General features: G+C 36.9%; 5 protein-coding genes and 1 long non-coding RNA gene across 13 annotated transcripts; 2 read left to right on the forward strand and 4 right to left on the reverse strand.

The window, feature by feature from the left end:
- The first annotated feature begins 3,991 nt into the window (after positions 1-3,991).
- Positions 3,992-41,430, forward strand: pcm1 (pericentriolar material 1). 7 transcript variants are annotated; one of them, XM_067405366.1, is made up of 40 exons: positions 3,992-4,129; positions 5,442-5,559; positions 9,101-9,346; positions 9,602-9,901; positions 13,573-13,743; positions 16,867-16,992; positions 19,876-20,053; positions 20,131-20,240; positions 21,179-21,425; positions 21,614-21,767; positions 21,883-22,077; positions 23,504-23,664; positions 23,829-24,061; positions 25,369-25,487; positions 25,641-25,770; positions 25,880-26,044; positions 26,845-27,008; positions 27,117-27,314; positions 27,394-27,640; positions 27,729-27,874; positions 28,554-28,729; positions 28,840-28,999; positions 29,182-29,534; positions 29,702-29,869; positions 30,154-30,210; positions 31,503-31,675; positions 31,856-31,987; positions 32,081-32,213; positions 32,405-32,548; positions 33,853-33,956; positions 34,051-34,185; positions 35,127-35,324; positions 35,403-35,462; positions 35,927-36,050; positions 39,254-39,405; positions 39,497-39,566; positions 39,667-39,860; positions 39,994-40,086; positions 40,228-40,351; positions 40,642-41,430. In XM_067405366.1, the coding sequence occupies exons 2-40, from the start codon at positions 5,458-5,460 to the stop codon at positions 40,665-40,667; spliced, it is 6,168 nt and encodes a 2,055-aa protein (XP_067261467.1). In that variant the 5' UTR covers positions 3,992-4,129; positions 5,442-5,457; the 3' UTR covers positions 40,668-41,430. The 7 variants fall into 7 exon arrangements, with proteins under 7 accessions (XP_067261467.1, XP_067261468.1, XP_067261471.1 ...); XM_067405367.1 differs by having other exon boundaries at positions 28,873-28,999; XM_067405370.1 differs by lacking the exon at positions 32,405-32,548.
- An 84-nt stretch (positions 41,431-41,514) lies between these two features.
- Positions 41,515-48,124, reverse strand: asah1b (N-acylsphingosine amidohydrolase (acid ceramidase) 1b). Its single transcript, XM_067405374.1, has 15 exons — positions 48,044-48,124; positions 47,680-47,862; positions 47,397-47,443; positions 46,784-46,874; positions 45,520-45,606; positions 45,270-45,348; positions 45,109-45,183; positions 44,431-44,476; positions 43,883-44,027; positions 43,615-43,669; positions 43,340-43,421; positions 42,469-42,600; positions 42,245-42,368; positions 42,090-42,146; positions 41,515-41,994 (listed from the first exon to the last, which is right to left on the reverse strand). The coding sequence occupies exons 1-15, from the start codon at positions 48,107-48,109 to the stop codon at positions 41,905-41,907; spliced, it is 1,359 nt and encodes a 452-aa protein (XP_067261475.1). The 5' UTR covers positions 48,110-48,124; the 3' UTR covers positions 41,515-41,904.
- Positions 48,125-51,681: 3,557 nt separating this feature from the next.
- Positions 51,682-59,431, reverse strand: frg1 (FSHD region gene 1). The gene is made up of 9 exons (XM_067403732.1): positions 59,257-59,431; positions 59,039-59,103; positions 58,783-58,905; positions 54,554-54,611; positions 53,155-53,269; positions 52,922-53,026; positions 52,646-52,737; positions 52,100-52,210; positions 51,682-51,894 (listed from the first exon to the last, which is right to left on the reverse strand). The coding sequence occupies exons 1-9, from the start codon at positions 59,316-59,318 to the stop codon at positions 51,858-51,860; spliced, it is 768 nt and encodes a 255-aa protein (XP_067259833.1). The 5' UTR covers positions 59,319-59,431; the 3' UTR covers positions 51,682-51,857.
- Positions 59,432-73,879: 14,448 nt separating this feature from the next.
- LOC137032951 (uncharacterized) lies at positions 73,880-76,210 on the forward strand. Of its 2 annotated transcripts, XM_067404999.1 has the most exons (3): positions 73,880-74,455; positions 74,659-74,941; positions 75,038-76,210. In XM_067404999.1, exons 2-3 carry the CDS (start codon positions 74,696-74,698, stop codon positions 75,704-75,706), a joined length of 915 nt encoding a protein of 304 aa, XP_067261100.1. In that variant the 5' UTR covers positions 73,880-74,455; positions 74,659-74,695; the 3' UTR covers positions 75,707-76,210. The 2 variants fall into 2 exon arrangements, with proteins under 2 accessions (XP_067261100.1, XP_067261099.1); XM_067404998.1 differs by having other exon boundaries at positions 73,880-74,941.
- Positions 76,211-108,329: 32,119 nt separating this feature from the next.
- Positions 108,330-113,405, reverse strand: LOC137032153 (uncharacterized). The gene is made up of 2 exons (XM_067403752.1): positions 111,892-113,405; positions 108,330-108,584 (listed from the first exon to the last, which is right to left on the reverse strand). Exons 1-2 carry the CDS (start codon positions 113,014-113,016, stop codon positions 108,582-108,584), a joined length of 1,128 nt encoding a protein of 375 aa, XP_067259853.1. The 5' UTR covers positions 113,017-113,405; the 3' UTR covers positions 108,330-108,581.
- Positions 113,406-117,744: 4,339 nt separating this feature from the next.
- LOC137031477 (uncharacterized) lies at positions 117,745-119,784 on the reverse strand. Its single transcript, XR_010896560.1, has 4 exons — positions 119,728-119,784; positions 119,490-119,579; positions 118,150-118,238; positions 117,745-118,022 (listed from the first exon to the last, which is right to left on the reverse strand). It is a non-coding gene; the product is annotated as an uncharacterized lncRNA (long non-coding RNA).
- Positions 119,785-144,179: the final 24,395 nt, after the last annotated feature.

The raw sequence follows: 144,179 nt of genomic DNA on the forward strand, positions 1-144,179 counted from the left end.
AAAGATAGGATTACAATACAAACACACACACACATATATTATATATATATATATAATATGAGTTTAAGACATGCTTGATTATTTTATTGAGCTATTTTTACAAACCCGATTCCAAAAAAGTTGGGACACTGTACAAATTGTGAATTAAAACAGAATGCAATGATGTGGAAGTTTCAAATTTCAATATTTTATTCAGAATACAACATACAGTAGATGACATATCAAATGTTTAAACTGAGAAAATTTATCTTTTTAAGGGAAAAATAAGTTGATTTTAAATGTCATGGCATCAACACATCTCATAAAAGTTGAAATAAGGCCATGTTTACCACTGTGTGGCATCCCCTCTTCTTTTTATAACAGTCTGCAAACGTCTGGGGACTGAGGAGACAAGTTGCTCAAGTTTAGGAATAGGAATGTTGTCCCATTCTTGTCTAATACAGGCTTCTAGTTGGTTAACTGTTTTAGGTCTTATTTGTTGCAACTTCCTCTTTATGATGCACCAAATGTTTTCTATGGGTGAAAGATCTGGACTGCAGGCTGGCCATTTCAGTACCCGGATCCTTCTTCTACGCAGCCATGATGTTGTAATTGATGCAGTATGTGGTCTGGCATTGTCATGTTGGAAAATGCAAGGTCTTCCCTGAAAGAGACGACATCTAGATGGGAGCATATGTTGTTCTAGAACTTGGATATACCTTTCAGCATTGATGGTGCCTTTCCAGATGTGTAAGCTGCCCATGCCACATGCACTCATGCAACCCCATACCATCAGAGATGCAGGCTTCTGAACTGAGCGCTGATAACAACTTGGGTTGGCCTTGTCCTCTTTACTCCGGATGACACGGCGTCCCAGTTTTCCAAAAAGAACTTCAAATTTTGATTCGTCTGACCACAGAAGAGTTTTCCACTTTGCCACAGTCCATTTTAAATGAGCCTTGGCCCAGAGAAAACACCTGCGCTTCTGGATCATGTTTAGATATGGCTTCTTTTTTGACCTATAGAGTTTTAACCGGCAACGGCGAATGGCATGTTGGATTGTGTTCACCGACAATGTTGTCTGGAAGTATTCCTAAGCCTATGTTGTGTTTCCATTACAGTAGCATTCCTGTATGTGATGCAGTGCCGTCTAAGGGCCCGAAGATCACGGGCATCCAGTATGGTTTTCCGGCCTTGACCCTTACGCACAGAGATTGTTCCAGATTCTCTGAAACTTTGGATGATATTATGCAGTGTAGATGATGATAACTTCAAACTCTTTGCAATTTTATCTGAGAAACTCCTTTCTGATATTGCTCCACTGTTTTTCATCACAGCATTGGGGGAATTGGTGATCATCTTGTCTTCTGAGAGACACTGCCACTCTGAGAGACTCTTTTTATACCCAATCATGTTGCCAATTGACCTAATAAGTTGCAAATTGGTCCTCCAGCTGTTCCTTATATGTACATTTAACTTTTCCGGCCTCTTATTGCTACCTGTCCCAACTTTTTTGGAATGTGTAGCTCTCATGAAATCCAAAATGAGCCAGTATTTGGCATGACATTTCAAAATGTCTCACTTTCAACATTTAATATGTTATCTATATTCTATTGTGAATAAAATATAAGTTTATGAGATTTGTAAATTATTGCATTCCTTTTTTATTCACAATTTGTACAGTGTCCCAACTTTTTTGGAATCGGGTTTGCACATTTGTGTTATATGTCCATATTTTTTACAATATAAAAAAACAAGATAAAGGGAAGCAAACTGAAATTATAAACAATTAGTCAGATGGTAAGTCTCACACTATAGAGCTTAGCTGAGAGGCCAGGAATGATAGATTATAAAGGGCATGTGTGTGCATGTTAGAGAGAGCACATACGTGTGCATATGTGTACGTTTACACGTGTCAATATCCGTATGACATTCCTCACAGACTACATTAGCTAACAGTATTTGCTTATTGAAATGCACTGAGAAAATGCTGACATTATTCCTCTACTGCATGATTTTGACAGCCTACTGTATGGATCAATATAATATAATGCCTTATATTCAGTGATTGTGCAAACACAACCCAAAGCTCAGCTGTTCCGGTAGAAATATGACTAACAGTAAAAATCCATAAAGGTACCCGTTCAAAAAGGATATAATTTCTCTGATGAACTTTCATAAAGGTCTATTCAATCTGGGTAGCCAAAGCTTTAATGTACTGTAAGTGAAATTAAGCACAAAAGTATATTAAAATATTAAACACTACAAATGTTTTAGAATAATTCTGGTAACACTTTATTTTACACTGTCCTTGTTACACGTTAAATGTACTTACTTATGCACATAATTATGCATTGCATAATGCATAATTACAAGCAACTAAGCCTAAATCAACCCTTCCTAACCAGTAAGTAGGCTACATGTTAAATAATATTACTTATTTGTGTAATTACACTGTAACAAGAAAATAAAGTGTACTTATCTATTATTTTTTATTATTATAATGCATTTGTGAGTTTCTAAATCCATGTTCATCATTAAGATAGTGATGCAAAAACTTGAGAAAATGAGATCCAGGCAGTTGATGACGTTGAAGAAAAATTATTTATTCATTTCAATTAAATTTAGCCTCAAACTTTAATCAATAATGAAAATATTTAATAAAACCAAAAGGTAAAATAACAATCAGAAAGAAGTAATTAATAATTAATAATACAATTTTCCAGATTTAATATTATTATTATGAATATTATTCATATTCCAGATGAATAATATACTGAAAGAAGGAACAAAATTAAGACATTTGCAGAATGAAATGTGAGATGAAGCAGAAGAGCAAGGGAGAGCAAGGAAAGGAAAAAGATAAACTATCAATGACTCAGTCCATTTTATACCATAAGAATAGGGAAAATTACGCAAACCTTGTTTTGTTCTAATCAGAAAAGGTCATAATGGATTTACCCATTATGTCATGGACTGGTCAGATGTCAAAAATAGATATAGGAGTTGTTTTGACCCCTTAGGGAATTTTGCAAATCTTACATTATAACATGTCAGCACAAATAATAACAAACATATTAAGTTCAAATGAACAACTAATTCCGAAATCTAACCACAAACGTGTCAACATGACTTGTCACATTGTAACACTTGAAGAACAATTAAATATATAAAGCAAGCATACATACTATTAAAGACACCCGAAGAATAACCATAAGGGTACAATAACAAGTAAATACTTGAAAATATGATGAGAATTGATATATAAAGTAGGAGTACATAAATATATGAAATCAGAAGTAAAACTGATAAATCATAAGCCCTAAATGATTAACATAAATATGAATAAAATGCATGAATATTGACCATTTTGGATCCACCAGCTAGTAATAGGCCTACTAAGTAGTTTTGTTCTCATTATTCTCCAAGTGACATTGTTCTACAGCCTATGTAGGCTGCTGTTTTGTCTCTTTCATGGATTCAGTTCGAAAGATCTTATGTCTTCATTATTTTGTTCGCTTTACAGGTTTAAAATTTGCCCTTGAAACTGTAGGCTATTATTCCCAGTGTACCAAATTGAATACATGTGCGTGTTTCATTACATACTTTTCTTTGACATTTTCCCAGTGTACCAAATTGAATACATGTGCGTGTTTCATTACATACTTTTCTTTGACATTTTCCTCCAATGTATTTAACGTATTTTAAAATATTTTGACTAGGTTTCACTCATCATCACCATCATTCCAACAGTTACATTTCTCTGCATCTGTACTTTTAAGACATCGCGCAACTTCTCCAACTGTTTCAAATGCTTCCGAGAAGTAAAATAGTACCACGCTTTTGTGGCCTCGGTTTGTTAGCTAGCTTGAACTTTTGATAATCTCATATTGAAATACAAATATACAATTTTTAATGTCAAAATATACAGCGAACAGACGGGAATTCACAATAAATTATGTTTTATTGAAAATGAGAGCTGTATTCTTCCGCCTGTTTGTTTGGATATGGGGTAAAGATGGCCGCTACTGGACAGGCGGTTACTGCTTGTGGAAGGCACACTACGCATTGACACTTTATCTAGGATTTTAATCAACTTCAAATGGGAATTAATTTCATGCTCCAGCAATAGGTCGCCACAACGTTCAAGGTAAGTTTCCTGATTATTCCGTAATTAGCCTGCTAGCTGGGCTCGTGTAGTTGTTTCTCTTTCAACTTCTGTTAGCTTGCTAGCTCCCTCACTAAAGCAATTCAAAGTTATTTAAGCAAATACCGGCTTTTATCGTATCTTGTGGTGAATTACCACTCAAATGTGAAAGTTTTGCTGTCATTTTATTAAAATTCACAGCATTTTAAATGGGTCAAGTTGATCTGGAGCGTTTGAAGGTGGACGAAGTGGTTTGTATTATGTGAGAGAGTGATGCACCAGTCAGATGCCTTTGTGTCAGGTGGACAAGTTTAACACCACCAAGCCCTTATGTAAAAATAGAATAACACTGTTGAACTATTGTGGTATTTAGCTACTAATTTCTTCTTTTTTATTATAACTGTTAACCAGACGTGAGTCATTTGACTGTGTTGTTGTGACTGTTGGGGTTTGTTTCTCTTAGCCGCGAGTTTTCGCGGGGAACTGGAGTTCATGGCTCGTGCCAGAGGTTACCATGGTGACAGAACATAAAACCTTCACTCGCCTCTTAAAGTCACTGTTAGTCATCACGCTGGAGGATTTTATATATGTGAAATCTACTTTTTTAACCATGTAACCGTCAGGTTATAATATCTTAAACAAGTCGTCACGTATTCAGCACATTTTCACCTGCACAGGTGAAAGCTCATATAGGAGAGAAGCGCGTGTTGACAGTTAGCCGGGAAACTGAGCGGTTCGGGTTGACCAGGTTTAACCGTTTTAACGGACACATCTCATAGACGAAGACGAAACGACAGCAGATTATAATACAATACCAGACCTCACTTCACATTTCTCGAGGAATAAAGCTTAAGTTACATACTTCAGCTTTCAAAGTAAGGTAAATTTAGATTACATACAGTTTTTATTCGGGGAACATTTACTATGTTTATACCATGATCGTACCTAAGAGAACCATGTAAATACCATTGTGGATGGAAAAGATGATCAATATCATGCTATGTATCAAAATACCATTGTTTTACCTTTACAACCACAGAACTTTTTAAGGGTATTGTAAGAATGTGTATATACTGTGGTGAAGGTCTGTCATTATGTAAAGTTTATTCAGGTTAATGTTGTTATGCTCAGTGGGGCATGTTAAATGTTGCTTGGCAGCTGGACAAACAAACCTCAGCCCCTCAAATGAAAGTGTCACATCAAGAACCTGTGTGGCTGCACAGTGTGTAAGAGATTTCTGAAATGGTGGATTAGGTTTATGTATGAATTTAGGTTAAGTCTGTGTAAGTGGTCAATAATTGGTTGTTTTCCACAGGTTCTGATCGTTCATCATGGCGACGGGCGGCACTCCATTTGAAGATGGCACAGATGAGCAGGAGCTGCATAACTGGACCATCTCCAATGGAAGCTTAGATGACAGACTCAACAATATGGTATGAATCAATCATGCTGATACTCCAACGTAACAGAAACAATAGAGTGTATATGATATCCACAAGTTTCCTACGTCCCATGAGGCCTTGCATCAAACGTGGGAGCGTCTTCCGGTTCGAAGTAAACAAGCTGGACGTGACACTTATTCATTCAACAGTTGACAGTAATTCAAGATTTAACGATCCAAACTTGCGAACGTTTGTTTTTTACTTAAAGATTTAAGATTCCGGCATCAATATTTGAACAATGTTTTACAATAAAAAAATGTTACAGTAATAGTAATTTATTAATTTATGTCAGGAGTGCACATCAATCATGCTAAATCTAACTAATATTTATACTAACATAAAAAGAAAACGCATACCTATTCAGTTGCGCCTGCTTTCATTTATTTACGATCACAAGAATGCACAAAACAATCCCACTAAGGCTTTTAATTCCGAAGGCTTACACATTTAGAAATATATTGATAACATACCCTATGTTTACATCACTTTTCTGAGCATTTATATTGATTTTCCTCTAAGTTATGCGATGATTGCAATCCGAGGACGTTTGCGCGATCTCCGTCTATCCTGATCATAGACTGTAAAAAAAGATGGACGACGCGACGTCGCTTCCTTCCATTGTAATGAACTGAAGCCAAAATGGCCGACCGAATGGGCGCTGACATGTTACGCAATACGTAAGTTTGGAGCCTGGGCATGCGCAGAAGGAACCGTCAGTGGAGCCGGAGGCGGAGTCGCGATATCAAACTTCCGCCCAGACGACTGCGTCATCATTCATGTATTTTAAATAGACTATAAAAATTATATACAATTTAAAATTCTACCTATAAAATAATAGGCTATTCTATTTCTAGAGCAATAATACTTTTAAAACAGCAAATTCAGTAGATAAAATCAATATAATATGCCACTAGAAACAACTCTAAATCGTCAGAAACGGTCCTGCCATTTTAAATCAAGTTCAACTAATGTTACAGGAGATCGATTGCTGTAATTAGAGTAAGCTATCATTAGTTTTGTCCTGCTAATTATTATTTTATACCCATAAAAATAATAAGTAACTGCCAGATAACGATCACCTGCTTTTTCCCGACATTGTTAACATTAGGTGTGTTATCTTAACTAATAACATTTATTAATTAGCTTATAACACCCATATTTAATGTTACAGAAAAAGGTTCAGTGATCCGTCAGATCCTGTAGGTCGGTTAGTACAGTTTACTGCTGAACAACTCATTTTGTTGGTGTTAAATAACAAAGAAATCGAAAATTAACAGTTAGTTAATACATCTTCAATCTCCCCTCGAAGCTCCGACAGTCCTCAGACAAGCTGAGCTGTCAATCAAGTTCGAATCATGACGACACGCCCCGTTTTTATAGCATCAAATTGCTAGCTAAAATCTAAATCATCACAAAAACGAACAATTGAATATATATCAGTGTGATAACAACTACCTTAAATGACCAAAACCATTTTTCATAAAGTTTTATTTGAAGCAGAATTTATTTTTAAGTTTTCACTGAAGTCTCATTCGACTACATTGAGAGGGCGGGGTTTATGACCTGTACTGCATCCAGCCTCCAGGGGGCGATCAAAGAGCCCGTGGCTTCACTTTTCAGAACGTATGAGACACACCCGATCCTGATCCTTTCAGCCATAGTAACAGAGGGAGCTCATGAGAATACAACAGGAGTTATGAGTTATACGAGTTAAATGGAGTGTGTGAATCTGTGAAAGATGCGCATTTGTCAGGAATCAACAGGCACAGGGAAGAGACAGATAAAACATTAAACCAAATAAATACACGATTAATCATATAAGAATTGTCTACGTTCCTCAAGCAGTCTCTGATATTTTCCATAAACGTGTGTATTTATCGCAATGGTTAACATAAGTAGCCTTTAGCATCGCATATATGACAGTGGAAACGCAACTGGCTCTGGCACGCACAACGTTAGGAGTCAATATAACATCATAAGGCTTTGGTGCTTGCATCAGTGACAGGTGAAGTACCAGCGGGTTGTTCATGTATTGCAGGGTCAGGATGCTCTAGTCATGCAGCAGCACTTTTGTGGAAGGTCAGTAAAGGGCAATTAAGGGCACGAAAACTGTTTATTGTATTGTGATATTATTAACTAATAAATGTACTAAACTGAGATGTTGTCCCTGAGCGCCGTAACAACATCTCTCATAAAGATTTGCAACTTTGCAAAGTAAACAATGATCCAAAAAACACTTAGCCTCTTCGTTAATTAGCACACTAAATACCATTGGTATGCTACTTCCGCCGCCTCACCGGAAGTTGTACCCACGTTCTCTTTTACAGTAGCGCCCCGCGGAAACAGGTGGATATAATTCTGTAGGATGACCTGGAGGTTAGCATCACCCTGGTTCCCCGCTACAAAAAGCCAAAAGGATTTTTCCTTTTCTTTACAAATGAACTTTATTAGATTTAAAATCTAAAAGTTGGAAAGTTTGAGTTAGAATAGTTTGTAGGAGTCTGAGGATGGACACACACTAGGCTGTAGATTAGTTTTCCTGTTCAGTGGGATGATATTTAATGTCCCAGACAACCTCTGTAGTCCCATTTAGCCACTTGTTTGCAATCGTAAAAGCTTAAAAAATCATGAGTGGTGTATTAATGATTTTTTTTGTGTGTGTCATGGAATAAAGTGTGAAAATATCTTGATCCAAAATCAATTTTTGAGCAAGAACATAATCGCCAGTGTTCAAAACTTTGCCTTGCCTTAGCCCAATTCACAACGGTAAGCTTGTAATGTTATATAATAAAATCGGCGCTGGTGGGTTTCCGCGGGAAATTCGAGCATGCAGCTATGCGTATTTGTGTCATTACATCACGTCTGTAAATGAAAGGAGGAGTCCCAGCTCGCAGGCTACATGGCATATGAGGATGCTGCAGGTAGCGGCAATGCTGATGTTGTTAACATTAACAATCTGAGAAAGTCTCAAATAATAATTTGCACTGTTCGACGTGATCCGAGCTAAGCAATTGTTAGATTTAATCACCATTGGCAGTGTGATTTATTGTAGGCCTAATGTTTTTTTTCTCAGTTGGTCAGAACAAAAGTAGCAGATATTTTACTTGCTTGTTTAGATGACATTTTCCGGTGAAAATTCTTATTTTGGTCATTCTTCCAAGACGCAGAATTTGTGATTCCGAAGTACAGAATCCACACCGATGTGGTGACTGACAGTAAACATTAGATTCATCTGCGCTGAGGAGCCGTGCCGATGCACAACCCACATAAAGATGATAATTCCAAAAATAACTGCAATTGCAGGTTTCAAACAGAGATGGCGACAAAGAGGCAAAACTTACAGACTGCAGCTTTAAGCACAGACCTATGTTCAGCCATTTAACCAAAATCCAATTTAAAAAAAAACATTGACTTTAGGATTAATTCCTGAAACACTCTATAATTGAGAGCTGCTGTGCAGCTTATGCTCAGTTTATTCATTAAACTATGCTCCCATTTGTGGTTTGTAAATGTTGATTCACCATTCTCTCAGGATTGGGGAGTTCAGCAGAAGAAGGCCAACCGCTCCTCTGAGAAGAACAGGAAGAAGTTCTCTGCAATGTCAGAGAGCCGGCTAACCAATGACATTTCTCCAGAGTCCACTCCTGGAGCAGGGCGACGGAGGGCACGTACACCCCATTCCTTCCCCCATGTGAAGTACAGCACTCAGATGTCCGTGCCCGACCAGGCTGAGCTCGATAGACTCCGGCAGGTCATAAACTTCACGGATCTGGATGAGGTGAGCGGGGCTTTATAACCAGTATTAGATTTATGACACTCTTCACTGACTCATTCGATTTGGCTGTAGTTCTTCTTAGCTTACTACTATTTTAAGACATGAATTATGTATATTTGAACTAGTTCTGAAGCAAATCCTCAGAAGTGAGCCTTTAACACAAATAGATCACTATCAAATACAGGCTAGCTCTAAAAGGAAATGTAAATGTCATAGACATCTTTTGGTAAACCAAAATATCACTTTTAATCCCAACAGAGAAGTATTGGCAGTGATTCTCAAGGCCGCGTCACTGCAGCCAACAATCAGAGACAGCTGTCTACTGAGGCCAAGAAACCTTTCAACTTCCTGCCAATTCACCTCAACACTAACAAAAGCAAAGACCCCAGTGCGTCCACCTCTTCCACACCTGGGGGCAAGGAACCCAAGAAACAGAGTCCTGGGAAAGAGCTTTTTGCCCCAGTTCCACCAGTGGTTAAAGATCCATTTGGTCTAGACAGCGCCCAGCAGTTCGGATTGGAGGATGGAAGAGCAGAGCTTACCATTGACAGCAGTCAGGTAATTAAGATGCATTTAGTATCTTTATAATGTCACTAGGGCCATGTTCAGACTGCCAGCAAAAATCCGATTTTAAACACATAAAATCAGATTTTTTCAAATCTGATTAAAAACCCATATGGAGGTGGTTTCAGGGTTCCTGCGCAGTTTGCCAAAGTATGGAATTTGATTTGAGTAATTTCCAGGTCTGGAAAAGTATGGAAAAAAGATACGAGTATGAAAAAATATTTGTTTTTCCAGATTATTGGCTCTGTTCAGTTTTATAATTTATCATACCTGCAAACTAGTCACTTTACGGTGAGTTTTGTCATTTTGAATCAAAATACGTCATTTATGTGAATTGTGTAGATCCGAAGAGAACTTTTTTTTTTTTTTTTGTTCGGGAAGAGTGTGTGTGTGTGTCACAAGAATCGAAAATGGGCTGCTTTCCCATAGACTGGATTGAGTTGCGATCTTTCTTGGCGCTCTGTGGCATGACAGATCGCTGGTCGCTCGTGAACCGATTATCTCTTCTGCTTTACTAGTTACAACACAAAATAAACATGATTGAACATCCCAAAGGTATGTTGAAAGATACAGTACAACTTACCGAAATCCATATCATGTCACATGTAATCAATCAGTCATTGTTTCAACTGCAGTAAGGCATCAATAAAACGGCTTGTAAAAATGTCACATTTAGCCTACCTCAGAAAAGCCATTCAATGTCCAAAAACTCATTAGTCAGCTACAAAAATGAACTTACAGAGAGGAGCATTTTGCTAAATATATGCACTATAGGCTATTGCATATTCATTATTTGCACTTAACATGTGCTTCAATTTTGAATGTTTAAATCTGTTTTATGACAGCCACTATTTAAATGTTTAGGCCTACTTAAAAAAAAAAAAAAAAAAAAAAAAGAGTAGAAAAATAATTGTCATTAAAAATTTATTATAACGTTATTATAAAAACTTCCTTATGTGTAATTTAGCCTATATGTAAGTAGCTTACAAAACAATTTTAACCTTTAATATTATAAAGATGTAGCAGCTGTGGTTCCCTGTATAGTTTACAGTTGAGAGAGATTCTTTTCTTTTAGGAAATTTGCCATGTACTGTACCTCATAGGCCCCAAATTAATCAATATTCAAAATTGCCCCCAGACCCCCCTACAAAACTTTAGTTTGTACACATTACCTTTTTCACCTCTTTTGACTTTGCAGATATATTTACAAAGTACAAAGTTTCTAAATTTTTTGGAAAACTGCGATACTCTGCTTGTGTAGTCTACTCGTACTCTATAAAATGCTCCGATACCAACAACCAATACCGACAACAGAACAAACAGAGAGCAGAATGGAAAAATCAGAGAAGGATGACTATGAAGTAAATGTATCAAATTAATAGAATGTTAAACAAATTAAATATTTATGCCTATATAGCAAGTTGTATGGTTAGAAAGGGAAACAAACTAAGTCACTACGCCACCCTGTTAAACAGGGAATATATTAGTACTTGTAGATTAATCCCCAAAAAAAGTTGCACAGGTACATGGTTTTAAGAAGAGAAGGGCCTAGACGTGAATACTAAATACAAAACTTTATTTTAACAATCAAACACTGATTTAAAAATCACTGAAAGACTGTAGGATCCAGACTAGGGCAAACAAGAAGCAGAGAAAACATAGAAAAGGAGACCGAGGCTCACCAATGGCAGAAATCGTTTGGAAGGAGGTCTGGAAATTTGAGTCTGGAAAAGTATGGAATTTGTAAATGGAAAATGTGTAGGAACCTTGTGGTTTGAAATGTGATTCGAATCTAATTTTTTACACATGTGTCAGTCTGGATGCTATGGCTGCTTATCAGATTTCTTTTGCATCATTCTTAACGCGACACACAACAATAACAGCAAAACTGGTGTCAGAAATGCTGGAACTATTCATACGGCGTTCAAATGGTATGTCCAAAGATTTCGACATTTTCCTGTGCAATGGAGTAGTTCTAAACCGCACTTCGACAGGGCACTTATTTGGAGGGCGAGATGATGAACCTCCATTTTTCCTGGCGACGCCTACGTTGTTACCAAAGCAACCCATGCAGATAGGCTGGTTATGTCTGGACACACACATCTTATTTGATCACTTTCAATTAATAGTGTGGACTGTCTGCCTGAAAAGATCTGATTTGAGAAAAAAACAGATTTGCCTGCAGTATGAATAGGGCTGGACTATTAATCGAAAAGTAATTGAAACCGAAATTCAGAACCTCTAACCGACGTAATTTTCCTATGTCGGTTATTTAGTTTTTTTAATCCTGTTAATACTTCCCCCTTAAAAACATACTACCGTGTGTGTAGCCACGTGACTCCGCCCCGTCCAGTCAGCGGCATAAAAGCAAAATGCAGAGGTGAACGCCGGTTCAACACATGGCGTGCAAGAGGTGAGCCTTGCGTTTTCACTAAACTTTGTCAGTTGTATTTGTTTTATGGTTTGGACATTCAAGCGATTTTAGACGATCGAATGTGTATTATTATATCAAGCTACCGTGCCCACGCAGCTGCATTGTGGCACGAACACTCATACAAACAGTAGCTGCACAAAACGTGAAGATCGTGCGCACAGAGAGGAACGAAGAAACTAGTTGTCAGCGCTGTCCTGTGATTTATAACTAAAGTAGCTTAGAAACTCAACTTATTATAGCATATATTTTTCTACTTTTGAAGGAACTATTTACAACCCACAGCTTCACAATTACTAGAGAGATGGTATGACTAATTCACACACGCAATCGCTCTCATTATGTACTGGTACTGTGCTAATTTATCTTTATCTGATTTACAATGAGCAGAAATCTGGAAGAAATGTTACGAACATAGATAAAATAACTGCTGATAGTAAGCTATGATGTCAGATTGTTCTTTCAATAGGAAAAAATATCCCACCTTTTAATAGTCAATCATATTTACAATACAAACCTTGAAACTGAACTTTGAGGGCAAAACCCCCCCCCAAAAACAAAATAATCGTTTAACAAATTAATCGTTATCGAGGTAAAATGTTCAATTAATCGAGGTTTTGATTTTAGGCCATAATCGTCCAGCCCCAAGTCTGAACATAATCGAAGTTTGTGAATTTGTCAGTGGTTCCATAATTACTCTCTATTTAGAATGATTTTACTTTGGCAGTTTCGATTCTCCGTTAACATTCTATATTATATTTGAACTCTTTTTGATTTTAACCTCTACATGTCTTTTCTCCCTCATTAAAGCATCTAGCTTCAAGTATCATTAACGGCAACTATTATAACACTGCCTATTCCGAATAGCAAGGAGATTTAAAAAAAAAAAAAAAAAAACAGGTTTTAGAATGATCTCCTTTTTAAAATAATAATAGTAGATGGCACAACTTCCCTGTATTCATTAGAACATTCCCCCTGTTGTTGCTGAGCAAAAACTGGAGCACAGATGTGTCAGTGAGCGCTCAGAATTTAGGCCAGTTTAAAAATATGCTACTGTCCGTGTGAGAGCTCTTCCTTGGTCTCTTTCTCTGCTCTTCTCGGTCTCTCTGTGCACTTCCTTCTGTCTTTTCTGTCTATTTCTCAGTATACTTATTTTCTATTTGTTCATTTTATTTCTTTATCAGCATTTCTGCTTGCTCCTCTTTTCACTCACGCAGCTTTTCTCTCCATTCAGGTGGTCAGTAAACTGGTGCAAATTCGTGAATACATTGGGAAGGCCACATCCATGAGAGACGACCTGGTGGAAAAGAACGATGTGCCTGCAAATGTGGAACGTCTTTCTCTCCTCATCACTCACTTGAAAGAACAGGAGAAGTCTTACCTGCGTTTTCTTCAGAAGATGCTGGTCAGTATTTCTCTCTCCAGTTTATAGGAATTTGTTATTGTTTTATGCACTTTAATGACATAACTCATTAAAATTTTAGAACATTTGCATGACCATTTAAGTATGATAGTTGCCAATTAAGGGGCCGTTCACATATTGTATCTTTTGTTCGCGCAAATTCGTTATTTCAGATGTAGGCGCGCAGCAAGCAAGCAGCAAGTCATGTGACAAGAACCAACCGATCAGCTTCGGCCTTTCCGTAACAATACTGAAAGCTCAGCCGAAAAGCTGATCATAGCTGTACAGGGCGGGTTTTTATTTCTCATCTCCACAAACATATCTAGTAGTAAAGCTAATGCAATGGCTAGAAATCAATTAATCCTTTGTTGAAACTTCCTCATCATCGTAGAGAGCACAGTTCATGGTTGCATAGCAACAACAGATGCCACGGGAGCACAAGCGCTTGTAGAAAGGAGGAGAACGCGGCCCAGCCGCGCTTTCCACGCGTTTTTAGGCGCAATATGTGAATGGCCCCTACGATATATAATTGTTTTTAAAATACACTATTTGTGAATTAAAAGTATGTGATCTGCTAAACTGCAACATTGTTCAAGGATTAGCGGCCACTGCTTAAATATTCAAAATAGGGCTGTCAAAGTTAATGCTTGTGATTTCTTTAGAGCGCTGTTTGCGTAATCTATCAGAGAAAGAAATTTAATTTGTGGTATTCCAAAAAAAAAAAAAAAGTCATTGAAGCTCAACAAGAATGAAATTTCAATCAAGAGTGAAACACCTTCATTTGGATACACATAGATAAGGCCATCAGAGCACTGCAACAATAAATTAGCAAAAACAAAATTAAGTCCATAAAGTACGGGGAAAAATGGCAGATTTGCATAGTTGAGTTGAGTGCTTTGAGTTCAGTGTTTGGATTTCCTTAGCATTTTAATGCATTTTGACAAATACAAATCTGCTGTTTTAAAACTGCATTTATATATTCATTTAGCAGACACTTTTATCTGAAGTGACTTGACAGTATGACAAATGACTAATAAAAGCAAAAGCATGCTTAGTTTGATATTGATTTCTGTCTTTTGAGATGTTATGAGTGGAGAAAGGACATTAGATTATTTGGAGGAAGAGTACAGGGCAATTCAAATAAGTAAAGAGCACTGTTGCTGAAATTTGCCTTGTGCTTTTTTATATGCATTATTGATGTCACAATACCAAAATGATTTCAATACCATACCTGTCTAAAATATCTTGATACTACTACAGAACCTATACCAAGACAACCCGAAACAACAGAAAAATGTATTTAACTGTTTACATTCACTTAAGACATAACTGTATTTGTGAATACTCACCAAGATGAGCATTTTGACAATTGTGTATTTGAGTGAATTTGAATTGCATGCTGTATGAGAAGCGTCTTTCTTTGCGCACGCTTCTGGTGTGTGATAGCACGATTACTGAAATGAGTTCTATTTCAAGGCTTGCACACTTTTTAATATCAAGCATGTTTAACGCTTTTTTTTTTTTTTTCCTCATTCATGCATGTTTCTTTACCGCTCTAACGTGTCAATAACTTTAAAGGGTTAGTTAACCCCAAAATGTTGTCATTACTCACACAATTGTCGTTCCAAACCCGTAAGACTTAAGTTCGTCTTCGAAACACAAATTAAGATCTTTTTGATGAAATCTGAGAGCATTCTGTCCCTCCGTAGGCTGCCTTCACAACTGGAACTTTGATGCTTCGAAAAGTTCATAAAGAGTTCATAAAACTAATCCATATGAATTGAGCGGTATAGTCCAAATTTACTGAAGAGACTTGATCGCTTTATATGATGAACAGATTTAATTTAGGCTTTCAATTTAGGCATATACACATTGATCAGCTAACATAAAACAGAACCTGAATGACACACAAGAACAAACCTCTTCCGGGTCTGATTTATGGCCGTCGACCGCTGCATCTCTAACGGATATATACATTTTGCCACAGCCAGTGTGCCTGTAGGGAGTGGAAGCAGAGCACTGCACACACACTGCCCTGCTGTCGCACATTGACGCAACTCAGGGAATACAGCTTTTGTTATAACGTTGTCATTCTTAAAGTACCGGTACTAGTAAAATGAGGAATCAAACATTTTTAAAAGCTGATACCTTTCTAGTACTGGTATATCGTGCAACACTAATATACATACATATGTACGCTAAAGGAATGGTTCACCCAAAAATGTAAATTTTGTCATTACTCACCCTCATGTCCAAATTTTCTGAAGAGACAAGGTTGCTTTATATGATGAACAGATTGAATTTAGGCTTTTACTCCCACATCAGTTGTGGTAAACGTAGGTGCGAGAACCAATGAGGTTCATTCTTGTGTGTTACACAGCACGTATGAGCTTCCGTAAAAGGTTTATTCTCGCGCATCAAGCAGGTTTGGTTGAGCTTCTGTTTATGTTTGCCGATCAATGTTTATATGTGAATAAAAGTCTACATTAAATCTGTTCATTATTTAAAGTGATCAAGCCTTTTTGGAAAATTTGGACTAAAATGGACTAAAATTTGGTTGGGTTTGGAACGACATGAGGGTGAGTAATTAATCACAGAATTTTCATTTTTGAGTGAATTAACCCTTTAAGTGACTTCCAGACAAAATTGTTGAAACCAATAATTGCACATTATTATAATTTTCTCTCATTAAAATTAATGCATTGACACATTAACCAATGAAAATAATTAAATTAATTGTTTAATTTCAGACCTGTTGTCAGACTGCACAAAATTGGTCAGCAGTCTGTCAATAACCTGAATCATACTACAGATATGCAGTGTTAGGCTTTGTTCTTAGTGGCACAGGCTTGATTAATGTAGAGCCCAAATCTAGGGCAACATGTCGTCAGCTTGTTTTTGCTCTTCAGTGTGACCTTTCTTGCAGTTGTGCATATGTTAATGTTTTTGAGTGTAAAGCACAATGAAAAAAGCCTTATTTCCAGATCCTTTGTATTAAGCAGTTGCCTTTGTCCGATTCAGTTTACATTTCTGTATAAATACTCAAATGTAGCAGTATAAGCAAGTGTCTGCAACTTCTAAAGTGGGTCTGTTCTGAGCCCTGCCCCTCCTCCCTACGCTCTACAGGCGAGGGAAAATGAGGATGAGGATGATGATGAAGTTGCCACGGTGGATTCTGCAGTGGGTTCAGGCTCGGTGGCCGAGAGCATGTCTCTGAACTTGGAGCCGCGCTCTGAAGCCTCCAGTGCCACTGTGAGTACTCACAAAGACCCTTCTCTCCTCTTGATGCCTGAACTGAACATTGATCAGGATGTACCGGGCATGCAAGGTGGAATTTAGAGCTCATGCTTTGTAAACATAGCTGGCTACTTGGATTGCTGCTTCCTCTGAACAGATGGGAGCTTTGTTTGTTTATTATTCATTTATCTTGTTTTACCTGTTCTTCTAGTTTGTCAGTGAATGTCAAGCAAGTTGGTGTAATGTCTTATAGAATTAACCCTTTTTCCTGGGATTTCTTTTGTTGTTGTTGTTTGAATTAATGGATGATTGTAACATTTATGTAACAGCTTGACCAGATGACCAAGATAAGTGATGATACTTTGATTGTCATTTTAAAATGAGTTTTGTTGAGATACAGTATAGCAGATTGCAGGAAGAAATTTAATGCCGACTCACTTCCATCATGAAACTGCTAAACGATGATGAAGCATATGCAGCTCAACAGGTTCTGTTTGTAAGATGATGCCCTTCTCCTTTCTTTTTATTCTTCAGTTAGTTGATCCCATTCTCAAATGCCTGTTGGCTGGTCAACTGCTGCAGGTAGTGGACAGTCTAATAATGTGTTCAGGGACATAAGTGTACTTATAGACTTAATCTGAGGATAAAGCAAGGAAAAGGGAGCTTAATTACTTGTCCATGAACAACTATTTTGGGTTTCAGTGCTTGGAGAACAGCTGATTCTGTAGATTTATAACTGCTTCATTTGTCTTTAAATTGTGTGATGTGGTTGTGCACACATTTTTTCCTGGCACAAGTCAATAAAATGATGATCCTAAAGCCACCTTTCCACTACACACGACAAACTACAGCTGATGGACCGGAAGTCATTCATTTGCTATAGAGGGTCACACAGGGGCTGCTTGGGGTGCCGACAATCTACGGATGCAGAATTGGATGCACGAAATAGATGCTTAACAATTAAACATCTGTTTCCACCACTGATTGCGACCCTCCAAAACCATTTTGATCTGAAACCGAAAATAGCTGTTATGGCTGAAAATTTTCGGTATCCAAAATCTTGGTGCCTCCTTTGTAAATAGCACTCTGGCTTTATAAAGCTGCACTGAATGCCAATTCCACTGAATCTTTCTTTCTTTATCAGACCATTGACTTTGCACCACCTTAACAAGCCTGACATAGAAGTTCCTCGGCATAGAAATCACCTCTTCAGTGGATGGAATCACAAAGCTGCTATTGTAAACGTGCCAGTCCACTGCTGTGTTCCGGCAGAAGACGTACAAGAAGCTGAGCTTGCCGTTAAAAGAGTTCAGCAGCCACTGATTTTATATTGTTTAAACAAAGCATCACTGAAATATTTACATTTTTGATTGTTTATTCAAATTAAAAGTGATGTTCTTATCTGTTATTCTGTTACTGTAAAATTTTTCAAAAGCTCCTTTGTCACATACAGTCTTTACTGCTAAATTACTGTTAAGAGATCATGTGTGAACAGGACCTTTTCAAAAAATACCAGTAAATTGGTTCTGGCAATTTACTGGTATGAGAAGTTGTAACATTACCACTAAATTAAGATACTGTGTTAATAAAGAATGAAGATTACTGGTATGAGCACATGCAAAGTCAGAACTCATTAAGTTATTAAAGGTTTAAAGGGGGTGCTTGACCAAAAAACAGTCCCTCCAGAAAAACGCGATTATGCGATCGCCTGATTTCATGCATAATCAGCCAAAGTCCGCATATTTATGCGGGGGTCGCATTTATTCAAATACGCCGCACTTTCGCCGCATAAATTGCCGATTTCAGCAAGCAAAATATATGCGGGGCTAGCATGATTTCATAATCCCTGCATTTTCGTTGCAAAAAAGTCACATATATCTTAGCAGAAAGTTGAAAAATGTTGCGTTTACTTCACACTAGTAAAGCGCCATTATTTTCCCCCTATTGCCATGGGAACCTTGTGAAGTGACGTAATTATGTGACGTGAACATCATCTGCAAACCATGAAACCATGATGAAGCACACAAATCATTCTCATTTGCCAATAAAAATAAGCGCAAAAGACTGCGCAAAGCAGTTTCCCGGTGTGTTACATGACAGTGGGGGCAAAATATTTTGCACTCCGTGCAACTCAGTGTTGACGCTGGAAAACCACTTTCACTTTGCCACCGCCAAGGATGATTAAAGCAGCAGCAGAAGCAGGCAGGAAGAAGCACACATTTTTAAAAATATTTTATTTATTCATTTTTATAGAAGTTGTTGGATATTAATAATAATGTTTATTTTATATAGCGCTTTTCTACAAACTCATATTCCTTTTGTAAAGCTACAGAACTTGTTTGACTCAATGTTAAGTTTGAGCCATGTGTTAATTAAGGTCTGAAATAAAACCGAATGAGAACTTAAATATTCTGTGATTTAGTATGCTTGCTTATCATAGGAAGTAATAGGAAATTACTCTTTACATTAAAGTAGTAGCCTAGTGAGAACAGGGTGTTGGGGGAATCACCTTTTATTTTTTAGTTTTTGCAAGTTCCCGCAATTTCATCGCATAAAATTGCGAAAATATCCCGCATATTCCATCGCATTTTTTAACAAAACGTGCTGCATAATCAAGCATTTTAGCCCGCAACAATCACTAAAAAATCCCGCGTTTTTCTGGAGGGACTGAAAAAAGCTAATGCAGGATGGGGTAAGCGACAGTTGCATCAGCTGTCCTGAAACTCTTTCACATTGGCCCTTGGCCAGCGATGATCCTTATTGTTGAGCCCGGACCTTAGCTGATTGTAATGTCTCTATGACAATCTGCAACCTCAACATGTTGTTGCTATTGCAAAGTTCCATAGGTTGATACTAGTCATTTGTCCCAATGATATATTTGTCTCTCCTTCTTCTCAGGGCCGTGGGGTGTGTGTAGAGCAGAAAGAAGAGTTAGAGAACATGCGAAAGCAGCATGACCTATTAAAAAAGATGCTGGAACAGCAGGAGCAGCTCAGAGCACTGCAAGGCCGTCAGGCTGCACTACTGGCCATGCAGCAAAGTGCTGAACAAGCCATAGCAGTGATGGACGACAATGGTGAGGGTAATGTTTACTTCATGTTTCTGGAAGTAAGAATCATTTCTGTATTTATTGACATTGTATATGTATTACAGTTGTTACAGAGACAACTGGAAGTGTGTCTGGCAGGAGCATAACCTCAGAGCTCAATGATGAACTTAATGATCTTATCCAGCGCTTCCATAACCAACTGCATGATTCTCAGGTACACGCACACCTAACCAGCCAAATTATTATATATAAATGTATTTGTAGTTTGTTCATTGGAATATAGCAGACAAAACACTAGGATTTATATTAAAGCATATTCTATACTGTATATATTAGTGCTGTCAATCGATTTAAAAAAAATTAACTAATTAGTAGCACATTTTTCTGTAATTAATCGCACTCAACATTAAAGCTTTTAATATATTTTTTATATTGTAATGCTTCACATTGAATATCCAAAATAATGTAGAAATGACATTATATTATAAATATTTGTTTAAAGGGTTAGTTCACCCAAAAATGAAAATTCTTTCATTTATTACTTACCCTCATGCCGTTCCACACCCGTAAGACCTTTGTTAATCTTCGGAACACAAATTAAGATATTTTAGTTGAAATCCGATGGCTCCGTGAGGCCTCCATAGGGAGCACTGACACTTCCTCTCTCAAGATCCATAAAGGAACTAAAAACATATTTAAATCAGTTCATGTGAGCACAGTGGTTCAATATTAATATTATAAAGCAACCACAATATTTTTGGTGTGCCAAAAAAACAAAATAGTCGTTATTTTGTTTTTTTGGCACACCAAAAATATTCTCGTTCTATTTATCTATTCTATTTATTTAGTGATGGCCGATTTCAAAACACTGCTTCAGGAAGCATCGGAGCAAAAATCCATGTTTTTCAATCCAGGTTTTTTTCTACATTTTTACATTTTGCCATCTAGAAAGCAATTGTTGAATGACTCGCATGTAGGATGTTTTTTTTTCTTTGTACAGACAAAAGTTCTGTTGTCCTAACTAAATAATACAACTGCATCAGATGACGTAGTATTTGAAAACGTATTACTTTGTCTGTGACATTTTAAAAAAGTTGTCACTGTTCCTGCATTAAACAAAATCTAACTACTAAATTTATATTTCTCTTTCAGTCTCAGACAGTCCCTGACAACAGACGACAGGCAGAATGTCTCTCTCTTTCAAGAGAGGTGTGCCGATCACGCACTACCCATAATTCACGGGGTCAATTGCCCTCCTCTGCCCCACTAACTACTGCATCAACCTCCACAAGTGCTAAACTTACCAAACTACAAGAGCTACAGGACAAAAAGCAGACCATGGACAAGATCCTCCAGGAACTTCACTCCCTTAGAGACCAGACCCTCAACAACAGTTCCTGTAAGACCTGTTTTCTCTCCCCCCCCCCCCCCCCCCACACACACACACACACACACACCCATACCTTCCCCTTTAGATGATCTCAATTGAACATTTTTACAAAATAGTTGGTGTTGCATTAGATGCTTCTGTTGCAGTTGTGTGAAAAGTACTGTTATTGGTTAAATAAGGTGTTTGTGTTTCTTCAGGTCAGAGTGTCAGTCAACGTGGTGCGCGCATGGGCATGTCAGAGCGTCCCTCAGTATTGGGCAGAGAGGGAAATGGCCCACGTCCAGTGAGGCAGGACTCTTCCTCCTCTTATACACAGATAGATGAAAACAGCCACCCTGCTGACAAACTCAGGTCTCTCTATTCATCTCATTTAATATCACTTTGATGCATGTACCCTAACGATGTCATTTATTTTTATGTTTTAGTGGTTCACTGTTTTTGTTGTCTGGTTTGTCACTCAATGCAGGAAACTGAAGGAGGTACATAAGCGTTTGAATGAACTAAGAGAGCTTGTTCAGTATTATGAACAGACATCAGATATGGTGGTGGACACAGTAAACGAGAATGTGAAGGAGGATGATGAGGGAACAGAGGACGGTTCACTCTTTGAAGCAATGTTTGATTCAGAACAGGAGAACCATGAACCAGTCACCAACATCAGGTACAGATTATAGTCTCTTCATTTCTTAAGTAGTTTATTTTTGTGTTGTAGTGGAACTCCTATAATGTGGAGTTTCTTGTTTTCATTGATGTTCAGGGTTCAATACAAAAATTGTGTTCAGTAATCAAAGTTTGATGGGCAAGACCAGACAAAATACACACTGTTGCGAAAGTATTTGGCACAAAATGTTACATTATATTTGTTAACATGAGACTAATGCATAAGAATTCCTGCTGTTGGCAAATGATGGTAAACACTTTAGAATGATCCACTCAAACATACCAGAAAGTGTGTCTTGTAGGGCTGGGTTGACATTAAATGATATTAAAAACTTTGTATATAATAGGGCTGACCTATATATCGCATGCGATTGTCACGCGCATCTTGTCAGTAAAGCCAGTCCCTGATTGCCGCTAAATCGGCATCACCTGCTTTCAAATGGAGCGGCATTTAATAGACAGAGCCATAGATCGCTGACAAGCCACGCAATATCGCATTCATTTATCGAAGGCAATTCATCTGCGATATGAATGCGATATTGCGTGGCTTGTCAGTGATCTACGGCTCTGTCTATTAAATGTCGCTTCATTTGAAAGCAGGTGATGGCGATTTAGCGGTAATCAGGGAACCGGCTTTACTGACAAAATGCGCGTGACAATCGCATGCGATATATCGGTCAGCCCTAGTATATAACTTTTTATTTTAGTATTGATTATCATATCTGAAATAAAATAGCAATTGAATCTGTTATCTTGTACTGTTGTTAATTTTAAACCTTTAATAAAATATCAACTAGGCTTGCTGCGGTAGTCTGTTACATGGTTTTTGGCCTTACACTAATTGCATTGCCACCGTGGCACTGCCCCCACTGTTGTTTTGCTTTTTTATAGGAATAAAAAACATTTAGTTCAGTTGAACAAAGAACGCTACAGTTAGAAACTGAAGGCATCTTGAGGTGCAGCACAGTGCAGTAGGAATCAGATTTCGCTTATGACGGACGAAACAATCAAAATCATTTAACAATCATAAATCATTTTTTATAAAAGTCAAAAAAGATAAATTACTGACATTTATAATGCACATTAACCTTTATTATTAATAGTATGCGGTCCATGCAGCTTTACAGGGGGTATGGTTTATCTAAATGAGATGTAAATGAGCCCTATTGTCACTCCCAGCAGGTGAGAACAGGTGAGAACTGCAACTTTAGAGGCGTTTTTCTCCCTATAAAGCTTTCTTGAGTGCCTACCTTCAAATGGCCACAACTTCTCCAAACATTATCAGATTTTTGTCACACATCGTTGGAAAGTTTGGAGACTACACTTTCAGAATATGTGAATAACTCAAAATGCCCCAGAACCGACTTGTGTCCCTACTTTCTGTGACTGGTCACAAATAACTTTCTTTTTTTTTTTTTTTTTTGTAGAAATCCAGCCCAACCACAGACTCCAAGTAACTGGATGGACATGAACAGTTTGACGAAGGCACACAGTGCCTCCAATAATAGAGATGGCCGTCTGAACACAGAATGTGAAATCAATAACCGCTCAGCAGCCAACCTCCGTCTCAACATCTCTTCGGTCATAGGTCAGATCTCACACTCTTTCACATGCAGAAATATCACTGTTGTGCAATTTCTGTCAACTCTAAAGACTTTTAAGATGAAATTAAAAGCATGCTGTGCTAACTAAGCTGTTCTGAAACAATCAACATATTAACCATTTATTTTATTTGCATTGTGATCACTTCAGAATGCCAGTACAACCGGGACAGGCCTTATGTTGGAGTTAAAGATGAGGATGATGAGGCACTGGAGGATGCTGATGGTGATGGAGCAAGAGGAGGAGGCAGAGACAGTGACGGTTCAGGGTCCAGTCGTAGAAGCAGTCTAGGTGGTGATGCAGATTATGCTCAGAAAGTTCATCGTCTTCAAACAGCCAAACAGAAACTCAGACAACTCCAAGAACTGGTGGCTATGGTGCAGGTGAGGGTCTGGTGCCGTGAGGGTGATTTTAAGATTCTGGTCGTTTATGATTCAAATATATTTTGAGAGTTTGAGTGAAGCTTGTATAAGGAAGCTCTTTTTTCAGGAACTCAATCTCTGCTTGCCTTTTCTTTATTGTGCAGGGTTTTTCCTGCATAGAAAATTATGAGGCGGCCACCTCCGTCAGATTTCGTGCCACCTCTGGCTGTCGAGTGTTGACAAAACTCAGATAGGCAGTCACATGCTCAGATACCCCCTTACCACGGTTCCATTGTGGCTTCCCGGCCTGTGTTTATTCTCGAACCATTCCGTCGATCCCCACAGCAGAAAGTGGGGTTCCGTGCCGAAAATATCGCTTCCACTCCGGCGCTACAACTTGCTGGCCTCAAACGAAGCCGCTCAGGACATTCAGCGAGAGCGCACGAAAATGATGCACGGCTCGCGTTATATCTGCATCAGATAATCAACGGGTCGGGCCAGCGAAGTAATACAAAATAACATTCCAAGTAATTGCGGGTGGGTCATGGGTTGATTTTAATAAAGACACGGAGCTCTCATATGGTAAAATGCAAGGAATGTGCGTCACTCTTTTACTTTCCTTTTCAACGACAATGCATTTCTATTCAGGGAAAACCAATCAAGGGAAGCACATGCCTAGAGCACCTCCTAGTGGTAATTATACACAAACACAAAGGAAAAACCCCCATGAGATATTGCTTAAAACTTAACAGCTTTAACTAAAAATATACACAAGCTTAACAGAAATTATTCTGATAAGAGTGTTTTTTTTCAACAATTGATTTTTCAAAAATTATTTATTTTTAAGAGCAGATTTGGGTGATGTTAGAGCTGATCCGCACATCTCTAGCACACAAGCCCTATAGAGTCCCCTTTAAAGTTCAGGACTTTTTCAAGACTCTTTCTTTGTTCAGTTTACACACTGAACATGGGTTGGAGCTCTTAATTTTGAACTCTCAAAGTGCACCAGATTAATGAATTTATCCTTAAAATGTACAAAATTGTCTAACGGGGGAGCATGCCCCCAGACCCCCCTATAGGGGCAGAGGTACAACCACCACAGAGAAAACACAATCCTGTGGGAAACACTATATATATATAATGTTCTCATAATATAAATCGTATTCTCATAATATTAAAATACCTAAAATACATGTAAAAGTGTTTTTTACTGCCGTGATCAGGATTTTACCACCTCCGCCTCATTTTGAGCCAGGAAAAGCCCTGTTGTGCTTTCTTTTGTCAACCTGTTGAAGACTTTTTCTCTAAGTCTGTTAATGTTACTGTAGAGTGATGATACAGATGGTACTACAGCTAATGAAGATGACGGTTTGAAGCAACAACCCAATAACACCCGAGCAACAACTCCCAAAGCCCAGAGAGATATAGCCCTCTCTGATAAGGCCAGGTTAGTGCTTGTGCCCCTTATATGGAAACGGGGTATGTACTTGTATTTTCAGTTCACATTGTGTTGTGTGAGAACATGCTGCAGCATGATATTAAACAAAGTTTAATGCAAAGTGACGTGTGTGAATCAGCTTTTATAATGTTTGTTTTACAGAGAAAAATTATATGAAGAGAAACTCAAGCAGCAGCAGCAGGAACTAAAGCAGCTCCATGAAGAGAGACAGAGACTGATGGAGATTCAGGGCAAGATACAAGACTTGCAGTGGGCCTGCCCTGACCTTCAGGTACTTCACATATATACACTTATGATTTACAGTATGTTATTATTATGAGCTGCAAAACTGCAGAGACTTGACTTTTATGACAACATTTTCTTAAATCACGATGTGTCAGTCATCTGTGAGCAGTAGTGCCAGTGGTCAGATGAGGAGGAAGATTCCTGCAGCAGCGTCTACTCCCGCTCCTGTACCGTTACACTCTTCTTCCTCAGCTAAAGCCAACACTAGTGGCCTCAAACCCACCACTGAACCTCCTCCAGTCACTGTCACTGACAATGAGGTTAGTGTGGAATCCAGATAACAATTTTGCTTCCTTTATAAATCAGGTAGGGTTTTAAAGGGATAGATCACTCAACAATTAAAATTGTCATCATTTACTCACCCTGTTGTTCCAAACCCATGAGACTTTCATTCGTCTTTGAAACACAAATTAAAATATTTTTAATGAAACTTGAGAGATTTCTATCCCTTCCTTTGAAAGTCCATTCCACCAAAACTTAAACTTCAAAAAGTTCATAAAGAAACTGTAAAAGTAATCCATTTGAATTTAGCAGCTTAATCCAAGTCTTCTGAAAAGACATAATCGCTATATGATGAACAGAGTTAGGTTAGGCTTTTTCTCTCATGTAAACATCGATCAACATACATTAAATGTGATCAGTGGCAGCTCAACTATATGTGACATGTTAGAGCATACCTCATTGGTTATCGCCTGCCAAGCAAGCGCATTTGAGCTTCTGCTTACTGACAACATTTTGTATATTTAGTACAAAATCTTGCAGGTTTCTTTAAAAATATCTTCATTTGTATACTGAAGATAAACAAAAGTCTTATGAATTTTCCCTTTTCCCCTAAAGGGACTTTAAGATTTATTTGATGAAGTGTCTTTTTTTAAGTTAGAGTTAGAGACTATAGTAGGTTAATTTTCTTGACAAAAGATAACTGATGTGTCTGTGGCAATGGATTGCGTTTAGGGTGGGACTGTCTGTTTGCAGACCAATGTTTATTTAAAGTAATTTTATTATAGCATTTCTGTGTTGCAACATCTAATAATTTTGTATTTGTGTATTTTTATAATAGCTGTGGTCGGAGATGCGAAGGCATCAGATCTTGCGTGAGGAGTTGAGGCAGAGGCGAAAACATTTGGAGAGTCTGATGGCAGAACAGCAGAGGAGAAGCACACTTACAGACTCTCCATTCAGGAGCGACACACATGAGACCCAGTCCTACAGTCGTGATGAAAAGTAAGGCATGGCCCTGATAGCTTATAGCTCATTTAAGAAGATGTTCTATATATGAGCTGCAAAGATTGAATTTGTTGTCAGGGCTGCTAATCCTCATTTTTCTGTCAGAACTGTGGCCACCTGGGGAGGTTCGACACAGTGTCCCCTTGGTGATGATGATGATGATGATTACTCATCTGAGGTGGGGGCTGAGGAAGATGATGATGATGATGAACATGATGAGGGAGAGGACTCCAGTTCCACCGATGAGCTGCATGCTTGCTCCACCCAAAAACAGCGTAACTACAACAGGAATAACAGAGATGGGTAAACACTCAGGCACATACTAGAGTTTGTCTAGACATCAAACCCAATCCATTATTAACTGTCTTTTCATTTTGCACAGTCTAAAAGTTCACAGGGAAGTTAATGGTAGTCCCCCCCGTGGACAAAGGGGTCACCCTCGTCAGCAGCCGCAGAATGACAGAGGTAGTTCCAGCAGAGCTAAGCGGCAGGAGAACCTGCGATGGGCGGCTGATCTGTCTCTCTCTGAGGGCGCTGCACCAGCACACTGGCAAGAACAGATCACACACCTCCAGAAACAACTCAACTTCAGCACTACCATGTGCCAAACTTTGCTACAGGACCAACAGGTCTGAGAGTGTATAACTTTTTTTTTTTTCTCCGTTCTTTCACTTTTTTCCTACTCGCTAACAGCTTTTTTTCTTATCTCATCTCTAGACTCTTTCATACATGCTGCAAGCTCTGCTCACAGGTCCCTATGGTGTTGTGCCCAATAATGTGACCTCTCCTCAGGTCCCTCTCATCATGCACCAACTAAACCAGTGTTACACACAGCTGGCTTGGCAACAGAACAATGTCAATCGGTCTGTCTTTAGATTTCTTTAGAAAAATATCAATGGGAAAAAGTATTTGTCAGATTTTAAGCATGAAGAATGAGGCATTTACTGTAGATGCACTACCGTTCAGGAGTTTGGATTCAGAATTTTTAATGCTTTTGAATTAATTATCTTATGTTCACTAAGTCTGCATTTATTTGTTATAAACAAAAATAAAAACAGTAGTGTTGTGAAATATATGATTACAATTTAAAATAAATGTTATAATGACTTTCTTATTATCAGTGTTGAAAACGGATGTGCTGTTTCAGTTTTTGTGGAAGCTGGATTTCTTGGATTCTTTGATTAATAGACAGCTCAAAAGAACAGTATTTTTTTTTTGCAACATTGTGTCATTACTGTCACTTTTTAATAATTTAATGCATCCTTGCTGAATAAGTCAACTATTGGTTAGCTGTAAAGTCAACTAAATGATCTTGCTTAAAATACAAAAAAGAATAGAAACCTAAAAAGTGTCATTACTGTCACATTTTAACAATTGAAAGCATCCTTGCTGAATAAGTATTGATCTTACTAAAAATCTTACTGCTCTCAAACATTTGAATGGTAGTGAAGGTCTAAAAGTTTTTAATTTGAAACAAGCTTTTGTTTCACTTGTCACAACTTTTAAAATGTGTTTTTTTTTTTTTTTTTTTTTTCCTGGCAGGTTGAAACAGGTTCTTAATGATCTCTTGCGGCAGCAGCAGAGTCAGTCATTTTCAGGACAACAGCAGCATCAAAATGTTGCACGTGATTCTACATCTCCTTCTCTTTTCCTAAATTACCCACCTGTCAATACGCTCAATATGCCTGGACTCCCAAACTTCTCCCCTTTCCCAAATGGTAAGTCTATTATCTATCTGTTATTCCTTAAATTATGTAAATTCTTTAAAATTATATTTAAATTAACTTCTAACCTAAAACTTTCATTCTCTCTTCTTTCCTGTATTTAGGCTTTAATTTCAGTCCCATGTTTCCCTCTTCAGTAGGAGATTTCCAGCAGAACCAGGCTGGTTCAGATCAACAGCATGATCCAAACATATCCGTCAAAACGGAATACATGAGTTTCCCCCCTCCACTACAGAGATCTCCACTTAATAACACAGAGAAAAGGTACAAATGTGTCTGTATTTTGGATTAAAATAATATAATCTTGATGATTATATCAATTATAGTCAGGTGAAAATTTAAGAATGACCTGTTTTAAATATTGGTTAGCTGTAAAGTCAACTAAATGATCTTGCTTAAAATACAAAAAGGAATAGAAACCTAACTAATATTGTTTCTTTATTTAGGTTTCAGTCTCAGCCTGATACTGTGGCCGATGCTAATAACTCGAGCTGGTTAAACTCCTCTCTGAATCGCTCTGGTCAGAGACCAATCCTCACCTCAGACCATACAAGTCAGATAGAGCAGAACTCCCCTTCCTCCTCTCCTGTTCCTCACCCTTCCACTTCCCGGGATCGCTCCTACATACCTGACTCCCAGGAGTCTATGAGCAGCCTGCCAGACAGGGCAGACCCGACCACCGTCACCAAGACCTTCAGAGCAGGACGCAAGGCTGCGGCACAGGCTAGCCTGGCCTCTAGAGACAAGACCCCCAACACAAAGAGCCGCCGCAAGAGAGGCAGGGGACAGAAGAACACAGGTGTGTCTATATTTAAAGTTGACATACTCAACCTTTTTAAAGCACATTGAAAAGCAAAGTTTGTCCTATAGACATAATCAATTGGGTTTATGGAATTATTATTATTTTTTTTTTTCATATATTTAGGCAAAGGAAGTGGGGTTAAATTGTTTTCTTCTCATTTTCAGCATCTGTGGACAGTGACAGTGTTTCAAGTGACTCTCACTTTGATCAGGACAGAGAGCGCTCCTCTCGGGTCAAATACAAAGATCTCAACCAGGGTCTGCTTGACAAACTCACACAGGAGAAACTGGACAGCAAGACTAAGAGCAGCAAGCCAAATGACCTCTCATCTGGTATGACTTTTCATAGATCCAGCTACAGATATCACTGAATAAAGCGTCATAACGCTAAACAAATCAATATGTTGAACAATGAGAACAGTCTTGTTATATACAGTGTGCACTATATGCTGCAATCAGAGAAGCATCTGCCAGATTTTTTTCCATTCTTTTTTTTAATTTGATCATCATTTGAATATCTTGTGTCCCTTGTGTCCTTATATTGTTTTATAGTGTAAATTATTTCATTTTCATTTCTATTTTTGTTCACATTTCATTTTTGGTTTTGTTCTTCACAGCATATGCTTGGAGAACACCTTTTCTCTCTAACAGAATTGCATGCACTGAAGTCCCAGGTAACTCCAAGTTAATCAGCTGTTTGACCTGCTAACTACTCTAACATTTTAATTTTTAATATTATTTTTTTTTCCTTCTCTCCTTTCTCCTCTCCTATTTTCTAAACCACATTCACATGCATTAGACGTTCTAAACATGAGCCAGGTGTTTTTTATTTTTATTTTCAGGAAATAAAATCACAAATGTAGATTTGGAAACAACTCCTCTGAGCTTTTATAGTTAATTTCTGTTGTCCACTGTTGTCATTTCAGAACATTGGGAAATTGGGGAGGAAAGGGGAAGAATCTAATCTATTATTTATAACACCATTTAAACCCAGTGACTTTGGTTACGGATGTTTTATACCTTTGCTTTTGAGTTGAAGACAGAAAGTGTGGATCTGAGCATGGTTTTGAGTAAACATCTCTTAAATTTTCTTAAATGTTCAGTGTTTTTGAATATTGTGTGAAGTTCAATACTCAATGTCTTGCTAATGCTGTACTTGAAGTAATGCTAAGCATGTTTCCCACACGTTTTTTTTTTTTTTTTTTTTTTTTTTTATAATTACGACCATTTCAAATCACAAGCGTGAGCAGTGCGTATTTTTTTAGGCATGCATGTTAACCAATGAGTGCATTCATACAGGGAGCGTCAAGCAGGAGCAGGAGTCTATTTTTGCTGTGCTGCTCATGCTCAATTAAAGTGACAGCACACTTTTGATAGACAAAATAGATATGAATTCACACAAAAAGTGCTCAAAATTAATGCACAGAATAAGCATTTCTAGTGTTTTAACAAAAAACATTGTCAAAAAATTAAGAATCAAAAATATTTATACAAGGTTTACCCATTTAATCTTGTTTTTAATTATTCAGTTTGGGTGAAAGTATGGTGTATTATAATACACTAAAGTAAACAGCAAGTTCTATATCGAAGTATGACTGAAACAACATGATCATAGCTGTTTTCTTGGTTGTGTTGTTTACCATTTACATGTGAATGTTGTACACCTTCCCATGTTAACAAACTTTCAGGACTATCAAAGACTTCTAAAAACAAATTTATAGTTGTCTTTGTAAAGAAATGTTAACCTTATATCTAGCTTTGGAGCCATGCTGTACAAACTTTTCCATTGTGAATACTCTGACAATGCAGTAACGCTGACACTCCGCTCACGCTTGCTGTGTGGAACAGGTGTTAGTTTGCACAGACAGCAGTTGTTTGATCTACTCCTAATATGCTTGAAGAGTTTTAGTAGATTTTCTGTGTTCATTGTCTTTTATTTTACTGACTGTGTATTTCTCTTCTCTAGATGTGAGCAGTGATTTTTCTCTTTTTGAGGCCCTGAGAGAGACAATCTATTCTGAGGTGGCAACACTGATCTCTCAGAATGAGTCTCGACCTCACTTCCTCATTGAACTTTTCCATGAGCTTCAGCTGCTCAATACTGACTACCTGCGGCAGAGGGCGCTCTACTCACTGCAGGTACAGCACACTTTTATCAAACCTGTGCACACTTATACAGAAACAGCAGGCCCGCCTGGAGACTTGATGGTTTTCCAGATTTTCTGTATCAATTTTCTTTTTTGATGCCTCTGTTTTAACAGTAATATCCATAGTGCTGCTTTGCCAATATCAAATCTCATTGTTGGCTTTGACCACCAGGACATTGTAACAAGGCACCTGACGGAGAAGAGTGTGGCAGATGAGCAGGCGTCTTCTTTGGGTCCGGCTGTGTGGGCCACAGGCTCACAGTCAGAGCTCACACCAAGTGAAAGCTTGGCTACCAGCGACAATGTAAGACATTTGCTGCACCATCTGTTGTTTTCTTTTTTTAATGATCAAACAAGCTGAATTTTTTCCCTCCTTTTTTCCCCTTGATATTTCCAGGATGCATCTGAGAAGATTGTAACCGTTAAATCCAACTCTGTACTGAAGAGGATAGCAGATAGAGACTCGATGGACAACGAGAGCCTGCTGTCCACCTCTTCCAACCTTGAACCCTTTGCTAGTGATGACCTAGGTAAGAAGACAGAGCTGTATACATACAAAAAAAACACAATCATGCTAAAAACACAATAGATTTTGCTTACCATGATCATCCTTGCTTTGCTGGCCTGGGGCTGGGGCTGGACTGAATCCTATCGTACTCCCCTTGAATACTTTTATGTTTCGCTCTCTCTCTGTCCCTTTATTTCCTTTCTGCTCATCCAGGCAACACAGTGATTCATTTAGATAAGGCATTGGCCAGGATGAGGGAATATGAGCGCATGAAGCTGAGGGCTGAGTGTAACACAGATAAACCTGAGCACAGCCCTGGAGCTGCTGCTGCTGCTGCCGCCTCAGCACTCACTCAAGGTATTCCTGTGATCACTTTGACTGCAGAATAGACCAGACATTCATTTGAAAGTGCTTCTAATGGCATATCACTACCAGTTGCAATGCAACAATTTTCCAGCGACAAGCAAATTGACACAATTGATACAATGAGATTTTCAACACAATGTCATAGAAATAGAAACCAACCAACTAGCAAATGGCTGGTTAGAAACTTTTATCGCTTTGCGCCTTATTGCGTCTGCATCTGCTCACTATGAGCACTTACTTCTGCTGTCAGCGCACATCAATGCCAGTAATTCCATGTAAGGAATAATTCAGGCTTAGTACAGCCTGTATCTTTGTATGTGGTGCATATTTCACACTAACACATTTCGTTCATGAGATTGAAAATAACTTGGAATGTCTTTAATTTGTCTGAGAGTTGCCATTAATGTTTATGGAGATTAGATGTTTGAAAAATTACCTCTGGCTCTGCTTGCTTTAAACATGCATATGGGTAAATTGACAAATAAAACTTTGTCAATTAAATAAAACTAATTTGTTTTTTGTTTTTAAATCTTTTCAAAACTGATATAGTGCATATTTTTGAGTCATGAACAATGTGTTTAAACAAGTTTAACTTAATTTTTTGAATGTTTTTATGTAAGGTGCTACAACCAAATAGATGTATGTGTGTGTGTGTGTGTGTATATATATATAAATATACTGTAGATGTATCGCCTCACATGGAAATTGTACCAACCTACCCATATTTGAAATTAGCAGTTTTTACCAGCATTTGAGAGGGATCTACACACCTTTTCACTCTGCCACAAGGATCAGTTGTGGTCCTTTGGATGATGCATTATCATGTTTACTGTTATTTCCTTGTCAATTCATAAGAAAAGAGCCATGTTTGCAGTTCTGCCACCCTGACATAAAAATTGCTGAACAAAAGTTTTTTTAATTATTTCAACAGCTTTAAAACTACTGATATTTATAAAATGTGTGTATTTGAAAGGTTTCAAACCTAAAATGATGCCATAGTATTTAGTTTTTTTATTATTATTAAGACATCATTTTAAATGGTTTTCTTAGTCTGTTCATTTGTTCAGACAGTTGCACCACCTGACATTTAAGGAGTTTAAAATAAAACGCAAAAAAAAAAAAATGTACTAAAAATTAATTCAAACTAAATAAGTCTTATAGAATAAAGTGATGTCATGAATTTATCAGATTATTTTAAAAGGAAATAATGCACTTGGACAACAACAAAAAAATTCACGTTTTGTCATTGACCCATATAATAATGCATTTCTGTGTGTGCTCCTTTCTGTTTTTAGGTGCAGGACATTCATCTGCAGATGCACATTGTCCTCAGATTGACACACAACAGCTTGACAGACAGATCAAAGCCATCATGACAGAAGTTATTCCTTTCCTAAAGGTGAGCTTGCTCTTTTCTCTTTAAATTTACAAATAAATCAACTGTCTAAGCTGCAGCATGTAGACAAGTTGTTTCGCATGTGTCTTTCTGTCAGGAGCACGTTGGGGAGGTGTGTTCACACCAGCTGCTCACATCTGTGAGACGTATGGTGCTCAAACTCATTCAGCAAAATGATGAAAGCAAAGAGTTTGTTCGGTTTTTCCACCGACAGCTGGGTGGCATCCTTCAGGTAAGAACAATTCGAATGTATTTATTTTTTCTAATTGTAATTTGCTTCTTTGTTTTTATTTTATTACTGACTGTTAACTTTCTTCAATAGTTGTGTGATGACTTTTTGTATTTCCATTAGTTAGCCTAGTATTTGCTTGTTGCTGTGGTATCTTTATTGTTATGGGAAGTTGTAAAATTTCAGAAAATCTAAAATTTTGCTATGGTAACATAATTTCCAGCAAAAAATAATGTATATTATTATCGGAAAATAAAATGACTCATATTGTGATAAGATGGTCATATATTTTGCACACCCCTACTCATGAATAAAATCACAACAACCTAGACTGCATTTTTGGTGTGTTTAAACATTTGACATGACTCTGATGACAAAAAATGTGGTCTGTATTGGAATCCCACTAGTTACAGGGTTCGTATGGTCATGAAAATGTCATGGAATATTAAAATAGCAATTTCTAGGCCTGGAAACGTTTTGTAAAAACAAATAAACCCAGAAAGTTTTGAAAAAGTCAAGGAAATGTGTTTTACGAGTATCTGTATAATAGAATGTTTATTCAGGTCCTGTATTTCGCCGCAGGATTGCGCCTATATGCTAAAAATACTTCAGGCACGTGTTCTCTGCGTGGTACACTTGCCACTTGTACTTATTATTAAAACAAATAGCAAGCAAACAAATATTATAAACAGTCATTTTAGTTAAGATATGCTTTGACAAATTTTAACATTTTTATTCTTATTTTACATGTATACATAGACTTTCATGGAACATTAGGTCATAAATAATGCCTCAAGTCATGGAAAAGTAATTGAAATTTATTGGTAAAAATGTGTACAAACCCTGTAGTTGGATCATAGCCTACATTTCATTACATTAAGGGCTATGAATGAATGTTTAATGAAGTTTATGCTAATGTTCTTGGTTTGTGTGTACATGCACAGGACTCCCTGAGTAAGTTTGTTGGACGGACGCTGCAGGACTGTGGTGAGGACCTGCTGGTAGAGATCTCTGAGATCCTCTTTAATGAACTTGCCTTCTTCAGACTGATGCAGGATTTAGACCAGAACACCTCCAAAAACAAATGCAGGACTAAGAGACGTTCTAACCACACATCTCCTAAACACTCACCTCGCGCTGAGGTAGGCTTGAGTGATTAATGCATGTCTGTAGCAATACTTCTGTGTTCAAGGAGAATAATCATTGCATTGTTAATTTAGGAGACGAAAACGCTAGAGAGAGAAAATACATTCTCACCATCATATTTCGATGAAGACAGAGTAAGTTATAATTGTTGATACACTTAATATTCACACAAATAGACTAATGGCGCTTTTCCACTGCATGGAGCGGTTCGGTATGGTTTGAGAATCGTCACTACCAGTGTCATTGGATTTGAAACGCAAGACATCAAACCTGCTAGATTGAAGTAGTCAGTAACAGCCACTGCAGTATCATTTGTTTGCGCAGCTTTTTTTTAAAAGCTTTAAATGATTGTTGCACGCAACTTGGAAAAAAAGAAATGGCTGTATCGTGGTCAGTAGAACAGAGCTGTGCTGTACCGAGCAGAGTCCTGCCACTCAGTGGAAAAGTGTCATAAGCTACACTGCTTTTGAATCTAAAGCCCCACAGCAGAACAGTCTTATGTGTTGTATATTCTTGGTGTTTGTTTTTTTGAAGGTCTGAATTACAGACATTGAATGTTTTGAATGTTGAAAATTGACTTGCAAATTTTTTTCATCAGGATCAGGATGAGACTGAGCAGCTAGGGACGCCTCATGAGAGGGAAGAGAACAAGGAGAAAGATGCACAGAGCAGTGAAGCATCTGAAGTGGAAGAAGAGGGAGAAGGACTGCCTCTTTCTATAAGTGAGTTTATCAGCCAGAAACTGAAAAAAAAAAAAAAAAAGCTTTCGATTGAAATAAATATACACTACTGCTCAAAAGTTTGCGGTCGATAAGAATTTATTAATGTTTATAAGTCTTTTATGCTCACCAAGTCTACATTTATTATATCAAAAACACAATAAAAACAATACTATTGCAAAAAAATATTACAATTGAAATTAACTTTAAATTGTTTCTATTTTAATACATTTTAAAATACAATTTTTTCCCCGTGATGGCAAAGCTAAATTTTCAGCAGCCATTACTTCAGCCTTCAGTGTCACATGATCCAGAAATTATTCTAATATGCTGATTTGTTGCTCAAGAAACATCTATTTATATCAATGAAACATCTATTTATATTAATGTTAAAAACAGCTGTGCTGCATCCATCAATTTTGTGCTCTAATAGTAATTTATTTATTGGTGATGGTAGGGCACATTAGTCACGTACACAACATATAGTAGGCTATTTCATGTGTGGTCAAACATGTAGAGCAGGGATGGACAAACTCTGCAGGACACTGGCCCTCCAGGACTGGAGTTATCTCCATCCCTGATAAAAACTCACTTGCCTATAACTTTCTACTAATCCTAAAGACCTTGATTAGCTGGTTCAGGTGTGTTTGATTAGGGTTGGAGCTAAACTCTGCTGGACACTGGCCCTCCAGGACCGGAGTTGTCCATCCCTGATGTAGAGTGTACATTTAAACCATTTAAAAACATGTAGCAAAAGAGGTTACCTTTTGTTGAATTAATTTATTTCTAGAATAATTAGTGGAGGCCTGTATCTATATATCTATATTTGTAAAACTAATGGCCACTCTTTGATTTGTTAAACACAATCCAGAATGCACTAAACACACTACTTCATTATAGAGAAAAATGAATAAAAATATATAATCATAAGCTGACCAAAAAAAATAAAATAATAAATAATCTAGGTGTCTATATAATTCAGCAGCAAAAAGTATGCTAGCCTAATTCTTGAAAAAAACACAGTAATTTTATAAAATTTAAATATGTTAATAAAGTTTAAAATTACTATATGCATTCTTATGAAATTAAAAAATATATATTTATATTTGATTTATATATTAACCCCTTAAGACCGGATGGAGCGTAGGCGCTCCCATTTGCGTGTCTCTCTTTAAAAGCCAATAAAAATTGAATCCATATAGGTAGCACAAAAATTCTTTTTGCATACAAAACCAGAGACTTTAAACTTTCATATCAAGCCTCCAACATGCTTCTGTTGCGTTGTTTTCACCCTCTAATGAGTCTGAGAAATATGTGTTTAAAACAAAAACAGCCCAGCCGCTAACTGAATACAAGTATGTATATTTCACGTGCTCATAACTTCATGAAAAATGCACAGATCATAAAAATCGCACATCAATATTTAAAGCAGATTCTCAAGATTAAAATGAATCCAAAATCAATATAATATATTGCGTTGATCACAAGATATTACTCACGGAATGATTTAACGTACTTGGCTAAAAACATGTCTCTCATCTCTCCGGGATGCAGTGTGTATCCAATGTTCCTGGACCCATCCATGTTCGTTTTCCAACGTTGAATAACACAAAATAGATATCATTTTAAAGCTTAGAATCTCATCTTTTTAATGCATCTAACCATTTTGAAAAACTCCTAACGAGTGCTGAGAAGCTCCTCTAAACCGGAGTTTACCGCCCGTTGGCGCCACCTGGCTGCGGAAAAAATGAACAACATTTTTTCAAACTATTCTTTAAGCTATCATCATGAAATTTGAACCAGATGCAGCTCACATATAGGAGAGCATCACCAAAAAAGAATTTTTTAGCGATCTTATTGCGTTCCTGAGTTATTCCATGTCAAATAAAAAAAAAGAAAAATTATTTTTAAAAAATTATATGTATTTTTTGTATTTTATCATCTGTTTCTCAGCAAGAAAATGTCCAAATGTAATGTAATTTATATTTTCTTAAAATTTAAAATGTTTTCTATCAAATGATACCTACCTTTTGACTCTCCTTGCTAGAGTTTTGGAGTTATGAGTCTTTACTTTTGTGTGTGTCGCTCAGAAAAAAAACCTCTAAAAAAGCCTTCAGGTCTTAAAGGGTTAATGTAAAGACATGTATTTATTATAATCTAAGATTAAAATATGTTTATTTTAAATGTATTGAGCAGGTGTTTAATGGGGCAACAAGATATATAGATACGAAAGAACAAAATAGGCTATTAATAATCCTTCAGTGTGCAAAACCATTATAATATGAAACGCTTCAAAACAGGAGCAAAAAAACGCTAATGCGCATCCCGGGTGCAGAATGATGCGCTTGAAGCAATATGGAGTTATAACTCGCAGTTGCGCTGCGCATTGATAACCCCTGTGTATATCTGCAACTAACAGTTTATTGATCGTATGTTTCTTTTTATTTTTAAATACCAGTTATTGTGCTTGTGACACCAATTCATAGTCCTTGTGTTGTGCGATCTAACTGTAGCCAGTATGACATCGTTCAGAAAAGGCAATAAACTCCAGCAAGATGAAGTCATTTTATGCAAATCCACAGCCCTTTATCTACATATCAAGTATTATAATGGGAATATATATCATATTGGAGAGTTTTACCGTGCTGACTGTCGTTACCGAATGCGATACGCTGTTTGAGTGCTGAACAGAGAATGATTGACAGCTGCAGCGGAGGGAAGACGAGTTTCCTTGATCCTACATTTAACAATGTACATATTCTTCTGTCCTCACATGAAGCTATGGAATGGCTTCAGATGAGTTTGAATATAGTGCACGAAAAAAATTAATTGGTGCAAGTCAATTTCTTTTGCCCTATTACTCAATTATCAATCGATTATTTAAATATCGCGACAGGCGTACTTTGAGACTGTGGCGGGACAAATTAGAATGTGGCAGGCCGCCACAGTCTAGTCAATGTATGGGAAACACAGATTCTATAAGTGATAACACCATAAACTTCCTTTTTAATTGGTGTCACTGAAACGCACCATCCAGGCTCCATTTTATGCTTCCTATTCTGACTATTCGACAATACCCTTTTGAAGTTTGTTTGCTGGAGGTTGTCCATCTTATCGCCTACAGGTTGAGACTGTTCTATAATGTATTTGACTTTGATAAGAATCTGTTTGACTTGTGTGTTGTGTGTGTATGGTCTTTTCTTTAGGCCTGTCTAAAGCTGAGACACAGGCTCTATGCAACTATGGCAGTGGAGAAGATGAAAATGAAGTGGAAGAGATGGAGGAGTTTGAGGCTGGACCTGTTGAGGTGCAAACATCACTACAAGCCAGCATGGACAACACTAGTGAACACAGACAGGTGTGTTGACACGCACACGAGAGAGCAAATAATCCGACTCATCTCAGCCAAATGACATGAATATTAATAATGACCTGTTGTGTTGTTCCAGTGCTCTGCCTTACAAAATGAAGCCCCCCAGGAAACCAAATCAGACCTAGAAAGCTCTGAAAGCATCCAATGTACGCCTTTCTTCTGTAATGTTATACCATTAACATTTATTGAGGTTTATTGGGGATTTACAATTAATATTTTTTCACTTTGTCTCCCATTTTCAAACAGCAAAAAGCATAAATTCTGAGTCCAAAGACACAGTTCAGCAGCCTCCAGAGGAGGGCAGAGAGGAGGCAAAAACTGGTTCAGGAGATGAAAGAGAAGAGGAGGAGGACCGTACTGCTCCTCCGGTACAGGAAACTCCTCAGAGCTCAGATACAGCCAGCCCTGATACAGACTCCCCAGTCATGATCAACACTGATGTATGTCTCACACAGCAAACATCAGATCAGCTTTTCTCATTAAACATCTTGTTCATTTTTCAGAATTACCAAATTATCATTCTATGAGCGAGAGAGAGAAGCTAAAAAAAAAGTTTTTTTTTTTAAAATATAGGAGGCTGGATCTGGAAACAATAGCCAGAGATCAGATGAGGAAGACTTTGTGAAGGTGGAGGATCTTCCTCTTCAAATGTCTGTCCTGTGTGAGGTAAGACACCCCCCCCCCCCCCCCAAATATCATCTATTTATTTTTTGAATGTCTGTCACCTGTTATGTAGTTTCTTAAGTGTATAAGACATCTCTAAAGTGTGCGGTTTTTAAACATTTACTTTGCTTGTAATTTGTACAGGAAGAACTTTGTAAGAGGATCTCAGAAGAGCAGCAAAATAATAACTTAAGAGCTGAAATTCTGCATGGAAATCCAGACGAATTTACTGGACTGGTGGGAAATGCTCAAGCACTCAAAGAGCCTGGTAACTATTAAATAACACTTAAAACATTAAAAGCTCTCTGTTTAGACAGAACCTGCAGTGACATTTTATTTTCAAAATTTAACATTAGAGTAAGTTGATAACTTTTATTTAAAACTCATTCATTATTTTCATGTGTATTTTACATTTAAGAATTTGTTTTAATTCTGTAATGCATTGAATATTGAAATTCAGAGCTTAATTACTATGATCTGCATATCAGCAGATCCCTGTGACGGGTGAAGAAATGTTCTGCTCATATTTGTGTATTTTATTTATTTTTTCCCCTCCAGAAACCATTGGAGCCCAGAGTGCATGAGAATGATCTTTTGGTTCGTCTTACACTACAAACATCATTCATTCAACATTACTGTATAACTAGCTTAATACCTTAAGATTCCTTGGAAACAACAGCTAAGCTAAGTCTTGGTGAATTAGCCTGTCAGCATGTGTGATCTATCAGTTCAAGAGATGTTAAAGAAGTCTCTCTACACTTTTAGGTAGTTTTATTCTGATTGTTTTATGGAGAATGTAGGAGAGAATGTTTTGAAAGGGTCTCCGTCTTTAAGCTGTTCTGTAGTCTGTAAGTACATTTTCTGTGTTTCTCTTTAAGCCAGAAGTCTCAGTAAAAGCTCCTTCAAAGGCTACAGTTTAAGGGATGCAATTCATTTTTGTGTTTCCATGTTTGGCACAGTTAGGCTTTTGTTTTCGCATTTCTTTCTGGGATTCCTTTCCCAGACATTCAGCATTTTTTGTGAATGCAATATATAGAGGACAATAGACGTTCCTCTAATTAAGTACAAAACTTCAAGCACATTTGGAATAAAAAAAGTCCCTATTTAAATGTATTTGACTGGACCCATCCGCACAATGGAATTTGTAATGGATAGAGCAAATCACATAGTAGCACTGATACATTGTCTTGTCCTCTCTTATTGCACTCTTTTAAATATTTTCTCTTTCATTTATACCTTTTTTTTTAAGGCATGTTGGCCATTGCTTGGGTTCTCACCCCATTTCACCTCATGTGATTCTCCAATGTTTAGATTGAGATTTAAAACAAATAAAACTGATTTTTTTCATTTCCTGTAGTGATAGCTCTCTCTGACCCATTTGCACAACACTTGCCTTGGTTACTCAATGCAGTGTTTTTCCCACAACAAATACTGAATTTCCATGATTTATTGACATTAGTTGTGTAAATGTATGTACAGCTTAATTTTGTACATTCACTTTTGGTTGGCACTGATGAGGTTAAAGTTACAAGGCACCAGTAGTGTTAATTATCCACAGTGCATATTTCCATATGCTAATACGTAGTTACAAAAAAAATACACAAAAACATTTGATTGAACCCCCCCCATTATTACACACATCTTTAGACAACTGTTAAGTAGGATGCTCAACAGGTTAAGTTTGATTAAACCAGATGATACCCACATGATTTCAAAAGCAGATGTTTCAAACCTTTTAAAATGTTTGACTGCTGATTTTAATGATGCTAAAATTTTAACATAAGATCGTCCCAGTAATGCAGCTTTCCCAGATGTCATCCATCACCAAGGCATGCAGGGGTTAGGACAGTCACGGATATAAGACTCTAATGATCCCTTAGACACCTCCATAAGAGTAGTGTATGTGGTCAACTGCACAGGACCAAAAAGAAGTGTTAATGAACAAGCCATAAAATGTGCTAAAAAATTAATACATAAAACACTAACAGTATGGATGATGAGCCTACTTTATTTAAGACTGGCTTGGTGGACAGGACATCATAGACTGTCTTTATGGAGATATCCTGAAAGAGAATAGGGTTAAATGGTGAAAACAAAAATCACTTATTTGGCAGCCTGGATAAACACCATGATTTAGTTTGTTTGCGACATCAAAACTCACATTCTGTGTGGTCTGATTCATGCATTTCATAGCAGGAGTTCTCCTGTCATCCAAAAACAGGGGCTCTTTCCAGTGGTCATAGTTAGTCTCCAGCACATACCACCTGCCATTCTTCACATCAAGCCTGAAATACATAGAAACTGTAATAATAAACTGAAATACTAAACAGAAAATGTGCACGTCTACTTTTAACTATGTGTGTAGAGTACAGATGCAGTGCTCACTCCAGTGGATTGATGTTATGTGTTCTGGATCTGGTGATAATGCAGGCTTGACCTGCCTGGTTTCCTCCGAGGATGAAGTAGGCTGGAGCCAGCAGCTTAGTGTCAGACAACAGAGCCTTGGCACTTTCATAGCTAAAAGAAGACAACATCCAAATCATTATCATCTTCATAAACCCAGGAGATGTTGATCTGTCTTTGCTTTAGTTTCTTACTTCAGTATCGCATTTGTTGAGTCACATAAAAATAAGGTATTCATAATTCAGTTCAGGTAAAAAAATATATACACTACCAGTCAAACGTTTGAATAATTACAATTTTTAATGTTTTAGAATGAAGTCTCTTATGGACATCAAGGCTACATTTATATTTGTGCTGAAATATCAATTATTACTGGTGCTCAATTATTAATAATAGTTGTCAATGTTGAAAAAAGTTTTTGCTGCTTAATATTTTTGATACATTTTTTCAGGATTCTTTGATCAATAAAAAGTTCAAAAGAACATCAATTTAATGCATCCTTGTTGAATAAAAGTATTAATTTCTTTCTTTTTTATTAAATATTATTTAACCTGAATTTTGAATGGTAGTGCATCACAGTTTCCACAAAAATATTACACAGCAAAAACTATTTTCAGCATTGATAATAGATGTTTTTAAAGCATCAAATCAGCATATTAAAAAGATTCCTGAAGGATCATGTGACACTGGAGTAATGGCTGCTGAAAATTCAGCTTTGCCATCACAAGAAGAAATTATATTTTATATATTATATGACTGTTTTACTGTATTTTAAGCATAAGAGACTTATTTAAAAAAATATACATAAGTATATATATATATATATATATATATATAATTATCTCTAGCCAACCTAGTTGCATTCTCCAGCACAGATCGAGTCAGAAAACTCATCCACATGCCGTCTCTCTTCCCCAAGATCCACTCCAGAATCCCTGTAATTCACATCACACACTTAGTCACAATAAAATTATATACAAAAAATCTGACCAAATGAAATAAGTAATCTTACATGAAAAAAATAAAGACCTGAAAAACCTCAAGAAATAACAAAGCGTCAACAGATTTCTGACAATGCCATTTTGCTCAGCAAATATCAGGCGGCTGAATAAAAGAGCAAAGGCTTACCGATGTACCCTCCATCCAGACTGAATCGTTCATTCATAGTGAGTGTGAAAGAGCGCTACAAAGAAAACAAAAGACAGAGAGACAAGTGACAAAAGCAATGTGATTATTGACCAACAATCCATGCTTTCACAGTTCTCCTTCCTGTTAAACTGCAGAAGTGAAACTAAAAACAGTCGGAGACAAACGGTCATTCTGGATCCTGTCACCATGATCCATTCTGTATTGAACTCTAATCGACTCAGATCGCTCATACTGATTCTGTCATTACCTGATGAATGCCAGTCAGCATTCCCACATATCCTGCAAAATTGGTGGATTTAAAGACAGTCTGATTGTTCCGTCTGAAGTCGATGTTGACAACAAGTGGCTTCAGCTTCTCTGTGATGATCCATGACCTGTTCTTCAAATCCCATCTGTAAACAGAGTCCAAAGAACAGTGTGGAATCTTAATGTTTTTAGACTTCAGTATACTCTACAAAATAACTGAGCAAAAAACTTTTTCCATTGAAACAGTAATATACCGTAAAAAGAATGCATTCTGGTTAAATTTTTTTGTCGTTTTCAACCTATAACCTATAGGCTACTTTCTTGCAAACAACAAATATAATACCCAGAATGCATTGTTTTTATGATATATTACTGTTTAAATGGAAAAAACAGTATGTGTTTAAAAAATAACTAAAAAAAAACAAAAAACAAAAAAAAAAACGAAACAAATTTAGAGTCTATATACATATAAAAAACTTGATTAAAAATTTCTCATAAATTGAGGAACTAGGTTAACAACAAACGCCAAAACAATGACACTAAACTCACCCCATGAAAAGTCCAAAGTCCAGGTTCCTTGCATGGATGAGATTGCCTAGAGTAAAAACAAACCAAGCTTTCCTATATGGCACCACTTCATATCAAATACTCTACTGTTCAAAAGTTTGGGTTCAGTAAGATTTTTTAATATTTTTAAAAGAAGTCTCACCAAAGCTGCATTTAATTGATCAAATATACAGTAAAACAGTCATTACAATTTAGAAGAACTCTTTTTTTATTTTAATGTATTTTGATCTGTAATTTATTCCTATAATGCAAACCTGAATTTTTAGCATCATTACTCCAGTTTTCAGTGTCACATGATTCTTCAGGAACCATTCTAATATGCTGATTTGGTGCTCAAGAAACATTTCTTATTATTATCAATGTTAAAAACAGTTGTGCTGCTTATTTGTTTTGAAGATTATTTGATGAATAGAAAGCATTTATTTAAAATAGAATTTTTTTACAATCAATTTTGATGAATATTATTTATCCTGGCTGAATACATTTGTATTAATTTCTATATTAAAAAAATAATAATAATCTTACTGACCCCCAAAATCCTTTGAATAGTATTGTATGTCATATAATGGATATCTATATTATAACAAAGATAAAAAAAAAAAAAAGAAATATTATGAAATCTATCGCAAACACTGAGTCTATCTTGGACGATATCCTCACCATTGACATCCTCGGCAACCAGAGAAGTGCATACAGTGAACACCTCATAAAATATGTTGAAGAGCAACACCTCACCTGCGTTACAGAGAACAGTTGATGGTGTGAGTTGATGGTTTACGTTTTAACAGTGTGAAACATAATGGTTTTGGTGCATTTCATACCCAAAGGAACTCCAGACACTGATGCTATTCCTCTGATCTCCTCATTGAACGGATAAGGCAGGGTGTCCACCATCAAGGGCTGAGGACATACACATCAGTCCTTTCAGTTATTACAGTTTAAATCATTAATGCATGTAGGTCAGTATGTCTGCCAGATATGAGACTTAAGAGTGTCATAAACTTTAATAAATTATGATTTAGCAACGTACAAAGTGATATGCTAGACTGCCAAGATCCTTTAATAACTCACCAAATCTTTGTCTACAAGTTCGATGAGCTTCCCACTGGGAACAAAGGCATCTGCTAGATCTCTGATAGCCTGAATCATGCTCGACATCTTAAAGAAAAGCACATGAGCTCTTGAAAACATCTGAGTAATGGACACTGAGAGTTGCTCAAGAACACATCAGCCCTTCTCAGATCATGTGACTGTGGTTATTCAATCTGATCACAATTATTTGAGATGACTGCAATAAATTTCACATTTTGCCACCCAAACAAGGTCAATTTAAGCTCTTATAGAAATGCCATTAAATGTGTGATATCGTTTGTGGGAAAAGTAGGGAAGTCATAATCTGGAAGGGAGTAAATAAATAAAGAATATAAAAAAAAGTACAGTTATAAAGTACACAAAGTCAAAGGTCTTCCTTCATTTGAAATGAAAGTTTGTGGGTTTAATCTGACTGCATATTATATTATATTATAAAAAAAAAAATATATATATATATTAATGGTATTTTATATTATAGTATGTTACCCTGTTCCACAAAACCAGTCATAATGCCAAATTTTTTGAAATTGATATTTATACATCATCTGAAAGCTGAATAAATAAGCTTTCCATTGATATATGTTTGTTAGGCAATATGACAATATTTAACCGAGATACAACTATTTGACAATCTGGGGTGCAAAAAAAAAAAAAAAAAAAAAAAAATTAAAGTTGTCCAAATTAAGTCCTTAGATATCCACTAACAAAAATACATTTTTGATGTATTTACGGTAGGAAATTTACAAAATATCTTCATGGAACATGATCTTTACTTAATCCTGATTTTTGGCATAAGAAAAATCTATAATTTTGACCCATTCAATGTATTGTTGGCTATTGCTACAAATATACCAGTGCGACTTATGACACATATTATATTCATTTTCACAGCATTAAAGTAAATCATATGGGACTATTTTAATATAATTTGTATTATATTATATATGATAAAAAAAAAACAAAAAAAAAAAAAAAAAAAAAAACATATTAGACTTACATTGTAAGTGACATGAACAAAACACAATTATTTGCATGCCAATTAATCATCAGCACAAAATTCATGTTCGTGCCTATTCACAGTTCACAAAAATCAGAAGAAATGACCAGACATCTGAAATCTAACAAGGCCACTACCAATCAATCAAATTTATCTGTCATGGCAATACATTTGGTCAGGCAATTCATTTTTTGCTGTAAGTAGATTCAACTATAGAGCACTTAAACATTGAAGGTATGAACTCACAGCATTCTTTTTGTCTGCAATAACATCTGTCCATCTTTTGCTTGGTGGTAGGTCCAGATCAACAGTATACCAAGACACATCACCTTTAAATCTACAAGACACAGAGATTCAAATACAGATTTTCTCATTCTCTCCCTTCAACACAACTTACAGTTTCAAAATTGTAATTATATTCTAATTAAAATTAAATTAAATACATTTGAAAAAATACAATATAAAATAATGTGACAAATATGACATATTTAGTAATTGCATAACAATGCATATCCGCCCTGTTGTTACAAAACACCAAAACACCTGACTTGGTTTCACTTCTTTCAAATTTAACTCTACTTTTTTCAAAGACATTATTGTGAATATATATATATATATATATATATATATATATATATATATATATATATGAAAATCACTATTTTTTTTTTATCATTCATTTTATATGTCTTTGTTTATTTCCTGTGTGACGGTTCATACGTACCGTTTATCTTGAATAATTTACTCGCAATTTAATTGACATGCAATTGTACTGATTTACGTTTTGGAATACAATTTTTGTAGTCTGACAGAAGTGTTTGGAGATTGTATAATCCATCATTTCAGTTGTCATACTCACGTTGGGCCGTTTGGAGGGTACATGCCACTTCTGCACTCTTCTGTGTACTGAAACATGAACAGCAGTCATTTAGCACATATTTACAGTATGTTGTGTCAGTTAACACTGACCTAATTAGTGCTGTTGTTAAGTTATAAAACAGCAACATGGCGTGTAAAAACAATATTACAGTCCTGCTATTATTGTAATTTACAATGAAACAAATCTGAAGTCGATATGAAGATAATATTGCCGTCAACAAACATGTTTTCATCAAGATTAACGACGTTAGGCGGCGACTTACCGGTGGTACATATTGCGCATACAAGCACATAAACATCAAAGAGAGAATAAAACAGCAGAAGTTTAATTTGGCGATCATGATGAGACGCGTGCAGTCTTCTGCCTTCAGAAGCGTCTGTGAACACGGAAGTGCTGATGGGATGATTCTCGTGACAGCTCGTAATCTGCGCAAACCCAGTAGACACTGGGGGAGTTACCATAACAATGAGTTACAAAATAAAAGATGACTTTACACTTTCTGTCTTTGGGTTTGTCTCTGCTTTATTTTACTAAGCTGTAGCACCAGTCTGTCCCGTATATTTTTTTTATTATTAATTAGGCTTCTAATGAGAAACAATAACTGCAGGAACAAGAATTCATTTTACCTCTCCCGAAACAAACATGACAGGTAAGATCGGCTGACAAACAAATAAGCGAATGTATTGCGACATCTAACGGTTGTAGAGGGAATTGCAACAACAAGCATCGCCGCGTGTGTGTGGGCCGAGGTAAATTACATTTACTATATCTTTATATATCCCATATTATTAAGTTGGCTTGAAAAAGCCAACTTACTGTAATCCTATTTAAACTTATTATTATTATTATTATTCTTCTTCTTACTTGAATTTCCAAGACTAACTCCTCCTAGAGCTTTAACTCCACAAACTCCAAACTCGGGTCAGACCTTCAGACTGTTCTGACTTGGTGTGCTATATCTTTTCTAACTGATCCGACTTACGGTTTTCCTAAAAATGACAATTAAAGCTCGGAAAAATCCCATTGACTTTCATTGACGGAATGTTCAAATGAGCCAAGACTTTCAAATTCCAACTGTCAAAATTCAAATTCAAACTACGGAAGCCCATTAGACTCAAAAACTCAATTAGACTCAAGTGCCATTCTATGTACTATTTCTAATCCATTGAAACTCATTAAACTCTATCTATCTATCTATCTATCTATCTATCTATCTATCTATCTATCTATCTATCTATCTATCTATCTATCTATCTATCTATCTATCTATCTATCTAACTCATTCAAACTCATCTATCTATCTATCTATCTATCAAACTAAATCTATCTATCTATCTATCTATCTATCTGTCTGTCTAACTCATTCAAACTCATCTATCTATCTATCTATCTATCTATCTATCTATCTATCTATCTATCTATCTATCTATCTAACTCATTCAAACTCATCTATCTATCTATCTATCAAACTAAATCTATCTATCTATCTATCTATCAAACTCTATCTATCTATCTATCTATCTATCTATCTATCTATATATCTATCTATCTATCTATCTATCTATCTATCTATCTATCTATCTATCTCATTAAAACTCATCAATCTATCTATCTATCTATCTATCTATCTATCTATCTATCTATCTATCTATCTATCTATCTAACTCATTCAAACTCATCTATCTATCGATCTATCTATCTATCTATCAAACTAAATCTATCTATCTATCTATCTATCTATCTATCTATCTATCTATCTATCTATCTATCTATCTATCTATCTATCTATCTATCTATCTATCTATCTATCTATCTTCAAATCAGAACATCGTACAGACATGGGGATTGGTTTATATTGTCAAACAGCCTTTGGAGTATCATCATTGGTAGCTGCCAAGCCACTCCCTAGCAACCAAACAGAGTACCCTAGCAACCGTTTTGCAAGATCTATATCTCTGCATCAGAACATCGTACAGACATGGGGGTTGGTTTATATTGTCAAGCAGCCTTTGGAGTATCATCATTGGTAGCCGCCAAGTCACTCCCTAGCAACCAAACAGAGTACCCTAGCAAACGGTTTGCAAGATCTATATCTCTGCATCAGAACATCGTACAGACATGGGGGTTGGTTTATATTGTCAAGCAGCCTTTGGAGTATCATCATTGGTAGCCGCCAAGCCACTCCCTAGCAACCAAACAGTACCCTAGCAACCGTTTTGCAAGATATATATCTCTGCATCAGAACATCATACAGACATGAGGGTTGGTTTATATTGTCAAGCAGCCTTTGGAGTATCATCATTGGTAGCTGCCAAGCCACTCCCTAGCAACCAAACAGAGTACCTAGCAACCATTATGCAAATTCTATATCTCTGCATCAGAACATCGTAGAGACATGGGGGTTGGTTTATATTGTCAAGCAGCCTTTGGAGTATCATCATTGGTAGCTGCCAAGCCACTCCCTAGCAACCAAACAGAGTACCCTAGCAACCGTTTTGCAAGATCTATATCTCTGCATCAGAACATCGTACAGACATGGGGGTTGGTTTATATTGTCAAGCAGCCTTTGGAGTATCATCATTGGTAGCCGACAAGCCACTCCCTAGCAACCAAACAAAGTACCCTAGCAACCATTTTGCAAGATCTATATCTCTGCATCAGAACATCGTACAGACATGGGGGTTGTTTTATATTGTCAAGCAGCCTTTGGAGTAGCATCACTGGTAGCTGCCAAGCCAGTGCCTAGCAACCAAACAGTACCCTAGCAACCGTTTTGCAATATCTATATCTCTGCATCAGAACATTGTAAAGACATGGGGGTTGGTTTATATTGTCAAGCAGCCTTTGGAGTATCATCATTGGTAGCTGCCGAGCCACTCCCTAGCAACCAAACAGTACCCTAGCAACCGTTTTGCAAGATCTATATCTCTGCATCAGAACATCGTACAGACATGGGGGTTGGTTTATATTGTCAAGTAGCCTTTGGAGTATCATCATTGGTAGCTGCCGAGCCACTCCCTAGCAACCAAACAGTACCCTAGCAACCGTTTTGCAAGATCTATATCTCTGCATCAGAACATCATAAAGACATGGGGGTTGGTTTATATTGTCAAGCAGCCTTTGGAGTATCATCATTGGTAGCTGCTGAGCCACTCCCTAGCAACCAAACAGAGTACCCTAGCAACCGTTTTGCAAGATCTATATCTCTGCATCAAAACATCGTAGAGACATGGGGTTTGGTTTATATTGTCAAGCAGTCTTCGGAGTATTATCATTGGTAGCTGCCAAGCCACTCCCTAGCAACCAAACTGTACCCTAGCAACCGTTTTGCAAGATTTATATCTCTGCATCAAAACATCGTAGAGACATGGGGTTTGGTTTATATTGTCAAGCAATCTTTGGAGTATTATCATTGGTAGCTGCCATGCCACTCCCTAGCAACCAAACAGTACCCTAGCAACCGTTTTGTAAGATCTATATCTCTGCATCAGAACATTGTAGAGACATGGCGGTTGGCTCTTTTGACTCATGCTAGCAATCTCTACTTCCAACATGCTACACATGCTAGCAGTGAATAGCTACATGCTAATATCTATTAGCTAAGTGCTAAAGTAGGCTAAGAACATGCTAATAACTCTATAAAACTCCATAGTAACCATCTGTGACAACTATCTATCTATCTATCTATCTATCTATCTATCTATCTATCTATCTATCTATCTATCTATCTATCTATCTATCTATCTAAACTACTAAACTTAAACTTTCAAACTTCAAAGTTTCAAACTTCAAACTGAAAACTTCAAACTGAAAACTTCAAACTGAAAACTTTTAAAACTATTTAAAACTTTCTGGACTGGCTTTTTCAAGCCAACTTAAAGTTTGTCTTCAAACTTTTTTATCTAGTTTCAAATATAACTGCAATGGCCTTGAAGTGGACGTACAAAAAACTAAATACCATTTTATGTGTAAATCTTAAAGACTCAAAAATAATTCCAAAATCAATATTCAGTGAACAGACGGCAGAGTTGCTGCACAGGATGAATTACATCTTCAAATGTGGCTCAACATTAATAATATTCTCACGTAGGCCACGTATCAAAACCCTACAAAATCACACCATGTCAACATTGATGAAGAATAACCATGTTTTCTTAGATTTTATTCATTCTATGTACTGTTAATAAAAAAAAAAAAAAAAATTATATATATATATATATATATATATATAAATTAAAATATGACTGTGATTAAACAACTGAGATTTTTTAATGACAATCCATTTAATTTAGGAAATGAATCACATTTACAATTCAATATTACACAAATTACTACAAGTCTAATAATATTAATTGTTTTTTTTTTTAAAAGAGGGGAAAAACATTTTCTTGTGAACAGTGTTTATTATAAAAATGGCAGAGATTCCATGACAACAAAATTTCACTTGCAGTATCTGTCAGCCTTCATCTTTGCTCTCCTAAAAAAAATAAAAATAAAAAAATAAAAATTAATAAATGTAGAAATGTTAGCATATTCACAATGTTTCATACACCATCTTCTATAATAAATCATCCAATAGGGAATATCAACATGCCACCTTCTCTTCCATCTAAGGATGAGCTAAATTAGCAGGCTGTGCTCATTTATTATTCAGTATGAGGTTGTTCCTCCTGAAGTCTTACCTGTCTAGCAGTGCCTCGTGGAATTTTCCATCTGTTCTGGCTTTTTTCAGAGAACCGCTGTCTTCCTCATTCACCCTCAGCTTCCGATCCTGAAAACTCTGGAACTTCTTCCTGTAGGCAAACATTCACATAAACATTTTACTTTACTGAATGCTTAAATAAACAGCACAACTTCTGAATCTTACTGTAGGTAATAAATAGGCCTGTCTTTTTGTGCCATGTCATAATGATTTAATTCTGTTTTCTTGTTCATGTCACTTACAGTGTACGTGACATTATTGTATATAACAATATAACAATATAATAATATAATTATTATTTTATTACTTTGATGCTGTAAAAATTAAATATAATTTGAAGGAAGACTTTGATTATCCATCTTTATTTACAACAGTATTTTTTAATATTCTTTGGTAAAATGTGTTTAAAAATATAAACTGCACAATTATTGTGGTTATCTCAAATAATTGTGATTAGATAGAATAACCACGATTAGACAATCAATCAATAATCATGTCAGGCCTTGTAATAAATGCAAGCACTCACACATAGTTGACCTCACAGTTCTTGACATTACCCCTGTCTTCATCTGCAATGTCGTCTTTTCTCTTCTCCTCTCTTTCTGTGCATGAACGGATCTGTGGAGGACAGATAAGCATGAAAAATAATGTTGATCTTTATTCAAGGAAAACGTCAAATGTAATTTCACAGCAGTACTCGTGTGTTCAGATAAAATACATTGTCTGTGAATTAATATAGATAACAACAACAACAACAAAAATCAATTCATCCTGCTATTGGCTGAGTTCAGGAGAGCTTCACCTTGATCATCTCCTCATCTCCAGCTGTCTTGTTTTTAGCCACTATGTCTCCATCCTCACTGTACGAGATAAAACAACTGTTTGCAGCAAGCAAGGCCAATTTACCCTACGGAAAACAAGAAAAAACAAAAATAAATTAAATTATAAAAGCTGAATTCAAAACGTTTTAGCCAAATGTACCAATATTATTTTCAGTGTGACTGGTGAATTGATTTGACTGCCAGATTCACTCACATCCTGAAACACTGGTTCCCACTGCTCTCTGGAGCCGATGGCATCTGATCGACCAATCACAACACCGTCTGAGCTTATACCTAAATACTTCCCATAGCCTGACTTCAGCGCTATCCTAGAAACCAGCAAAACAGATGAGAAAAGTTAGTCACATCACATGATGGATTCAAAAATCATTTAATTACCTACAGAATACAGTGCCCTCCACTAATATTGGCACCCTTGGTAAACATGAGCAAAGGCGGCTGTGAAAATAAATCTGCATTGTTTATCCCTTTGATCTTTCATTCAAAAAAATTCTGCCTGGAAGAGAGGACGTGTGTCTAAATTGTTCTCATGCACGGTGGGGAGGAGCCAAAGACTCTCCAAAGATCACAGCTAGAGAACTGCAGAAATTAGTTGAGTCTCAGAAAGCCTAAAAAAATTATCAAAGAACCCCTACATCACCACACGTTGTTCAGGAGGGTTTCAAGAAAAATCCTCCTCACTCATCCATAAACAAACTCCAGCCTATTCAGTTGTCAGACAAGACTGAAACTTCAAATGGGACCGGCTTTTATGGTCAGATGAAACAAAATAGTTTTTTTTTTGCAGCAAACCCACCAGATGGGTTTGGTGCACAAAGGGATAAAAGTGTCCAAATATACTGAATCTTTAATGTTGTGGGCCTATTTTTTTGCTGAAGGTCCTGGACATCTTGTTCAGATACATGGATTCTAGCAAATACCAAAATATAAAAAATTCAAAACTGGACCTGACTGCTTCTGCTGGAAATCCAATAATGGGCTGTGGTTGGATCTTCCATCAGGACAATGATCCAAAACAAACATCAAAATCAATACAAAAATGTGTCACTGAGCACAAAATGAAGCTTTTGCCATGACCATCCCAGTCCCCTGACCTGAACCCTATAAAAGATGAGTGGGGTGAACTGAAGAGAAGAAGCACCAACATGGAGCTGGGAATCTGAAGGATCTCTTGTCAGGTGTTCTCCAAACTCATCAGGCATTATAGGTTTAGATATAGGTGAGCTGTTATCTTGGCAAAAGGATGTTGCAATAACTGGGTGCCAATAATTGTGGCCAACATGAACTAGAGAAAACATTTATTTCATAATGAGACCCCCCCCCCCCACTTTCCATTGTTTTACTTCAATAAAAAGTTAGAATATTAGAATTTTTTTGAATGAAAGATCAAAAGGGTAAAGATTGCAGATTTATTTTCACAGCCACCTTTGCTCGCATTTACCAAGGGTGCAAATATTAGTGGAGGGCACTGTAATACATGGTGCACATGATTATGCATTTAGAAGGTGCTGTTAGTGGTTGCAGCCTTTTTTTTTTTAAACTTCATGCACCCATCCCTACTCAGGACACCTAGTTATGGATATGCTCTTTACCTGGAGTCTGAGAGTCTGATGGCAGTGAACTGTTCAGGAGGATCTGGACCTTCATCCTCTGTAAACATAAGGCATATATATTTGTAAACTTGTATATACACACTCCCATTAAAAAGTTCAGAGTTGGTTAAAAAAAAAAAAAAAAAAAAAAATTGAGTTTTTGAAAGAAGTTTCTTATGCTCACAGGCTGTATTTATTTGATCAAAAATACAGTAAAAAGTAATATAGTGAAATATTATAAGTATTATTATTATTATCATAACAAATAAACTTCTATACTGGTAAATGGAAACTACAATTTTTATGCATTTCTATTTTTCGATTCTATGACTTTACAAAAGAGGAAGATGTCAAATTTGCCGTCACTCCCTAAGCCGTTCTATTAGAAAGCAGCATAGTTAGTTTTTAATGCCAAGGTAGTATAATACAAAGTATAGTTATAAATGTACATATAAATGTGCTGATTTGCTGCACAAGAAACATTTCTTCTTCTTATCAATGTTTAAAGCAGTTGTGAAGCTTAATATTTTTGTGGAAAATGATTTGTTTCCCAGTATTCTTTATGAATATAAGTTAAAACTACAGAACTTCTTTGTAACATTATACATGTCTTTACTGTCAATTTCAATAAAATTAAATGCATTCTTGCTGAATAAATTTTTTTTTTTTTTTTTTTTTTCTCTTTCATTAAAAAAATCTTACTGACCCCAGATTTCCATGGCATCAAATTTATGGCAAAATAATTATAATAACATGAAACAAAACTGAAAAGATCTGCTATAAGAATATCAAATACAAAGAAAGGCCTTGTAGATCTATAAACTACCTGACAATAATTTATTACACTGATGAGTCTAGCAGTATTTTAATAGTACTTTTTTCTTCAACCATGACTGCCTGAACAAAAGAGATCTGAAAGCTGATATTCTATTCCACCTGCTGTGGACATGATGAACTCATGCATTATCAAAGATACTGAATACTGCAAGAGCATTCCAGTGATGTGCTCCAAAAATGTGTGTGTGTGTGTGTGTGCGCGCATCTAGCAGATTTCTTGCCAAAGTGGGTGTCAACAACAGTTACAGTCATTCATTTCCTAATTTCAGGTCTCAACCACTAAATTAAATTGATTTTAGGGAGTGTGCACAAATTCAGTGGTGCTTCCAGAGTGATGTAGAGACTGATCCTTACAGCCAACGGTCAGCGAAAAGCAGAAAATGAAGCTGGAAAGAAAACAATCGTAAACAACTCCTGCTGGTGACTCAACTATGAAATTGCTCTGTGCTTTGCATGAACGGCTGCGGTAATAGCAACTGACGATCCCTAACATTATTCAGGTTTTTAAATCCCTCCATACTGAGAGCAACAGAGAAACAGCAGCACCTAGTCATCTCTACTTTTGAGACTTATTTGTTCTGCGCTATTAGAGGGACCTTTTCAATTTAAAAGGCAATATAAAAACCACACGGCATGGCGTAAAAAATATAGTGCAGTATAATTGCACAGAAAGAATTTCCTGTTGCCTGAAAAGACTGCAAATATATCATATATATAAGGTGTATTTTAAAACATTAAAATTCATCTATTTTAAAACATAAGCCTTAAAGGTGCTCTAAGTGATCCTGGGTGGAGTAACTTCCGGTTGACGTTCAAAGTGTTGTCAAACAAAACAGAGGCTAGCTAGACCCTCCCTCCTCCTCCTCCTCCTCCCCGCCGTGCTTCCTGAAACAGTCATGAACGCGCATTTAAAATGGAAGTAGCTTGCGTATTGACCACTGCTGTGGTACTACTTCACGCTCATTGTAAATTGATAATACGTTTTAATAAGAAGTCTAGATAAATTATAAAATAATCCACCCCCAAATCATTCTTGTCGGTTATTGGCTGGAGCGTGTTTATTATGTTTTGTGGTCCAGGCTGCACCAGTTTGTTTTTGTTGCCGTTTTTGGAGCTTGTGGCGACTACAGAGACCGCATTTTTTTTTTTACAGTGTGTTCAGAGGACAGGCAGCTAGCGGATAGTGAGGAGATGTTTGCTGTATGTGACAAAAAATGTTTTGGCCTAAAAACACATGACATCGCTGATGAACTGAGCTGGATGATGACATCACTGTTTACTCCAGTGCTGGTATAGACAAATTAACTAAATTAATAACTATTGTTTCTTACATCGGAATCAATCAATACTGAATTTACTTAAGATGGTTACCAGTTATCACTGTAAAGCTGCTTTGACACAATCTGCATTGTAAAACGCTCTATATAAATAAAGGTGACTTGACGAACATTTTTTGATCATGAGAATTTTTTCAAATATTTAGGAACATTTAAAATCATATTATATGATGTCATATTTTTTATTATTTAAATATGTTCCTTGAGATTCACTTATATTAATCAAAGTTTTTTTTTTTTTGCACAAAATAAGTCATATTTGCAAAAGATTATTATTATCTTCCCTCATTTTAACCCTCTGTCTGAACTGCTCTATTTTAGTGCTGCGGCTACTTTAAAGGTGCTAAAGAGGATCTTTTCGTCGACTGAGAAACCAAAGACTGTTACTGAGTTTTTGAAATGAGCGCATGCGTAAGAACAACCCCCCCTCCTTTGAAGGAACGCCTCCCAAAACTTATAAACAAGAGTATTGGAACACGAGTGTTTACCACCGGCATTCGCTGTATCGTGTTAGTGGATTCATTATGTCGGACTCACCGCAGATAATCTGCAGTTGTTACTCCTGTCTCCGGACAAAAACATTGCATGCGGCGCCTGTAGAGTGTGGAGAGTTACTGGAGCGCACAGCCGCGCTCGTCTCTCACAAGGAACGTCACGGCAGTGATTGACAAGCCAGAGGGCCAATCGTTTACGTGATGATCGCGTAAATGATTGGCTGATGTTTTTAAGGCCCTACCTCGTGCACAATTTATGTATATTAACATTTATTCCTTTCAGTGCACCTAATAAATAGTCTTTTATCAGTTAGTAAAGATAGTTTCAAGTAATATTGCAAAAATGTATAAAACAAAACATCCTCTTTAGCACCTTTAAGTCTTGCCAGTAAACAGCAATGAATTGAATTGATTTGATGTACTGTTACTTTGTAGAGGAATGAATACAAATACACATGTAACAAAGCTGATGCCACAAAAGTTCTCTGGATACAGATTTTTTGACTGTGGACATTCTTTGTAACCTTTTTTAAACCCTCTACAGCACAGCGTTGCCCTCAGGCAACGGAAAGTTTTCTTAAGCCCTATGTTTAGTAAATATTTTTTAAATGATTACAAGCAATTAGAAAGGTCGAGAAAGTACCAAAGAATAGTCCAGTAAGGTGTGGGAGTCACTATCAAGCACTATTTATAGGTGGGATGTCCTGTTCTGACACTTGGTCACAGGAGCACATGGTGTGAAAAGAAGGCAAGATTATTTGCTTTAGTTATCTTATTTAAAATGACATGAACTGTACATAAAAAATATATGTGTGTGTATGAAGGTGTAGAGAAGCCTTTTGTCAGGTTTTAAGTTTTATTTTGCATGATCAGAAATTCAGTTTTTCTTTTCGTTGCCTCAGGGCAACGTTGTGCGATAAGGGGTACTTTTCGAGGATGTTTTGGACAAAATTCCTCACACTGGCAATAATGTGTCACAAGAAGGGACGATGCAGGGTTCCTGGGTGTCCAGGAACACCCAAAGTGATGTGCAAAAATTGTAACATACACCCATTTCACAGCAGAGAAGAAGCGCTTTTTGAAGTTTAGTACGGAGTGAAATCTTATTACATGAAGTACATTATATGGCATGACACTACATGATACAAACCTATGCATGTATCAAATTCAATGTCTTTCAAGTGTTTTTCCCTTTTTACTTAATGATTTCTTAACATTTTTTAAAAAGTGAGCACTCTGAGTCTTATAATTTTCTTTATGATTCTGTACCATAGTACAGATATTTTTCATGTCGATATTTTGAAAAATAAGTTAAAACGCTGGAATGAAAAAAAAAAAATTGTCAAGTGAGCACTAGTAAGAAATATGTATAGATGTGTTTAATTTATTTCGAATTTTAATTTCTTAAATTATTTGAACATACAGTTATTTGTTTTACGATTCTGTGTCCAAAATCTAAACAAGACACAAAAAAGGAACTAGGAGAGTTTTATATAGCAAAACTGAGCTGCCCTGCAATTGCAACTTTTCATGAGTAGAATGAAGCAAACAGAATCACCACCTTTATGTGGAGCTCCTACAGTGAAGAGTCCAGTGTCCAGTGCATGAACATAAGAGTTGCTGTGCATCTCTATGGCCACTGTGCCTGTGATCTCTCCGAAACTCTTCACTGACCACCATCCTCCTGATGAGACACATTCAGAAACACACACAGGCTTATGACATGCACCAAACAAAGATAAAGCTGTGAGGCAGATCATACAACATTTACAAAGACATAAATTGCACTAGTCAAATTCTATAGTGAAAGCACATACCAACAACATCCAGCTTGTCCTCTTCATCGTCTCTTTTTCTCTTCTTGTCCTTCTTTTTCTTCTTTCTGCACAATACGAAAGTCGCAGGTCATTTATATTAGGAGAAATAATTGTGATATTAACAAAACTCTAACACAGCAAAGCTATTTACATCAATTAGAGCAATAACTGTAGAATAGATACATTTCGATGAACGCAACACAGAACGAAAGCCTTACTTCTTATCGTTTAACCCTTTTAGGACCAGCTTGGTGGACTTTACGCGTGAGTACTCCGTCATGATCTCACAAGGTTAAGGCAATTGAATTAAAGCGAACCTGTGGGATATCATACGTTGTTATTTACACCAGGAAAGAGTTTAGCAACAGCTCTGCGTGTATACGGTGGCCGAGAGGACACGCACTGAAGACGCGACTGTAATAAAGTGCGACATCTATCGGTCGGAGAACGCACTGCATGAGCTGTTCCTCTAGTTTGTTTGATGCTTTGTATTTATGATAACTTCAAACCCACATGCTAAAACAGTTATGGCTGTTTGGGGTGAGGATAGTTTTAACAGTTTATTAAAAATGTTACAACCTGAACCAACCCCTATCCACTGAGTCCAGTTATCAATCACATCCTCCGTTGAGGCACACTGTAAAAAAAATCCCGTTGTTTCTACGGAAAAATACCGGCAGCTGTGGTTACCAGAACAATACTGTAAAAATGACATCTAACCGTAAACATACTTACGGAGTTACATGTGAATTTTACATTTTAAATCTGTTAAATTTACGGTAAAATAACGTATTTCATTAACTGATATAATGTTAATTTACCAACCTAATGAAGTACTAATATCTGTTTTGTACCTTTATAATACACTGACAGTCACCAAACACAGTGGTGATGAGAGTCACATGATGAATCAAAGTTCATCACAAGCAGCTTTTCCACAAGCTGAGGAGGACAATACTAATATATAGAAGGTGCACACAGTGTCATTCACACACACACTAAACACCATCATGGTAACATGCATGAAATTTTAAAAATGCAATAAACATTAATTTAACAACATTAGATGTAACATAAAACCCTAATGTACATAACTGATTAGAAAAAAATGAGAAAAACTAAGAAGAAACAGAGTTATTTCAGCGAAAATATATCAAATGTGAAGTGTCACGCAGGGAATTGTGGGAATGTCAATATACGGTTTTTCACTGTAAATTTTACAATGAATTGTTATTTTTCACGTCCAAAAACTGTGAATTTAACGGTATTTTACCGTAAAATGACATTAAATGTACCGTTAGATCTATTACAGTTATTCACCGTATATAGTACAGAAACTTTCTGTAAACCAATCAACAGTTTTTCACCGCAGCATTTTTACAGTCTTTTACTGTTAAAATCACGGTCATTTTTTACAGTGCAGGACGATTTTTTTTTTTTTTTTTTTTGCGTATCTAGGGATTTATTCAGTAAATTTATTTCCATCATAGTTTATGTGCATGTCTTCTTACCAGTAAAATATCTGCCTCAATTAGCCTTTCGCCGAGCCCCGCCCCCCTTAGTTACTGTTGCTTTGTCCGACAAGCCGTGGCGCTGTCACTCCACACGCAGTGAAAAATACATCGCGGAACAAAGAGGATACTGACCACACATCGACAGACAAGACAGAGCAGGTTACTTATGATATTAACATAGTCCCAGCTTTCAAACCGTGTAGTTATTAAAGAAATCCAAACAATAAAAACCGTTTTGTTGCTCTTTAATGTGTCGTGACCATGGTCGTGACAGATTGCTGTAACGTTAGATCCCCAGCTCAACCGTTCGTAAAAACCGATCATCTCTTCCTATTAGTCCATGAACATGTTGTTTCAAATGCGGAAAGACGTCAACACACACCATTTTTCAAGTTTAACTCCACCGAGGTTAATCTTTTAACTACTGGCTGCTTTGTCGGACAAAATGGCGGATGCGGCGTTCTGATTGGTTAGATCGCTTGTCAATCAAACTCCCGGCGAAAGGTTTTTGTGCACATTATTAGAATTTATGTACATCTTGATTTTTGCATCCAGCATTTTTTATGCAGTATCTGAAAATTCACATAAAAATAGGTGGATCTTGGAAACATAGCTAATTTTTGTTTATGCAAAAATTGGATGGTGTGGGTGTTATTTCAGCAAATTACCTCTCAGTGTTGCATCTATCCCCTGCTAGTGTTACAACTCATCCCAGTAGTGGGGTATGTAACAACAGAACTCTTTGTATTTGATATTAAAGGATTAGTAAACTTTTAAATACAATTTTCCTGATAATTTACTCACCCCCATGTCATCCAAGATTTTCATGTCTTTCTTTCGTCAGTCGAAAAGAAATGAAGGTTTTTGATGAAAACATTCCAGGATTATTCTCCTTATAGTGGACTTCAGTGGCCTCCAGACGGTTGAAGGTCAAAATTACAGTTTCAGTACAGCTTCAAAGGGCTTCAAACAATACCGGACAAGGAATAAGGGTCTTATCTAGCGAAACGATTGGTCATTTTCGAAAAAAATACAACTCTATATGCTTTATAAACACAAATTATCGCTTTGCACGTGCTTCCGCTTTCCATATTCCTCAAAACGCTTACACCGTATGTTCTACGCCTTCCCTATTCTTCTTATGGAACAAAAACGAAACTGGCGCCGCATTCCTTCCGTAAGTAGAATAGGGAAGGCGTAGAACATACACCATTTTCCTACAGTGTTTCACCAAGCGCTCTGATTTCTGAAGATAGTATTTTGACAAAGACAGAATTAATGACAATACAGTATTTTTTAACTGAAATATGCAGTTCATTAATACTCAAAGGTGGACTATTCGAATTCAATAGCTGACCAACTACTAATATGTAGTTTTTTGGTCCCCATGAGGAAAAGAAAATCATATTTTATTAATATTAATTTGTGAAAAATGCAGAAAGTTTTCTGTTACAGGTTTAGGGGTAGGATACAGTTTTTTTACAATATAAAAATCATTCACGTCTATGGAATGTCCCCGTAAAACATAAAAACCCAACATTGTGTGTGTGTGTGTGTGTGTGTGTGTATGTGTGTGTGTGTGTGTGTGTGTGTGTGTGTGTGTGTGTGTGTGTGTGTGTGTGTGTGTGTGTGTGTGTGTTTGTGCGTGTCACGCTTATGTTGCTACTACCATGGTTTTAAATCACAGGGTGTGTTGGAAAGGATAGGTTATTGCCAGATTGGTTATCAGACTGAACAGAGAGAAAGAGAGAGAGAGAGAGAGAGAGAGTGTGTGGGTAAGAGAGAGAGAGAGGCCAAGGCAGTGTGTCTCCAGGCTCTTTTCTCTTCAGACACAGCGTCTACCATGAGTGAGCCACCATTTAAACCAAAATAGCTCTGAACATGGCAAAGCCCTCTTATTTAAAACCTCAGCAGACCACTGTAACAATGAAACACTGGAGTACACACACACACACACACACACACACACACACACACACACACACACACACACACACACACTTGTATATATGGTTTATGTGGAATCTCCATAGATGTAATGGTTTTTATACTGTACAAACTGTATATTCTATCCCCCTAACCTACCATCACAGAAAACTGTCTGCATTTTTTGAATTTCAAAAAAAAAAAAAAAAAAACACAGTTTAGTATGTTTTTTTTTTTAAGCCATTTGGTTTATGAGGAGACAGGAAGTTAACCATGTTTACAATGTAATACCCTTGTTATTATACAAATTTGTGTCCTCATAAACCATATATACAAGAACACACACAATATGGAGTCACTGCTGTGTAATTCATTTCAATTCATCCTTTTAAAGGTCTATTAAATCAATTGGTTCAAATCCGCTACACTGAGGATCAGCCTTCTGCTAATGATAATAATCATTAAAGGGTGGCCTGTTGAGGAACTGGTCAGAGCATGCAATAAATCATAGTGTGGCACTGCCAGGAAGTAAAATAAACAAGACAACGGCATTCTTTAAATGAAAACAAGTGAATGAGCTGAACAGGGTGACTGAAGGAACAGCACAGCGAACTTGCATGTGACAGACAGCTTAATTGATTCCAGACAGACACTGACACAGCACAGAGCTCCTAAAAAGTAATAATAATAAATGACCTGCTAAAAAAGTAAATGAACTCCAACTTTGTAGGGTTAGATGGAGGCTTTTACTTTAAATGCTAAATATTATGTGTATCAGTCGTATCAGATTCTAAAAGACCTGCAGTAGATACACTTAATCATAAGTGATAAGATGAAAGGAGCAGGACGGGCGGCTGTGGTGATGGGATTGTTTAATGAGATGTTTGTATCCATGTTCGGTGTCTTTCTCTTGTCCTTGTTGAAAGGCTTTTTGTCTCCATGTTCGGCCTGCCCCATTACCTCCGCCTCTCAAGTGGAATAGAGAATTTATCATCCTTAGCAAGCATCAACGTGGTATGAGACACAAAGCAATTGAGGATGGCGAGAAGGAAGAGAGAGGGAAAGATGGCTTAATGTATAGTTTAATGAGCTTAGTCTTTCATTTCCTCCCATGGTGCCAGTCATCAGTCAGGTGGTTGGCTATAGATAGTGAGTGGTCTGACTTTCAAACTAATATGAGCCATGATACTGTACCGACTGCAATGGAATGGCTGACTGTGTGTGATTGGAAACAAGTGCAAGCTTATAAACAATATTCTGTAATTCAGACCACCTCCTCACAGACCTTTTCCTTCCCTGTAATATATATACAAGATATATAAGATATAAATAAGATATAATGTTGATGTATGGTTTGTTAGGACAATATTTAGCTGAGATACAGCTATTTGAAAATCTGAAATCTGAGGGTGCAAAAAAATCTAAATATTGAGAAAATTGCCTTTAAAGTTGTCCAAATGAAGTCCTTAGCAATGCATATCCACTCACAAAAATACATGTTTGATATATTTACAGTAGGAAATTTACAAAATATCTTCATGGAACATGATCTTTACTTAATATCCTAATGATGTTGACATAAAAATCGATAATTTTTGACCCATATAATGTATTGTTGGCTATTGTTACAAATATACCCCTCAGACTTATGACTGGTTTTGTGGTCCAGGGTCACACATATGACATATCATTTATCATTTATCATCACATATCATTTATACTAGATTCCCTACATGTAAAGTAAAACATTTCAAAAGTTTTTTTTTTTTTTTTTTAATTTTGTTGATTAGAGCGTACAACTAATGAAAGTCCAAAATCCAGTATCTCAAAATATTAGAATATTTACATTTGAGTTTCATTAAATGACCATCCCTACAGTATAAATTCCGGGTATCTCTTGTTCTTTGAAACCACACTAATGGGGAAGACTGCTGACTTGGCAATGGTCCAGGAGACAATCATTGACACCCTCACAAAGAGAGTAAGTCACAGGTGGTCATTACTGAATGTGGTGGCTGTTTACAGAGTGATGTATCAAAGCATATTAAATGCAAAGTTGACTAGAAGGAAGAAATGGGGTAGGCAAAGGTGCACAAGCAACAGGGATGACCACAAGCTTGAGAATACTGTCAAGTAAAGCCGATTCAAACACTTGGGAGAGCTTCACAATGAGTCAAATGAAGCCAGAGTCAGTACATCAAGAGTCACCACACTCAGACATCTTCAGAAAAGGACTACCAAGCCACTTCTGAAACAGAAACAACATCAGAAGCATCTTACCTGGGCTAAGGAGAAAAAGAACTGGACAGTGAACAATGGTCAAAAGTCATCTTTTCAGATAAAAGTAAATTTTGCATTTCCTGTTGAAATCATGGTCCCAGAGTCTGAAGGAAGACTGGAGAGGCACAAAATCCAAGCTGCTTGAAGTCTAGTGGGAACTTTCTGAAGTTAGTAATGATTTGGGGGGCCGTGACATCTGCTGGTGTTGGTCCATTGTGTTTTATCAAGTGCAAAGTCAATGCAGCCATCTTCCAGGAGATTTTGGAGCACTTTATGCTTCTATCTGCTGACAAGCTTTATGGAGATGCTGATTTCCTTTTCCAGCAGGACTTTAGCACCTGCCCACAGTGCAAAAACCACTTCCAAGTGGTTTGCTGACCATGATATTACTGTGCTTTATTGGCCAGCCAACATGCCTGACCCCTGAATCTATGAGATATTTTCAAGAGAAAGATGAGAAACAGTCGATCCAACAATATACAGATGATCTGAAGGCTCAAATAGTGCCTCAGCAGTGCCACAGGCTGATCACTTCCATGCCATACTTCACTGATGCTGTAATTTGTGCCAGAGCAAGTAATTTGCTGTAATATGTGCTGCTGACCAAGTATTGAGTGTACAAATGAACATACTTTAAAGAACTTGAACTTTTCTGTTTTGAAAATCCATTTTTTGATTGATCTTAGGAATATTCTAATATTTTGAGATACTGGATTTTGGACTTTCATGAGCTGTACGCTCTAATCATCAAAATTTTAAATAAAAACTTTTGAAATGATTTACTTTACATGTAGGGAATCTAGAATATGAAAGTTTCATTTTTAAAAATAATTTACAATAAAAAAATGTGCTTTTTCATGATATTCTAATTATATGACCAGCACCTGTATATATATATATATATATATATATATATATATATATATATTGTAACACAGTTCGTAAGTATGGGAAGAAGGAGGCGGGAACCGGTGAATGTTAAACAAAACTTTAATTCAAAATAAACAAATACAAAATTAAAGTAATACCGGCTGACCCTCGCGGACGTCTGCCGTCCACACAAATGTAATAAAACATAAAATAAAGTCCAGGCCTGGTCCTTTCTCGTCCTTCACTGTCATCGCTCCTCCTTTTATGCTTCCGGAGCTCCTCCGTTCACGGCTCTCGCTCGGCCTGCTCGTCACATATATACATACATATATATATATATATATATATATATATATATATATATAAACAAACAAACAAACATACATACATACACTGTATTTCAATATATCAGTCATGATGTTTAGGGCTCATGTGATTGGCTCAAAACTACCCGGCTGCATAACTGAGTGCCCATGAGCAAACATGGCAGATTTCATATTGAATACTTCCGGGCATTTGGGAATGTGTGACTGATGAACTTCAAGGCTGAATGAATTCAGATGAGCCTAATGCAATTAAACACACACATAAAAATGCCAATGTTAGTGAGAAAATGCATTTAATCGTTGGCATGAATATATACTCTGAAGCCAGCTGTTATTTTTAGCCAGAATGCAAGGCAGCTAATTCACAGATGTTGAGTTTGGAAGCAGCTTCCACTCACGACTAAAAACAAAAATTAAGATCAAAACGTGACTTGTTTATGAGCCAGCACAGGCTGTTTCTTGCTCTGGCCGGGGAAACAGTTAGGGACCGAGCTAAATTTAATTTGGTGTTACAATGAATTTGGCTGAACAATGTTATTTTACAGAATGGAAGCAAATGAAACATCCCTGCTGCTCTAATCTTTACATGCAACTTGGTGTAGTTACAACACATCATGTAGACATAATAAATAGCCAGTCAATTTAATTTAATTTACATATATGCATTTGGCAGACACTTTTTTTCCAAAGCAACCTATTTTTTTTAATCCTTGCATGTCTCACTTTTTTCTGTTTATGGTGAAGCAGTGTTACAGCAAAAGTCCGTGGCTGCTTGTACTGTAAAATTGTCTGCAGAGACACAGTAGTGTTGAAAAGATAACGTCATCCCCGTAAGGTGTTACAAAGAAAATTGCAGACAGGCTCCAAAGGGAACGGTGTGTTCTGATATTTGACAGTGACTGACAGAGGAAATAAGGGGGAGGGGGTGTACACACAGGACCGGAGAATGCAGCTGCTAATGGGACCGCTGCAGCACCTCCGCGTCGCAGATAATAAGTGATTTTTGGGCTGGCAAGCAGGAACTGCTCAGCAGCTCAGGGTCTTTGTGTCTATCGCAGGGCTGCTGTGTTAATGAAAAATGATTTAAGCTGAAGAAGAGTGATTGACGGTGAAGAGCAGGTGGTCTGGAGACTCTCAACACAGAGGTGTGAACTTGTAAATATCATAACACAGGCCTTCCATCCACCTTTGGCTGCTTTTCTGGATGTCAGTCTCCCTCTTGTCACCTTATACACCAGATACAATCTTTCGAAGGCCTTGCATCGATGTGTACATCGACTCATGAGAGCCTCAGCTCCATGTAACTGAATCTCTAGAGTGCCCTCAGGCCAAATCCAGGATATGATGTCACATTTTGCGAGGTCAACAAGTCCTCTCTCATTACACTGACCCAGTGATTGAGCTGTGGGTGGAAGCCATCAGGAGGTGAGCTATGGTTCTAGATCTTGCTGACAAGTAATGATTCAAATAAGAAGTCAGCTGCAGAAAAATGCACATTTGGGGTTTTACACCAAGCAGCTCAAATAAAACACAAGAATCTACAGTAAGAAATATTTCCCACGTGTTTCGAAAAATAGCGCATTCTGTTTGCTTTGTTGAAATAAGGCCAGTTTGAGATCAGGTAGCAAGAGAGCTTGAAAAATCTACTCTTTGACTCATGGGAAAGCCTTACCAGTTTGGGTTTTGGTAACAGAGTTGTTTGGACAATAGCTTCAGGCACAAGAAACTGGACTGAAAAGCTCTATATCGAAGTGTAGAAGACCTTTGAGAGACTCTCTAGCTGAATTTTCTCTTCTGTCATGGGTCTCTATCAAACAGACTACAAGCTAGAGTCACTTTAGGGCTCAGCCAATTTCTCACTGTGATTTGGAGGGGAAGAGATCACAGCATGAATAACTAGCCGTGAAATTTCCCTCTTAACACTTCGGGAGGAGGTAACAGACCAGGTTTCTCCGGCCCCATCCTCTCTATTCTAATTTCCTTCTCTCATGTTTCCTCTAACAAGAGGATTTTTCAGCCCTTCCTTCATGAGGTGCAGAGAACATAAACTATATAGCCTACCTTCTGATAAGTTCCTTTTTAGTTGTGACAGGAACATACACAAAATATCTTACTTCTAACACAGCTTTGGTCAGAAAAGAAAATCTAAACATTTACTGGGTGGGGTGGTGCACAAATCATAAAATCATGGTAATCAAATAATTTATTCCCATCCCAAAATGCAGGGTAGAGTTAATAAATGTTGAATTATACACTCAGACTCTTTTTAGAGGTTAAAGTACCACAAGTCTCCTTATAATTACAAGTTATCAGCAGTGGCCAAACCCATCATTTTAAAGATCCACAAAAATGCACTCGCTCTTAAACTGTTCTGTGTGTTTATCATTGACTGCTTCCCTCTGGCTCACACATACACAAGACATTTTGCATAAAAAAATCTGTTAAAGGATCTCTGTCATTAACAAAGTGACAGACTCAGTCGCAGATGAGGTCACAAGTTTGACTGACAGATTCCACTTTCCTTGCAAGTCTCATTAACATGTTAAGTTGTAAGATACATACACACCAAAACAAGCACACGACATTGCACAGACTCCACTGTGACTGTGACAATATGTGTGATTGACAGGTGTTAACTATAATCTTGTGATGCTTGTTTACAAATTAAAAGTACTTTATTATTCTTTTTTTTTTTTAAATTCCAATATTTTAAATGCAACATTGCCAAATTATTAATATACACTAATAAAATGAATTAAAAAATAATAACACGAAATAAACTACATTTATAAAGTCTTTGAAATGTATTGTAGTCCCTGGTGTGTGAAGTAATAGGGTTTCAGTAGGCAAAATAAAATAAAATAAAATAAAATAAAATAAAATAAAATAAAATAAAATAAAATAATAAAAAGTATGTTGTTTGTCTTTAAAAGGGTATTCAGAAGTCATTGGCGGATGGAGTTATTGATGACCTTTATTGGGTGATATGATTTTGATTGCTAAAAATTGCTAAAATCTCCACTGTAGTAAATGTGTAGTATGTGTAAATATGTGCAGTTTGGAGCTGAAATGATTGACAGGCTACAACTCGCGCATGATTATCAAAACGGTGATTGCTTTCTGAGGTTGTAGAGCTCAACTATGAGTTTTTCTGCAACCTCCCTCAAAAACACCTGCATTTGATCTTTTTAAACTATTTTAGAAAACAAGAAATGAGCTTTGAAAGTTTTTCAAAGTATCTCACTTTTTGTATTATGAAATTTATAGCAGTAAAGGAGAAAGTGTGCCTCTGTCTCAACCTCTCCAGTCTCACACTGAGACTGCTTCTTCTTTGGGAAGCTAAGTTTGTCTAGTTGTGTCTCTCTGTACTAGTTCTGGTGGTGACAGAGCAAAGCACACACTCACTCAGAGCACAGCTCTTATTGTGTCATCAAGCACATGGGAGTTTGCATTATGAATCACATCTGTCTTCTTGCCTACAGCACTCAATCTCTGTGAAGTGAATCTCAGTGAGCCTGTAGGGGGCAGTATGTACTTGCATATGGCATTGCCGGAGCGTTCACTTGTTCGGTAATGCACTGGGATTTGCAACACTGCAATATTGAGCAATATTACATCCATGTGCCATCTTGCACATCATTAATATATGTCCCACTCTTCGATCATTAATTTTCTATGATAACTACAGCATAGCAGATATTGTTTTTATGATTATCTTGGGTAGTCTCACAATAAATAGTAATAAGCAGTATGTTCAACCTCACTTTCAGCCATTTGTCACACTTAGCCATAACCAAATGCAGCAAGTCATCAGATATGAAACTGTGCTGAATGCGGCTACCTAAACTCGCTAAAAGAAAATATATATTTTTTCATGGTTCTGTTGTTGGAAGCATGACAAATTACATGTATACAATATGTAATTTGCCATGCTTCCAACAACAGAACCATGAAAAAAAAAAAAAAAAAGTCTTGTTTATATACAGGCAGCCTATCTCTTCATGGATTTCAGCAGTTAGTTGGGAAAAAAGAGTTGGAGAGACCTGTACTGGTCAAAGTGCAATAACAAGGTGTTTCAATGTACTGCTAGTGCCCTAGTTATTGAATACCCAGGTGATATGGAAACAGTGATTTGCATTATTGAAAAAATGCAGAGGTGAGAGGGTTTCGGAGGAGGTTGCTGAGTTCAGCAGCAGTACTTTGTTGTACTAATGCAGTTTCTTGTTTATTTCAGTACATTATGTTAACAAAACACTTTTGGAGTGCTTTTGATGCACTTGAATATTGACAATCATGCAGCGTGAAACTCTTGATAACTTCAATGAATACTTGAATGAAATCTGAATAAAAACAATGCTTTGACCAAGTGCTTAAAGGGACAGTTCACCAAAAAAATGAAAATGCTGTCATCATTTGCTCACCTCTGTGGAACACAAAAGGGTGAAGATGCATGAAAACACTTTGATTTGATGTCAGTGATGCTAAATGTGTTGTTTAAATATGCAGAAGTGAAAATGAGATTGGAGGGCTCCAGCAGAGCTGCCAGGAGGATTAATTAGTTAGGAAGAATTTGGAATTTCGGATGCAGACATTTGTCCCCTTTCCCTACCTAAATGGTAAACGGAAGCTCAACCCCTATAGTACTTGCTTGACGTGTGAGAACAAAGCTCATATGTTCTCGAGCCTGAGACAAGCACGTTTCAGCTTCTGTTTACCATCTGATGAAGTCTGGTGAGTAAAAGTCTAAATTAAATCTGTTCATCATATAAAACAATCATGTCTCTTCAGGAGACTTGGATTCAACCATGCAATTCATATATATTCTTTTACGATGCACTGTAAAAAAAATCCCAGTAAAATTTACGGTAAAAAACCGGCAGCTGTGGTTGCCAGAACTTTACCGTAAAAAATACAGTAGCAACGTAAAAAAAAAACTGTTAAATTTACGGTAAAATAACGTATTTCATTAACTGATATAATGTTAATTTACCAATCTAATGAAGTACTAATATCTGTTTTGTACCTTTATAATACACTGACAGTCACCAAACACAGTGGTGATAAGAGTCACATGATGAATCAAAGTTCATCACAAGCAGCTTTTCCACAAGCTGAGGAGGACAATACTAATATATAGAAGGTGCACACAGTGTCATTCACACACACACTAAACACCATCATGGTAACATGCATGAAATTTTAAAAATGCAATAAACATTAATTTAACAACATTAGATGTAACATAAAACCCTAATGTACATAACTGATTAGAAAAAAAAAATGAGAAAAACTTAGAAGAAACAGAGTTATTTCAACGAAAATATATCAAATGTGAAGTGTCACGCAGGGAATTGTGGGAATGTCAATGTACGGTTTTCCCTGTAAATTTTACAATGAATTGTTATTTTTTACTTCCAAAAACTGTGAATTTAACAGTATTTTACTGTAAAATTACATTAAATGTACCATTAGATCTATTACAGTTATTCACCGTATATATTACGGAAACTTTCTGTAAACCAATTAACGTTTTTTCACCGCAGCATTTTTACAGTCTTTTACTGTTAAAATCACGGTCATTTTTTACAGTGTGTCTTTAATTTTTAGAAGCATCAACATTTTGGGGAAATTGACTTTCAATCGAGGGAGCAGTTTCATTAAAATTTTCTTCAGTTGTGTTTCAAAGATGAATGAAAATTTTATGGGTTGGAACAAAATGAGGGTGAAATGAGAATAAATGATGACTAACCCTTTAAAGTTGCCCTAGAACGTTCTTTCACAAGATGTAATATAAGTCTAAGGTGTCCCCTGAATGTGTCTGTGAAGTTTCAGCTCAAAATACCCCATAGTACCCCCCTAATTTGGGGCATCATTAACTATACACTGATTCAGGCTGCAGCCCCTTTAAATCTCGCGCTCCCTGCCCCCAAGCTCGCGACTATAAAACAGTTAATAAACAAAGTTCACACAGCTAATATAACCCTCAAATGGATCTTTACAAAATGTTCGTCATGCATACTGCATGTACGCGTCGGATCATGTGAGAATAGTATTTATTTTGATGTTTACATTGATTCTGAATGAGTTTGAGGCTACGCTCTGTGGCTAACGGCTAATGCTACACTGTTGGAGAGATTTATAAAGAATGAAGTTGTGTTTATGAATTATACAGACTGCAAGTGTTTTAAAAATGAAAATAGTGACCGCTCTTGTCTCCGTGAATACAGTAAGAAACGATGGTAACTTTAAACACATTTAACAGTACATTAGCAACATGCTAACAAAACATTTAGAAACACAATTTACAAATATCACTAAAAATATCATGTTATCATGGATCATGTCAGTTATTATTGCTCCATCTGCCATTTTTCGCTGTTGTCCTTGCTTGCTTACCTAGTCTGTTGATTCAGCTGTGCACAGATCCAGATGTTAATACTGCCTGCCCTTGTTTAATGGCTTGAACATGAGCTGGCGTATGCAAATATTGGGGGCGTACATATTAATGATCCCGACTGTTACGTAACAGTCGGTGTTATGTTGAGATTCGCCTGTTCTTCGGAGGTCTTTTAAACAAAAGAGATTTACATAAGAAGGAGGAAACAATGGAGTTTGAGACTTACTGTATATCATTTCCATGTACTGAACTCTTGTTATTTAACTATGCCAAGGTAAATTCAATGAGCATTTTTATCAAGCTTGTATGTTTAGGTTCAGTAATTTCACTTAAATGGCAATTAATAGGTCCTTTTCATTGCCATTAAAGTGAAATAACTGAACCTAAACATACAAGCTTGATAAAAATGCTAATTTTATAAGAAAATTTCAGACGGCACTTAGAGGCTTACTTTATGTATTTAATCTCACTTTATTAACCATAACCTTTATTTCTTTGCTGCTGACCTTCAATGATCCAATTCAACCATACTAACAAGCAAAAATGACTTTAGATAAACATCAAATTTCTGATAATCCTGAAGCTTATTCTTTTTACTTTTGGTGTGAAAGGGCCTTAACATTTGCCAAAAAATAGAACTTTTTTGTTGTTGTTAAAAAACAAACAAGCAAGCTCACCCCAGGTTAAAAAAAGTAATGCAAAAGTAATGTGCTGCATTACTTTCCATAAAAAGTAACTAAGTAACTCAATTAGTTACTTTTTTTAGGGATTAACACAATATTGTAATGCATTATTTTTAAAAGTAACTTTCCCTAACACTGGTCATTTGGACCCTTTTTATGGTGCTTTTTAGAGCTTGGCAATCATCATCTGTTGTTGTATGGAAAAGAGCAGCGAGAACATTCTCTAAAGCTTATTTTTTTGGTACTAAACTTTTACTATATAAACATTTTAAAATAAACAGCTCGGTCCTTTAGTGAGAAACGAAACAAGATAGGAGATGTGACCTGGTCATATTCCTTATATGAGGGACAAAGGTTTCAAAAAGAGGGCAAAAACTGAAAAAGACAGAAAGATTGAGGTAGCAAGCCAATAAATGCAAGTGAAAGGGTCCAAGCACATAAAAGAGAGAGAGAAGATGTTCAATAATTGACAACCTGTGTATTTTTAACACTCTCCCCATTCATTAAAGATGCTGTTGGATGAGAGTCACAGCTACTCCAGTTGCTCAGGGACTGACAGGCTGTAAATCATTCAGCGCCACCACGTGTGCTACTGCTCTTCACTCGCACTAACCAGCGGGGACCACTGCCTCACAGTGAGACTCTGTGATTTCAGCACCAAGCTAACACTAATGTTAATATTTGGGTGGTTGCGCTTCACCTTCACCAACCAGCAGGGGCCACTCCTTCATAGAGCTCATGCTATTCTCTGGAGATGAGTCTGATTTGTTTCAATAGCAATATTACAGTTTTTTCCAATTGCTAACACACTAAAATGACATGCACAGCACAATTATTTAAACTGACACACAGAGAGCAAAACTTCTTCTCAAGTCTCCAAAAGTCTAAACACCTTTTCTGTTTTACACACATTTTGCATTTCAAAATAGCACTTTTTAAATTCACTAAATACAGTTCTCTGCATAAGACACAACAATCTGACATAAAGTCACATGTTTGCCATTTCAAAACACTGCCATTCAAAATGACACTACATGAGCTAATTGGCCAATTACATGTGCCACCTGGCCAAACACCTCAGTGGTTAATTGTTAACACTTCAATCAGGATGTAAGCACTATGGAAAGACCACAGGTGAGAACCTTTTTTTTTTACAACAACAATGGAAGACATTGCAGAGAGAGGAAGAGGAAGAGGAAGAGGAAGAGGGAGGTTGAGAATAAGAGGGGGAGGAAGAGTGAAAGGTAACGGTAGAGCAGGTAGAGGAGTTCATGGCCAAAGAAGACAAACACTTTCAAATGAAATCAGAGCAACCTTAGTAGATCATGTCATCAACCATGGGTTGACAATGCGTGAGGCTGGACAGACTTGAGCCGTTTTACTGTCGCCTCTGTCATCCGGACCTTTAGACTGGAGAACAGGTATGTAACCAAAATTTCATGTAGTACACATGTAGTATACCCCATGTCATAGTGTATCAGTTGGGTGACACCTGTTTACTTAGTGTATGACATCAGCCATTCATGAACTGTACAAGTTTCCTGTACAATGTACTCTACTGTGGGGGAAAATATTTAGGCTGCATTGTCCAAGCCCTATATATATTATTTTATTTTTTCTAAAGGACTGAGAGACGACACCATGGTGGAGGAAGGGGCCAAATGTTCACCGGGGTACAGGAAGCTGCCATTGTAAACTTGGTTTTGGAAAATAATGAAATCAGATTACGAGAAATTCAAAGCCACATCATCCAAGACAACACCTTATTCAACAACATTCAACGAGTTAGTCTGTCCACATTGGCTCGCATTCTCAAGCGAAACCAAATCAGAATGAAACAACTTTATAAGGTGCCGTTTGAGAGAAACTCTCAAAGAAACAAAGAGTTCAGACGAGCATATGTGGATGTAAGTACTATATTGACTGCAGTACACTACACACAACATTGTTTCCCAGTGTACTGGATAACACCATATTGAGTGATTTTTGTTCTTTGTTTTCAGGGAGTAGTGGAAATGGATGCTCATGCAATCCCACATGAGTTCATCTTTATAGATGAGGCTGGGTTCAACCTAGCAAAGACCAGAAGAAGGGGGAGAAACCTCATTGGCCACAGAGCCATTATAGATGTTCCTGGCCAACGTGGTGGGAACATCACAATGTGCGCTGCCATCTCCAATATGCATGGTGTCCTCCACCGTCATGCCAAACTTGGACCATACAACACAGCCCATATTCTCACATTTCTGGACAGACTTCACAACATTCTCATACCACCAGAGCGTATGAATGATGCAGACCATCAAAGAAACCGGTACGTTGTAGTATGGGACAACGTGAGCTTTCATCGTGCAGCCCCAGTCCAAAACTGGTTTGCTGACCACCCAACATTTCTCGTGCAATACCTCCCACCATACTCACCATTTCTGAACCCCATAGAAGAATTCTTTTCGGCATGGCGGTGGAAGGTATACGACCGGCAGCCCTTTGTGCGCATGCCTCTTGTGCAGGCCATGGAAGAGGCATGTGATGAGATTGATGTGGGTGCAATTCAGGGATGGATAAGGCACTCAAGGCGCTTCTTCCCTCGATGTCTGGCAAGGGAAGATATTGCCTGTGATGTTGACGAGGCGTTGTGGCCAGACCCGGCTGTGCGGCAAGATGCTGCCTAATTATTTTTCTTGCCTTTTTTTTTTTTTTTTTTTTTTTTTTTTTTTTTTACTGTAATATATTTTTTTTCAGAAATTTTCTTTTTCCGTTTACTTTTTTTGTAAGAATATTTTTGTTCAGTCCCATGTAAATATATCTGCTGTGCTTATGTTGTACTGACTTGTTTACTGTAGTGAAGGAAAAAAAATAAAAATGTTGCAACAGCATGTGTGTGTATCTGCAAATATTTCTGTGCATGTGAACAATCTGATACATATTTTAGTATTATGGCAAAGCATACTAAAGATGGGGGTGCTTTTCATTATGCCCAACAGTGTGTAGGTGGTTAGGCAAAAATCTGGTAATATGAATGAAGTGTGTGCCATTTCATGCAAAAGTTTGATTTTGATAATGTTATGTGTAGTTTCGGTTGCAGTGCTTCATTTTGCAGGATATATGAGGTATTTTGCAGTTTGGGTGTGTGGTTTTGTGAATTGTGTTAAGTGTTTTGATAAAACCAGACTAGTTTGAAAAATTGTGTGTTAGCAATTGGAAAAAACTGTAAGATGCATAGAATACGGTATGTAGATTAAAATATGTCAAAACAAACTGGAAAGACACACAGTTACAAAACAGCAAGTGTTTCCTGCAGTGCTTTTCAGCATGCAGCACAACCTGTGTAGTCCGATTCGAGAACAAAGACTCTTATGAGCTTGTTATTATAAATAATCATTTAAAAAAGACTCAGTATGAATCAGTATCTTGCACTCAAGGCTTCACTTCACTAAAACTCTCAGAATCAGTTAGAACGGCTACTGAATACGACCACAATTTTCGTGTCAATGAACCATTACTCAAAATATTCATTTAGGCTGCTCTCACTTAATGTGCCATCTGTACACCTCATAGTCATGCCTTTGAAATAATCAGTAAATGTACATAATTACACCAGTTGCAGGTATTTTGTTTAGTTTTTTTTTTTTTTTCTCTCACATTTTTAATGAAGTTTCACAGAATTTCATATTCACCTGGCCCTAAATGTGTCGAACTGCAGTTGGTCATTTACATGTCAGTCAGATGAGTTTTCCTGTCTCATATGCTGATTCTTTGGCAGAATAAACAGCAATATGGACTAGACTTCTTAATGCTGTTAGTCTACAATATGGCTATGGAAGCCTAATGAAAATAAATCAGAATCACTACCAGAATCACTATAACAATCAGTACTACTGTATGAACCATTAAATACGAGATGAGACAGTATATTGCCTTATCAATGCATGTTTGGTTTATGTGAGATAGTGGCCCAATAGAAAAATAAAAAGTTGTAAAATGTCCCCAGAATGTCTCATTGGGACCTTGTTTCCATCATAATAATAGACAGGACAGTGCCTGAACCATCTGGCTTACCCACTCGTGCCTACTCAATTCTGGCATTTCCCTGGCACTGAGGTGTTTGTGATTTAGCAGAGCACCTCAGCTGAGACTGGACTGGTCATTGTTAATCTGCTGTTAAAGCTGAGAACAGTACATCTCTAGAGGGAATGGCAGCAACTGCTGCTGTCAGAATTACAATTCATCCCAACTCGCTCTCCACAATGTCTATGCAAAGATGCTAGCCTGCTCATAATTAGCTTGGAAATTACAACAAGAGAGGCAACATTCTCACAGTGGTAAGAACAAACTGAGGTGGAAAAATGAATAATTTATATCTAAGTAAGGCTGCATGTCAGTAAGGTCATTTTGTGTAAGTCTAGAAAAAGAAAGTGAAAAAGTTTACTTTCCTGTTCCTATCATTATATTATCTAAAAATCATACTATGTATCCAATGTATAATGCTATTAACCACTCTTTTTCGTTTTTTTGTATATTCATATTTATGTTCTTACAGCTTTGTTGCCTCACAATGTGCCATTCGCTTTCGGAGTATATGAGTATATTAAGTTGATACATTCAGATGCACATGGACAAACCAGAATAATTGTGATGACAACAACAACATCAACAAAACATATTAAGTAAACAAAGATAGGCTCTGAATAATCACCACGTATCAAATAACTGAAGGCAACAACAAATACAATGACAACTGGCATAAATAAAGGCAGCAAATCGAATAAGAATAAATAGTAATAAGCAACATTATTCAGTATAGTTAATTTATGCCGTGGTGCTTTGCTGGGAACCCGAGTGTTGCATCTAAACAGTATTATCCACAGATTCCACACCTGCTCAAAAATAAGTTTGACAGAAATTGAGAAAATGAGAAATGAAAAAGCTTTTCTTTGTGGCTATTTAAGTCTTTGGTGGGTTTAAGTTTTAATGTTTTAAAGCTCTTTTGCAAGGCAGAAACAGTGCCTGTCAAAGGAAAGCCTTCTTCCTTAAGAATAATACAGGGAAAGAACTGTCAACGCAAATTAGTCACACGGAGTGAAAATGCAAAGTAACTAAACTTTCTGCAAAGGTTTACTCTTTAAGAGGTATATGTTATTATTACTGTCATATGCATACTATTATTATTATTTAACATTATAAATATGTAGAAGCAGTATTATTTATGTATATCTTTTCCCAACATTTCTGTACCTGACTGACCACTTTTTTTTTTTTTTTTTGACAACAGTGTTCTACACAGTGTGACATGCTGTACTTTAAGTGTGTGGGCATGTTTTTGTGAAATATCAGGACACAAATTTGTATAATGACATGGGTATGACTTAGGTATTACAAGGAGAGGGTGACTTATGAGGACATTCATGTCCCCACTTTTCAAAAGGCTTATAAATCATACAGAATTAGTTTTTTTGAGAAAGTAAAAATGTGCACAGTTTCCTGTGATGGGTAGGTTTAGGGGTAGGGGTAGTGTAGGGGGATAGAAAATACGGTTTGTACAGTATAAAAACCATTACGCCCAGGGGCGTAAATCGCGGGGGGGACGGGGGGGACATGACCCCCCCCTATCTGAGTGCTGTCCCCCCCAAAAAATATAATTAAAAACCACTCTAAGTATTGTAAATAAATGATATATCCTTAAAATAATTGTGTAAGAAGCAAAGCAATACAAACGCAAACAGGCGTTTTAAGTTTAGAAACATTTTGAGTCACCCCTCCCTTGCCTCACAGTGGTTTGGTCCACCGCGCACGTCACACTCGTGCGTGTAGAAATCCGGCGGCGCCGGCGGGAGAGAAGACAGACGGTAGTTGAGAGGAGCTCTAGTAAGCAGGCTGTTTAGGCTATTTTATTCAAACACATCGGATGAAGTGGTTATTTTTGCTTTAATGCTGACGACGCTGAGTAATTAGTCATAACAAAAAAAAGCAAGATGATAACATGATTTTTTTTTTCCGTGAGTCCGCTATTTGGTTTCAGGCTTTCGAGGAGTGCACATGTGTATGCAAAGCCTACAAAATCTTATCAATTGACAAACTAAAAATAAGTCGACAGAGCCCTCTGCTATGAACACTAAAATGCAGATCAAAATCATTCTAGATGCTGGCAGTGTGCAAAGCTAACTTACATCTGATAACAAAGTCTTTCTGTAGGCCTAAAGGAGAGCATATCAATACAAAATACAGGGTATTGTCCTTTGGACAAGTAAATTGGTCACTTGTCCGACCAAAAAAGTTGTCTGGAAAAAATTTGATGTTTTTTTGGTGTAAATATAATTTATTCTGAAGCTATATTCTCAACAGTGTTCCGTCAGCTTTTGCATATTTATATCTGCATATTTGTGATATTTACCCCAAGGGCATTTTTTCCCCTAATCTTATTACATGCTTCATCTTTTATTTCATTTTTTTTTTTACATTTGATCAATAAATTCAATAAGAAAAATAAAGCAGGACTGTTATGAATCAAATTAAATAATTTACACTGAAAAATTACAACTGCATTAAATAATGTTATGATATTCTTTAAATATTTTTGAATATACAAATAAGAAATGTTGGGAAAATTTAAACATGAAACTGAACTGGCAGTAGGTGGTGGCAAAAGACTGTCCTAGTCATTCATTCAAACGGCTGATTCATTCAAGAATGAGGCAGGTGTTTTGGAATAGGCTATTGCTGATTCTTGACTCAACCGATTCGTTCAAAACGCTGAATTATTCATTAATAAAATATTTATTATTAAATATTTATATTATCCATTATCAATCGCCACTTACACTAAATGTAATAGAATCATGCTTGCGTTTTGGTGACTCCCTAACTATTTTTGTTATTGTTGTTTTAATCAGGACAAGTAAAGCTCTCTTTCTCTTGCCCCTTCAAGAAATTAAGCGTTAATGTCGAGCCCCGGACGGCCCCGGCCCAATTTAACCCCTGCATATATCCTTTATAAGTAAAATTTTGGCTGTATTATTTGTGTCCCCTTCAAAAATTGCTCTTGAGAAATGTTATGTTTATTGTCCCCCCCTACTGTCCGATGAAATTTACGCCCCTGATTACGCCTATGGAATATCCCCACATTTCACAAAAACAAACGTGTGTCATTATATATATATATATATATATATATATATATATATATATATATATATATACAGCTATGGAAAAAAATAAGAGACCACTTAACATTGATTTCTTAACTTGGAGTGGTCTCTTAATTTTTTCCATAGCTGTATATATATATATATATATATATATATATATATATATATATAAAGGTACAAGAAGCTGGGCTGGGCTGTATCACAAATAAGTCACAGCTGAAGGGTGTTGTTAGGCACGACGTGAAGTCTTTATGAGTGTGTCAGTCAGTATCTGGTCAGTAGCGAAGACTTTTACATTGAAAAGACTGTGAACACAGAACAAAACACAGCTGACAAATGCTTTGACTAGCGCTGTCAGTCACGGGAAAACCCCTTAACTGTTAAAAGGACAAGATAATACATTTAATACATTTTAGACATTTAAACTGATTTTTTTATTATGAACATAGAACTGACCTGAAGGAAAATGCTAAAACTGAATGCAGGTAATAATCTCGCTCACTCGATCTTTTTCTCACAACACTCTTCTACATAATACAGTAAGCTTCAAAGAACAATATCAGCTGAGAACAAACAGTTTACGTTGCGAAGAGTGGTTTCTAAGGGTGTTGTGTAGTGATACACAGAACCGTTGGGTGAAGCGGTCATAGCCGTGTTTTATCATGAATAAAACACAGCTATGGACCAATCAGAATCAAGGACAGGAACTAACCGTTTTATATATTTATAATATATATATATATATATAGTACTGTGAAAACGTCTTATGCACGTCATTTTCACGCCCTAAAAAGGTTTTAAGCCAGTTATTTAATGTAAAATATTGACGTGCCTAAGACTTTTGCACAGTACTATATATATATACTTTTCTCTACTTTTTGGTGTTAATCCCTTTTTAGCTTTTGAATCAGTAATCTAATTCTAATTCTGAAGCAACACGATCACATGAGAATGCGTATCAATAGTACGAGTTTGTAATCTCGTAGAATATATACGGCAAAATGAGTTTTGGCGTGCTTATGGTACGCAGTTTTTCACGTGCATATGATACGCACTTTATGGTGTGTATATGATACGCTCTTGGTTAGGATGGGGGTGGGGGAGTGGGGGGTTCATACGTATAATACGCCATAAAGTGCGTATCATATGCACGCGAAAAACTGCGTACCATAAGCACGCCAAAACTCATTTTGGCGTATATATTCTACGAGATTACAAACTCGTACTATTGATACGCATTTTCGTGTGATCGGGCTCTTCTGAAGCTACAAAGTGAGAAAATGGTAAAATAAATATAAAACTACACTGTATTGTGTCTACAATAAACTTACATACAAAATATGCAGTAAATAGACACACAGTACATTTTACCCTTCGTGGACACTTTCAAGGACTTTTTAAATGGTTAAAGATTCATGCACATGCTTTATCAACAACCCAGTGTTCTGCTAACATCCCTATCAGCATTTATACAGCAAACACTGTACAAAAAGAGCATTATGTTTTTTTCTTGTAAATATCATGTCGACAAGAAACTTGAATGTCAGTCACTATGGATTGAGCTGAATACTTACTGAAGATAATATTTAAACACATAAGAGCACAGACGAAGATATCTCTTTGTTAAGCTTTCTTGAATGTTGAGTAAAGGTTAACTTCTTAACTCAATCTTTAAAACTCTACAATGCCATTTAATGTCCATAGCAGGCAAATGCTTGTTTGCCTTCACTCTTAGAGCCATAATCTCATGGAAACTGTGTATAAATATATATATATATATATATATATATATATATATATATATATATATAACTTCTTAACTCAAGCACAATTTTTAAAACTCAACATTTCCTGCCATTTAATGTCCATAGCAGGCAAAATGCTTGTTTGCCTTTCCGCTTAGTCATAATCTCATGGAAACTGTGTTGGATTATCCACAAAAGGAGCATTTTCTACATGGATTTGCATGCTTGGATTAGTATAGTCATACTGTAGGAAAGTATCTTGCACACACTCATATTTTAACACCATGTGGGGATTTTTTATAAACTATTTCCATCACCAGAACAATCTCTTTCCATCTCTCACCCAAACAGATGCAATGCGCCAAATGATTTGTGTATAGCATTTGTGTTCTCTAAATCCTCTCCAAACAACAGACCCACTCCTGTGTTTCATCTTCTGGCACGTTCTCAAAGGTTTAATTATGAAAGAGGAAATGGATGAGCATCAGAGAGAGGAATATATCCAGTGTTAACACTAGAACTACCAAGGCAGTCATTTTGACCGTTTTAAAGATTTGCAATGTAATAACTTTGTTGAAATAAAACCCATATAACTACAGTTCCATGACTTTTCTTAAATTAATGTAAATTTTATTTTAACATTGTTATTTTATTAAAATTTCAAAACACAAAAGAGTTCTGAGTATTTCTACCTTGAATGGCCATAGCGGTCAATTTGACCGCACATATTGCAGGCGTATCTCCTCAGCGCTTTTTCCCGCGGTTAAAGATGTGCGTAGCTGTTGCCTAGCAACCTTTCTCTGGCAGTTTTGTATGCTTTTGATAAGCTAAAACTTAGCTTTACCGTCAAAATGGCAACAAGAAAGAAAATGACTGTCACTGAGGTTTTATCCTTGCTTGAGAACATTGATGATGCAGAGTCTGATGGAGGAGCAGAGAGCGATGTCTCTTGGTCTCTTGACAGTTCGTCTGACACTGATTCTGAGGTTCTGAGTCCTAATATAACAGAACTATTTATTCATTCTAGATTTCATTAGAGGCTGCATAAAATTGTTTCCGATTCGTGTGGTCCAAACATTTCCGATAATGCTAAAGCATTGTAAACTCCAAAAGTCAAAATGTATTGAATAAAGACAGATGTAATCATTTCCAAAATTCACAATATGTTTTTATCTAACGAAATATTCTGCTTCATTTTATATTTGTTGACATTTTGACTTTCAAAAACAACATTTTAACTGCGGTGAAAAACTTTGATCTCCAGCTTGCCGGATGCAAATTGCAGAAAGCAAATTGCGGCATGCACTTTTGTGGGAGGTCTAGTAGCTCTTACACAATAATATCACGAACATATTATATTATGTATGCTTAAATTACCCCACATTTTTCATTAAACATGACCATAGAAGCTTTGAAGTAAATATAACATGAAAAAAATGACATTCACTGCTGTCTGGTATGAACAGTCAAAATGACCGCTATTGGCAGTTCTAGTAGTTATGGAATTCCGGTAGTGCTAGTGTTAAAGCTCTGTGTAGGGCTGATCTCATCAGCTCATTTGACCTCTCAAGATTTTAATGTTTTCATAGCAGTAGTGCTCCACATGTCTCACAAGATCCTCGCCGAAGACACAATGAGATTTTGTAAAGGGAGAATCTGTCTTTTCTTAAACCCCCAAAGAGCCACTTAAGCAGTTAGTCTGTACTGATCCCTCTCGCTAGGGATTCCACATGTGCAGTCTTACAAACACTGTTTGATTCCAGTCTTTCAAAAATTCAGCTTTGCATTAATTAAAGTCAAATCTCACCCCCACATGCAGCCATCTTTGCCATCTAATTATTAGCAAACTAGGACATCTGTGCATGAACAAACTAAAATTGCCAGTCGTTTAGTGTGTTAAGCCCGGTGCACATTACCATCTAAGACTAATTTCAGGGATCGTAAATTTTATTTATGTAGGTCATACGGTATATTTTAGAGTTTTCAAATATATTTTTTAAGGTAAAATGTTTTTTTTTTTTTCTCTAAATATCACAAATTGCTAATTTATAAATATCATATTCATCATAGAAGAGGTATACTGTATTCAAGTTACTGTATTCAGTATGTATGAATTGCATATTGTCCTTTTATCATCGAGTTATTAAAAAACGCAATTCGTATAAAATACAGTATGACTTCGAATGCACCTTTTCTATGATAGGTTTTCAGTTTTTCAGTTAAAAGCATTTTGATATGTTTTTTGGCTCTTGAAGTCAAAAAATTCTTGGTGGTGTAATAACTAATAATTAAAGAAGTCTTAATGAACTTTAGTCTGCAAAGAAGTGCCAACTGTGTCAAAAATTGTGGCTGCACTTATGACAGCCATTTAATGAAGAAAATGACATTTCCCCCCCTTTTTTGGTTTCCAAGCATATCATTGACAAAATTACCACAAGGCTTAACTGAGTTTGTGGTATAATTTCAATTTCACATATAAATGAGGATGTCAGAGTGGCCTTGGATTCGCTCAGCGTTGTCAGTTGTGACTAAATTAGTTAGTATATTGCATGGTCTGACAAAAATGACAGTTGATGGCTTGTATCTAAGATCTCAAATGGGTTGTATTGTGCTATCTGACAAGCAACAATCATAAAAGTGTGGTTTTGATCCCCAACTCAAAGTCTCTGTGGTTTAATTTGCTCAAGAACTGATGGACTTGCACCAGGCAATAGTTTTGAAGACTCATAGATTCACGAGAACACACACATAACACTGCACAAATTTGAGGCAATGTTTTTTTGGCAATCAAATCTCTCCTGACAAGTCAGGTCCTAAGTAACTTTCATTGTCTAAGCACAGAATTATGGACACTAACCTTACGAAAACCTCAAAAGCTTACAATGACTTCATTCAGTACTTAAGAGTTATCAAGCTTTTCACTTTAGAATACTGTTCCAAATAATTAGTAATTCTTTCTGAAGGTACGTACTAAAGCTATCTAGTTTGGCAGAGGCTAATACATTTGAATAAAATCACAATGTTTAAAGCAAATTTAATATTTCTGCCCCATATCTGTAATGGTGTGATGACTTCCAGGAGGTGATATAAATTGCAATACATGGTCCATTTATAAAACTGACAGATACATCCATTTTGAGTTTCAGTGAAACAAGATGGAGGGCATTGCATTTAGGTTTTTAGCACCTGATTCAAAGAGACCGTGACAACTAACACACATAATGTTTCAGTTCTTTTAGTGCTATGTCTCTATAGTACAATATCATTTCCCACTAGCAAACATCCTCCTCCAGAACACACACAAGCCGCATACTTCCTCCCGTGAATAAAACATGATCTCCTTAATCAATAAATCACAACCTCTCAGAACTAAAAAGCACGACTCCAACTTTCCATGTTGTTTCAGAATGCACATATAGCAGCAGAAGTAAGTCTTCTTCACTGTCAACATCCACAACTGATGGCGAGTCAAGCACTTTTGATGTAAATATAATAGTGGACTTTCTCACACAGAGCAAAGCAATAAAAAGGTAATGACACTGCTTACAGGCCTCTTTGATATGCTTTATGAAAGACCACTGTTGTTTCCTTCACAATCCCAAAAGGCAGCTTTAAAAACCAATCGATCCCACTTGCTTTTCAAAAACCTAGTAGGCTGCCTACGCACAACATTTTATGGCATCATAGGCATATTCCTGGAGTGTAGAGATGTTCTTTTGAAACACTGCTTTAGGAAGCTTTGAAACCTTTGCAAATCTTTATTTTGAAATGATGTTTTATTAAAACAGTTTGGCAGGAGCGTGTTCAGATAATCTACCCAATCAGCTCAAGGAGGCCTATAAATAGTTGACTCTGTCCCATGACAGTTTTCCAGCATTCCTCCTCCACCCCAGCTCCTCACTCTCAACCTTTCCTATCCCAGCCAGGGATGGAGGGATGTGGGGAGAGTACTCTGGGTTTGGGCCACATATTACTTCAAACTGTTTTAAACATGGTTTCAAAGCTTTTTTAGAAAATTCGAAAAAACTCATTTACTCCCCTTCAAGCAGTTCCAAACCTATATGAATTTCTTTGTTCTCCTGAACACAAAGGAAGATATTTGGAAGAATGTCAGTAAACAAACAGATCTTGCAAAAATAAAAAATAAATAAATACTATGGTAGTCAATAGGATAGAGATCTGTGAATTTTCATTTTTGGGTGAACTATCCCTTTAATGATTTTTAAATAACTGTAGATAATATTTAACAGATTATACTTTCATAAAAATGGTTGTAATTGGTTTATAAAAGATTTGTTTATTAAAGGGATAGTTCACCCCAAAATGAAAATTATCCCATGATTTACTCACCCTCAAGCCATCCTCATTGTATATGTACTATCTTCTTTCTTCTTTCAAATCGGAGATATATGTAAAAATATCCTTAGTCCTCCAAGGTTTATAATGGTTTTGAAGTCCAAAATAATGCATCTATCCATAAAAACAAAAGTAATACATATGACTCCACTGGTCTAAAGGCCTTCTGAAGTGAAGCAATGCATTTTTATAAGAAAAATATCCTTATTTAAAACGTTCTAAAATCAAATAACTAGCTTCCAGCAGACGACCGGACGCAGAATACGCATGTCGACTTGCTCCAAATGAGTTACCCGTGACGCATGTATGTATGTATGATGCAGGATGTAGGAGTATTGTAAGCTTAGACACCTCTTGCGGTTCAAAGATTATGTTCATTATTATGTATTATTATCTTTATGTTGTGCATCAGGTCAAAAGACACTCTTCCACTGCAAATCAACTTGCGCATTCTGCGTATGGTCGTCCACCAGAAAGTAGTTATTTGAATTTATAAAGTTTTAAATATGGATATTTTTCTTACAAAAATTCATCACTTCGCTTCAGAAGGCCTTTAATTATCCCACTGGATATGTAAGCGTAACTTTTTTATGGATGGACACATTATTTTTGACTTCAAAACCAGGCCCCCCTTTCACAACCATTATAAACTTTAAAGGATTAAGGATATTTTTAAATATATCTCTGATTGTGTTTGTCTGAAAGATAGTCATATACACCTAGGATGGCTTGAGAGTAAGTAAATCATGGGATAATTTTCATTTTTGGGTGAACTATCCCTTTAATGTTTGGACCATGTTCATGTTGCATTTACACCGTTTTGACCAGCAGGTGCGGCCAGTATGTGGTGCTTTTTGCAAAGCATTTGGTTCAGTTGATTCAGAGTTTTTTAAAAAGCTTAGTTTCTTCCAGCACTACTTGAGCGAAGATTGTTTCAAAATGGAACAAAATGAGATCTTAGTGTAGAATCACACTGTTATCTTAGCAACATGCTAACGGAAAACTTTACAGGAATCAACTGTGAGTCAACTGTCTGGTGTAGAGAGTGGCCCAAATCACTGACATATTAAGTTCATGCAGCCAGCTCCCTATAGGCAGTGAGGTAGCTCACTAGGTTTTAAACAAAGCTGTTATACTTTGGCAAATTGAATTGCTGTTGGATTTCGTATACTTGAAATTCAAAGCACAAGAGGGTGGAAAAGTTCCCATTTCTAACCTAGTAATTAAAAAAAAAAAAATCTACTCCCTAATTTACACGAACAAAGACTTTTTACACACACACACACACACACACACACACACACACACACACACACACACACACACACACACACACACACACACACACACACACACACACACACACACACACACACAGGTTTACATTTTACAGTTTTAATAAATCATTGTTCAGCATGTTTTAAAAACTATTTTAAATATGAGGACTCAGTGTAATACCTGTCATTATACAAATTTGTGTCCTCATAAATCACAAAAACGCATGCGCACACACACACATTCAATGGAGCACACATATACACAACCCAAGGATAATGAATACTCTTTTGTATGTGTGGTCAGGAGACTCTTGGCCTGGAGATGCTGTGGTTGACCTGAAAGCTTAATGTGAAAATGTGAGGCTTTTACTAACCAGGAGAACAAAGCTCATTAGAGACATTAAACATCACAGTGGAGGGAACATGGCTGTGATCTCTGCCCCAAACACACTCATCTCTGCTCTTTCACATGATCTCGGTCTCTTAATGCATAGCTTATTTTTAGCCTCTGATTTAATCATTTCATATGTACAGGGGACTTAATAAGCTTTTTCATTCTGTAGTTCTCAGATTCAAGTTTAACTGTTGCTTGATCATTATTTCACATGATATCGGTTTCACATAATTTATAAATCCTATTACAATTCTAGAATTATGCAGTATCACACAAGCAAGAGTGCTGCTGGCAGACAAACACTGATTCCAAGTGTGATATCACATTTATACAACATCCAATAAACAAGACGTTAGTACTGCATTTTGTGTTTTAGACACAATATTAATAGTTACTATTTTTGTTCAGTCAAAACAGGATCAGTCCTAAGTCTCTGAGCAACACATAATGGTGTTTACTTCCTGAATGAATCAGTGTTTTTGCACAATGTGAATCATAAGTGAATAATTCAGTGACTCATAAAGGCAGTTTTGGAACTTCACATTACAGTTTTTGCTAGGACACATTTATCAATACTTATAGGTCACTTTTTCAAACATCTTCAAACAGTTCTCATTTTAAATGCACTCAAACGACTAAAACACTTCATACATTCTTGCCATCACTTAGTTATCAACCAAAAAACACACTTTGTCACTCATAAAACAATGACCTAAAAATCACTAACAACAGGTAGCATTATACAATGTTTTCTTTTGTAAAATTTCTTTACAAAACAACAATGACAGTTCTCTACTGTATAGAATACACTGCAGTATGTTACATTATGTTTATATTACAGTACAAAATTATTAATTAATTTTCCCCTTTAGTATAGACGGTGATAAAATTGAAAAATTGAGAAGAGTCACTTGTTTCATTCCTAAATTAATATTTTTTTAATGAATCGACTGAATGAATGATTCAGTGACATTCAATAATATATATTATACATTCAGTAATGTATTTTATATACTGTGTTGATTATGTAAGGCTTTTCATGCAACACAATTTTTCACAAGTGATTAATAAATGTTCTGAGTACCTGTCTGTTACAAGTTTGTCACTAACACTTATTGTTACCAACATCTTCTGAGGAATGAGAGATACTTGTACACAATCCCTTGGTTAATAAGAAGTGTATGCGTACCCAGGGCCTGACCTTATCAATTCTGTTAGATCAATAGTCCCTCATCAACACACTGAGACAAAGTACTGATTATTCTGCTACGGCCTGTCCCACAAAACATTTGGCAAAGGTCAAGGTGAGGTACACATCTGTAAGCATGGAATGAGTCTGCAGAAAAAAATGTTTGTTTTTATTGATTTCAAATGGGACAAAGCAATCTAAACAGCGAATTATGGCTGAAATGCTTCTTTTTTATATCAGTATAGCAGACACACATCTACTACATGAGTGAAAATCAGCTCTGAAAGAAATTTGACCTTCACAAAATCTCAGTCCTTGAATCCATGCTTATTTTACTTTATAAACAAAATCATTACTCAACATATAAGATATGTGTCACATTTTCCTGTATGAGTTCAGGGAAACCCATTGAAGAGGGTTGCGGGAAGAGGTAGATGTACAAGAGTTATCTATCTTTCTAACTCTAATTGGGTTTCACATACTCTGAGATGTTGCTGGATGGCACTTCAGTGCAGGAGAAGTGGGTTTCAATTAATCTCAGGCAAAAACTTGATTGCAGAATAACAAATTCATCAGCATTAATAATGTAGACTTCACCTTGGACAGTTATTAGTCACCCAAAGACTCTGACGTTAGTTTTTCATAACTGGAATACATAAATATTTGTAAGAATCTGTTCCAAAGTCTGTTCACCTTGAGACAAGAGGCAAATTTCTGGGTGGTCATATGATAATAAGAGCACTTCCTTTAAAGAAAACAAAGGAAAAGATCAAATTTCCCTGGTGTTATCAGGCAGAGGTCAGTGAGAATGGGCAATATGATCTGTAAATCCAGCTGTAGCTGGTAATCCTAAACAAATCCCAGGTATTTCGAAGACCAAAAGTAGACCCTACTGCGGAATCGTTGACACAGATGTAGAGCAACTGTGGCTAGAAGATCAGGGCAGCACACGTAATCTCAGAATGTTCTTACACAGACCAATCAGCTGTAAGCTAATGCTAGACATCAACCATCATATACTGGGAAAAAAAAAAAAAAAAATCTGTTAAAATCTCTGTCTTTTTGTTTAAAATGCCATCTTGCATGGATTGTTTTATAATAGCAAAATTATTTTAGAATTTTACGCAATGTTAGTACAGCTACAATTCAAAAGTATGGGGGTCAGTAAAAACATTTTTAATGTTAAAGTTTTTCAAGTTTAAGTGTGTAAAAGTCTTATGCTCACCAAAACTGTATATATAAAAACAATAAAACCAGTAATATTGTTAAATATTATTTAAAATTGTTTAACAGTTTTCAAGTGCTCAAGTCACTCACTCATGCGCCACAACTGTGGAGCGCGGACTCTTGCTGAACACGGAAGGCTGAACTATACTTTGGGCTTAACACATGCACCAAGCCTGCGTTGTAACCTTTCCAAAGCCCCAAGTTGATGTAATCCCCTGTACCACGAGGACTACTTATGATGTGAGTAGATCGCTTCAGTTATTTCTGACCTTTTTTTTTTTTTTTTTTTTAAATAAAGGATAAAATCGTACAGCTGTGCAGACCAGAAGTTTGTGCTGGGCGAGTGTTCTTTTTTCCTATGCAGAAAAAAGAACACTGCAGCGGCCACATCCTGCCCTAGAAGTGACAGGTGGCAGAGTGAGGTTCTGCCCAGAGAAGACACAGGGTTTCACAAACAGGGAAATGAACAGTGGAAAATACATCATATGGGATTACCGTTAGGTGACACTTTGCCCAAGTACAACGGCTCACCTGAAAAGAGCTCTGCCATATTCGGTCACCAATGAGCGCTGGAGAAAAGGTGGGCGTCCAGGGTTCGCCGTGACGGGGAACTCGCATGGACAAAAAAAGTGCACTTTATCTCTTTATTGAGGGGAAAGGCAGTGAGTGCAAGCAATACACCCAGCCGGTTCCCCGGAAATTATCTCATCTGTCAGTAAGGTGCTATTCGCTAATGCCCAGAAGGATGCAACATCCCTGGTAGAGTGTGTTTGCACTCCCAGTGGGCATGGCACGCCCTATGCTTGGTATGCCAAAGAAATGGCATCCACTATCCAGTAAGCGATTCTCTGTACTTTGGAGACAAAAATCTCTGTTGTCCCCTGAAACAGACAAAGTCCTGCTTAGAGTAACATTCATTGCCCATAAGGCAAAGTCTGTCGGCGAACATAGCTCCTGCATCAGACCTGCCACAGGACTACCCTTGTGCAGCAAGTGGCCTGATGGACCTGCAGGATGCGTGCTGTGTGATGCGCGCGCCTCTCATGCAGCCAAATTGCGCTGATGGTTCATTCACAGGCATTCAGTTTGTATTGGGACTTAGTGCCTATAAAAGCTCTGAACGCACAATGTATATAATTAATTAATATTATTTATTTTATTTTTTTGGGGGGGGGGGGGGGGGGTTAACAGTTCCTAATGATACATGTTGTAAAGAATACAATAAACATCCATGGCCCAGAAGGAGCCTGGATGGAAAGAACTTATTTTGTCTTTCTATTCAGATCAAAAACAGCAAATATTCTGTGCAGTAGTGTAAATATGTGTATGTGCGTGTACAACAGCACAGTGGTCTCTGATGTACTGTGTAGTTGTTGCTTCTTCTGTCAAACACAATCATGAAATCCCACCGGCGTCCTCTTTGTTTAGCTCCCTTTTTTCAGTCTAGCCACAACACAACTGACACCACATGACTTGTGCACTGGTGGTCAGTCCACTGAGGTCAGTTGATGACAGCAATGAAAGCACTGAAACAAAAAAATGTTAACTGAACAGCTTCTATGGCTGGCGCTGCTGTGAAAAATAATTTTGATTGAGCTGTTTAAAACCTCATATTCATAACAGTGTTCAAACATGGGGTGGTATAACTTAGAAGTTAAAAAATGGACTGGTAACCCAAAGATTACATGTTGTGTGTTTAAATCCAAGAAGGGTTTCATGATCACAGCTGAGCAAGGCATTTAAACCCAGGTTACTTCTGAGGAACATGATGCCACAGCAGAACCATGCAACACACAGTGGTGTTTCTCTCCTAAATGATTCAGAGTTTTTGAACAAATCGTTTAGGTGAAGTGTATTTGAACACAATTTCAAAGCAGCTTTACAGAAAGCCATACTGTAATGCAGTAGTGTTTTACCATAGAAGGGTGTAAAGGGTGTGGCTTTAATTTCAGTTAGTAACATCGCTTATTTGTTGCAAAATTACCATACTGTGATGTTGCTCCTTACTGTGGTTGAAAATTACTTTTTTGTATTTACAGTATTTAGGGCATGAAGACCGCAATTGTGTGTGGAACTTTTGATTACCTCATGAGACACACTTATAGTGTTGTAAAAATGCAAGCAAGGCTTTTACAGGAGTTATTTTCAATACTCTGCACTTTAAAATAAACTTCTAAATTTCTTTTCAGTAGTCCCTACATAACAGATAATACAGTTTAGTTATTATGGTGCTTAAGTGATAAGCAAAAATTTTACAAAATACATATACTAATCTCTATGTATTCTATATCAAAAACATTTGGAAAGCTTTGATAGTGCTAGTTTTATACAATTTTCTGAACATCAACTACTAGCTTTAGCCTGTTAGCATCACTAACATGTTGTCTTGTTTACACTCTTTCAGAAAATTACTGTTTTGGCAAATGTATCAGGTGTGTGTCTACCTTTGATGCAGGTAAGGACAAGTTCAAGGTGCACACAGAGCAGTTGCAGCTGGAGGCCGTGGAGAAACAGATATTTGACCTACTAGAGAAGCAGGCACAGCAGCAAGATCGGAGAACTACACTGGACACTCACAAGTCTGAGGTAAGTTTGCAGCACGATGTTAATACTCCCAGGCCCTGGGCGAGAACCTTTCCCCCTCCAGTGCCCCTGGTCTTCGATATTTCCACCCTGAACTGCTTCACCTCCCTTCACGAGATGGAGCATGATGCTGTGGTCATCGGAGACTCCACTGTCCATCACGTCTACACTACCTCAGCTAAAGGTAAGGTGCACAGTCATTGCTTTCCTGGTACTCATGTTCTTGCTGTGCAGTCCTGAGGCGTGACGAGAACATTGGAGCTGTTGTGCAGCACGGGGTGTGAATGACATCAGACTGCGGCAGTCAGAGGTTCTGAAGAGGGATTTCAGGAGCCTGATCGAGATGGTGCACAGCACAATCACCCGCGATGAGGATAATCGTATCTGGAACACTTCCCACATACCAATGAGGACATGAAAGTTTTAGTAAATCATTTGCTCTAAATGAATGGTTAAATGTCATGGTTTAATGAACAGAAACTGCACTTTGTAAATTGAATCTTTTCTGATAGCAACCTAGGCTTTTCTGTGCTGATGGCCTGCACCACAGCAGAATTGAAGTGGATCATCTGACGGACAACATCTCCAAGATGCTATGCACCATATGACTAATTAGTCAAACTTCAACCACAGCCTTTGTTGTTCTACCCATTTAATTGATATAAGAGCACACATAGTCCAAATAATTCTATAGAGACCGTCTGTTGGTTCCTAAACATTATGTAACATCTGCTCGTAATACACAAACAGTGTTAGCTGAATGTTTGACTCAATGCCAACAATAGTATCTAAATTTTTTCAATGCACTGAGCTGGATCAATGGGCCGATCAGAAGATACAAAGCTCGAATGAGGCAAAGCATACACAGCACACAAGTTTGGGATTTCAGATTTTGTTCTATTTGCTATTGTGTATTTTCTTTTTTTTTTCTTTCTGATTGAAATGTTGATATGATGATCAGTAAATGATAAATGACAAAGATAAACCCGATGAAATGTCAACTTTTAACAAAAAAAGGAAACAAAAAATACAATATGACCAACTATAATCAAGTTCTTACTTGAAAGAAATTAATAAACCACAAAAAAAAAAAAAACAAATAAAATGAATTCAACAAAACCTTTCCTTTGTTGACTCTTTGATTGATAATTTCCCTCTTTTCTTTCTCCTGGCTTACTGTAATTTGACTCTCTTGCTTCAATTGCAACTCAAATCAATACTTTAACCAAGATGATTCAATATCCATTCACATGAATGGTTACCTCAAAATTTACAATGTGTAACGTTCTATAACCAAATAACACTTTTCAGAAATGTATACATAAAACAAATTGTAAATAGTGTTCACCTCAGTTCAGAAAAATATATACCTCAGTCCATTCAATATTAGAAAAAATAGTCCATTCCATAAATTCAGTTAAAAAAAATATACCTAAGTCCATCAGAGTTCAGAAGGAAAAAACAAACGATACCGCGAAGTGGATAAGGTGATAGGAAATCAGAGATCCAAATTCAGTCTGAGGGGCTCGCCATCTTTCTTTTCTTTCAATGCGGCTTGATGAATCCTCACCATGCGCGTGAATCACAGCTGAAAATCCAAACTTCTACACATACAACAAAAACTGGCCGATTCCTTTGAATTAAGTGTTTTGTTAATTTTTCTTTTCCAAATTGCACCACGAACTACGGTGACCAACTTTGACTCGAGGCTCCGGATCAACAAGGCCACAACAAGCTCTTTCACTAAACTACGCAAATTTCGGTAAGCAATTTAACTCTAAATAACTTTTATATACTTTGTTTTGTAGTTGTTCACTAATTATTTCTAAAACTTAGATAGTTTTAACTCAGAATTCTTAAGCTTCGTTTTCATGCGTTTCTGTTTCTTCTCTATCTCGTCTGCGTCTCTTAGTGGGCGGGGTCAGCATCACTGCTGATCGTACTCAATAGACCTTTTTCACAAGAATCGGAAATCACGTGACGCAGGGTAAAGTTAGTTCCGCTATGCGTCTACGGCTATTACATTGATATGCTCTTTTCTCAAATATCGCTTCTTACCTTTTCTGTTTTGTCTGTTTTCCAAATAGCTTTTGTATAATCTACAAATAAATTATTTTCTACTTGTTTGTAGCTTATACAGCCACTCAGACCGTTGATCGAATTTACCGGAAGATGGATTTATATCACCAGCTGTCATACAGCAAAGGCTACGCATTCAGCAATTTCCCAGATCGTATTACGTACTACGAACATTTATATAATTTAGTAATTAAAAAAATTAACTCCCAATATATACTTTAATGTGGGATATAAAGTCGTGAGATACATAATATTGTCGTGAGTTTAATAGCTACGTTTTAAAAAATATAGCATGTCTCATATGGCATCACATCCCACATTCAAGCATATGTTATAATTAATCCTCCTGATCGATTAAAATGATTAAACTAAGACATAATTTCCAAAACCACACTGTACACAACTATCAGTCTTTGCATGTTGCAATAGCACAACAATGCTGCGTATAATACACACTTTAAGATGATGATGACAGGAAAATGAGTGAGAGATGACTGAAGTGTTTATATCCAGAAATATCATGGTGCGAGCAGTCCTGCTTCACGAATCAGAGGATCAGGCTTGTGTGATAAGGGATCTACCAGTCGATCATTTCCCCAGCACGTCGCTAAAAACACTCTATACATCTCATTATGTGCATACTATCCACCCTAAATAGTACTGAATATTAATAATGTCGCATAGTATGCACGTTTAGACACAGACACTGTCTTTACAGCACATGGAGAGCGATAATGCACAGCCGCGCCAAACATACACGAAGAATATAACCAGTTTAACCGCCATCACTTCAAATTATTTATTAAATTTAGCTCTTAATGCGAGCTCTGTAGTCTCACCAATAATTCACCAAGGCCGTTCAAACATTTTCAAGACATTTAATTCGTAAAACGACTTTGATTCCCGAACTGGTTCTGATCGAGGCTATCTATCACTGTAACCGGAAAATCTTTTACACTGCGTGGCTCATTCCGGAAGCCAAAAACCCGGAAGTGTGAAAAAGGTCTATTGGACGATCTACACCCGCAGTGCAGATTCTAACTCTAATTGGATAAATGTTACTGCAGTAATTTGCATGTTACTTATTTAGTTAATAAAGCATTATTATTTTATCAATTTTCTTTTATCACTGTTTTTTTTTTTCACACTAACAGTTTTACTGGAAGGGTAAATATGCCAAAAATAAAATAAAAAAAATGTATGGACTGCAAATGGACTAATTTCAGTCAGGGTTACAATTAGATCACTCATATCACAGATAATAGTTTTGATATACTCTGCTTTACTGAAACCTGGCTTAAACCAAACGATTATATCGGTCTTAATGAGTCTTCTACTAGGCTGAGGCTACTGTTATAAACACAAGACTCATCTGATTGGTTGTGGTGGTGGTGTTGCAACAATCTATAGAGATACTGAAATTCATTTGAGTTGCTTGTTCTAAATGTAACACTTTCAGATCTAAGATAAATATCACTGCTATCTCTTGCTACCATGTATAGACCCCCAGGTAGGGCTGTAGTCAAGTCCACCTTTGTCGAGTCCAAGTCAAGTCCAAGTCCAAAAGGTTCGAGTCCAAGTCAAGACCGAGTCCAAAGAGGTTTAAGTCCAAGTCAAGTCCAAGTCCAAAAGGTTCGAGTCCAAGTCAAGTCCGAGTCCAAATGAGACAGAGACAGAAAAAAAAAGAATCCTCTTCAAGACCTTCGTACATAACTATTGATTATTTATGTGATGTGAGAGACAGCATATAGATTCTAAAATAATAATTTAATAATAATTGAATAATTGCCAAGACGAGCATTTTGACATAATTTTGTATGTATTTAATATTTTAAGTGCATTAAGCCACTCATTTTGGTAACTGTGACTCTGTTTGAGACTAAGCGTAGCTTATTCGCGTGATCAGTGGTGCGCGCGCTTTCGGTGTGAGCACGAAACCTGCAGGAACCGGAGCGAATGAGACGAGTGAGAGAGAGGAGGCGCACGCGCGAGTGTGTGTCACTTCACCGTGAGAGAAGAGAGCGAGAATGCGCAGCTGACGTTACTGCCTGTGCCGCTGGTAACAAAAAAGATCGGCTCTGAATCGGTAAGAAGTGAGACTGAAAAACTGGACTCGGTCGAGAGACCAATTAGGACTTGTGGCGAGACCAATGACCAAGTCCGAGACAAGTCCGAGTGCAAATATCACCGAGTCCGAGACGAGTCCGAGACAACAGAAAAACGTCTCGAGTCCGGACTCGAGTACTACAGCACTACCCCCAGGGCCCTATGTTGATTTTCTAAAAGAGTTTGTGGATTTTATTTCAGACCTATTGGTCAATGTCGATAAAGCACTGATTGTCTGAGATTTTAACATTCACATAGATCAGGGGTCTCCAACCCTGCTGCTAGAGAGCTACCATCCAGCAGAGTTCAGCTCTAACCTTAATCAAACACACCTGAAACAACTAATCAAGGTGTTCAGGGTTACTTGAAAATTACAGGCAGGTGTGTTGAAGCAGGGTTGAAACTGAACTATAGGACAGGACAAGGTAAATAAACTGATTGCATCTAAACAAACAGGCATTAAAGGGGTTGAAGAAATCATTGAGAAATCATATTTTCCTTGATCTTCTGGCATATAAGAGCTCTTTGTATCATTATTACATCCTGCAAGTTCCATAACTTAAGGCTGATTTATACTTCTGTGTCGAACCTACGCCGTAGGCTAAGCGTCTGTTTTCATTTATACTTCTGCGTCGTTGTCTGCGTCAACGTGCATGCAGACCACTAGTAGGCAGTGTCCGTGATCATGTTGAGTATCAAGGCAAAAGCCGAAGAAGAAGCAGCTTGACATGTACGATGTCAGAAAGGCTTACAAATAGAAGCGGCAAATAGGTAACGACTTTTGTTGCAGTATGACTACATGTGTCCCCTGAAACAGAGCATTCTTTCATTCCTATGGAAGCTGAAAATGCTTGCTCTTCTCCGACTGCTCCACGCCAGTTTTGTAACCTGAGGGAGGCGCTTGCAGTCTGTGTAGAATTGATGTATTGTTACATTTTTGAAGAGGTGCACATCAGGCTACGTCATAGGCTACGCGTGCTACACACAGCCTAAACCGCAGTTACGGCGTACACTTGATGAAGAAGTATAAATCAGCCTTTAAAACTTCCTCGTCATCAATAAAAAAACATTTATATAATTAAGCTGTAAAAATCCGAGGTGGCATGTGACATCACAGAGGTACAATCATTTGCATATGACTGCCTCTGGAGCAAAACAACAACACCTACTTTTAAGGTGATTATACACGGAGCAACTTTTTTAACAATGTTACCGGGCAATGTCACCAAACAATAATGCTTGGGCAAGCAAATTCCATTTCGATCTAAAGTATCCAGATAGAAATTTGTGTACTCACGTCAGACCTGGGACAGTTCTGCACGCTTACCTCCTGTCATGTACACGTAAGTGTGGGTATTAGCCCATTCACATGTTTAATCCCTGAATCAGCATTTTGAACAAATCTGTTAAATGAATGATTCAACGACTCACTCTTAAAACAGTCATTTGTTTCCTTCTTGAATGATTCAATTACTTCAATGACTCACTTAAAAAGACTAAAATTTTTTAGGCCTAAAAATAGTGTAACAACACTGTAAAAAATGACCGTGATTTTAACAGTAAAAGACTGTAAAAATGCTGCGGTGAAAAACAATTGGTCAGTTGGTTTACAGAAAGTTTCAGTACTATAAACGGTGAATAACTGTAATAGATCTAACATTACATTTAATGTAATTTTACGGTAAAATACCATTAAATTCACAGTTTTTGGAAGTGAAAAATAACAATTCATTGTAAAATTTACAGTGAAAAACCGTAAATTGACATTCCCACAGTTCCCTGCGTGGCACTTCACATTTGATATATTTTCGTTGAAATAACTCTGTTTCTTCTTAGTTTTTCTCATTTTTTCTAATAAGTTATGTACATTAGGGTTTTATGTTACATCTAATGTTGTTTAATTTTTATTGCATTTTTAAAATTTCATGCATGTTAACATGATGGTGTTTAGTGTGTGTGTGAATGACACTGTGTGCACCTTCTATATGTTAGTGCTGTCCTTCTCAGCTTGTGGAAAATCTGCTTGTGATGAACTTTGATTCATCATGTGACTCTTATCATCACTGTGTTTGGTGACTGTCAGTGTATTATAAAGGAACAAAACAGATATTAGTACTTCATTAGGTTGGTAAATTAACATTATATAAGTTAATGAAATATGTTATTTTACCGTAAATTTAACAGATTTTTTTTTAACGTCGCAACTGTTTTTTTACGGTAAAGTTCTGGCAACCACAGCTGCCGTTTTTTTTTTTACCGTAAATTTTACTGGGATTTTTTTTTTACAATGAATAGCCACTTTTACACTGTCAGGCTGAACATCTCTCACTGCGTAATCGTTCCATTCCGTGGTTACGGTTTCATTTTCTAATGTGGGGCTGATAACGGCTGCTCTTTTGAATGTAATACAAAATCGTCAGTTGTTGCCTTGGTAATGCAATGGTTTACTGATGATATTAGAGGTAAATAATGACCACATTATGGAGGATGATCAGATATTTCTTCTTATTAATATATATTTTTTTAATAATTTGTGTTTACATCGTTCAGATAGAGCGCTTAGCCAGCTATGGAGAAACCGTTAGCCAGGCAATACACAAGTGACCAATCCTGTGTGCCGACGTCAGTTCACGCATTCTACCAGCACAATTCGGTTAGACAACCGTGCCAAGAATTCTGGGCTGAGAACGGTTTGTAATCATGCCGTGCTGTACCAGACTCCAGTGGAAACACAACTGGAACTGTTCCTTACCATTCTAAGGACCGTTCGGCCAGACGGTGGAAAAGCTGCTAATGTAACTTGCAGAAAGAGTCACTTTAAAGTTCCCACCAATGCATCCCACCAAACTTCTGTACTATGTGTAATAGATTATTGATGACTAAAAAGTAAAAAGTGCAATATTACTGAAGTATATTTTTAAATGCCTACAGTGTAGGATGATTAAAATAGTAAAATACACAGAACAGAACTCTTAGCCATTTTTTTCAAATTCTTTGCTTTTTAAAATGAATTAAATCAATTTACAACAATCATTCTGTTATTTCTACTCTGAGATGTAGATTGCCTGAATGTTGTTCTTCACAACGTGCACAGTGGTAGACGGTGCAGTCTCACTCAGATGTTTAACAGGCCTATTTGGTCACTGCTGTTTCTTTGGAGTGTAGCTCTATTTTGAGCTCTGATTTTTGAAGGAAGATATCCTTTTAAATTTGTCATTGTTGAAAGCATGTCCTGATGCTGTCAAGTAATTTACAGAAGGTACATAATTTTGTTCAATTTAAGATGTATCTAAGTAAGTGCTGGAACATTACATTACTGCTTGTACTCTCCTTTTGCACCTTTCCCCTTCCTACATGATGGACATTCTGAGGATATTCATATGCAGTCACTGTTACGGGACTATGTTCAGGTTGTTTATGGGATTTCTGATTTAAGTGTTTTTTTTTTTTTTCTTTCTTTGTCTTCTCAGATGTGCTAACTGTTCTTGTTGGCATTAGACATCTTTACCATATTGTGGATGAACCAATGCAGGACGAAATAATTTGAATGTTCACTCAATGTTTTAAATTGTTAAATGTTTTAATTGTTGGAAAGCAGCACCTGAAGCTTATGTTTTCTGAACAACCTTCAGTTGTTATTAAAAAGATTTAAAAAAATAACATATTAAAATATTTTGATAGACCTTAGCTTTTCTCCTTCCAAATGTTCTTTGATGCATTGAGCACCACTGGTATGTTTTTACTCCAGAATATTATAATAAACCTAAAATTAAAGAGAAGGTCCATGGACTGTGAAAAGGTCAACATTTTCACAATCATAACAAAATAAAGTAAAAATTTAGTACTTACTTCGAATTTAAGAACAATGAGTAATGTACGTGAGTGTGTTCCAGAGCCAAGTAAGAGTTACATATCTTATCTTGTCTCCATGGACCATCCTTTGAATATTGCATAGTTAACCAGAAAGTATTCAAATAACTGTTCAAGACATGTTAAAGGTGATCCTACCTTGGTTGTAGAGTACTTGGCTTGTTTAGCCAACTAAATTATTCCGCAATCAAACATACAGAGAAGTTAAATAACACACGCTTGTTATCAGCAGTTTTTTGAGAGATATATTGCTTTACTATTTTTATCACATTATAAAATGATGTTGAAGTGAGCATTACTGTGTTTCTTTCTAAACTGTACTGCTATATGGTCTCTTATCTCCCTCTCACAGCTGTCTGCTATGAGCTCTCTTCCTGTGAAGGCTGACTGACAGGTCTCTTTTTCCAATTACTTTCCAAACATCAGTCAGTGTGGCCATATTTTAAATAGGCAGCAATCTTTGCAGTTAAGCACATTAAATATAGTAAATATATTGAGGAACACAACTTCTGAAAGTCTGAAATTGGACTCCTGGCTCAGGTTTGCTGTTCAGCTTAATTCACTGTATAAACCACATGGTGGACAAATTAAAGGCCAGTGAGCGAGAAGGAAAGAGTTGCTAATCTTATAGCAAACAACTTTTTTTTTTTTTTTTTTTTTTTTTTTTTACTATATTGCATTTCAAGATAGACAGAGAAAGAGAGAGAGAGAGAGAGAGAGAGAGAGAGGGAGTTTTATCTGGATTTTTATCATCATTCATATGCTGCAAAAGTTTTAAATAATCATTACTAACATTGAAATGGCCTACATGTATATTCTTAACTCTCCCAACATTGATTAGAATAATTTATTTATTAAAAATGAAGCCACATTTGTGGGTGGGAAAAGTCATACTGGAATGAACTGCATTCCAATAGGGGGATACATTACAGTCCCTTTTTTATTATTTATTTATTTATTTTTCAAAAAAAAAAAAAAAAAAAAAAATTATTAACAAAACAAACAAACGTTCTCTAAAAGTGTTACTAAATGAGACCCACTGACTTTACAGCTAAAAAGTCTCTATGGTCATGCTTGACCCCTGTGAAACCTGGAAATCTATCAGATGTTGACCCTCACACCCACAGAGAAGCATCAAAGACATATGCACAAACAGTGGTATTGATAAGAGTTAGAATGGTTTGTAAGAAGCTAAGCCAGATAAGCCAGTTAACTTGGCTTCACTCAAATGGTCTCTGACACTTCCTTAGATCACTTTTCATGGATTTTAAGGGTAACACTTTACAATACGTGTACACTAATAGCATTAATTCATGCTTAACTAATGCACAGATAATACTGAATTAATGTATAACTCATGGTTATCCAAGCTATTCGTTAATGATTGCCACATTAGCAACTAATAAAGAGTCTGTCTGGTTAATATATTAGTTCATATATGAATTTTTATCAATTAATTATGTCATTGTGGAGTAATTACCTAATAACTTATTTTATTAACTAATAGTGTTAATTAACTTGTTAATTACCACAGTGAGCCAAAGCTTTGTATTTCAACTTCCAGGCAAAACCGGGGAAGTAATACATGATTAATTACTGCATTATTTGTGCAAATTCATGTACAAGTTACTACAATTACTAAATGATAAGTTAATAATGATGTGCTTCAACAAATAAAGTCACAACATAATGATATATTCACAAACCATTAGCTAATAATTAATTAATGACCATCACTATGTTTATAAAAGCCATTTATTAAATGCAGATAAACATTTAAGCACTTTCCAAACACATTTCCATATAACATACATTAAAACAAATCATTAAAACATTTACAAAACATAAAATTAAACATATATTCCCCTTTCTATGACAACTAAACATTTTTTTAAAAAAAAAAGCTCCTTAGATGAGTTTTAATAAAGAGAAAACAATTTAAATCAAAAAAGGAAGATTATTCTGAATTCTTGTTAGTAGAACAAGAACAAAAGCAGTCATAACAATTAACAACAATGCTTAAAATGTACTTAGAACTATGAGAAACAGGTCTAATGTAACTTTACTTTTTTTTTTTTTTTTTCTCAGAATGTCTAACAGGTCATTGGCCCGTTTCATGGACTATTTTAAATTCTTATTTAGCACCACTAATCATTTAGTACCAAAAATCAGTCACAATCACATGTCCTGATGCAACATTTGCAACATTTACTTTTTCAGAGTGTCTAGCAGGTCATTTGCTTTTTTCATGGCACTGATCTGACTCGAATTTGACTCTAAGCATTGAATTTGACTCTAAGATCCATACATTTTTCTGCAAATTTTTGCAGACTGTCCCTTTTTTTTTTTTTTTAAACCAACCCCAAATGAATATGTCAGGGCTAACAGCAGCCAGCTCTGCAATTGGTGCTTGGTTGACAATGGCGTTGCGGTCCACCCTCATGCTGTTATAGGCATCCGCCTTTGTTGAGCCACTTTTGACAAGTCAGAGGACTTTCTAGTAGCGAAAAATAAATAATATGAAAGAACAGAAATGCAAATGAGGACAAATTATTTCATAGACAAAGCATGCTACCACTAACACTAATATGTACAAATAAGGTACTTTTAAGTCCATAGCATTGGCTTGAAATCAACCTAACCTAAACTAGATGTGGTCTCTGTGAATACATTAAGTGACAATGGTAACTTGTCATGTAGTACCTCTTTTGAAATTGCCGGCCTCTGCTTTCTTTGATTTCTTCTTTTTTGGTTTCTTTTTATACTTCTTCTTTCGTGAAAGCTCAGATGAATCAGAGCTGGAGTCATCTGAAGATGTTGTATCAGCTGGGATGCTGTAGGGTTCTGGGACTGTTCTAGAGCTTTTTAAGGGCTGTGACAGAAAAAAAACAGGATGTACAGATAGTTATATCTTCTTTGAGTCATGAACTACAGAAATAAAAAAGCATCTCTCTCTCTCTCTCTCTCTCTCTCTCTCTCTCTCTCTCTCTATATATATATATATATATATATATATATATATATAATATCAGTGAGTATATCTGAACCTTTTTGAGGACTCAAATCGAAGGAGATGGTTTAAAGTTCAGAATATTCATGATGGATTTCTTGTCAAATTTCTGCATTACAAGATATTAACTGATCAACTAGAGTCACGTAGAGTAACTTAATGTTTTCATTTAGCTGTTTGGACTCTCACTGTATTGCCTCCTCACACAGGAAGTACATGTATTATTCACACAGAAATCAACCAGATGCAACCAAATGTTTTTAAATAAACAACATACCAAGAGGACAGTAAGGGTTAATTATTTTTATATTTATTTATTTATATTTCAAGTGTTTGTGCAATTTGTGCCACAGTAGTGGAGGGGAAACACCATCTTCCAGACTCTCTCTGAGAAAGTTTCTCTCTTCAGCCAAAGACTCCACTTTTTCCGCCAGAGCATGGATCTTCTCTTTCAGCATCTCAACTGTTTGTTTTGTTTTGGAAAGAGTTATATGGGCAGTTAGAGCCTCTTCTAAAAGACAAATCAATGAAAAATATGTAGGCATGAACAAATTGTGCAGGTGACTATGAAATATTTGCATCAGAAATACTTTATTAAAAGTTTTTTTTTTTTCTAAGTTATTTTTATGGGCTTTTTGTGCTTTATATGGACATGACAGATCAGACAGGAAAGCAATGGGTGGAGAGGGGGGAGCAGGATCGGCAAAGGACGTCAAGACAGGAATCAAACTCAGGTTGCGCATGAAGGCAGGTGTGCCATATCTCGGCGAAGTAACCACTATCCACACCAAAACATTATTAAAGTCTAATGCAGTCCCTACTATGAAAGTTGCAATATCCTTTCTTTATTTTATTTCTACAATAGTAACATTTCCAGTGTTCAACATTTTATCACAACAGGTTATCCTGTTGTGACATTTATCATCACAACAACACAACTACAAAATTCAAAAAATTTAAAATGCAAGCTGTTGTCCAATCACAGCACTGAGCGTTTAAGTCGCTTGCGGCACACCCCTCAAATAGAGATGTTCTCAGAGAGGTCATCAAAAATAGCTTATTACTTATAAATTTTAGAAGAGCATTAGCTCTAGAAATCCTAGATTTGGAATGACCAACTTGTCTTTCTATGGCTGAAAGGGTAATCCCTTTGGCCTTCATCTGGACAACCTGCTGTCACTTTAGAACGGTTCACCATCTTACAAAATCAGTGAAAGCTGGAAAGTTAGATTGCCAGTTAAATAGGGTTTGTCAGATACTGTAAAATTAGCACCAGGTGCCAGATTAACACCAATAACTGGAAGTTATCTGAAAGTGTTCTCTAATTTTGACAAGTGTTCTTTTTCAAATATCTATACTGTGCTTCACAAAATGTTTAACTAACATTGTTTATGAATATGCTTAAAAAACTGTGCTTTCACTCCTGTTTGGATATATATATATATATATATATATATATATATATATATATATATATATATATATATATATATATATATATATATATATATATATATATATATATATATGTTGTTGTTGTTGTTGTGTCATGTCTTTGTAGATGTGATATAATTGAATTGCTTTTTATGGCAGAGGGAGGGCAGCCACAACTTGGAGATGAAAAAAGTGGGTCTTTGGATGAGGAATGACATCCAGTCTTATGGCTTGTAAAGAAAAGAGGAAGGTGGAATCTTGTACCAATCATGGTCAAGCATGTGCAACCTGGCTCCACCATTATAAGTGACGAATGGAGAGCTTATAGAGGTGCATTAGCTGCCATGGGGTACATTCACTTTAGAGTACATTATAGACAGTGGTTTGTGGATCCCCACAGTGGAGCCCACACCCAGCATCTCAAGAGAGCATGGTTGAAGTACAAGTCTATTATTTGGAGACTTAAAGGAAACAGAACAGAAAAATCCTGAAAAACACTTCTCAGTCATTGAATGGACTCCCTGGCTGGCTGACAAACATAGCCAGGGTCCCCTTGGTAGACTGTTTAAAGACATTTGCCATCACTATCCTGTGTAGGAGTTTACCCCAAAACGCACAATGTAATGTGTTCTGGAAACATGTTTTTGGAAAGTGCTTAAGTGTTTATTAGCTAATGGTTTGCGAATATATCATTATGTTGTGACTTTACTTGTTGAGGGACATCATTATTAACTCATAATTTAGTAATTGTAGTAATTTACACATGAATTTGCACAAATAATGCACTAATTAATTATGTATTAATGCATATTACTTCACCTGTTTTCTGAAAAATGTATGGATCTTAGAGTCAAATTCAATGCTTAGAGTCAAATTCGAGTCGGATCAGTGCCATGAAAAAAGCAAATGACCTGCTAGACACTCTGAAAAAGTAAATGTTGCAAATGTTGCATCAGGATATGTGATTGTGACTGATTTTTGGAACTAAATGACTAGTGGTGCTAAATAAGAATTTAAAATAGTCCATGAAACGGGCCAATGACCTGTTAGACATTCTGAGAAGAAAAAAAAAAAAAAGTAAAGTTACATTAGACCTGTTTCTCATAGTTCTAAGTACATTTTAAGCATTGTTGTTAATGGTTATGACTGCTTTTGTTCTTGTTCTACTAACAAGAATTTAGAATAATCTTCCTTTTTTGATTTAAATTGTTTTCTCTTTATTAAAACTCATCTAAGGAGTTTAAAAAAAAAAAATGTTTAGTTGTCATAGAAAGGGGAATATATGTTTAATTTTATGTTTTGTAAATGTTTCAATGATTTGTTTTAATGTATGTTATATGGAAATGTGTTTGGAAAGTGCTTAAATGTTTATCTGCATTTAATAAATGGCTTTTATAAACATAGTGATGGTCATTCATTAATTATTAGGCAATGGTTTGCGAATATATCATTATGTTGTGACTTTATTTGTTGAGGCACATCATTATTAACTTATCATTTAGTAATTGTAGTAACTTGTACATGAATTTGCACAAATAATACAGTAATTAATCATGTACTACTTCACCTGTTTTGCCTGGAAGTTGAAATACAAAGCTTTGGCTCACTGTGGTAATTAACAAGTTAATTAGTTAATAAAATAAGTTATTAGGTCATTAATCCACAATGACATATTTAATTGATAAAATTTCATATATGAACTAATATATTAACCAGACAGACTCTTTATTAGTTGCTAATGTGGCAATCATTAACGAATAGCTTAGATAATCATGAGTTATACATTAATTCAGTATTATCTGTGCATTAGTTAAGCATGAATTAATTCTTATTAGTGCATATGTATTGTAAAGTGTTACATGTTAAGAGACATAAACTGGAAATTCTGTGCATTTTGTCCAACAGGAAATCATCTTTTTGGTATAGTGTAAATCATCCAAGGATTATGTTGCAGCTGTGCAACTGCCTATGAGATGAATAGGAATGATAACAAATAGCATTCTCCAGGAATTATTGACCTCCTTGATATATATTAACGAACGCAAGGCAAAATTTGACTGTCCAAAGCAGAATAATTATATTTCTAATTAAGTCTTTGTATTTAAGAACTCAATGTGAACACTGGCTCAGAAAGTCCCTGTTTATATCGACAACTCCTCATTATGCCAGCTAAACATAACACTGCCTAATTCATTCAGTTCCATGAGGTCAGTAATTGCATACCATTTAAAAGCAGTCTGACTGGAATAATACATTTATGCCTCTGAGATTGTGAAGAAAACTTGTTTTGTCCAAATTAAAACTGTCATCCTCTGAAAGCAAGCATGCATAATATAACACTGGTCACATGAGAGTATATTAATGAAAGGACATTTAATGAGGAAAATCAATGTCACATGTCTCCTCTCCTGTATAACCCCTATTCCACATCTTTCCACTACTAGAGAGAAAAATCTGATGGTATGATAAATAACTTCTGCATCATAAGCAGCACATCCTTTAAAATATGTTCTCACTTATAAACTAAAGCCATTTTATTTTCCCTATTATTCTTAAATAAATTATATATTAAGAATTTGTTGTTATAAATTTGATTTATGTTATGCATTTATTGTAAGACATTTTATAACTTCTGACCACTGCTTGTGTTTACATAAATTGTTTGAGTTTGGATCTCATTGCATTTTTTTAACATCTCATGAGATTTGAATTGGACCTAGCACCATTTAAATGGAAAAAGGGTATGAGAAGGAGAGATAGAAAGCCTTAGAGTAACATGTTGAGGAAAAGAGAGAACTCCCCTCATAATTAACACTGATATCTGACTGAATACGGTATGTGTTTTGTGAGTCAATTTTGTCGATAGCTAAATGTAACGAAGGTTCTTTGTGTAATGGGAAGGAAGAGGACAGGAATCGGCTTTAGGGCTGCTGACAGTCTTTATTCTCACCAGAGAAAAAATATCCAACACATAAACAAAAAGACGGTGCAACGCACACTCAATAATTCCACATCCAAGGACGGGCTTCACTCCACGACACGAGCACAGCTCACTTAGTCCGACTGTCAGCAGTCCCTCTCTCTCTCACACGCTCCTGCTTCTCCTGGCGTTTTATCCTGTCTCCACGCCAGTTACTGGAACGAGAAACAGGTGTTCGTGATTTACATTCAACCCGTTCAATCACCGCACATCCCCAGACACTCCCTCCTGCCGCAGACCCCGCTAAACCACGCCCCCCTCGCCACATACCCCCACCGCCCGACTCAGGCCGGGGAGCCGTCCGGCCTGAACCCCCCCCCCCCCCATTTCTGGAGAGGAAGTCGGCCACAGCCATCTGAACACCCGGCCTGTGGATCACTTTGAATTTAAAAGGCTGTAAAGCAAGATACCAACGAGTGATCCGCGCGTTGGTGTCCTTCATGCGGTGGAGCCACTGCAGAGGGGCATGGTCCGAACAGAGGGTGAATTCCCGCCCCAGGAGATAATAGCGGAGGGTGAGGACGGCCCACCTGATGGCTAAACACTCTTTCTCCACGGCGCTGTACTTAGCCTCTCTCTTAGAGAGCTTGCGGCTAATGTACAGCACCGGCCGCTCCTCACCCTCTATCTCCTGGGACAGGACCGCACCCAGCCCTCTGTCCGACGCGTCTGTCTGCAACAAAAAGGGGAGAGAGAAATCAGGGGAATGAAGTAACGGCCCGCCACATAAAGCAGCCTTCACCTGGGTGAAGGCCTGCTGGCACAGCTCCGTCCACTGGACCGTATCTGGTGCATCCTTTTTAGTCAGATCAGTCAACGGGCTGGTGAGGTCCGAATAATTAGGAACAAACCTTCTGTAATATCCCGCCAGCCCGAGGAACTGTCTTACCTCCTTTTTGGTCTTGGGACGCGGACAGGTTGCAACCGCTGCTGTCTTATCAATTTGGGGACGCACCTGTCCATATCCCAAGTGGAAGCCCAGATACCTTACTTCCACGCGCCCAATTGCGCACTTCTTCGGGTTGGCCGTGAGCCCAGCCCCTCTCAGCGATCTCAGGACAGCCCTCAAATGCTGCATATGCCGCTGCCAATCATTACTAAAAATAATAATGTCATCCAGATAGGCAGCCGCATACGCAGCATGGGGCCGTAAGATCTTGTCCATGAGTCGCTGAAAGGTAGCCGGTGCCCCGAACAGCCCGAACGGAAGGGTCACGAATTGGTGTAATCCAAACGGCGTCGTGAAAGCGGTCTTTTCTTTGGATAATGGAGACAAGGGGATCTGCCAATACCCTTTTGTTAAGTCCAGTGTCGAATAAAAGCGAGCTGTACCGAGCCGGTCAAGCAATTCGTCCACACGCGGCATTGGATACGCGTCGAATTTCGACACTGCATTCACCTTGCGATAATCCACACAGAACCGTACTGAGCCGTCTGTTTTGGGGACCAAAACTATCGGGCTCGCCCAGTTACTGCTGGATTCCTCTATTACCCCCATTTCAAGCATTGCCTCTAATTCTGCCTGAACCACTTTTTTTGTGTTCAGGTAACCTATACGGCCGGCTGCGAATCACCACGCCCGGCTCTGTCTCGATGTGGTGCTGAATGAGGTCAGTACGGCCCGGTAGGGGAGAGAACACGTCGGCAAATTCAGCCTGTAATTTGGAAACATCAGTGAGCTGTGAGGGCGAAAGGTGATCTCCCCCGGGGCCAGAGCGAGGGATTGTTTTTTTACATTCGCCTCTGGCCCGAGATCATCCTCCCCGCTAATCACCGTCGCCAGCATCACTGATTCCGCCTCACTCCACTTTTTCAGGAGGTTGAGGTGATAAATTTGACGTGCCCCTCTCCTATCGGACCGTATTACTTCATAATCGAGATCACCAACTCGCCGTGTGACCTCAAATGGTCCTTGCCACTTCGCCAGTAATTTTGAGCTTGATGTGGGGAGTAATACGAGCACTTTCTCTCCCGGTGCAAATTTACGCAGATTAGTTCCCCTGTTATACAACCGGCACTGTCTGTCCTGGGCTTGTAACAAATTCTCCATAGATAGCCGCCCCAAAGTGTGGAGTTTTGTTCTCAAGTCCAGCACATACTGAATTTCATTTTTTGATTGAGACGGTCCGTCCTCCCAAGATTCTCTTAGGACATCCAACACCCCGCGGGGGTGGCGCCCAAAGAGAAGCTCGAAGGGGGAAAACCCCGTGGAGGCTTGCGGGACCTCTCGCACAGCGAACAACAGGGGTTCCAACCATTTATCCCAATTTTTGGCGTCTTCTTGAACGAACTTACGAATCATGGATTTAAGCGTGCGATTAAAACGTTCGACCAGCCCGTCCGTTTGTGGGTGAAAGACGCTGGTTCGAATCGAGTTAATGCCCAACAATTCGTACAGTTCGCGTAGCGTACGTGACATAAACGCCGTGCCTTGATCAGTGAGGATTTCTTTCGGAATCCCCACTCGGGAGATTAAACTGAAGAGGGCGTCCGCAACACTCTTAGCGGAAATGTTGCGGAGAGCCACTGCTTCTGGATATCGTGTTGCATAATCCACAATGACCAATGCAAAACGATGCCCTCTCGCTGATCGCTCTAATGGCCCGATGAGGTCCATGCCAATTCGTTCGAAGGGGACCTGCATTAATGGAAGGGGGCGCAAAGGCGCTTTTGGAGTGGCCGGAGGATTTACCAGCTGACATTCACGACAAGACGCGCACCACCTGCGCACGTTCTCGTGAATGCCCGGCCAAAAGAATCGGGTCATGAGGCGATTTAGTGTCGCTGTTTGTCCTAAGTGTCCAGCCATTGGGTTGGAGTGAGCCGCATGGAAAAGCATTTCCCTGCGGCTCTTTGGTACTAACAACTGGGTTGTAACTTCCTTTGATTGAGTGTCTTGGGTCACTCGATACAACCTATCTTTAATAATCGCAAAATAGGGATAAGTTAGTGGTCGTCCAGGCTGGAGAGGCTGACCGTCAATCGTACTGACCCTCTCAAACGCATTTTTCAGCGTCTCATCGTGAGACTGCTCCAGGGGAAAATCATCACGGTCCGAGAGAATCAGTCTCCCGATCCCGCTCGGTTCCCCTGAGGCAGTCACCACTGGTCCCCGGTCAGTCTCCCCGCCTGCACTCGCACTTCCCTTCCCCGCGTACACTTACTCCAAGAGGCACCCGAGCATAAATGCCCCAATAATTTATTAAATGCGGGCCAATTCGTCCCCAAAATTAACGGGTGCCGGAGGTGCGGATTAACTGCCACCTCCACACTATGCTTTTGACCCCTAAATAGAATCCCGACTGACACCAACGGATAACTCGCGATATCCCCGTGCACACACCGTACCTTAACCACGCGGCCTGTATCCAATGCCCCGGATGAAATCAGGCTTTGATGCACGGAGGTTTGGTTACAACCCGAGTCCACCAAAGCCTGATATGTACCCCCCTTGATACTCACTGGTATCTGGTACTGACCAGCCTGACCGGGGGCGACCTGCAGGTCGTCCGGGACCCGGATCAATGTCCCCACCTCCATCACTGGGCACCGGTCTATGAAGTGATCCGGGTCCCCGCAACGCCAACAGGCCGGCCCAGACCTGCCCGCCGCTCCAGTGGCGGAGAACGGGCCGAATGATTGGCGTGGAGAGAGGGGAGAAGCAGGCGCGGGGTCCAGCCCGGCGGTGGCCAGTCCCGCCCCCCTGGGCGGGGCTCTTGGCGCCACGAACTGCCGAGGATCCGTTCCACCCCGCCCTCGGGGCGGAACACGAGGCGGGCCGGGCGGACGGGACCTAGGTAGAGGGACAGGTTTAGAGAGAGAGAGGGGAAGAAGAGAGGGAGAGAGAGAGACAGATGGCAGGGATTCGCCGACCCCTGGGCACGCCACCAAGTGGTCCTCCGCCAATTGGATGGCCGAATCCAGCGACGTGGGCCGGTGGCACTGGACCCACTCGGCGGTCTTCTTTGGGAGCCGAGTGGTGAACTGTTCCAGCACCACGCGATCGATCATTTGCTCCGCGTCGCCTCCGTCGGCCATCAGCCATTTGCGGCACGAGTCCCGGAGCTGTTGGGCCAACACGAAGGGTCGGCCCGCCTCCCCCAGCTCCAGAGACCGGAAGCGCTGACGGTGCTGCTCGGGGGAGCGGCCGACCCGCTGCAGGATGGCCCTCTTGAGGTCGTTGAAGACCAGGAGGTTCTGGACGGGCAGCTGCTGTGCTGCCACCTGCGACTCGCCCGAGAGCAGCGGGACGAGCCGCATGGGCCACTGGTCCCGGGGCCAACCTGAGACCTCAGCAGCCTTTTCGAACAGGTCCAGGAAGGCCTCCGGGTCATCTTGCGGGCCCATCTTCTGCAGTGGCAGCTGGAAGGGGCCAGCAGCTGCCGCGCTGGTCGCCGTGGGAACCTCCCGGTCTATCCAGCTCCGGAACCTCTCACGGTCCTCGTGCTGGCCCTGGATGATCGCCTCGAAGCGGCGTTCCTGGTCACTCCGAAGATCCATCAGGGCCCGATGTTGTTCTTGATGCAGGACCGCGAGGGATGCAATGATGTCCGCAAACGGCTTTCCAGCGGCGGGGGATGCCTGCATGGCGGCGGCTTCCGTCTTCCTTCCCGGGTTTCGGCACCAGTGTAACGAAGGTTCTTTGTGTAATGGGAAGGAAGAGGACAGGAATCGGCTTTAGGGCTGCTGACAGTCTTTATTCTCACCAGAGAAAAAATATCCAACACATAAACAAAAAGACGGTGCAACGCACACTCAATAATTCCACATCCAAGGACGGGCTTCACTCCACGACACGAGCACAGCTCACTTAGTCCGACTGTCAGCAGTCCCTCTCTCTCTCACACGCTCCTGCTTCTCCTGGCGTTTTATCCTGTCTCCACGCCAGTTACTGGAACGAGAAACAGGTGTTCGTGATTTACATTCAACCCGTTCAATCACCGCACATCCCCAGACACTCCCTCCTGCCGCAGACCCCGCTAAACCACGCCCCCCCTCGCCACACTAAACTAAAGAAATTATGAGAGTGAACAGTCTACCTTGGTGTTTGGAAAGGTGAAAGACATCACAAGGAGAACCACCTCCAGGCTAAACAAACTAAGCTCATTTGTATTCAATCTACATTGTATTCTATAGATCTAACTTAAGATCTTCAGTACTATTCTATCCAGGACACATTAAAACAAATCCACTCACATTGGTGGTAACCAAAAACTTAGGTACACTTACTTAAAAATAAGAACAGGGAAACAAACAGTTCCTCCATATCGCTGCTACTTACTGTGCTTTAATTAAAATGTTTACTTCCTGCACTGCCTTATCTTATCATACTATGGTTCCATTTCATCTCTATAGAAAAAAGATGTAACTGACAGCTATACAAAAAAGAAATGTCAAACAGCCCATAATCACCTAATAAATTAATAAACACTAGCTGATGTTGCCGCTGGGGCGATACAATGGTGCCACTATGTCTGGTATGAATAAACACAAAAGACAGAGTTACTCTCCTTATCTATGTAGCTAAAGAGCTCTTAGCCTTTGTCCAACTATCTCAATCCATGTCATTGATTCACTGGCATTTATTTGCATAGTGTGACATGAAATTAAAGCGAGTTTATAGAAACTCATCAGCCTGAAAGCATATAAAGCTTAGTTTTAAAATTGATGCAGGCTTATAATTGCTTAAAGGCTCCTTTTCAATACAAACAACAACCTTACTTGATTACCCAGCTAACAAATTTTTGTTCTAAGAATGTTTTCCAAATGTTCAGTTTTGGTTATGGAAACCTTAAAATGTCCAGATTTCTTGATGTTAGTGGAACTTTTCTTTAAAGGTTAGTATGATTTTCCTAAAACATTCTTTTAACCTAATGGTAACACTTTAGAATACTGATCAACTACACTGGAACAAATGAGTAATGCATTATTAACACTCTAGTAACTACTATTAACTAACAAGTAACTCTGATGAATGAATTAGTAAGTAATAGTGCTCAGTTGAAGGTGGTAGTTCACTATTAGTTTTAATCAGTAACTACTGTTGCCAGTAAGTTACTGTAATTAAGATTTACAGTACTATAACCGTAATTCAGTTTAACAGTAACTACATGATACTGTAATTATGTAATGCGGTGCAATTACTGTAAAAAACCCAGGTAATCAGTACACTACTGTAATTATTTTTCCTAAATATTGATTTCATAATTTTTATATAGAATTATAGAATTCATTTAATTAAGTACTACTGAGATACAATTCACACAGAATTATTCCAAAATATCATTTTATTTTTTATTTAAAACATTGCATATATATCACAAAATAAACAGTCTGCCAATGCTGGAAAGGATGTGTTAAAAATGAAATTTTTTACACATTAATGGGAGAGTTTAGGGACAACATTTTTTGTGTTAATTTTAACTCATTAAGCTGTTATTGTTGTTATTACAAAATAAATGTGTCAAAAAGGTTAGCACAAAGATGTGTAAACGTGTTAACACATTATGTGTTGTCCTTCACTACATGCATTATGTTAAAAAACATAAAATGATGTAAAGTCAATGGTTGTTTATCTTATTGTCAAAAAAATATTATAATTAAATATCAAAAATTACATTCATGAAATTGCAAAATATAAATACATTTTTAAGCAGTAAAAAATGAAATGTCCAACACAGGACAAAACAGTTCTTTTCTCAATCTCATTAGGTAACATGACACATAACAAAATCATTTCACTATTTCCAAAATTTGATTAATGGACACTGGTGGCCAAAAGTATTTAAGTGTCTTAATGTTTTTGAAAGAAGACTGTTCAAGAAACATTTCTTCTTATTATGAATGTTCTCCTCTAAATTGAAAAAAAAAGACAACACACTGTTTTTGTCCACCTTTGGAAATAAATGAACTTCTCCAAAGATTGGTTCCAGTTCAGAACTTGACTGACAACATCAGAATGTTTCCTGGTCTGTCCACGAAAACAAATGTACTCAGTCCTTCAAAGGAGATCCAGGCTCTAACACTATATAAAAACATGAGTGAGAGTGAGAGAGAGAAAGGAGAGATTCCATATTAGTGTCAAATTATTTTTAACCTCCGTTTTTAAATCTTTTTTTTTTTACTATAACTTAAAGGGTTAGTTCACCCAAAAATGAAAATTCTGTCATTTATTACTTACCCTCATGCCATTCCACACGTGTAAGACCTTCGTTCATCTTTGGAACGCAAATTAAGATATTTTTGTTGAATAGCATAGGGAGCAATGACATTTCCTCTCTCAAGATCCATTAATGTACTAAAAACATATTTAAATCAGTTCATGTGAGTACAGTGGTTCAATAATATTATAAAGCGACAAGAATATTTTTGGTGCACCAAAAAAACAAAATAACTTATATAGTGATGGCCGATTTCAAGACACTGCTTCATGAAATTTCGGAGCGTTATGAATCTTTTGTGTCGAATCAGCGGTTCGAAGCGCCAAAGTCACGTGATTTCAGCAGTTTGAAATCGCCATCACTATATAAGTCGCACCAAAAATATTCTTGTTGTTTTATAATATTAATATTGAGCTACTGTACTCACATGAACTGATTTAAATATGTTTTTAGTACATTAATGGATCTTGAGAGAGGAAATGTCATTGCTGGCTATGCAGGCCTCACTGAGCCATCAGATTTCAACTAAAATATCTTAATTTGTGTTCTGAAGATGAATGAAGGTCTTACGGGTGTGGAACGACATGAGGATGAGTAATAAATGACATTATTTTCATTTTTGGGTGAACTAACCCTTTAAGAATATATATATATATTTAAGTAACATCTTTTTGTCAATAGCATATTAAAAAATTTCAGCTGAACTGTAAATTAAATTATGCCAGATTAAATTAATACTTACATATCCTAAATTCTGTCCAAAAATGCTGAGATCCATAGAGAGAAAGATTGTAATCGACGATTTAGCCAATTTCAGCCTATCTGGAGGGAAGGGGGAGCTGTGTGAGATAAATACACAGTAAGACGCATGCAAGAAATCATTATGTGATGATTTTTCTCCTCCCTACAGTAGTTAACCCACCTGTGCGCTGATATTAGGACCTTCCTGGTCAGTTGGGACTGCAATGGTAGATAATTCAAAAGTATAAACTAAAGTTGTTTAGAATGCTAGATTTGGTATGAATGATTTAGTGAGAGTTTTAATGCAGTGCTTACCTGGATTAATGTAATCTGGTGAGACTGAACATAGAAAATGGTCCATCTTCTGATTGGTTCATTTGCTATGTAATAAATAAAATGTTTGAAATGATGCAAAGTCACTTATTTGATAAAAAAGTTAGCAAATTTATAATGCTACCTAGTCCGCACCAGTGAATCCACTGCTTGCTTCACATATTGCTAATTCAACAATGCTAGTGACTGATGCATTAGCTGTGCTTCAGCTATACTACTGACAATGACAATGAACTTTATGGCCCGCAAAATGTCGCTGTGGCGCGCTTTTAAACCAGTATTACAATAATATAGGCAGAAAACATTGCTTTTGTTAAGTCATTTAAGTAACAAAATGATTTCAAGTAACGTTACAGCTTACCTCAGAAATCTTGCTACACTCAAAAAAATGATCCTTTAAACCTACTTAATTTTATTATGGACAGTGGTTCCACACAAGCAAATTGTTTTTTATTAACATTAATAGAATTTTTTTAATCTATGTAAAATTCTTGTGTTGTGACAACACAACTGAATGAGGACAAATCTATTTAAAATAGTAATGTCAAATCAAATCAATGCAATTGCTTCCCTGTAACTTAAACTTGTTAAGTTTAGTGGACATGCTTTAGTTTATTTAAAACCAGCCAAATATGTTTCATTCAACCAACAAAAGGAGATTTGTTTCAAATAACTCAATTAAATTATGGACAGTGGTTCCATCCAATTAGGTTTTGTTACTTTAACTCAGTGATTTCTATTTAAAGTAACTCACTTCAAAGCAGCATTTATTTGTGTGTGATTACCTTGTAGAGACAAAAAAAAGACAAGATATGTAACAAGTTATCAAACTGTATTTGTCAGTTGCAATAAACTATGTTTTAAACAGCCTATTCAGTCATTACATTCAAGAATCTTTAAACTTGTGCAAATGCTTTTAACAGTCTGATGTAAAAGTAATTTTAGATAATGTTAGAATCAAAAGACTTCTGCAAACTCAGAAAGTGAAAATTAACCTAGAAAAAAAAAACAAAAAACAAAGGATAAATACAATTAAATTTTTTTTATACAAATTTACAAAAAAAAAGTGTTCAGATGGTACTGTGCCCTTCAATGCACTTTATTGGATAACTTGTTGCCATCAACTTTTGCAGTGCTTTGAAAGTATACCTGAATCCAGGAGGGTAGCTCAAATTCAGTCCATATTTTACTCTCATCAACATGGCTGTATATGGCATATGGGACACTGCTAAGGTCTGAAGAACCTTTTGCCCCTCTAACACCACTCCAACATCTGCTAGGCTCTCTTCTATATCTGCACCTTCCAGTCTTATGAAATAAATCCCCATCAAAGTCTTCTGAATCGCCTCCTGTCCTGTCCTAGTGTGGATATTAAAAAAAAAAAAAAAAAAAAAAAACAGTACTCTTAAATTCCTGTGTATTAACTTTAACAAAGCATTTAGCATCCTTGAAAATAAACAACATTTTAAAATGCACATATACTCACCATATACAGATCAGACTGCTAGGGCCTTCTTTCATGTAGACACAGAGAGATTTGATTGTGCACTCTCTCTTCAGTTCAATGTCACCATTCTAAAGATGCAAACAACAACAACAACAACATTACCCAAATATAGCCTTTACCCTTTAAAATGAAAATAATTCACCTTTCCATAGGATTACCCTGCCATTGCTCCCATCATACTCAACCACTTTCAGTTATCCATCCTCCTCATGCTTTACATCAGGGGTGTGAAAGCTTGCTCTTAGAGGGACTGTTCTGCGGAGTTTAGCTCGACCCAAATTGAATGCACCTGAACCATCAATGTTTTTTTGAATTTTCAAATAAGAACAAAGTGTTAAACTTTCAGCTTGCGCTGGGGTAAGTTAGAGCTAAACTCTGCAGAACATTGTATAACACTATTGTTAATGGACATGTAACATCTGTCAGTTACTTTGCATTTATTGTATTTATCATGGTAATAAACAATCTTATATCTGTTTTTTTATGCATGCTCATGACCATAACCCCAGTGAGAGAATATTGTTTTAAAGGGTTAGTTCACCCTAAAATTACATTTCTGTCATTTGTTACTCACCCTCATGTCGTACCACATCAGTAAGATCTTCGTTCATCTTCTGAACACAAATTAAGATATTTTTGCTGATATCCCAGGGTATCTGATCTACTCAAAGGCAGCAACGTCATTGCACCTTTTGACGTCCAAAAAGGTAGTTAAAAATATGGTTAAAGTAGTCCATGTGACTGCAGTGGTTCAACTTTAATGTTATGAAGCGATAAGAATACTTTTTGTGGTCAAAAACAAAACAAACATTATGACTTTATTCAACAATTGGAACTGTCATCCTTGTTTACATCCGAATGCCAACTTAGTATAGGCTGAAGCTGAACACGTGCATTTGATGCTGACACAGGAGTCAGCCAATAACGAGCTGTTATTCGGACGTAAACAAGTCAGTCAGCAGTGAGTTCACTACGTATGACAACAGTTTAAATTGTTGAATAAAGTCATTATTTTTGTTTTTGTGCAAAATAGTATTCCCGTCACTTCATACCATTAAGGTTAAACCACTGCAGTCACGTTGACTATTTTAACCATGTTTTTAACTATATTTCTGAACGTCAAAAGGTGTAATGACGTTGCTGCCTATGAGTAGATCAGATACCCTCAGATTTCATCAAAAATATCCTAATTTGTGTTCTGAAGATGAATGAAGGTCTTACCGGTGTGGAACGACATGAGGGAGAGTAATGACAGAAATTAAATTTTGGGGTAAACTAACGCTTTAATTTAAGGTTTTGTTGAGTGTAGTTTTTCATACCAGTGTAGTGGGCACCAAGAGATGTTTAATTTTTTGTCCAAGGACGACTCCTCAATTTGAAAACATCCGTTTTCCAGAGTATCCATCCAGCTTGACAACGAATGTTGACACCAATGGGATAAATTTAAAACAAAGACGTTATGAAGAGCAGGTTTAGCAGTTTTATTGTGCCAAGCCATGGGTTCTAACTAACTACTTTTATTAAAACCTAAAAAGACAAATACAGTGCTTCACTTACCTTAGCCAAAACGCCATTTTCTCCTTCAATAAATCTCCTTCCTTTATTTCACCAAAGACAGTGACGAACTCCAAAAACCATGATGAAAAACTGTCATAAAAAAGTAATATCAGATAAAATGTCAAAATGTATGCATCTGCAAGGTGAACGTGGCATTATTTGTACAATTTTACTGGGACTTACATAGCTTAGAAACTACACTGGGAGGTTTTAGGAGCTAAAACGCTTTACCCCATTTTCACAGACTAAAATGCATATTTTAGCTGTTTTAACTGAAAGCAAATTGTACTGATACATCTTAAAATATGTGGATGTCATTGTTTTATCTAAAGATGCACACCAGTAATGTTTTTTCTAGTTTACGTTTATAAAAGCTACAATGCCCTAATTGAAATAATGCCTAATCCTGGTTTAGCCTAAGCCCTGTCTGTGAAACCAGGCCTTAATATACCAAGACTGTGATAATCAAAGACCAAACTCTGAAACACAATTCCAATAAAAGCAGATGAGCCCAAAATATCAACGCAATGCGTTTAGTTACACGATAAGCGTTTTCCTCCCATGTTTTACATGCTTAACATAGCTATTACAGTTTTTTCCAATTGCTAACACACAATTTTTCAAACTAGTCTGGTTTTATCAAAACACTTAACACAATTCACAAAACCACACACCCAAACTGCAAAATACCTCATATATCCTGCAAAATGAAGCACTGCAACCGAAACTACACAGAGCATTATCAAAATCAAACTTTTGCATGAAATGGCACACACTTCATTCATATTACCAGATTTTTGCCTAACCACCTACACACTGTTGGGCATAATGAAAAGCACCCCCATCTTTAGTATGCTTTGCCATAATACTAAAATATGTATCAGATTGTTCACATGCACAGAAATATTTGCAGATACACACACATGCTGTTGCAACATTTTTATTTTTTTTCCTTCACTAAAATAAAAATAAAAAAAATATACTACAGTAAAAAAAACAAAAAAAAAACAAAAAAAAAAGGCAAGAAAAATAATTAGGCAGCATCTTGCCGCACAGCCGGGTCTGGCCACAACGCCTCGTCAACATCACAGGCAATATCTTCCCTTGCCAGACATCGAGGGAAGAAGCGCCTTGAGTGCCTTATCCATCCCTGAATTGCACCCACATCAATCTCATCACATGCCTCTTCCATGGCCTGCACAAGAGGCATGCGCACAAAGGGCTGCCGGTCGTATACCTTCCACCGCCATGCCGAAAAGAATTCTTCTATGGGGTTCAGAAATGGTGAGTATGGTGGGAGGTATTGCACGAGAAATGTTGGGTGGTCAGCAAACCAGTTTTGGACTGGGGCTGCACGATGAAAGCTCACGTTATCCCATACTACAACGTACCGGTTTCTTTGATGGTCTGCATCATTCATACGCTCTGGTGGTATGAGAATGTTGTGAAGTCTGTCCAGAAATGTGAGAATATGGTCCAAGTTTGGCATGACGGTGGAGGACGCCATGCATATTGGAGATGGCAGCGCACATTGTGATGTTCCCACCACGTTGGCCAGGAACATCTATAATGGCTCTGTGGCCAATGAGGTTTCTCCCTCTTCTTCTGGTCTTTGCTAGGTTGAACCCAGCCTCATCTATAAAGATGAACTCATGTGGGATTGCATGAGCATCCATTTCCAGTACTCCCTGAAAACAAAGAACAAAAATCACTCAATATGGTGTTATCCAGTACACTGGGAAACAATGTTGTGTGTAGTGTACTGCAGTCAATATAGTACTTACATCCACATATGCTCGTCTGAACTCTTTGTTTCTTTGAGAGTTTCTCTCAAACGGCACCTTATAAAGTTGTTTCATTCTGATTTGGTTTCGCTTGAGAATGCGAGCCAATGTGGACAGACTAACTCGTTGAATGTTGTTGAATAAGGTGTTGTCTTGGATGATGTGGCTTTGAATTTCTCCTAATCTGATTTCATTATTTTCCAAAACCAAGTTTACAATGGCAGCTTCCTGTACCCCGGTGAACATTTGGCCCCTTCCTCCACCATGGTGTCGTCTCTCAGTCCTTTAGAAAAAATAAAATAAAAATATATATAGGGCTTGGACAATGCAGCCTAAATATTTTCCCCCACAGTAGAGTTCATTGTACAGGAAACTTGTACAGTTCATGAATGGCTGATGTCATACACTAAGTAAACAGGTGTCACCCAACTGATACACTATGACATGGGGTATACTACATGTGTACTACATGAAATTTTGGTTACATACCTGTTCTCCAGTCTAAAGGTCCGGATGACAGAGGCGACAGTAAAACGGCTCAAGTTTGGCTGCACTCTCTGTCCAGCCTCACGCATTGTCAACCCATGGTTGATGACATGATCTACTAAGGTTGCTCTGATTTCATTTGAAAGTGTTTGTCTTCTTTGGCCATGAACTCCTCTACCTGCTCTACCGTTACCTTTCACTCTTCCTCCCCCTCTTATTCTCAACCTCCCTCTCCCTCTCCCTCTTCCTCTTCCTCTTCCTCTTCCTCTTCCTCTCTCTGCAATGTCTTCCATTGTTGTTGTAAAAAAAAAGGTTCTCACCTGTGGTCTTTTCATAGTGCTTACATCCTGATTGAAGTGTTAACAATTAACCACTGAGGTGTTTGGCCAGGTGGCACATGTAATTGGCCAATTAGCTCATGTAGTGTCATTTTGAATGGCAGTGTTTTGAAATGGCAAACATGTGACTTTATGTCAGATTGTTGTGTCTTATGCAGAGAACTGTATTTAGTGAATTTAAAAAGTGCTATTTTAAAATGCAAAATGTGTGTAAAACAGAAAATGTGTTTAGACTTTTGGAGACTTGAGAAGAAGTTTTGCTCTCTGTGTGTCAGTTTAAATAATTGTGCTGTGCATGTCATTTTAGTGTGTTAGCAATTGGAAAAAACTGTAATACCGAAACAGCAATCTAAAAATATCAAATTCTGATGATGATGATAGCCTAAACCACATGTTATTCGTGCAGTTTAACCTAAAATATGAACGACGTTTAACGTTACGTTAACTAAACGCGTTGCATTCATATGCTGGATTCATCTGCATTTAGTTTATTAATAAGGTGCGTACTGAGTTTTAACTTTTAATATCACTGTCTTAGTGCATGAAGCCACGTAAAACTTTTTCAAGTTAAGCGTTTTACACTACAGATTAGTGTAACAAGTACAAGTACTTATGTTACAAATAAACACGCATCTTTCAATCGCATGGAATCATCCATTAATGGCACAATAAACGTTAAACAATAAAGTTTAACACAATATTCAATATCAATATATTAAAAACATCCCAGCGCAGACTTTGCGAAACACTAACAGAAATTAAAGCCTTTAGATTAACTTTTTATTTTCTTACCTCACTGACTGACGTCTGACGCCATTCACCTTGCCACCTCCTTCGCGCCGTCTTCATCAAATACGTTGGAAGTCGTCACATCCGGTTTTTTGAATCGCGAACTTAAACACTTTACATTAGTTTAACGACTGATAATTAAGTATAGTGGAGATTGGCACAGTTTCAGTTAATGAAACGCAATACAATAGTGTTTTGGTGGGAAAAGAAATGTATGTGTGTTATTTTAACAAAACAGATTAGGGTAAAACCAACAGTGCTGCAAAACCATTTTTTTGAGTGTAGCAGTCACCGGCGCTTTGTTGCAGTTGAGACCTTTAAAACACGCATACATAAATTATAGTAAATATTGAATTCCATAATCTAACAAAATCTTTTGTCAACTTTTGGTAACAAATATTTTGTTACCAAATATATCATAAGGAATTACTGTACAAAAACATACAAAAACCTCAAAAGTTTACAAAGACTAGTTACTAGAGAGTTATCATGTTTCTCACTTTAGAATACTGATCCAAATAATTAGTCATTTCCTTCTTAAGTATTTAGTAATACTTCAGTCATGGGTTACCATGCCCTTTACTTTAGAATTAATTATACATTATGCATCATTCATGTTAATTATGAACCTGTATAGTAGTTCTTAGTAGTTCTCTGGGAGGAATGTAAAAACAGTAGTTACTGATTAGTTAATAGTGAACTACCAACCTACAACTGAGCACTATTACTTACTAATTCATTCATCAGAGTTACTTGTTAGTTAATAGTAGTTACTAGAGTGTTAATAATGCATTACTCATTTGTTCCTGTGTAGTTATTCATCAATGAAGGATCAGTATTCTAAAGTGTTACCGGTAACACTTTATTTTAAGGGTCCAGAATAATGCATTAGTTAAGCATTAATTAATTATTATCTTGTTCACAATTAAGCATTATTTAAGAATGAACACACTAGTAATTAATGATTAACTTTACATTGTAAGGGTCAGAATTATGCATTAGTTAAGCATAAATAAACTAGTAATTAATGATTTACTTGTTTACTAATTATGCATTAGTTAAGAATGGACACAATAGTAATTAATGATTAACTGAATGTACAGTAAATGCCTTTTAGTCATTATCTACAACTTAATAAACCATATATTATTTTTGTGTAGTGATGTAATTATATTTCTGTGCCATTCTATTAAGTTAACTGAACAATAAACTAGTAACTATGCTTAATTACTGATGGGTTTGCAGTTATAAATTGCTAAAATAGTGTAATAAAGACAATTTGACCCCCAAAGTGAAATATATATCCACATTAATTATGGCACTTATTGAATGATATTCAACTTTATTGAGCAGAATAAGCCAATAATTAAGGCAAAACTACCATTAATACAGTACTAATAAAGGCAAATTGACCCCCTATTCTAAAGTGAAAGTTAAATCCTCATTAATTTTGGCACTTAATGAGTGATATTCAACTTTATTGGGGAGAATAAGCCAATAATTAAGGCTAAACTGCCATTAATACAGTGCTAATAAAGGCAATTTGAACCCCTATTCTAAAGTGAAAGCTAAATCCTCATCAATTATGGCACTTATTGAGTGATATTCAACTTTATTGAGCAGAATAAGCCAATAATTAAGGCAAAACTGCCATTAACACAGTACTAATAAAGGCAATTTGACCCCCTATTCTAAAGTGAAAGCTAAATACACGGCCCTTACTAAAACAATTATTAATACATAACTTTTACAGACACAAAACATTTTTTTTTTTTTGTATGTTTTGGATAAAGGGTGAAAGATACAACATGGACATATTGGTAACATTTAAATGTAAGAATATTATGCTTTTAGCTACCGCGGCGTACCGCCAAAATACTTTTATATCATAAAGATATCTGTATAATTTTCCTTTTACCATTTTATAGATAAATGTTTTATCCTTAAACTCAAACATAACCATTTTATAGAGAATATAAAATGAACGTAATGGATATTAATATTTAGAAAAATGAATTTTAGTAACACTGTAGTATTTAAAGAATGTTTTGAGCCACTTAATCCACTTAAACCTCTAAACCTATACATAACCATTTCTTAAAAATATGTAGAATAGAAAAGTAGAAAAACATAACAGACAGAAAAGTGTAACTTAATCACAATAATTTCTTTATTAGGAAAATGTCAAAAGTGATAGTAGTCCGAATGATGATGTGTTGCAGTCGCAGTCCTCTCTGGTGATATATAATCGTTTTATATCAGGTACAGAGCAGAATTTAAGTTATTAATCCACGAAAATGGTATTCCACTTCACTTCACTTCACTTCACTTCACTTCACTTCACTTCACGGCATGTCGCAATCTATGACGAAGCAAGCGAGAGCCAATGGCTGCGTCCGAAAACGTAGGTAGCTGTCTTGCTGCCTCGCTATCTTATAAGAGAATGACTTGTACGGCAGCATTTGTGCATGAAGGTACCTCATGAAATTGATTTCGGACAGACTTCTGAGGCAGCGTAACAGTTTAATGATCTACAGCAATATAGCGCGAGCTTTGGTGAGAACTAAACAAATATTTAATTAATACAGTAGTAATTTCTCGATAGAAATTATATCAAAATTGAAATATGTTGATCAAAATCGTACATTTATACACAAACTGAGCAGCAAACGCAACTTTCGGACGCCATCTTTATTTTTCTAGCTCAACTGTCACAGACATAAGGTGTTTCTCAATGTCAAGGATACTTCCTTGGCAGGACTGGTCCTTCCAAGTCACTTCCTTCAGAGTCTAGGAGAGGCTCCTCTTTAGCATTCAGAGAACACGTAAATGGAACAGACTAGCAAGTGCACGTCATTGCGTCATTACCCCCCGGTAAACAGCTGCTTGTTTTCTACACGGAGACGTATGAACGCCTCCGTTTGTTCCTTGGTCCCTGTTAAAAAATACGAGAAAGCTATGAATAACGCTGTGAATGGTATAATGGTATAATATTAACGTTAAATTACTTTAGACAACTTAACTAGTTATTTATAAAGGATGCCGGTGATGGCAAACTAACAACGGTCCGGTTCAGTTAGCAATCAATAACGTAATTTGTATTTGTATAATTTATAATATCAATACGGTAGTAATTTGTACTGGCATTTAAATGTTAAACTTTATTTATCTGACATATTTACTACTGTTATAACAAATGTTTGGTAACGTAAATATACTTACATTTGAAAGCATATTGCCCGCTAACGTCCAACATGTTTTAAAAAGATTTTTGAACAAGATTGCAAAGCTGCACGCATAGGATTGTGGGTGATTTGAGAGCGCGAAGAGCGCGAAGGATACACATATGCATCCTTTCCTGTGTATGGGATATTTTTCGAACGAAGGACTCAGTCCTTGTTTGAAATTCCGAGGATCCTCGACATTGGAACAGTCCTTTGACGGATGTCGATGAAGTAGCATCCTCGAAATTCTGGCTTCCGAGGATCCTTCCTTGACATTGAGAAACGCCTATAGACAGTAAAAGAATGGAAAGCACAGGATTGTGGGATATCAAAGGCAGCTAAGGATACATCTATGCTTCCTTCAAAAATCGATCTGAGGAAGGTATCTCATGAGAGAGGAAGTGAAGCTAATATTGGATTCGGACGTGCCTTGATGCCTTACTACCTTGAAATGTGTCCTCGGAAGGCAGCATTTTCCAGTTTTCGGACGCAGCCAATGAGCGTTCACATCACTGCCGTAAAACGTGTCGTGTCAAGCTTTTTGACGGCGGCAATTTTTGAATTCATAACGATCGCTGGATTTGTTTACGGTGGTTGAGGACGGAAATGAAGAAGATCGACGGGTGAAGAATTCAATTTGGATCTGTTCCTCGCAGTTGTATGGATTATAAAGATGTGGATTAAAGCGGATTAAATTGACGTCTTTTGTGATTTTATGTTGCGTTTTGGTGTACTAGTCCTGTGTCTGAGAAAACGCCTTTTGTGTCCCACGGAGAACAAAATAAGTATTAACGTTAACGTTACATGATAAATAATGGTTAGATGATTACAGAAATGTTATTCATTTTAAGGTTTTAAAGTAGTTTTTTTAACGTAATTTGCAGTGAAAGTTAAATATGTGTTGTAGAACCACACTTTGTGTAGAAATACATTCTCGTGCGATCACGCTGCAGAATAATTCAAAACAAATAGTGTAAATAAGAACCTATAAAGGGATCAAATTATCTTTACTGTATTAGTGGCAGTTTTGCCTTAATTATTGGCTTATTCTGCTCAATAAAGTTGAATATCACTCAATAAGTGCCATAATTAATGAGGATTTAGCTTTCACTTTAGAATAGGGGGTCATATTGCCTTTATTAGTACTGTATTAATGGTAGTTTTGCCTTAATTATTGGCTTATTCTGCTCAATAAAGTTGAATATCATTCAATAAGTGCATAATTAATGTGGATATACATTTCACTTTGGGGGTCAAATTGTCTTTATTACACTATTTTAGCAATTTATAACTGCAAACCCATCAGTAATTAAGCATATACTAGTTTATTGTTCAGTTAACTTAATAGAATGGCACAGAAATATAATTACATCACTACACAAAAATAATATATGGTTTATTAAGTTGTAGATAATGACTAAAAGGCATTTACTGTACATTCAGTTAATCATTAATTACTATTGTGTCCATTCTTAACTAATGCATAATTAGTAAACAAGTAAATCATTAATTACTAGTTTATTTATGCTTAACTAATGCATAGTTCTGACCCTTACAATGTAAAGTTAATCATTAATTACTAGTGTGTTCATTCTTAACTAATGCTTAATTGTGAACAAGTTAATCATTAATTAATGCTTAACTAATGCATTATTCTGGACCCTTAAAATAAAGTGTTACATAATATTAGTATAATGTTCCTGAAATATTCAAACAAACACCTGCTGTTAACAAGCAGTATCACTGAAGGAAAGAGAAACAATGAGAACAGAAATTTTAACTGACCTCCAGCCACAGCCTTAGATGAAATCAACTGAAGATAAAAGACATTAAATCTCTCAAGATCTCAGCAGAGGATGATTAAACTCCAGAAACAGTTTTACCAGCTTCATTTATGGCTAACTAGTTGACTTTATTTCTTTCAAACATGTACAAAGGTTCTTACTGAGATGAACAGAGGTTTAAATGTTGATGTAGTCACCATGCCGGTGATCAGTGTTTTCTTTAGTTGGGCTCTTGACCCTTGACTTTTCCTTGATCTTATTTCTCTTTCAGCAAATCAAACTGGAAAAATGTTTCAAGCAAACCTTGCCAGAACTTTAGCCAAAGTTATGAGAATGTTCCTTGTGTGCTAGGTAGGGACCAAATCGAGCCCATAAATTATTTTAATAAGTCTATTTGGTTGATTTTGATGAAAATTCAAAAACCAGATGACCATGCTTATTCGGTACATGGTTTAAAAATAGAGGGTAAATAACACCCTTAAATGGACATATTTGAGCACGTCTTATCCAATTAATTGCATGTATGCTAATAATTCTGTATAAATTTGCAAACCAGTATTCAACCTGTCATTCTGAAATCTAGAAATGTATGGAAAATCCTTGCCAATTTAAAAACAGAACATTAAGGTTTTAACACAAACATGTTACACAAAACCACTAAAATCTGGTAATCTGATAATCTATCACTTTTTATACAAGTATTGAAACTCTAGTTTGTGTGTTGTTTTGAATCTGAAAGCTCGCAGTACAGTAGTTGCAATTCATTCTGTGTAGAACGAATGTGCTAAGATTTGAGAATTACTCTGAAAAATGATATCCCCATCAATATTTTCATTTGAATAATGTGGCCTTTAAAGTCCCCATGAACTGGAAGTTGCAAACGAGTTTTCTCCAGTGTTGTGATGTATTTCCAAGTGGAACGGAACATTGAATAGAGGGCAGAGTTTTATTTCAGCGCTCCTCCTCTCCATCACCAGCTCATAGCAGACTAACGTTTGGTTGCGTTTTCAACCCAAGCCATCAAACTGATGTCATTAGAGAAGGGGCACCGTTGCAGAGGGGAGGAGCATTTTCAGATTTTGATTAAATATTAGGAAGCCAAACAATTATTATTTATTTTTTTTTTTTTGTGTGTGAATTGACGTGCACGGATTAATTGTTCACCACAAAACTAGCAATTTGAGATAACAAAATAGATAAGGTCAATTTTGCTTTCATGTGTACTTTAAAAGAAAGAAGTCGAAGACCACTGAAATGTGTCTCAATTTGAAATGGAAATCATGCAGTTCATTGCTTGCTTTCATTCTAGTGCATGTATTACAAAAAGACTGAAAGATGGTATTTGCAGTGCAACATGTTATAAGAATGAATCAGTGACAAAATGGACCATTTTCCCCCACACTTCCACTGAAGGCTATATCATGTCCTATATTATCCAAGGAACATTATGCAAGGAAATGGATTTCCTCACCTGTTATTTGCATAAATCAGCATTATATTCCTGAGGCCCATTATTCATAGCCGTAGTGCCCTTACAGGCAGCAATGGCAGTGCTGGAATGAACTCCCACACAAAGATAGTTTGGGTGAGGGGCAGTTGATTAATACCCAAGAGTGGTGGTTTGTTCTGGGGGGACTGCTGCGCGTGAAGAGGGCTGAAGATGCTCCTTCATCCGGGGTGAGGAACAGCCTCGCCCGTCTGTTATTATTGAGGGCTTCTCGAGAGCTCTTGACAGAGAGAGTGAGAGAAAAAAAGAGAGGCAATATTCTGACAGTAGGATTACCATTTCACTGGCTACACAAGTCATAGCATTGGAAACAACGTGCCAGCGGGCATGAAACACAACCATGCTTCAGCAAGGATTAGGACAAGATTACATTTGAAAAATTTTTTGTCAACACTGCAAATCCTCAAACTCCTAATACGTCTAATGATGTGACTTCTGTATTATAATATTAGTTGCAATTCGTTCTGCTCTATTTTTCTCAAAACTGCATAAATATTGTGTGCTTTTCAGTCTTTCCACAGATATCAGACCCCACATTAGCCCATGAGACTCATTATGCACTGCAGAATAGCTTATAACCATCAATCCAAAAATGTCTATTTTGATTTTGCTGACACCATTTTCTGACATCGCTGCAACAGAGATGTGCAAAAGTACATATTTTTGTGATTGACTAGTGAGGGTGATTGTTTGAATGACTAAAAATGTTCTAGTAATGCTATACTTTTGTGTTCACCTGACCACAATCAGAAGAGTTTCTTTGCTAAAACATGTTCTTGCTCTTAGAAGCTAAACAGAGTACACTCAAAAAAAAAAAAAAAAAAAAAAAATGATTTTTTGATGCGGTTCAGTTTATTTAAACAATTTATTTTGATTCAACACCAATTTTTTGAGTTTCTGGTTTAAATGTGATTGATTCAAGTTAAATTGACTTGAAACGATTACTCTTTGACTTAACTTGATGTTTTCATATTGGAATAACATGTTTAAATCAAGTAAACCCAACCAGGACTCAATCAAACAGGATTTTCACTTCCCATCATGCTTTGCAAAGGGGCTGAACTAGGAGTGTAAATGTTGAAATAAAGTGTTATTTTAAGCAGTATTTAGGAAGATGAGAAAATGGAAAGACTTTTTAATGTTTACTGTTCTATTATGTTGGTATTTAAAAGTTTCTGTTAATTAATAGTTTTAGGGTTACCATTGTGGTGAATTGTTGCACTTGTGCTTGGGTTGAGGACCTGCTAAAAAAAACCTTCTAATTACTTTAATAAGAAAATAATCACTGTGGTAGTTCTCTGGGTTGCATTTCCCAAAAGCATTGTAAGCCTATGTTGATTGTAAAACCATTGCCACCAATGGACTTATGATCAATTTAGGCTTTACAATGTTTTTGGTTAAGGCAATTTAGGATGAATCCAGTATCACATCTAGATTTCTAACACAGAACATCACAAAAGTTATATAAATCACAAAATTAAACAAGAAGAATTAATTGTAAAAATCAATGTATATGAAAACAATTTATTTATTTATTTATTTATTATTTTCCAAAACATTGCAAATTAGTTGGGCTGACACTATTAAATTAAGCTGTGCCCAACCATAGTAAATAGGTTGAATCAACCTTAATATATTAAGTTGACCCAACATAAGTACATTAAATTGGAAGAACAGAATGCTGAAATAAAGCAACTTAATCATGTGGAAATCCTTTTCAAAGCTTTTTTTTTGTTATTTTTTTGAGTGTACAATGAACAGTAAAAGTCTCTCGATGTGTTTTGAGAAATTGAATTATTTTTAAATTTACGCACCATTGTAGAGCACAAAAAGCCTAAGACATTCATCTGCATGTGTATGACAGATAGTGCTTTTATGGAGATTCATTTAAAGCTTTAGAGATTTTTAACTCACTATATACCTTGAAACTGCAAAATCACACACTCTTTGTAGGTGTGTACATTCCCAAGAAAATACTCATTGTTTAAAACATGGAATTCCCAGAGTTCTTTGAAAATCTGAATTATGAATCCATGACAAACTATAAAGTGTTTTAGTGATGGATTATTTGAGGCTTTGATGTCCTCAACAACCTGAGAAATAACTTTAAGTCCCTTCAAATGAAGCTAAAGTGCCTGCTGAACTTAAGCTGTAGACAATGCTGTAAACACACATGAAAGACTCTCAGCTACCTCAGGACCACCCATGAGCATACCATATTTATCTAACATAGTAACCCATGGAACGTAGGGCTCTGTAATCCACTTAGAGAGTTACCCTGTTTGATAAAGGTTGACAGAATAATCCCTTTCATCTCTTCTTCTTCCTCTGTGTCATGTTTTCCTCTTCATCTGTTGTACAGCAGGTGTGTATCAGTCTAGGTTCAACTATACATTGCTGTATGTGCAGATGCAATGATTTATTAATATGATCCCTGGGAATCCTGTTTTGTTATTGGCTAGATTTGCTTAAAATCTAGAAAACTATGAATTAAAATTGGAATCCGAGTAATTAAAGAATTAAACTTGATTGGAAAATGAACTTGATGCCAGTGACAGACTTTTATTCATTGATATGGAAATAAAACAAACACTATTTAGCACTTTTTGTAATTTCTATTAAATTATCTAAAAGTCATAATGTGAAAAATTTAATGTTTTTGCCCAAATGGTATCATACTTTATTTTTTTGGATAAATAATAAATGTACATTCATTTTTATTATCTGAAATTATGTGAGACTGTGAATGTAAAGCTTATCTATAGTACAAATTGTCTCTCATGTTACAGTTCAGCATATTTTTGGAAATAATAATGAATGATTCCAAAATAACTGGTTTCATGATTTGTTCAAATTTCATCTCTCACAATGCATTGCGAATATAGGTAATCATACGTATTCATAATTGAACCAAAGTCAGAACCAATCACACCTCTAATTATCTTATTTTGGGCTTTTCTCAAAAATGATTGATATGGTATAAAAAAATAATTTGTTTCATCAATTAGCATATCATGCAATTTATTCAGTTAAAATGTAGGCTATAATTGACAGCCTAAGCACAACACAATATACAATGTAACAAAAGTACCCCGTAAAAATGTCCACCTATTTCAACTTAAAAACTTAAGTTGCTGCCTTAAAATTTTTAAGTGCAATAAACTTTGTGTTCTTTTTTAACTTAAATTATATTACATTTACTTCAATTAAAATTATATAATATATATATATATATATATATATATATATATATATATATATATATATATATATATATATATATATATATATATAAAAGTTGAAAATGCTTAAAATATTTTGATTAATTAATGTCAAAAAATTTAAGTTGCCATGACAGTCAACACATGCAATACAAAGTAAATATCTTCCTGCAAGGGAAGGTGAAAGGAAGGCAGCTAGTATGAGCAATGATGAGCGAGACGTACAACTGCATTTGATAAAAACCTATATCTCAGCAACCAGTAGAGAAGTGTAAAAAAAAGAAAAGAAGTACTGTTCATGGCCTGTCAGCTTGAATTGAGTCCACATCCAAAACTAATAGCCTCCTTTACTCCGGAATAAGAAACGGTAGTGAACAGAAAAGTAGCTCCTCTGTGCCGAGATCAGCAGAGCACGGGTGACTGAAGGAGTCAATGGCATGAGTATTTCTCCTTAATATCCCTTGTGTGTGTGTGTGTGTTTCAGACCCAGATGGTTCATCAGTGTGACCTCAGTGGGTCAGTAAGCTCAGGAGAATGAAGACGGCACAGCAGGACAGAAAATATTGCATTAAAGGATCATAGCAGCAGGATAAGTCACCTTTCCAACTGGAAAACATGAGGAGACATTGAATAACATGTTCACTTTTTTTTACGCAAGCAAGAGTGCTGTTGTACTGAAGTTATTATAATTGTTGTATAACAAGGGATTCATCTAATTGCATATACCTAGGTTTCCGTACAGGTACAAAAATGTACATTTATATCAGTGGCGTAACAGACAGTCATGCATTTGATATCATTAACATAACATTTTTGTCGTTCAGCTGTTTGAGGTGTCAATTTTTAAATTTGTATGCAAGATTTGATTATTATGTTTGCTACTGACAATGGAGATGAAGATCAATGAATAAAGACTTGAATTTGGGTCTGTTCCACAAAAAAAAAAAAAAAAAGAAAGAAAAAAAAAAAAGGCAAGTAACAAATTCACACTTAAATATAATCAGAATATTATAATCAGACTGGCCGAAATAGTTAGAAGTTAGGAGGTGGGATGGTGGAGGGATGCTGGCAAACTGTTGTGGAACAGAAATAAGTCTGCTGTATATATACCTCTTATCAAGCTAATTGAGTCGATTAACTGAATGTTCTCCTCCCGTGTTAATTTGATTAATTATCTGAACGTGCTCCTCCCGAACTTTGTTAATAAAACCCAGTCATATTCATTCATTGATATGGATTCTGAAGATTTGGATTACAGGGCACAAATAATTTTTTTGAGCCATTACATATTGAGAAAACTTGTTTTATGTCCCACAGGAAACAAAATAAATATTACATTAAGTAATGGTAATGATTAAATTATTACATAAATGTTATTTATTTTAAAGTGTAGTCTTGTTTAACAATAACCATTTGAAATGAGTTGCCACCAGAAATCATAAATCAAATCATCAACAAAATAAAATGTTAGAATTTCAAATCAAGTAAAATGCTTCGAAGCTTAACAAATCTTTTGTTTCGAATCAGTGATTCAGATCGTGTATCAAACTGCCAAACTGCTGAAATCACGTGACTTTGGTGCTCCGAATCACTGATTTGAAACCAATGATTAGTTAAGCTTCGAAACAGTGTTTTGAAATCCCCCATCACTAGATATTGTTAAAAAGTTGTTATTTATTTACTTTTTGTGCACAAAAAGTATTCTCTTCACTTTATAATATTAAGGTAGAACCACTGTACTCACATGAGTTTTAAATAACGCTGTTTTAAATACGTTTTTAGTACCTTTCTGGATCTTGAGAAGTTTGGCGACATAGATGGCAATAGAGGCCTCTGTGAGCCATCAGATTTCATCAAAAATATCTTAATTTGTGTTCCAAAGATGAACGAAGGTCTTACGGGTGTAGAACGACATGAGGGTGAGTAATAAATTACATAATTTTCATTTTTGGGTGAACTAACCTTTTAATTCAAGATTATCTGTGCATTATTTAAACATAAATCAATGCATAGTAGCACACATGTATAAAGTGTTACCTGATTCGTAAACACATCTAAAAAGTTAATACATAAATGATTTACGTTGTATATGCTGTCAATACATCCATATTGTACATTTTAGTGTCTATGCAAACATAAGTAAAATTGGGAATTACACATTTTTAAGTGATGAAAATATATTTAATTCAAGTTATTTTAGTCTTAAAGAAATACTTTGCTCAAAAATGAAAAATCTGTCATCATATACTCACCCAAACCTGTATGACCACCTTTCTTCAGCAGAACACAGATGGACTGAAATGGAATATAATTGATTTGCAACTCTACATCACACGTTGACACGCACATACAAATACACTCACACTTTCGCAGGAATGCAAAAATCCATTTCACAAGTACAAAGTGGATGCTTCACTGTGATGCTTCACATCCTCTAAGGTGCTGATAAAGCTGCAGCTGACAATCACTGTGAAAGTTTTCATACTGATGAGCTACCCAACCCAAATCCTAAACATGTAAAATGGTGGAAGTATTTCAGATCTGTGTAAAATGTCAGTTTCTACCAGAGTGACAGAAGATTGTGTCGGAAACACTCTTAGATAAGCCCACAGGTAACGTTATCATCGATCAGTTTGTTATCACCTCCGCTCCTGAAGATCTAATTAAAATCTCTCACCCCTCTTAAAGGACTCGACTGTGACTGACAAAGGCAACCGTTCACACAGCTGCAAAGTTAAACCTGCATTAAAACTGCAGGCCTGTGAAGCTAAAACATTCATCCACCATCTAAATAATCATACTGTTACATTTTTCCATCAACCTTAGGGTGAACCATCATTAGCCTTACTGTTCATTATAATCACCAATGCCGTACACAGCAATTTCTGCCAAAAACTCTGACTGAATGCAAACGGCTTCCATGATGGCAGAGTCATTTTTCTCCAGTCGAGACTGGGAATGTAAATGCAACAGATAAGTCCAGGCATGCTTAATGTTGTGAGTACACAGCTCAACTACTGGATTTCATTTCCTCCTGTTTCGCATCTCTCCTTACTGGCTTTCTGTTTACCAACTAGTGCCAGACTCATTTGCATAGTAATGACAAGAGTGTATGTATGCAAAGCAGCAACTTTAAAATGTGTTAATGGACTCATATTTATTCATGGCATTCCAGGGAGAGTCCAAACACATAAAAATGTAAGTATGAAATAGAACCTTAAAATAATGTATAGGTTTACATATGAAAACGAAAATAGAAGTGTTACACCATATGTATTTTATGAAATACATTTAATATGACTTACTGAGCACCTTAAAAATGATATTTGACTAGTGACCTTTAAATATGGCAGTACCTTGATCAGCACACACAACTAATGACAGATCATCTTAAGTGGGCTGCTACAGATGATGTCATTTATAAGAACAAAGTGAAGCACTGATGTTGGGTTTTAGCTTCAGACAAAAGTGCACTAATTTGGAAGACAGGGCGTTCATATTTTGGACATTCAGGTCACTTATACTGTCCTACCAGTAAATTGTTCTCTATTTCAAAAACACAACCAGAAATTACACATTCAGGCTTAATTTAATGCATTAATGTTGATCACACAATATACTATGTGTATTATTTGTCTGCCACAATAATGTAATGTTTTTAAATCTTATCTTAATATTGATATTTGTGATAAATTTGATTAAGTAATCGGCATATCATGTAATTAATTTGATTTAAAGGTGCAGTTTGTAAATTTTAATGGCATCTAGCGGTGAGGTTGCGAACTGCGACCAACAGCGCTCACCTCTCCCTTTCGAAGCACATACGGAAGCTATGGTGGCCGTCTGGCCGACACAAGACAAATATGTCGTCGTCTGAGACAGCAGAGAGTAGCCAAGCAATGAGGTTTCTTCTTACTTCTAAAAAAGAATGGTCTCTTACTACTACTTTGTAGACAGCAGACAGTGAATGAGCTCAGTACGTTATATATCCTCCAAAATTTTACACATTGCACCTTTAAAATGTTATACTTTATAAGAAATTGATCTATTGTTTTTTTTAAATTTTTTTTTAAATCTATTAGTTAAGATATAAAAATTAAAAAGTTGTCTTTTAACATCTCTGTTGCTAAAGCTAAACGAATGGCATGTTTATATTCTAAGCAGTGCAAAACTATCAGCATTATTCTCAGAGGCTCTGAAATCATACTTGGCGGAAGAAGACTCTTCATTAACATTTTTAACTGCTGCGTTTCAAATCATATTCATGTGTTGTTTGCTTAAAGGGAGTTAATCTGTCAGGAACCAGTAGACATCTGGTGGCTTCTTCTTAGGGAGTTTTACACAAACTAACAGTTTTCTCAGTTCCACTTTGAGATGAAAAATATTTACCAAAATCCATGAAGTATGTGCTGTACAAAGCGACTATAGATCTCTCAGTGTTAGCTGCAGGAGAACAGTGAACTTTCCAGACATTCAGAGGGTCTGTCATATCTCTTATATCCATATCTGCCAGTATGAACTAAGTCCTACCGATTTGCAAATTGGTGATTATTTCACAATTTACATGTCTCATAACCTACTGAGCTCATTCACTGTCTGCTGTCTACATGAAATAAGCTATACATAAATACTGTAGTGTTTTTATGTAGATGGAACATTAAGTGAACCAAATGAGAGATGCCACTAACACTTGTTTTGAAATCCTAATGAGCAAAAAAAAAAAAAAAAAAAAAAAGCACACCAAATATTGGGTGAAATAATACATTTTTAATAAGGTCAAACTATTTTATGCTTTTCCTTTGGGAATACTAATAATAATAATGAAAAAGAATTGATAATCATTATTTCTCTTGGCTTCATTCACCATCTCGGATGGAAATCTTTTAAGAATATGACAAGACATTACAGGTTGTTATATTCATAAACCAAGCAAACAGGGAATGTTCCCACAAATTTCATTAACATTTTATAAATGTTATGTAAATGTTAGAACAAAATGTTCTTTAAGAAATATTTTTGCAATGTTCTTATAACATTATATACATTCTCATAATGTTGAGAGAAAACAACGTCCTAATGATGTTTTAAACATTCAGAAAACTTTCAGAAATAACCTTTTCATAACTTAAAGGGAATGTTAGCAAAACATTCTAAAAACATATGTTTGTTAGCTGGGAAGGTTAAATGTGAGGTTGCCTTGCAGTTTTGTTCAAAAATAACTCTTCGCTTTGCCAAAAAAATTCTATTTAGGTTGGCTGCTTACTTACGGTGACTGGGAGGGGACATGTTCGGTTCACTTGGCCGCGACATATAAACTCGTGGGAATGTGATAATATGTCGTGGCCACAAGATATTAATTCGTGGGAACGTGATAATAAGTCGTGGCCACGAGATCGTTTTGTCGAGGTAACGACATCCTTATTTCGTGGCCACGCGATGTAAAGTCGTGACCTCGAGATCATATGGTGAGGCAACGAGATATTTTTCTCGTGGCCACGACTTCATTATGTTGAGGGAACGACATCTATCTCTCGTGGCCACGAGTTACATGTGTAAACAACCCGGTCACCGTACTTACTAGGTAAATCTTACTGCACATTTTAGTGACATGCACTCTTGAACATTGAGTTTTTAGTAAATGAAAAATGTTTCTATTATAATTAGCACACTTGTACAGTAAAAAAGGGAGGGATAAGTAGTAGATTACTAAATTTGTAGCAGATAAAAAATATGGAATTGCAACATGAGAAAAAAACCCATTGAAAATACCCATTTAAAATAATTAAAAAGCTTAAAAAAAACAAAGAAACAAACATTCAGTCATGTAGAAGCCTGGTGAGGTGACATTTAAAGTGACTAACCTTCCTGTATTTCTTCCTCTATTATGTTACTATGTTGATGTGCACAACTGGTCATTGTAAGCAACTTCATATGCATGTGGAAACTTATGGACTGACAATCGTCCCCCTGCTTTTAGCCGAAGCATGTGACTTTCTGAGGATTGCAGAGCAAGTGCAGAACAGCAGTTGTTTAGAAGAATTAAAGCTTGGATGATGTCATCACCATCATCTTTACCTCTGTCATGATCACTAGTGAGAGTGCCCTAGTCAGCCACTAGAGGGCACTCCATTCCGGACTCTTGTTTTCACCCCTTGGACTACATTACCCATACTCACCCCTGGACTCATTATCCCACTCATTGCACACAGCTGTTTTGTGTTCATTCATTAGTGTCTGTCTATTTATACCTGGTTTGTCTCTGCCCTTGTTATGGTGTCTTCACGAACGTTCCTGGTTTCTCTGTTTTGGTTTTCGTTGTGTTTTTCTTGTTTTGTGTACGGACTGTTTTCATGGATTTTGACCCTTGCCTGTTTCTGGATTTACGCTTTGGATTACCCCAATAAATACCTGCAATTGGACCTACCCTGTTTGTCTTCGTGTGTGCCGTGACAACCTCACACTGAGATAGAACAGGAGATTATAAAGGTCTCAAAGCTGGAAGGACAGTAAGGACTCACAGAGGGGTTTGCAGTGCATAGTGCTAATTGTAGGAAAAGTATAGAGGAAAGAGTCAAAGATAACCAGTGCCATTTCTCCTTCTCATGTGTCTCACACCAATTTGTCTCTGAGTTTCTTAGTTTATTTTTGAGTCCAAACTAAGGACAGAATGTTTGCCAAGCTGTGCATGCTTTGCAAGAGATGTAAAGAGCTGCTCTCTGAAGGCAATTTATTTGTAGATTACCAGGTAGAGAAATGCATTATAACATACTAAGTGTAACCAGGAGCATGCAAAGATGCAAATATTAGCCATTAATAGCTGTTCATATCCACGATTTTGGACTTATTACCTTTATATGAACTGCAAACTGTAACAGAGACCAGTAAAGAGCTAGTAAAGAGCTGAGCAGGTAAACCTCACTCCCCTAACCCTCAAGAGGCACACTAGCGACAGATGCTGGAGGCTGCGGTCTTTAGTGTCCTTGTTAGCATGCCCGCCTCCCATACCGGAAACGTCAGTTTGAATCCCGAGAGGTGCAAGTAAAACCGGAGGGGTTATGTTGGTGCTGTGACCTGGATGGAAATGAGGTTTAGGGGGGTGAGTGTAACGGAGGTCAGCTAGGAAAGAGCTGTGCAGGTAAACCTCACTCCCCTGACCTCAAGAGGCACACTAGCGACTGATGCTAGAGGCTGGGGTCTTTAGAGTCCTTGTTAGTGTGTGGTGCGAGTAGAACTGGGGTTATATTTGCTCAAAATATGGGTTTACCCAAAACCTGTCAGCAACTGTTCAAAACACCTCAGCAACTGCATAGCAATGCCTTACAAAACCCTAAACTCATGTCACCAAACAAAATGGTTTGTAAATGAAAAGTTTACATTTATATTTTTGCATTTAACAGACACTTAAGAATTAGGAAGCACAAGCAATTCAGATTTGAAATATCTTTCTAAAATGAAGATAGCTCTGAATTTGAAAAAACCTTAATTTAACATGAACAGTGGGGGTTGAGAATTATCACATTCAGCGTTAAAGGCATATTTTATGCCTTACATTGTCACATATATATTGGTATTGATGTCCCAGGAGTCTGTACAGATGGTAGAGGCCAGATGAACAGTGACAGCAACTGAAGATTGTAAATACTTTTAATTATACTATTGCGCTAATCCAAAACCAAAAAGTTAACTCAACCAGAACTTATCTGCCTGTGCTGGGATCCATTCTCCCTCGTCTGGTGGATCAAAACTGACATCCTCTAGTTTTTCATACACTTGAAATCCCTTTAATGTCCATCTCTCATAACCAGGCCTTTGAGGACAGGCCTGACAAAATTAACTGTCATTAAACTCATCAAACGCTTCATAATTGGATTGCTTTTTGAAGCAGACATACTACAAATTAAAAAGAAGGAGAGATGTGAAGAGAGGTGTTCTCTTCAAGAAGGCTATTTCCACAGCGTCTTTCAAAGTTCTGAAAGTCTTTTTTAAGCTTGAAGAGATACATTAATGCAAGCCTTAGAAAGAATCTTACTCTGGTTTTATAAGTTTAAAAGGATTATAACGTTAGCAGGACAAATTCACTAAGAAATTGCACCACCTCTGCTGAAAAGACTATTTTAGACCTGTATTAACTTACAGCTATGGGAAAAATTAAGAGACCACTTAACATTGATTTCTGAACTTGGAGTGGTCTCTTAATTTTTTCCATAGCTGTATTTGGAGCTAGCCATATTGCATAGCCAAATTGTTCATCAAAAATGGCTGGTTAACCAGCTTGGTTTTTGTATTGAATGGCTGCCAGTTAAGCTAAGCTTGCTAGGGACATCAGAATACCACTATAATAATCATAATAATAAACAAGAACCACATTTTTTTCTAATAAATAATAATAAAAGACTACGCGAAACTTCTTAAGGTTTTCTTTTTAATTTCATTCATTTAAAATGGACAGTTTTAATCATAGGAAAATTTCTTAATTTTTTTTTTTATAATAATAATAATTTTAATTAAAAAATTAAAGGGTTAGTTCACACAAAAATGAAAATTATGTCATTAATTACTCACCCTCATGTTGTTCCACACCCAAAAAACCTTCATTCATCTTTGGAACACAAATTAAGATATTTTTGATAAAATCCAATGGCTCAGTAAGGCCTGCAACACTCCCAAAGAATAACACTCCCTTTTTCAAAGCTACTAAAAACATATTTAAAACAGTTCATGTGACTACAGTGGTTCAACCTTAATATTATAAAGTGACTAGAATACTTTTTATGCGCTAAAAATAACAAAATAGTGATTTTATCCAACAATATCTAGTGAAACACTGTTTCATGAAGCTTTGAAGCTTTACAAATCATTTGTTTTGAATCAGTGGTTCGGAGCGCGTATCAAACTGCAAGAGTCACTGAGCCATCGGATTTTATCAAAAATATCTTAATTTGTGTTCCAAAGATGAACGAAGGTCTTACAGGTGTGGATGGAATGACATGAGAGTAATTAATGACATAATTTTCATTTTTGGGTGAACTAATCCTTTAAAAACATTGCATTTACTCTGTCAAACCCACTGGGACCCACAAACTTTGTGTTTCAGCACTAAAACCTCTGTTTCACTCATTAAGCTAATCAGACAATTTCAGTTTTGCTGCAAAAACAAAGCAGACAGCATGTGCTAATGAACAACACTGTTCATTCTTACTAAATTTTTTAGCATGTTTCACATTATACAGACAGAATGCAGCAGCTTAAAAAAGGAAACCCTGGTTGTGGATCAGGATCAAGTATGCGTTTAACGGCTATGAACATTCCGGTCATAGTTCTTTAAGATGGCATTTTTCTTGCGTTTGTGCCACTTCCCATCGTTGACACAGGGTCGTGGGAACCCTCTAGCATCAAACAGTGTGACCTTATTAGCCAGATTTTCTCTGCTCTCCAACCTCGCTAGCATAACGACCCTATCTCCCACATTCTTTGGCGTCACGTATCAGTGCCCAAACACAACGTATCAAATGTGAACTTTCATTTGAGTACAACTGCATGCGTATCTCTTTCGGCAGGACATTCCGTTCGCTTGTTCATCGGAGTCTGTCTCGTGACATTTGGCTGAAATATCACAAAATGTCAGCGCCATGTTGGGGAGAGGGAGGGAACAGGTGGAGCTCTCCATAAACCTGACACAAGGACTGCTCAAGGCATCTGGCTCACTCTCTACTGTGAGCCCATTGCATATGAGCTGTCATTGTAACATGATGTTAAGTTTCGTTTAAAGACAACTTTATTCTTAGATTACACCACCTTAATTTCTTTAGCTTATGCTCACACACAAACACAAGCACATTGGTACAAACATGCCTGCTAAAAGCTACAGGCTGTTAACCTCTGTGCAAATGTGCTTTGGGCCATTGATATTATGGAGTGACACTTTCTGACAGACTCTCACAGGTAAGGATCAGTGATTATTTTATTGCCAAGCCAACACAAATTGAATAAACTGAATAAAGCCAGCATTGCTGACATATTTTTATTATATGAAAATATATTTGTTGTGTAATTATGGGATTTTAAGTAGATTTAAAGGGATAGTCTACCAAAAAAATGAAAATCCTACCATCATTTACTCCAATGTTACAGCAAACTGTAAGCATTTCTTTCTTTTGCAGAACATAAAAGATGATATTTTGAAGAATGCCGGTAACCAAACAGTTTTGTTTCTCATTGACTATAAAAAATATAATGCAAGTAAATGGGGGCTGAAACTGTTTGGTTACCAACATTCTTCAATATTTTATTTTATATTTTTTTAAATCTTTTTTTTCATGTTATACAGAAGGCAGAGTCATACAGGTTTAGAATGAGTAATGTCTGTCAGAGTAATCTTGTAATCTGCCCATGTGAAATAAAAGACAGGAGGTGAGAAGGAAAACCTAGGGCACAGAACTGTTAGTCCCATGAGTCTTTATGGATGGTCGCATAAGTACACTCACATACATGAAGAAGCGGGTATAAAACAGGAAAAGAAATGCTACAAACAAAACAAAATGGAATAGACAAGTTAGTTTTCTATAATAGTCAGCGGTAGTGCAGCCATCTCTCTCTTCCAAGCAAGGTCTCTCCTTCATCTGCATGTGCACGCTTACAAAAAAAGAGTGAATGCTTAATGTGATGTTAAACAAAAAAATACAGAACATATCTAAAGAGGTTGACAAAACGTCTTAATTAGTAAAATTTATTTGTACAATGTAAGCTATTAAGCTATTAAGAAAACAACCCATTTACAAAGAAAGTCTATGGGCCCTAATACACCCAGCACAATGCGACGCAAGGCGCAGCGCAAGTGTGTTTGCTAGTTTGCTTCCGGCGCCGTTCACGTTTTCCCGTTCATCGCCACGTCCTTAAATTAGTAAATGCATTTGCGCCAGTTAGTGTGCCCATGGGCGTGCTGGTCTAAAAAAGAGGTGTGTTCAGGCGCATTGCCGGCGCATTGCTATTTTAAGGAGCTGAAAATAGACTGCGCCATAGACCAACTCAAACCTGGTCTAAAGTCTAAAGTCAATGCCGCAATATTTTTTTGTTAGAGCGCGTTGGTAGAAACTGCGCCTCTGGGCGCGTCGACTTTGCTTATTACACACAGGGATGCACATCACACAAACATGCCAAATATTAAAAACAAAAGGATTACAGTGTAAAAGAATATTATTGTGTAGGCTACATAAATATAAAAATGTAATGATGAATAATCATTGTGTGTATTAGAATTAGGCTACCAATTTTCAATTCAGCCTATTACTACTTATAACGGACACAATCACTGCTAATTCA

This window comes from Chanodichthys erythropterus, chromosome 12, assembly GCF_024489055.1.
Source record: "Chanodichthys erythropterus isolate Z2021 chromosome 12, ASM2448905v1, whole genome shotgun sequence".
NCBI lineage: Eukaryota > Metazoa > Chordata > Actinopteri > Cypriniformes > Xenocyprididae > Chanodichthys > Chanodichthys erythropterus.

What these genes read in the sequence shown, in the direction of transcription:
- LOC137032153 (XM_067403752.1), bottom strand. Translation starts at nt 113,016, where the DNA reads ATGCAGGCATCCCCCGCCGCTGGAAAGCCGTTTGCGGACATCATTGCA.
- frg1 (XM_067403732.1), bottom strand. Translation starts at nt 59,318, where the DNA reads ATGACGGAGTACTCACGCGTAAAGTCCACCAAGCTGGTCCTAAAAGGG. An exon ending in AAAGGGTTAAACGATAAGAA is followed by an intron (nt 59,104 to 59,256) that starts GTAAGGCTTTCG and finishes CGTATTGTGCAG; the next exon opens with AAAGAAGAAAAAGAAGGACA. An exon ending in GAGATGAGGAGATGATCAAG is followed by an intron (nt 52,738 to 52,921) that starts GTGAAGCTCTCC and finishes TGTCCTCCACAG; the next exon opens with ATCCGTTCATGCACAGAAAG.
- LOC137032951 (XM_067404998.1), top strand. Translation starts at nt 74,696, where the DNA reads ATGTTCACCGGGGTACAGGAAGCTGCCATTGTAAACTTGGTTTTGGAA. An exon ending in TCAGACGAGCATATGTGGAT is followed by an intron (nt 74,942 to 75,037) that starts GTAAGTACTATA and finishes CTTTGTTTTCAG; the next exon opens with GGAGTAGTGGAAATGGATGC.
- asah1b (XM_067405374.1), bottom strand. Translation starts at nt 48,109, where the DNA reads ATGTCGCAATACATTCGCTTATTTGTTTGTCAGCCGATCTTACCTGTC. An exon ending in GTGCTGGAGAATGCAACTAG is followed by an intron (nt 42,601 to 43,339) that starts GTTGGCTAGAGA and finishes GTCTTCTTTTAG; the next exon opens with CTATGAAAGTGCCAAGGCTC. An exon ending in CCAAGCCAGTCTTAAATAAA is followed by an intron (nt 41,995 to 42,089) that starts GTAGGCTCATCA and finishes GGTCCTGTGCAG; the next exon opens with TTGACCACATACACTACTCT.
- pcm1 (XM_067405366.1), top strand. Translation starts at nt 5,458, where the DNA reads ATGGCGACGGGCGGCACTCCATTTGAAGATGGCACAGATGAGCAGGAG. An exon ending in CAGGGGACAGAAGAACACAG is followed by an intron (nt 29,535 to 29,701) that starts GTGTGTCTATAT and finishes TCTCATTTTCAG; the next exon opens with CATCTGTGGACAGTGACAGT. An exon ending in CTTTGCTAGTGATGACCTAG is followed by an intron (nt 32,214 to 32,404) that starts GTAAGAAGACAG and finishes CTGCTCATCCAG; the next exon opens with GCAACACAGTGATTCATTTA.